Source organism: Lonchura striata, chromosome 5 (assembly GCF_050655825.1).
Source record: "Lonchura striata isolate lonStrDom1 chromosome 5, ASM5065582v1, whole genome shotgun sequence".
In the NCBI taxonomy this organism is placed as follows: Eukaryota; Metazoa; Chordata; class Aves; order Passeriformes; family Estrildidae; genus Lonchura; species Lonchura striata.
This window is the reverse complement of record NC_140707.1, coordinates 58,807,479-58,951,657: the sequence shown is the minus strand read 5'-3', so window position 1 is coordinate 58,951,657 and position 144,179 is coordinate 58,807,479. Positions and strand designations below refer to the sequence as shown.

The 144,179-nt window shown below is 40.2% G+C and overlaps 3 protein-coding genes and 1 long non-coding RNA gene across 10 annotated transcripts; 2 read left to right on the top strand and 2 right to left on the bottom strand.

Annotated features, from left to right (window-relative positions):
• Positions 1 to 38,128: 38,128 nt before the first annotated feature.
• Positions 38,129 to 117,790, bottom strand: PPP4R4 (protein phosphatase 4 regulatory subunit 4). Of its 4 annotated transcripts, none has more exons than XR_014955739.1 (25): positions 117,524 to 117,790; positions 116,971 to 117,044; positions 95,576 to 95,678; positions 88,724 to 88,871; positions 87,954 to 88,027; positions 86,873 to 86,979; positions 84,298 to 84,405; positions 82,188 to 82,309; positions 80,516 to 80,638; positions 78,237 to 78,406; positions 77,112 to 77,231; positions 75,276 to 75,353; positions 74,417 to 74,500; positions 73,107 to 73,289; positions 72,268 to 72,373; positions 71,370 to 71,517; positions 70,394 to 70,538; positions 69,486 to 69,527; positions 67,348 to 67,423; positions 66,843 to 66,923; positions 66,414 to 66,507; positions 65,901 to 65,971; positions 64,974 to 65,109; positions 47,066 to 60,069; positions 38,129 to 38,716 (listed from the first exon to the last, which is right to left on the bottom strand). XR_014955739.1 is itself a non-coding variant. In XM_085580667.1 (25 exons), the coding sequence occupies exons 1-25, from the start codon at positions 117,635 to 117,637 to the stop codon at positions 59,956 to 59,958; spliced, it is 2,661 nt and encodes an 886-aa protein (XP_085436793.1). In that variant the 5' UTR covers positions 117,638 to 117,787; the 3' UTR covers positions 58,905 to 59,955. The 4 variants fall into 4 exon arrangements, 2 of the variants coding, with proteins under 2 accessions (XP_085436793.1, XP_021396971.2); XM_085580667.1 differs by lacking the exon at positions 38,129 to 38,716 and adding an exon at positions 64,711 to 64,750 and having other exon boundaries at positions 58,905 to 60,069; positions 117,524 to 117,787; XM_021541296.4 differs by lacking the exons at positions 38,129 to 38,716; positions 117,524 to 117,790 and adding an exon at positions 91,056 to 91,153 and having other exon boundaries at positions 58,905 to 60,069; positions 116,971 to 117,006.
• SERPINA10 (serpin family A member 10) lies at positions 51,407 to 56,625 on the top strand. Its single transcript, XM_021541298.3, has 4 exons — positions 51,407 to 52,127; positions 53,073 to 53,346; positions 54,036 to 54,183; positions 56,346 to 56,625. Exons 1-4 carry the CDS (start codon positions 51,407 to 51,409, stop codon positions 56,535 to 56,537), a joined length of 1,335 nt encoding a protein of 444 aa, XP_021396973.1. The 3' UTR covers positions 56,538 to 56,625.
• A 646-nt stretch (positions 117,791 to 118,436) lies between the features above and the next one.
• On the bottom strand, positions 118,437 to 127,475 carry LOC110476406 (uncharacterized). 2 transcript variants are annotated; one of them, XR_002466404.4, is made up of 3 exons: positions 123,813 to 127,475; positions 122,420 to 122,471; positions 118,437 to 121,548 (listed from the first exon to the last, which is right to left on the bottom strand). It is a non-coding gene; the product is annotated as an uncharacterized LOC110476406 (long non-coding RNA). The 2 variants fall into 2 exon arrangements; XR_014955740.1 differs by lacking the exon at positions 122,420 to 122,471.
• A 121-nt stretch (positions 127,476 to 127,596) lies between these two features.
• On the top strand, positions 127,597 to 143,147 carry DDX24 (DEAD-box helicase 24). Of its 3 annotated transcripts, none has more exons than XM_085580669.1 (9): positions 127,597 to 127,759; positions 128,408 to 129,141; positions 132,124 to 132,501; positions 134,132 to 134,285; positions 134,652 to 135,167; positions 137,244 to 137,319; positions 137,893 to 138,081; positions 140,430 to 140,559; positions 142,010 to 143,147. In XM_085580669.1, the coding sequence occupies exons 2-9, from the start codon at positions 128,415 to 128,417 to the stop codon at positions 142,051 to 142,053; spliced, it is 2,214 nt and encodes a 737-aa protein (XP_085436795.1). In that variant the 5' UTR covers positions 127,597 to 127,759; positions 128,408 to 128,414; the 3' UTR covers positions 142,054 to 143,147. The 3 variants fall into 3 exon arrangements, with proteins under 3 accessions (XP_085436795.1, XP_085436794.1, XP_077640103.2); XM_085580668.1 differs by having other exon boundaries at positions 142,006 to 143,147; XM_077783977.2 differs by having other exon boundaries at positions 140,430 to 140,563.
• Positions 143,148 to 144,179: the final 1,032 nt, after the last annotated feature.

The following is a 144,179-nucleotide window of genomic DNA, read 5'->3' as shown; positions in this document are numbered from 1 at the left end:
GAATCACAGAAAGGGTCAGGTTGAAGGGATCACAGTGGGTCATCTGCCCCCTGCTCAAGCAAGGTTTTCCTGGAGCACATGGCACAGGATTGTTTCCAAATGGATTCCCCCTGAGCCTCTCTTTTAACAGTTCTAGCTGTCCCAGCCTTCCTTCATATGGAGGGTGCTCTAATCCCTGAATCATCTTTGTGGCCCTTGGCTGGGCTCACGGTAAGCCCATGTCTGTTGTGTACACAGAAGCCCAAAACTGGGCACAATTCTGAATGCACCATGCAGGCAAATCTAGCTCCTCTCCAGATCTGAACCTTCACACTAATTTTCTTTTTCAGTCCTCAGTCCCTTGGTACAGCTTCCAGCAAGTGTGCAAAGTGCAGCTTTTGCACACCTTTCCATCAGAAGTATGAGTGAAGCTATCAGGTTCATGATGCCAACAAGAATTCACAAGCTGATTCCTGCAACTCAAATCAATCTCATGTTCTGTGAAAGGAGCTTTGTTACCAACCTCACTTCCTTCTGAAAGCTGCCAAATGCTCCCTATTTGATTGATAATCCGTGTAAATTTCCTGTGTACTTCATGGGGAAAAACCCATATTAATTTCTTGCTGGAGCTACTGTGTTCTTATAACAGTATTGATCAGTCATTTACACTGATTCAAATAAGCCCAGTTAATATTTTTACTAATAATTTGATTGCTATAACCAGACACAGCAAGAGCAGGTTAACTGGAGCTTAAAACTGGAGTCAGAGATGGAAGATTTGTTCACTCCTTCTTACCTGAATTCCTGTCCTGAAGGAGTGAATCAAGGTCAGTACATGGACACATTCCAGAGTTAGTGAAATCTACAAAAGAGATACTTGTACCGTTTTTACAATTTCTTCTGCAAGAGTCCTGTAGAGAAATAGTAGATTTATTAAAAACAAAAAAACAAAAAAACCCAAAAAACCCAAAAAACAAAACCAAAAACAAGCAAACAAACAAACAAGAAGGTGGGGGGGGATTTTTGTGGTAATTGGGAGTGGGGCTGCAGCCAAGCCTCCTACCCAATGGGTACAGCTGTGAGAAGCAGGTGAACAGCACTGAAAGCCAAGAGCCATGGAGTGCCTCCATTGGGGGGTATGGTAGGAGGAAGGCTCAACAGAGTTCTGTTGTGTGTTTGCAATAATACTGTAGCAAATGAAAACACTAAAGCAAGCTTCTTTTGTTTTGGTTTTTTTTTTTTTTTTTTCTTAATAGACAAACTGATAGGAAATGAGTTTCCTATGGGACAGAGCCAGGAGGAATGGACTTCATATAAGATTTTCCACACTATTTGTCTTGGTTTGACAAGACAGGAGTCTGTGAAGGAGGGCAAAAGCCTCCTGTGCAATGGAGAAGGTAAACTCCCTCCCTCCAAATTACCAGGATTTTTAAATGAAAAGGCTCTCAGGCAAAGATATGGGAATGGGAGTAACAATTCTTTACTAGGAGAAACTAAATAACAATTTAAAAAGGCAAATGCAATTGGTACAAACAGAACTAGTGATAAAGTCCACAACCTGACACCCTGAGGAGTCGGGCTGTTGGTAGCAGTCCAGTTGAAATGACAGCTGCTCGTCTTGCAGTGGCTGATGAATTGCAGTTTAAGTGGTAATCTTTAGAAGGGTATAGTTTTCTCTGAAGATCTGGTGGCAGTTGGGCCGGTCTTCCTCTGGGAATCCAGCAAAGGGGCCACTTCTCTGGGAATCCCACCAAAGGAGCCGCTTCTCTGGGAATCCCGGCAAAGGAGCCGCTTCTCTGGGAATCCTGCCGAAAGAGCTGCTCCTCTGGGAATCCTGCAAAGAGAGAGAGAGCTGCCCTGTCTCCCCAGAAGGTACCACTTTATATCATAAAAGAGTGCTTGGCTTCCCCCTCTGGGTGGAGCATCTCACAATGGGATGGTGTAACATTACCAGGCCTGCAGTGAGTCAGTCAATGTCCCATTAACAAACGATTACCTCTTCGGAGCAAACCATCATTCTTGGAAGAGGTAATAAACCTACCCAACCTCCAACAGATGGCAAATAGAATACAAGCTTATCTTACAAAGCAGGACACTATTTCATAGCTATCCAGTTAAGAACAAGCATCAAGCTACAGCAAAGGTCACCAGGTAATTTTCCTTGCCACACATGCTTCTCATTCCATTAAACCACGTCAAGGTAATGCAGTGAATATTACACTGGCTTGCCAAACTGCATTAACCACAGTGGTTTCTCTCCAAGACTTTAAGGTGATGTCTCTTGGAATAATAGCTGCATGAGGCTTTTGGGAAATATGACCAAGTGTTTGCATCTTTGCAAAAGTTTGAATCCTTCAGCCATCCTGAAGCAGGAAATATGAACAATATTCATATACACCCTAATATTAACATTAAATCATATTAGATATTCAAAAGGTACAAGAACAGGTTATTAAGTGAAATTCAGTATCTTACCACTAACAAGTAAGATTGAGGTTTCCTAAAAATGAAAAAAAAAAAAAAAATCAACATTTTGAGTATGATCTCAGACAGTCCTGGGTTTATAATCATTGCAAGGATCTGTCTCATCTATCTTTTAATTTTACATAGTGCAATGTTGTAAGGAGTAGAAACAACTCACTCGGACATTCCTGTGTAAACAACCTTGGGCATTATGGGAAGACCAGAAAAGTGTGGCAGTCTCTTTCAGAGCCCCAAGAAGAAAGGCCCATTTCAGTTTATATGGAATTTCAAGGAAGCCAGCGTATTTCATGACAAGCCATGTCCTAGTTACAAATTTCTCAGTTATTTTCACTATTTGGAGCAGGGGAATTATCGCATCTTCCATTCTTTCATTTGATTTCAGCCGAATCCCTGGAAAGGTGTGTGTCACACTATCTACATTTTATGTTGACATCCTCCTGTGAAAAATGTCAGGTGTGATGGGCAGATTTTGCTGGCTTGCACAAATCTTCTTTTTATATGTAATGGAAGTTTTTCTTGATTCCTATCTGCACTGCTCTTATGTGGCGAGTTTAGAACCCTCGGGCTATTCTAGTCAAAATCTAGGAGCTCTATATCCCAGTAACAGACTCTGTACCAATACTACCATATTGTCCTGCTAAAACACCTCAATTTCAGGTGGGAAAAGAATTCAAGTGTTCACTTGGGCCAGTTGTTGAAACTTCAAGCAGTCTCCTGTTTGCTTACTGTCAATAGCAGCATCTATTGCATTGGCAGCAGCATTAAAACTGCAGTATCTTCTGCATCAACTCATTTCAGATAACCTGTGAGAGTGATGACCATCATCTCCAAGTCAAGCTGCATCTGAACCTCAGCCTGACTCTCAACATTTCTGCAGCCTGTGACCCCAGTCCCATATTCATCAACCACTGAAAGAATCAAGCAGGACCAAGCAGTAAAATCACAGCCTAACTTCAGTGAAATCTGCAGAAGGAAATATTTTTTCTTTCTGTTTCTAGAAACGAGACACATGGAACCAGCATTTTCTTAATTACAATGAAGAACTTGTGAACTTCAGTAGTTTTGCAGCTGGAATTTTTGTCCCACAAAAATCACGATACTGAGTATCTGGTAATGATAGTGAAAAAAAAAAAAAAAAGGCTCCAACAAGAAATTAAGTTATATGGAAAGATCTGGGCTTTTTTAATTAAACGTCTCTGGGCCTGCAGGGTGCTCCGACTGCCAAGATGGCAGAGACATCAAAGATTAAGAAGAAGCAGCCCCTTGGGATGGCCAGAAGGTTGAGCAGCAATCATGGGCCAAGCCTCTTCTCCTGCCTAGAGGCAATTTCTCATGAGGCGGTGCCTGAGCATTCTCAGAGATGGGAAGGACATGAGAGAGCAAATGCCAGCAAAGACTTTGAGCAGGGACATGGGACGTGTGGGTTGGACAGTCGGAAGAACTTTTGCCCAGAGAGGGGCATAATAAGATGGGAACAGGCTGCCTGGGGCAGTGGTGGGGTCCCCATTGGGGGAGGGGCTCAAGGAAAGAGCGGGCGTGGCCCTCAGGGCTCTGCTGGGGTTGCCATGTTGGGGATGGATCCTCCCAGGGCACTTGATTCCACAGTTCTGTGACATCACAGCCTCTGGGGCTGGCAGGGTGGCGTGGAACTGTCCCCAGCCTGTCGCTGCGGTGCCCAGAGAACGCCCAGTAGCCAGTGTGGAGACACAGCCAGAGTGGTGCTGAGGTGACGGCTCCCGCCACAGCAGCACCATGGCTGGCGACGGCTCCCGGCTGCCCCTGAGCATCACCATGCTCTTGTTACTGGCCCTGCCCCTCAACCCGTCCAGCTACCCTGAGGGGCACAAGGGCACCGTGGCCTCGCTCCCTGAGGAAAGGGAGCAGCCAGCCACCAGCCGTGAGACGACCCCCTGGTGGGTCCCGGTGGTGGCAGAGGCCGTGGTGGCCACCGTCGTGGAGCTGCTCCTGACGGCGATTGTGGACCGCCTCGGCAGCAGGCTGAAGAGCTGGTGGGGAGAGGTGAGGGAAGGGTGTCAGGCAGCTGGGATGGGGGCAGGGGTAAGCATGAAAGAAGGCCTTGAATCAAGCCTGCGTCGGGTGAGGCCTGAGAGCCGCCATGGAGGGGAAAAGCTGGTCAGATCCCAAGGGTCCTGGCCCTCTTGGCAGTACTTTGCCCAAGGCCCCAAGGCAGAGGGGGACTTGCAGCCCAGGGAGGGAATCAGGGCTGGGGGCTGAGCCCCAGGGACACCAAGCTGAGCTGCTCAGAGCTCTTCTCCCTGCAGCCTCAGCCCTGGGCAGCCTGGCCAGGCCAGAGTGTCTCCTGGGGCGTCCCAAGTGATGGCCAGATGGCTCATCGCCACACTCTCCCCGTTCTGTGTCTTGCAGGAGAAGAGCCAGAGCCCCCCGGTCTGCGCAGGGCAGCGCTGCTGCCAGGGACGCGGCTGCAGCAAGGAGCTGCTGCAGCTGCTGAGGCAGCACGATGCCCTGCTGCGGCTGTGCCTGCGCCTCAGCTCTCCAGAGAGGCGCCGGCAGAAGACCACAGCCAAATGGGGCCTGTGGAAGAAGAGGCGGCTGCACTTCTCCCCCCAGCTCTGAGGTCCCCAGCTCTAGCTCGCCTCTCGGCTGGCAGAGCAGAGCTGGGGCATGTATGTTTTTAGGTGTAGGTTTTAGTTAGGATCCCCTTTGTTAGTTATAGCTCCCCTTAGGATAGCCATAAGTTCCCCAAAACCTTTTTCCCAAGATGAAGTTTTTCTTAGCTTTCTAGTTCTAAGATATTATCAAGTTCGTTTAGGTCTTAGGTTGTCCCCATGTAGATTTCCCACCCCATAGTTTTAGATTTTTGGAGTATTAAATTTGAATAAAGTTCATCTGTTTTTTCACTTTGTTGTTTTATTTTCTGGATATTCCATCCCCGTAGGGGCAGATTGACTGATGATCATACCCGGTAGCTCCAGCCAAGCTGGAATGGGAAGCGTGAGTGTCCCAGCAGGGATTGAGGGCATGTGGAAAGAAAAGGGGGTGGGCAGTATCCACCTGCCTACATCTCTCATGGAAGCTTTGCTTGGATCCCTGCGTGCCTTATGCTGGGGGCCCCAAAAGAGTGCCCTGGGCTAAGAAAAGAATCCCTGTTTGTAAAACACAGTGTGCCATGTGTTTGTGATCTTCTGTACCCAGGTTCTGAAGCTTCTGAGTACTGAAGCACTTGTGTGCATCAGCAGAGGTAGGAATTAGGTACCTTTGAGATGCCGTGCATAGGGTGGAGCAGCACACTTTGCGCTCCTGGCATTCCACTGGCAGCACTGCAAGGAGAAAAGAGGCAAAGTGATTGTTGGATGCAAATGTACACAGGATGACAGGGCATGACCCAGCTGAATTTAAAGAGCAACTGAATAAAGGTTTTGAATCACAGAATGGTTGAAGTTTGGAGCAGCCTCTTGATATCATCTAGTCCAACCCCTCTGCTCAAGCAAGGTCATTTGGAACCAATTGCCCAGCACAGTGTCCAGCTGGGTTTCAAAGATCTCCATAAATGGAGTTTCATGACCTCTCTGGGCAACCTTTGCCACTGTTTGACCACCCTTACAATTAAAAAAAAAAAAAAAAAATCCTGTGTTCCGTTTGAATTCGATGTGGCTTAACTTGTGCCCATGTTCCCCTTTTACTGAGCACTACTGAGAAGAGTCTGACTCCCTTGCCTTCATTCCTTTGCATCAGGTGTTTAGATGCACTGGTAAGATCACAGAATCACAGAAAGGGTCAGGTTGAAGGGATCACAGTGGGTCATCTGCCCCCTGCTCAAGCAAGGTTTTCCTGGAGCACATGGCACAGGATTGTTTCCAAATGGATTCCACCTGAGCCTCTCTTTTAACAGTTCTAGCTGTCCCAGCCTTCCTTCATATGGAGGGTGCTCTAATCCCTGAATCATCTTTGTGGCCCTTGGCTGGGCTCACGGTAAGCCCATGTCTGTTGTGTACACAGAAGCCCAAAACTGGGCACAATTCTGAATGCACCATGCAGGCAAATCTAGCTCCTCTCCAGATCTGAACCTTCACACTAATTTTCTTTTTCAGTCCTCAGTCCCTTGGTACAGCTTCCAGCAAGTGTGCAAAGTGCAGCTTTTGCACACCTTTCCATCAGAAGTATGAGTGAAGCTATCAGGTTCATGATGCCAACAAGAATTCACAAGCTGATTCCTGCAACTCAAATCAATCTCATGTTCTGTGAAAGGAGCTTTGTTACCAACCTCACTTCCTTCTGAAAGCTGCCAAATGCTCCCTATTTGATTGATAATCCGTGTAAATTTCCTGTGTACTTCATGGGGAAAAACCCATATTAATTTCTTGCTGGAGCTACTGTGTTCTTATAACAGTATTGATCAGTCATTTACACTGATTCAAATAAGCCCAGTTAATATTTTTACTAATAATTTGATTGCTATAACCAGACACAGCAAGAGCAGGTTAACTGGAGCTTAAAACTGGAGTCAGAGATGGAAGATTTGTTCACTCCTTCTTACCTGAATTCCTGTCCTGAAGGAGTGAATCAAGGTCAGTACATGGACACATTCCAGAGTTAGTGAAATCTACAAAAGAGATACTTGTACCGTTTTTACAATTTCTTCTGCAAGAGTCCTGTAGAGAAATAGTAGATTTATTAAAAACAAAAAAACAAAAAAAAACAAAAAACCCAAAAAACAAAACCAAAACAAGCAAACAAACGAACAAGAAGGTGGGGGGGGATTTTTGTGGTAATTGGGAGTGGGGTTGCAGCCAAGCCTCCTACCCAATGGGTACAGCTATGAGAAGCAGGTGAACAGCACTGAAAGCCAAAAGCCATGGAGTGCCTCCATTGGGGGGTATGGTAGGAGGAAGGCTCAACAGAGTTCTGTTGTGTGTTTGCAATAATACTGTAGCAAATGAAAACACTAAAGCAAGCTTCTTTTGTTTTGGGTTTTTTTTTTTTTTTTTTTTCTTAATACACAAACTGATAGGAAATGAGTTTCCTATGGGACAGAGCCAGGAGGAATGGACTTCATATAAGATTTTCCACACTATTTGTCTTGGTTTGACAAGACAGGAGTCTGTGAAGGAGGGCAAAAGCCTCCTGTGCAATGGAGAAGGTAAACTCCCTCCCTCCAAATTACCAGGATTTTTAAATGAAAAGGCTCTCAGGCAAAGATATGGGAATGGGAGTAACAATTCTTTACTAGGAGAAACTAAATAACAATTTAAAAAGGCAAATGCAATTGGTACAAACAGAACTAGTGATAAAGTCCACAACCTGACACCCTGAGGAGTCGGGCTGTTGGTAGCAGTCCAGTTGAAATGACAGCTGCTCGTCTTGCAGTGGCTGATGAATTGCAGTTTAAGTGGTAATCTTTAGAAGGGTATAGTTTTCTCTGAAGATCTGGTGGCAGTTGGGCCGGTCTTCCTCTGGGAATCCAGCGAAGGGGCCACTTCACTGGGAATCCCACCAAAGGAGCCGCTTCTCTGGGAATCCCGGCAAAGGAGCCGCTTCTCTGGGAATCCTGCCGAAAGAGCTGCTCCTCTGGGAATCCTGCAAAGAGAGAGAGAGCTGCCCTGTCTCCCCAGAAGGTACCACTTTATATCATAAAAGAGTGCTTGGCTTCCCCCTCTGGGTGGAGCATCTCACAGTGGGATGGTGTAACATTACCAGGCCTGCAGTGAGTCAGTCAATGTCCCATTAACAAACGATTACCTCTTCGGAGCAAACCATCATTCTTGGAAGAGGTAATAAACCTACCCAACCTCCAACAGATGGCAAATAGAATACAAGCTTATCTTACAAAGCAGGACACTATTTCATAGCTATCCAGTTAAGAACAAGCATCAAGCTACAGCAAAGGTCACCAGGTAATTTTCCTTGCCACACATGCTTCTCATTCCAATAAACCACGTCAAGGTAATGCAGTGAATATTACACTGGCTTGCCAAACTGCATTAACCACAGTGGTTTCTCTCCAAGACTTTAAGGTGATGTCTCTTGGAATAATAGCTGCATGAGGCTTTTGGGAAATATGACCAAGTGTTTGCATCTTTGCAAAAGTCTGAATCCTTCAGCCATCCTGAAGCAGGAAATATGAACAATATTCATATACACCCTAATATTAACATTAAATCATATTAGATATTCAAAAGGTACAAGAACAGGTTATTAAGTGAAATTCAGTATCTCACCACTAACAAGTAAGATTGAGGTTTCCTAAAAATGAAAAAAAAAAAAAAAATCAACATTTTGAGTATGATCTCAGACAGTCCTGGGTTTATAATCATTGCAAGGATCTGTCTCATCTATCTTTTAATTTTACATAGTGCAATGTTGTAAGGAGTAGAAACAACTCACTCGGACATTCCTGTGTAAACAACCTTGGGCATTATGGGAAGACCAGAAAAGTGTGGCAGTCTCTTTCAGAGCCCCAAGAAGAAAGGCCCATTTCAGTTTATATGGAATTTCAAGGAAGCCAGCGTATTTCATGACAAGCCATGTCCTAGTTACAAATTTCTCAGTTATTTTCACTATTTGGAGCAGGGGAATTATCGCATCTTCCATTCTTTCATTTGATTTCAGCCGAATCCCTGGAAAGGTGTGTGTCACACTATCTACATTTTATGTTGACATCCTCCTGTGAAAAATGTCAGGTGTGATGGGCAGATTTTGCTGGCTTGCACAAATCTTCTTTTTATATGTAATGGAAGTTTTTCTTGATTCCTATCTGCACTGCTCTTATGTGGCGAGTTTAGAACCCTCGGGCTATTCTAGTCAAAATCTAGGAGCTCTATATCCCAGTAACAGACTCTGTACCAATACTCCCATATTGTCCTGCTAAAACACCTCAATTTCAGGTGGGAAAAGAATTCAAGTGTTCACTTGGGCCAGTTGTTGAAACTTCAAGCAGTCTCCTGTTTGCTTACTGTCAATAGCAGCATCTATTGCATTGGCAGCAGCATTAAAACTGCAGTATCTTCTGCATCAACTCATTTCAGATAACCTGTGAGAGTGATGACCATCATCTCCAAGTCAAGCTGCATCTGAACCTCAGCCTGACTCTCAACATTTCTGCAGCCTGTGACCCCAGTCCCATATTCATCAACCACTGAAAGAATCAAGCAGGACCAAGCAGTAAAATCACAGCCTAACTTCAGTGAAATCTGCAGAAGGAAATATTTTTTCTTTCTGTTTCTAGAAATGAGACACATGGAACCAGCATTTTCTTAATTAAAATGAAGAACTTGTGAACTTCAGTAGTTTTGCAGCTGGAATTTTTGTCCCACAAAAATCACGATACTGAGTATCTGGTAATGATAGTGAAAAAAAAAAAAAAAAAGGCTCCAACAAGAAATTAAGTTATATGGAAAGATCTGGGCTTTTTTAATTAAACGTCTCTGGGCCTGCAGGGTGCTCCGACTGCCAAGATGGCAGAGACATCAAAGATTAAGAAGAAGCAGCCCCTTGGGATGGCCAGAAGGTTGAGCAGCAATCATGGGCCAAGCCTCTTCTCCTGCCTAGAGGCAATTTCTCATGAGGCGGTGCCTGAGCATTCTCAGAGATGGGAAGGACATGAGAGAGCAAATGCCAGCAAAGACTTTGAGCAGGGACATGGGACGTGTGGGTTGGACAGTCGGAAGAACTTTTGCCCAGAGAGGGGCATAATAAGATGGGAACAGGCTGCCTGGGGCAGTGGTGGGGTCCCCATTGGGGGAGGGGCTCAAGGAAAGAGCAGGCGTGGCCCTCAGGGCTCTGCTGGGGTTGCCATGTTGGGGATGGATCCTCCCAGGGCACTTGATTCCACAGTTCTGTGACATCACAGCCTCTGGGGCAGGCAGGGTGGCGTGGAACTGTCCCCAGCCTGTCGCTGCGGTGCCCAGAGAACGCCCAGTAGCCAGTGGGGAGACACAGCCAGAGTGGTGCTGAGGTGACGGCTCCCGCCACAGCAGCACCATGGCTGGCGACGGCTCCCGGCTGCCTCTGAGCATCACCTTGCTCTTGTTACTGGCCCTGCCCCTCAACCCTTCCAGCTACCCTGAGGGGCACAAGGGCACCATGGCCTCGCTCCCTGAGGAAAGGGAGCAGCCAGCCACCAGCCCTGAGACGACCCCCTGGTGGGTCCCGGTGGTGGCAGAGGCCGTGGTGGCCACCGTCGTGCAGCTGCTGCTGACGGCGATTGTGGACCGCCTCGGCAGCAGGCTGAAGAGCTGGTGGGGAGAGGTGAGGGAAGGGTGTCAGGCAGCTGGGATGGGGGCAGGGGTGAGCATGAAAGAAGGCCTTGAATCAAGCCTGCGTCGGGTGAGGCATGAGAGCCGCCATGGAGGGGAAAAGCTGGTCAGATCCCAAGGATCCTGGCCCTCTTGGCAGTACTTTGCCCAAGGCCCCAAGGCAGAGGGGGACTTACAGCCCAGGGAGGGAATCAGGGCTGGGGGCTGAGCCCCAGGGACACCAAGCTGAGCTGCTCAGAGCTCTTCTCCCTGCAGCCTCAGCCCTGGGCAGCCTGGCCAGGCCAGAGTGTCTCCTGGGGCGTCCCAAGTGATGGCCAGATGGCTCATCGCCACACTCTCCCCGTTCTGTGTCTTGCAGGAGAAGAGCCAGAGCCCCCCGGTCTGCGCAGGGCAGCGCTGCTGCCAGGGACGCGGCTGCAGCAAGGAGCTGCTGCAGCTGCTGAGGCAGCACGATGCCCTGCTGCGGCTGTGCCTGCGCCTCAGCTCTCCACAGAGGCGCCGGCAGAAGACAACAGCCAAATGGGGCCTGCGGAAGAAGAGGCGGCTGCACTTCTCCCCCCAGCTCTGAGGTCCCCAGCTCTAGCTCGCCTCTCGGCTGGCAGAGCAGAGCTGGGGCATGTATGTTTTTAGGTGTAGGTTTTAGTTAGGATCCCCTTTGTTAGCTATAGCTCCCCTTAGGATAGCCATAAGTTCCCCAAAACCTTTTTCCCAAGATGAAGTTTTTCTTAGCTTTCTAGTTCTAAGATATTATCAAGTTCGTTTAGGTCTTAGGTTGTCCCCATGTAGATTTCCCACCCCATAGTTTTAGATTTTTGGAGTATTAAATTTGAATAAAGTTCATCTGTTTTTTCACTTTGTTGTTTTATTTTCTGGATATTCCATCCCCGTAGGGGCAGATTGACTGATGATCATACCCAGTAGCTCCAGCCAAGCTGGAATGGGAAGCGTGAGTGTCCCAGCAGGGATTGAGGGCATGTGGAAAGAAAAGGGGGTGGGCAGTATCCACCTGCCTACATCTCTCATGGAAGCTTTGCTTGGATCCCTGCGTGCCTTATGCTGGGGGCCCCAAAAGAGTGCCCTGGGCTAAGAAAAGAATCCCTGTTTGTAAAACACAGTGTGCCATGTGTTTGTGATCTTCTGTACCCAGGTTCTGAAGCTTCTGAGTACTGAAGCACTTGTGTGCATCAGCAGAGGTAGGAATTAGGTACCTTTGAGATGCCGTGCATAGGGAGGAGCAGCACACTTTGGGCTCCTGGCATTCCACTGGCAGCACTGCAAGGAGAAAAGAGGCAAAGTGATTGTTGGATGCAAATGTACACAGGATGACAGGGCATGACCCAGCTGAATTTAAAGAGCAACTGAATAAAGGTTTTGAATCACAGAATGGTTGAAGTTTGGAGCAGCCTCTTGATATCATCTAGTCCAACCCCTCTGCTCAAGCAAGGTCATTTGGAACCAATTGCCCAGCACAGTGTCCAGCTGGGTTTCAAAGATCTCCATAAATGGAGTTTCATGACCTCTCTGGGCAACCTTTGCCACTGTTTGACCACCCTTACAATTAAAAAAAAAAAAAAAAAAAAATCCTGTGTTCCGTTTGAATTCGATGTGGCTTAACTTGTGCCCATGTTCCCCTTTTACTGAGCACTACTGAGAAGAGTCTGACTCCCTTGCCTTCATTCCTTTCCATCAGGTGTTTAGATGCACTGGTAAGATCACAGAATCACAGAAAGGGTCAGGTTGAAGGGATCACAGTGGGTCATCTGCCCCCTGCTCAAGCAAGGTTTTCCTGGTGCACATGGCACAGGATTGTTTCCAAATGGATTCCCCCTGAGCCTCTCTTTTAACAGTTCTAGCTGTCCCAGCCTTCCTTCTTATGGAGGGTGCTCTAATCCCTGAATCATCTTTGTGGCCCTTGGCTGGGCTCACGGTAAGCCCATGTCTGTTGTGTACACAGAAGCCCAAAACTGGGCACAATTCTGAATGCACCATGCAGGCAAATCTAGCTCCTCTCCAGATCTGAACCTTCACACTAATTTTCTTTTTCAGTCCTCAGTCCCTTGGTACAGCTTCCAGCAAGTGTGCAAAGTGCAGCTTTTGCACACCTTTCCATCAGAAGTATGTGTGAAGCTATCAGGTTCATGATGCCAACAAGAATTCACAAGCTGATTCCTGCAACTCAAATCAATCTCATGTTCTGTGAAAGGAGCTTTGTTACCAACCTCACTTCCTTCTGAAAGCTGCCAAATGCTCCCTATTTGATTAATAATCCATGTAAATTTCCTGTGTACTTCATGGGGAAAAACCCATATTAATTTCTTGCTGGAGCTACTGTGTTCTTATAACAGTATTGATCAGTCATTTACACTGATTCAAATAAGCCCAGTTAATATTTTTACTAATAATTTGATTGCTATAACCAGACACAGCAAGAGCAGGTTAACTGGAGCTTAAAACTGGAGTCAGAGATGGAAGATTTGTTCACTCCTTCTTACCTGAATTCCTGTCCTGAAGGAGTGAATCAAGGTCAGTACATGGACACATTCCAGAGTTAGTGAAATCTACAAAAGAGATACTTGTACCGTTTTTACAATTTCTTCTGCAAGAGTCCTGTAGAGAAATAGTAGATTTATTAAAAACAAAAAAACAAAAAAACCAAAAAACCCAAAAAACAAAACCAAAAACAAGCAAACAAACGAACAAGAAGGTGGGGGGGGATTTTTGTGGTAATTGGGAGTGGGGCTGCAGCCAAGCCTCCTACCCAATGGGTACAGCTGTGGGAAGCAGTTGAACAGCACTGAATGCCAAAAGCCATGGAGTGCCTCCATTGGGGGGTATGGTAGGAGGAAGGCTCAACAGAGTTCTGTTGTGTGTTTGCAATAATACTGTAGCAAATGAAAACACTAAAGCAAGCTTCTTTTGTTTTGGGGTTTATTTTTTTTTTTTTCTTAATAGACAAACTGATAGGAAATGAGTTTCCTATGGGACAGAGCCAGGAGGAATGGACTTCATATAAGATTTTCCACACTATTTGTCTTGGTTTGACAAGACAGGAGTCTGTGAAGGAGGGCAAAAGCCTCCTGTGCAATGGAGAAGGTAAACTCCCTCCCTCCGAATTACCAGGATTTTTAAATGAAAAGGCTCTCAGGCAAAGATATGGGAATGGGAGTAACAATTCTTTACTAGGAGAAACTAAATAACAATTTAAAAAGGCAAATGCAATTGGTACAAACAGAACTAGTGATAAAGTCCACAACCTGACACCCTGAGGAGTCGGGCTGTTGGTAGCAGTCCAGTTGAAATGACAGCTGCTCGTCTTGCAGTGGCTGATGAATTGCAGCTGAAGTGGTAATCTTTAGAAGGGTATAGTTTTCTCTGAAGATCTGGTGGCAGTTGGGCCGGTCTTCCTCTGGGAATCCAGCAAAGGGGCCACTTCTCTGGGAATCCCGCCAAAGGAGCCGCTTCTCTGGGAATCCTGCCGAAAGAGCTGCTCCTCTGGGAAACCTGCAAAGAGAGAGAGAGCTGCCCTGTCTCCCCAGAAGGTACCACTTTATATCATAAAAGAGTGCTTGGCTTCCCCCTCTGGGTGGAGCATCTCACAGTGGGATGGTGTAACATTACCAGGCCTGCAGTGAGTCAGTCAATGTCCCATTAACAAACGATTACCTCTTCGGAGCAAACCATCATTCTTGGAAGAGGTAATAAACCTACCCAACCTCCAACAGATGGCAAATAGAATACAAGATTATCTTACAAAGCAGGACACTATTTCATAGCTATCCAGTTAAGAACAGGCATCAAGCTACAGCAAAGGTCACCAGGTAATTTTCCTTGCCACACATGCTTCTCATTCCATTAAACCACGTCAAGGTAATGCAGTGAATATTACACTGGCTTGCCAAACTGCATTAACCACAGTGATTTCTCTCCAAGACTTTAAGGTGATGTCTCTTGGAATAATAGCTGCATGAGGCTTTTGGGAAATATGACCAAGTGTTTGCATCTTTGCAAAAGTTTGAATCCTTCAGCCATCCTGAAGCAGGAAATATGAACAATATTCATACACACCCTAATATTAACATTAAATCATATTAGATATTCAAAAGGTACAAGAACAGGTTATTAAGTGAAATTCAGTATCTCACCACTAACAAGTAAGATTGAGGTTTCCTAAAAGTGAAAAAAAAAAAAAAAATCAACATTTTGAGTATGATCTCAGACAGTCCTGGGTTTATAATCATTGCAAGGATCTGTCTCATCTATCTTTTAATTTTACATAGTGCAATGTTGTAAGGAGTAGAAACAACTCACTCTGACATTCCTGTGTAAACAACACTGGGCATTATGGGAAGACCAGAAAAGTGTGGCAGTCTCTTTCAGAGCCCCAAGAACAAAGGCCCATTTCAGTTTATATGGAATTTCAAGGAAGCCAGCGTATTTTATGACAAGCCATGTCCTAGTTACAAATTTCTCAGTTATTTTCACTATTTGGAGCAGGGGAATTATCGCATCTTCCATTCTTTCATTTGATTTCAGCCGAATCCCTGGAAAGGTGTGTGTCACACTATCTACATTTTATGTTGACATCCTCCTGTGAAAAATGTCAGGTGTGATGGGCAGATTTTGCTGGCTTGCACAAATCTTCTTTTTATATGTAATGGAAGTTTTTCTTGATTCCTATCTGCACTGCTCTTATGTGGCGAGTTTAGAACCCTCGGGCTATTCTAGTCAAAATCTAGGAGCTCTATATCCCAGTAACAGACTCTGTACCAATACTACCATATTGTCCTGCTAAAACACCTCAATTTCAGGTGGGAAAAGAATTCAAGTGTTCACTTGGGCCAGTTGTTGAAACTTCAAGCAGTCTCCTGTTTGCTTACTGTCAATAGCAGCATCTATTGCATTGGCAGCAGCATTAAAACTGCAGTATCTTCTGCATCAACTCATTTCAGATAACCTGTGAGAGTGATGACCATCATCTCCAAGTCAAGCTGCATCTGAACCTCAGCCTGACTCTCAACATTTCTGCAGCCTGTGACCCCAGTCCCATATTCATCAACCACTGAAAGAATCAAGCAGGACCAAGCAGTAAAATCACAGCCTAACTTCAGTGAAATCTGCAGAAGGAAATATTTTTTCTTTCTGTTTCTAGAAACGAGACACATGGAACCAGCATTTTCTTAATTACAATGAAGAACTTGTGAACTTCAGTAGTTTTGCAGCTGGAACCTTTGTCCAACAAAAATCACGATACTGAGTATCTGGTAATGATAGTGAAAAAAAAAAAAAAAAGGCTCCAACAAGAAATTAAGTTATATGGAAAGATCTGGGCTTTTTTAATTAAACAAAAAAAAAAAAAAAAGGCATTTGCAAGTAACTACTCTACCTTCTAAAGCAGATTGATTTAATTTTAAAAATATGGGTGGAGGATTGCTTTTAAAATTGACACCTGTTCAGTTCTGGTGCTGCAAGGTCTTAATTATATCTTTCTAGGTAGGATTTATACTCACAGCTCCTGCCTCCCACAAGAATACCCCAATGACATGGCTGTCGTCTACTTTGAGGTAGATGCTTTACCAGACAAACTCTTAGATTTAGGGCTGTGCCTCCAAGGAAAAATTTCCAATTTTAGGCCAGTTTGTCACCCTCCAGGTCTGATGCAATGAAGTATGAATTATTTGAAGTGCCTTGAGTAATTCCAACAGGAAAATTGAGGAATGCTTCTGCTTTGCAATAGACTAGTTTTGTAGGTGGTGCTTTGGGTTTGAATATATCTGCCTGAGGAAATAATTTAACTTTTGGATTCCTTGACAGAGATAACCACTACTGCAGGGAGAACCACTACTGCAGAGACAACATGCAACTGCTTACTCTTTCTGTAGATGCATTTCATAGAAAACAGCAGCAGCTGCTATTGAACACACATAGCTGGTCCCTTAGTATAGGTCTCAGGTCACTTGCTAGGTTTTATCAGGACAGAACCAAGGGCTGGCTCCTGCATTTGGGCCACAAGAACCCCCTGCAGCTCCAGGCCAGTCCTTCTTTCCTGCAGGGCTCTGTGTGAGGGCTCCAGCTCCCTCCTGTGCCAGGGCCACTTGCTCCAGCTGGCGCTGCCCCCAAGGCTTCACTGAGCACCACTGCCGTCTCTGGGCCTGCAGGGTGCTCCGACTGCCAAGATGGCAGAGACATCAAAGATTAAGAAGAAGCAGCCCCTTGGGATGGCCAGAAGGTTGAGCAGCAATCATGGGCCAAGCCTCTTCTCCTGCCTAGAGGCAATTTCTCATGAGGCGGTGCCTGAGCATTCTCAGAGATGGGAAGGACATGAGAGAGCAAATGCCAGCAAAGACTTTGAGCAGGGACGTGGGACGTGTGGGTTGGACAGTCGGAAGAACTTTTGCCCAGAGAGGGGCTTAGTAAGATGGGAACAGGCTGCCTGGGGCAGTGGTGGGGTCCCCATTGGGGGAGGGGCTCAAGGAAAGAGCGGGCGTGGCCCTCAGGGCTCTGCTGGGGTTGCCATGTTGGGGATGGATCCTCCCAGGGCACTTGATTCCACAGTTCTGTGACATCACAGCCTCTGGGGCTGGCAGGGTGGCGTGGAACTGTCCCCAGCCTGTCGCTGCGGTGCCCAGAGAACGCCCAGTAGCCAGTGTGGAGACACAGCCAGAGTGGTGCTGAGGTGACGGCTCCCGCCACAGCAGCACCATGGCTGGTGACGGCCCCTGGTTGCCTCTGAGCATCTGCATGCTGTTCATACTGGCCCTGCCCCTCAACCCTTCCAGCTACCCTGAGGGGGACAAGGGCACCGTGGCCTCGCTCCCTGAGGAAAGGGAGCAGCCAGCCACCAGCCGTGAGACGACCCCCTGGTGGGTCCCGGTGGTGGCAGAGGCCGTGGTGACCACCGTCGTGCAGCTGCTGCTGACGGCGATTGTGGACCGCCTCGGCAGCAGGCTCAAGAGCTGGTGGGGAGAGGTGAGGGAAGGGTGTCAGGCAGCTGGGATGGGGGCAGGGGTAAGCATGAAAGAAGGCCTTGAATCAAGCCTGCGTCGGGTGAGGCCTGAGAGCCGCCATGGAGGGGAAAAGCTGGTCAGATCCCAAGGGTCCTGGCCCTCTTGGCAGTACTTTGCCCAAGGCCCCAAGGCAGAGGGGGACTTGCAGCCCAGGGAGGGAATCAGGGCTGGGGGCTGAGCCCCAGGGACACCAAGCTGAGCTGCTCAGAGCTCTTCTCCCTGCAGCCTCAGCCCTGGGCAGCCTGGCCAGGCCAGAGTGTCTCCTGGGGCGTCCCAAGTGATGGCCAGATGGCTCATCGCCACACTCTCCCCGTTCTGTGTCTTGCAGGAGAAGAGCCAGAGCCCCCCGGTCTGCGCAGGGCAGTGCTGCTGCCAGGGACGCAGCTGCAGCAAGGAGCTGCTGCAGCTGCTGAGGCAGCACGATGCCCTGATGCGGCTGTGCCTGCGCCTCAGCTCTCCACAGAGGCGCCGGCAGAAGACAACAGCCAAATGGGGCCTGCGGAAGAAGAGGCGGCTGCACTTCTCCCCCCAGCTCTGAGGTCCCCAGCTCTAGCTCGCCTCTCGGCTGGCAGAGCAGAGCTGGGGCATGTATGTTTTTAGGTGTAGGTTTTAGTTAGGATCCCCTTTGTTAGTTATAGCTCCCCTTAGGATAGCCATAAGTTCCCCAAAACCTTTTTCCCAAGATGAAGTTTTTCTTAGCTTTCTAGTTCTAAGATATTATCAAGTTCGTTTAGGTCTTAGGTTGTCCCCATGTAGATTTCCCACCCCATAGTTTTAGATTTTTGGAGTATTAAATTTGAATAAAGTTCATCTGTTTTTTCACTTTGTTGTTTTATTTTCTGGATATTCCATCCCCGTAGGGGCAGATTGACTGATGATCATACCCGGTAGCTCCAGCCAAGCTGGAATGGGAAGCGTGAGTGTCCCAGCAGGGATTGAGGGCATGTGGAAAGAAAAGGGGGTGGGCAGTATCCACCTGCCTACATCTCTCATGGAAGCTTTGCTTGGATCCCTGCGTGCCTTATGCTGGGGGCCCCAAAAGAGTGCCCTGGGCTAAGAAAAGAATCCCTGTTTGTAAAACACAGTGTGCCATGTGTTTGTGATCTTCTGTACCCAGGTTCTGAAGCTTCTGAGTACTGAAGCACTTGTGTGCATCAGCAGAGGTAGGAATTAGGTACCTTTGAGATGCCGTGCATAGGGTGGAGCAGCACACTTTGGGCTCCTGGCATTCCACTGGCAGCACTGCAAGGAGAAAAGAGGCAAAGTGATTGTTGGATGCAAATGTACACAGGATGACAGGGCATGACCCAGCTGAATTTAAAGAGCAACTGAATAAAGGTTTTGAATCACAGAATGGTTGAAGTTTGGAGCAGCCTCTTGATATCATCTAGTCCAACCCCTCTGCTCAAGCAAGGTCATTTGGAACCAATTGCCCAGCACAGTGTCCAGCTGGGTTTCAAAGATCTCCATAAATGGAGTTTTGTGGTAGTGCGTTTTCTTTATATATTTTATGTACGGTTTTATATAATTGTACCTCCCTAATGGTTTGTTCCTGTTTCCCCCTATTACCCAGTTGGTACATCCTTTTGTTCTGTTTTCCCGCCTGGTCCTCCCTTCCCGCCTTTCCAGTACCCATCCATCAACCTGGAAAGTGCTGAGTCACTCCCCTATCCCCTCCCAGGTGCCTTGTCCGTCACTCGGTGTTCCTTCCCCTCTATCCAGAAACTTCTCCTCAGGGCACCGGGTGATTGGACGAGGGCCTGGGGCCACTCCCATGCCCCTTCCCCATTGGACCAGGCCGGATCACCCCATCCCGGAGCCACTCCCTTCCCTGTCCCCCATTGGTTCTCCCCTCATGATCCACCCCGCCCACAACCCATAAAAGGTTCATGTTAAGCCCAGCCCAGGGTTCCAGTTGGCTGGCACCTCTTCCCTGCGTTTGGCCCCGTTGGCCTTCAATAAAGAAGATTCAGCCCCCAACTGGATCCGCCTTTCCTTGCAACTGACGAGGCTTGCCAGCGCCTTCCCGTGAACCCACAAGGCACCCTCCAAACCCTACTACGGAGCAGCGGGGGGTGCCTCCACTGCCCACTCTCGCCCCAAGGAGAGCTAGCCGGGGCTAGAGAGATCAAGGGTCTGGGGCGGGAGCGCGGCAGTTGGCGCCCAACGTGGGGCCCCGCTTTTAGGCGCTGGACCCCTCGTCAGAGGATTTTAGGGTCCTCGGGACCTGAAGATTTTATCCTCGTGGCCGTCAGCTACCCCCGGTGGGAGCAGACCCACGTTTTAGTGGGCGGCGCTCCCGGGGGACGGATCCGGCAGCTCCAGACAGCACCGCTGGGGTCGGCTCCCCCTCGTTGGTGAGATACAGTGGGATTTTTCGTTTCTGTCCTTCCCTTGGGGATCCCTTGGTTTCTTTTTATTTGGGCTCCCCCGGCACTCCCCTATCCTTCCCGGTTGAGGGTCTATTCCCTCTTTGGTTGGGTTTTCTTTTTCCCCTGGGGTGGGGAAAGAATCCCTTTTCTTTGGTGCCTCCCTTCCCGGGCGGGAGGTTGAAGGCTTAGGGAGAGAGCGGGAGGGACAGTCTTCTCCTTTTAGTTGTTAATTTTCCCCACTGTACGCTCCGAGGCACACTTTCCAACCGACAGTATGGGTGCAAAACTGTCTGTGCCTCAGAAAGGCTTGTATACCCAAGTTGTGGGCATCCTGTTAGTGGGGGGGGTTAAAGTTAAAAAATCTGAGATTAAAAAGTTTGTCCGGTGGCTGTCGCAGGCTTTTCCCAACGTTTCGGCAGCTAAATTATACCAAATCCCCTTTTGGGATCAGGTAGGGAGAGAGATCTTGCGACAGCAGGATCTTTCTCTCTCCAAATTCACCCTATTGGCCTTACAAATTAGAGATATTATTAAAAATCATTATGAAAGCCTGCCACAGCCAGTCGAAGACAAACCTGTCCCCAGTTCTGCGCTTAGCGCAAAAAACCCTACTCCTCTTCCCTCTCCCTCTTCCCTAAAGTCGGGCATTCTCAGACAGTCATCCCGGCGTCGTCCGCAGGCAGAATCTGGGCTCTCTGAGAATGTCCTAGACTCCCCGCGGGGCAGTGCAGGCACTGCCCGTGCTTCTACCCTTTCCCCTTCTTCCCCGCAATGTACAGCCCTGTCCCGTAAGAATTCTGTTCGTTTTAAGGTGCCCCAAAACCCTGAAAATCCCTCATCTCCCCTTTCCCCCCGAGCCACACAAAATGGCTCCCCTTCCCTCTCCCTCCCCAGGGCACAAGATGGCGGCGACCGCATGTCTTCTTTTCCCGCCACTTGTGCCTCTTCTTCTTCCCACAACCCCTTTCTTCCCGCCTCCCGAAGCTCCGCCCCTTCCCCGGACCTTTCCGCCCATGTCCCTCCTCCTTCCTACCCTAACCACACCCCCTGTGATGCGGGGTTCACCCCGCCCCTCAGCTCCACCCCCGGGGAGGGGACCTCCCACCAGGCCACTCCCTCTGCCCCTTGCCACGCCTCTTCCGCTCCGCCCCCTGGTTCCCACGACCTCACTTCCGGTTCCCACGCCATCGGTGCAGGAAGGGGGGAGCGTGGGAACCCTGATCCATCCCAACCCCTACCTGCCTTCTCAGCCGCGCCAGTCACCTATACCCCGCGGCGGGGGGGCAGGCCCCTAGCACAATGGTCCCCCATCTCTCAACAAACAATCAAAGAGCTCTGCAAGGCCCAGAAGGAATTCGGCAGAGAGAGCGAGTATTTCAGGGGTCTGCTAAAAGCAACCCTCTCCTCTGCCGAACATGTCCCCGCTGACATTCGGACTCTCTTCTCCTGTTTGATAACCCATGGAGAGTTTCTCATCTGGGAGTCCGAATGGAAGCGGGAGATTCGGGAAGTTTTACCCGACCTCTGGGCCAGTGCAGACAGCTCCAGAGATGAGGATGGGGCTGTAATATCTTTGGACCATCTGTGCGGGGAGGGGGATTGGCAACAGGGGGGGAAGCAAGCGGAGAAAATCCCGCGGGAGGCGTTGCAAATTAGCACCAGGGCGGCGGAAAAAGCATTGCTTAAATTAAGACCCAGTGGAACGGCGGTCGACTTTTTATCTATTAAACAGGGACCGTGTGAGCCATTTGTCACCTTTGTCGATAGGCTCCACCGCGCAATGGAGGCTCAGGTCCCGGATGAGAGGCTGAGGGAAGGAATGCTCGCCACGGTGGCGAAGCAAAACGCCAATGAGGCATGCCGGCAGGCGATCCTCAGCCTCCCCTTGGAACCTGAGCCGACCTTGCAGAATATGTTACAGGTCTGCGCAAAGAAGGTGACGGTTCCTGCTCCGGACACGCAAAGGGCCCCCCGAACACCAGCCAGGAGGGTAGCCTTTGCAGAAGCTGTGACGCCTCCAGCCACGCCTTCCTCGGACCGCCGCCCCCCAGGGGCACCCCCGAGGGGATTCCAACCGCAGCAGGCCTGCAACCTATGCAGGCAGAGGGGTCATTGGGCTTCTCGATGCCCAATGAGAGAAGAATTCATCAAATTCCAGCAGCAGCAGCAGGGGAGGAGTGCCCCCAACCTTGGGGGGAAGCAAAAAAACTAGAGGGTCAGCGCAGTCCCTCCCTGCGCAAAGACACAAATGTGGTGGGTTCTCTAACAACTGAGGAGGGGAGGGACAATTGTGATCAAAGCCCACCTGAGGACTTTTCACCGGACGTGACACATCAGACTACGGCTGGCGAACCAACCTATATGCGGGAAGATGTTGATTTTATCCCTGCCGCTTGGCTTGGCCGGGACCCCGACCATCCCAAGCCGGTCCTTAACACCTCTTCCGGTTTCTCCCCATATAGGTTGGCCCTGACCGAGGCTCTGTATCTGAAGGACGACGACTGGCATTTCATCACAGTCGACACAAGGGACCCAGGAACCTGGAGAAACATCCGCAGTAAGTATATCGTTCTTGGGGACACAAAATTCACGCCACTCGACATTACTATCGCACCCTGTCTAACATCTAGAGACCCTGAACAACTGGTTTTGTGGCTGCATTGCTCCCATCCTCCGGTCTTCCTTCCCAAGGGCCAAATTATCGCCCAAGCCATTCTGATCTCTGGGCCTCCGGTACACCCTGAGGATTTATGGAAAAAATCAGCAAAGCAAGATTACCAGGTGTGCCAGGCCCAGGTCATTGGGAAGGAAAGACCAAAGTTATCCTGTTACATGAGGAAGGATGGGGAGTTCAAACATCTTAACGGACTCCTGGACACAGGGGCAGACGTGACAGTCATCCCTGAACGGGATTGGCCGTCACGATGGGAATTGCAAAACGTGGCGGGAAAAATTCAAGGTGTAGGGGGTTCTCAATTGGCCAAACAGTCTAAAAACATCGTAAAATTTGAGGGGCCGAACGGGCAATCGGCTTATTTACGCCCGTTCGTTTTAGATTATACGGAACCCTTGTGGGGGAGAGACCTGATGGCCCAATGGGGGGTCACAATTGACATCCCGACCCCTCAGGTTTTTCGGGCAGCGGTCACTGAGGAGCGTCCTACCCAGAAGCTCAATTGGCTCACAGACACACCAGTGTGGGTAGAGCAGTGGCCGCTCAATAAGCAGAAATTAAAAGCGCTCCGGGAGCTCGTGAAGGAGCAACTCGCCAAAGGGAATATCCAGGAAACAACATCCCCCTGGAATTCCCCCGTCTTTGTCTTGAAAAAGCCAGGCAAGGACGAGTGGCGCCTCCTCCACGACCTCCGTGCTATAAACAATGTCATCGAAGATATGGGTTCTCTCCAACCAGGGATGCCGTCCCCTACGATGTTGCCCGAAAATTGGAAATTGGCGGTAATTGACATAAAGAACTGTTTCTTCCAAATTCCCCTGCACCCTGATGACGCGCCACGGTTCGCCTTCTCGGTTCCCTCCATCAACCGAGAAGCCCCAATGGAGAGATACCACTGGAAAGTACTTCCTCAGGGCATGAAGAACAGCCCAAGTATTTGCCAGTGGTACGTCTCTTCATTGCTGTCCCCTGTGCGTGCAGCCACCGAGGGCGTGATCATCCAACATTATATGGATGATATTCTAATTTGTGCCCCCAACGGCGATTTACTTACACACGCGCTTGAACTGACAACCAATGCGTTGGTTGCTGTAGGGTTCGAGCTGCGAGAAGATAAGATTCAAAAGATGCCACCCTGGAAGTACCTGGGCTTGGAAATAAACAAGCGGACCATTGTTCCGCAAAAATTGGCTATCAAGAATTCAATTCGAAATCTAGCAGACGTACAGCAGCTGTGTGGGTCTTTAAACTGGGTGAGACCCTGGTTAGGTATTAACAACGAAGACCTAGCCCCCCTTTTCAATTTATTGAAAGGGGGGGACGAGCCTAGTTCTCCCAGGGAACTCACCCCAGAGGCCAGAGCTGCGCTGCAGAGGGTCCAGGAGGCGATGTCTGCCAGGCAGGCCCACAGGTGTGATCCGGGCCTGCCCTTCAAATTCATCATACTGGGCAGACTGCCGCACCTCCATGGAGTCATTTTCCAGTGGACAGACACCCTGGAGAAGGGCAAGGATCATGACAAAAGGGACCCACTCTCCATCATAGAGTGGGTATTCCTGAGTCACTCCAGATCCAAAAGAATGACGCAGCCACAAGAGCTGGTGGCGGAATTAATCCGCAAAGCCAGAATGCGGATTCGGGAGTTGGCAGGGTGTGACTTCGAATGCATTCACATTCCTTTACAATTGGAATCGGGCCACTTTACAAAGGCAATGTTGGAACACCTACTGCAATCAAACGAATCGTTGCAGTTTGCACTAGACAGCTACACCGGGAAAATTTCCATTTTGAGACCGGCCCACAAAATTTTCAATTCGGATGTTCAATTCGCATTATCAACAAAGCAAATTCAGAGTAAGAAACCCTTAAAGGCTCTGACAGTTTTTACGGACGCGTCTGGAGGGTCCCACAAGTCAGTAGTGACTTGGAAAGATCCTCAAACTCAGCGGTGGGAGGCAGATGTTGTTGAGGTGGAAGGATCCCCTCAGGTAGCTGAGTTGGCCGCAGTCGTCAGAGCTTTTGAGCGGTTCTCTGAACCTTTTAATTTGGTTACTGATTCGGCCTACGTAGCAGGTGTAGTGTCTAGGGCACAGGATGCCATCCTGCAGGGTGTTTCCAACGATGCCCTCAATAGGTTGCTCTCCAAATTAATAAAACTAGTCTCCCACCGAGAGCAACCATTCTATGTGATGCATATCAGGTCACACACCGACCTGCCGGGGTTCTTGGCCGAGGGCAATCGGCGTGCCGATTCCCTCGCTGCCGCCCCCGCACAGCTGACGCCACTCCCAGACAAATTCCAACAAGCTAAGATCAGCCACCAGCTCTACCATCAGAATGCGCCTGGTCTGGTCCGGCAGTTCCACCTAACCCGGGACCAGGCCAAGGCCATTGTGGCCACATGCCCGTCCTGTAAGTCGCTCCCACTACCATCGGTGAGCGCAGGGGCTAATCCCAGGGGTCTGAGGTCCTGTGAGGTGTGGCAGATGGACGTCACTCACATCCCTTCCTTCGGGAAGATGAAGTACGTCCACGTCTCCGTGGATACTTTCTCCGGAGCAGTTTTCGCCTCTGCCCACACAGGGGAGAAGGCCAAAGATGTAGAAAAACATTTAATACAGGCCTTCTCTATGCTGGGCGTCCCAAAACAAATCAAAACTGATAACGCCCCCGGGTACACCTCCAGGGAGCTCGCAGGCTTCCTACAGCAATGGGGAATAGAACATAAAACTGGCATCGCCTATTCCCCATCAGGTCAAGCCGTGGTGGAGAGGACTCATCAGAACATCAAAAGGATGCTAAAACAACAACACTCAGCATCAAAAAATGAGTCCCCCCAGGTTCAACTATCGCGGGCCCTTTTCACCTTAAATTTCCTTAATTGTTCTTTTGAATGCCTCAACCCTCCCATCGTGAGGCATTTCAACTCCTCAGAACAGAGCCAGGTCAGGGAAAGGCCGCCAGTTCTCATCAAAGATCCTGAGACCTGGCGGCAGGAGGGACCCTATGACTTAGTCACCTGGGGACGGGGATACGCTTGCGTATCCACGCCCTCAGGCCTGAGATGGGTCCCTTCCAAGTTCGTCCGGCCGTATGTCCCCAAGCTCCAGAAACACGAGCCAGATAGTCCTCAGGTTGGGCACGCCGCCCTCCGGCGGCGGAGAAGGTCCCTTTCCCCCATTCCCAAGGCTCCCGAGCCCCTCTCATCTAGTCTCCCCTTACCTCTCCGTGGCTCCGCAGAGTCCCTATTCCTTTACCATATAGACCTCCCCAAATTTGATTATTAATTTGTGTCTTAGTTGTTCCCCAGACACGCACTCCGCCAAAAGATCACCCGGAACGATGTCATCCCTGAGCCTCATCCTTCTCGGCCTCACCATCGCCTTGAGACCCCTGCCAGCCTGGATTGTACCACAGCCGCCAGCAAATGTTTGGACCACCCTTGCCAAATCCCTTAATCAAGACCATTTATGCTTGTCAACCACTTCCGCTGCCAATCCCTTTCTGTCCTGTCTCGTGGGGATCCCATACCCTATAGTTAAGTTTCCTTTCACCCTCCCTTTAAACACCTCCGCCCTCCGCATAAAAAATGACACCAATCCCTTTATCTCCCAACCCCTAGAACCACCAGATGCGTGGAGGGCGTGGGTCAGAACCTTCCCAGTTATGGCCAAAGAGCCCGAAGAACTCGAACTACTCGGCTCTTCCCTTGCCTATACCTGCTTCCGTTTCCTTGATTATAACCCATATGTCCATCCCAAAAGAATAATCAAACAAACAATCACAGAATACCAGGATAAAAATTGGTGCAAAAGGGTGATCTATATCTCAGACTTTTCAACCCCTGACAACAAGCCCCATTCCCTTCCTAAAAGTGTGTTTTTAATTTGTGGAAATCGGGCTTGGGCAGGCATCCCCCCTCACCTAGTCGGAGGGCCATGCGCATTCGGGCAGTTGAGCTTGTTTACTCCCAATAAAACCCATATAGCGCATTGGAAACAGCTAAATCAGACAGGTCAATTGGCTCGCCAAAAGAGGGATACTGGGCTCACAGATTGGGACGAAAACTGTAATGATGAGGTCACCCATTGGGCAAAAGCAAAGAGCGTTGCTACCATTGCATTTTTACCATGGATAGGAATCGCTCAAGCATTCAATGAATTGGCCGGCCTTGAATGCTGGCTAGCTAAGCAAGCCAACCTTACATCAACTGCCTTAAGCAACCTCCTAACAGATGAGGAAGTCACGAGACAGGCAACCCTTCAAAACCGAGCCGCAATCGATTTTCTTCTGTTATTACATAATCATAAGTGTGAAGAATTTGCTGGCCTCTGTTGTATGAATTTAAGTTCCAGAGCTGAAGATGTCCGCACCTCCATCAGCAAGATGCAGGACATGATCCATCATTTAAAAAAGGAATCCGCAGGATGGTTGGACTCTCTTTTAGAAGGATGGGGTCTTTCCGGGTGGATCAAATCCATCATGCAAACTGGATTGATGCTGCTGTTGGGACTCGTCGCCCTTGTCATCGGCTTTGGCGTGATTAAAAGACTATTAATGAAAGCTATCAACACTACGATCAGTATTAATCACGCTACACTGGCCGAACCACACGAACTTGATCCCCTCAATGCTGCAGAGCCAAAAGAAGAAAATCTCTCCGACGGAGAAAGTGTATGGTTCGAAGACGAGACCATGAACTGTGACTCCCCAGTTTAAAGACTTGTTTTTACTCTCCTCCCGTTCTTTTCTTTTTAAACAAAAAAGGGGGAGATGTGGTAGTGCGTTTTCTTTATATATTTTATGTACGGTTTTATATAATTGTACCTCCCTAATGGTTTGTTCCTGTTTCCCCCTATTACCCAGTTGGTACATCCTTTTGTTCTGTTTTCCCGCCTGGTCCTCCCTTCCCGCCTTTCCAGTACCCATCCATCAACCTGGAAAGTGCTGAGTCACTCCCCTATCCCCTCCCAGGTGCCTTGTCCGTCACTCGGTGTTCCTTCCCCTCTATCCAGAAACTTCTCCTCAGGGCACCGGGTGATTGGACGAGGGCCTGGGGCCACTCCCATGCCCCTTCCCCATTGGACCAGGCCGGATCACCCCATCCCGGAGCCACTCCCTTCCCTGTCCCCCATTGGTTCTCCCCTCATGATCCACCCCGCCCACAACCCATAAAAGGTTCATGTTAAGCCCAGCCCAGGGTTCCAGTTGGCTGGCACCTCTTCCCTGCGTTTGGCCCCGTTGGCCTTCAATAAAGAAGATTCAGCCCCCAACTGGATCCGCCTTTCCTTGCAACTGACGAGGCTTGCCAGCGCCTTCCCGTGAACCCACAAGGCACCCTCCAAACCCTACTACGGAGCAGCGGGGGGTGCCTCCACTGCCCACTCTCGCCCCAAGGAGAGCTAGCCGGGGCTAGAGAGATCAAGGGTCTGGGGCGGGAGCGCGGCAGAGTTTCATGACCTCTCTGGGCAACCTTTGCCACTGTTTGACCACCCTTACAATTAAAAAAAAAAAAAAAAATCCTGTGTTCCGTTTGAATTCGATGTGGCTTAACTTGTGCCCATGTTCCCCTTTTACTGAGCACTACCGAGAAGAGTCTGACTCCCTTGCCTTCATTCCTTTGCATCAGGTGTTTAGATGCACTGGTAAGATCACAGAATCACAGAAAGGGTCAGGTTGAAGGGATCACAGTGGGTCATCTGCCCCCTGCTCAAGCAAGGTTTTCCTGGTGCACATGGCACAGGATTGTTTCCAAATGGATTCCCCCTGAGCCTCTCTTTTAACAGTTCTAGCTGTCCCAGCCTTCCTTCATATGGAGGGTGCTCTAATCCCTGAATCATCTTTGTGGCCCTTGGCTTGGCTCACGGTAAGTCCATGTCTGTTGTGTACACAGAAGCCCAAAACTGGGCACAATTCTGAATGCACCATGCAGGCAAATCTAGCTCCTCTCCAGATCTGAACCTTCACACTAATTTTCTTTTTCAGTCCTCAGTCCCTTGGTACAGCTTCCAGCAAGTGTGCAAAGTGCAGCTTTTGCACACCTTTCCATCAGAAGTATGAGTGAAGCTATCAGGTTCATGATGCCAACAAGAATTCACAAGCTGATTCCTGCAACTCAAATCAATCTCATGTTCTGTGAAAGGAGCTTTGTTACCAACCTCACTTCCTTCTGAAAGCTGCCAAATGCTCCCTATTTGATTGATAATCCGTGTAAATTTCCTGTGTACTTCATGGGGAAAAAACCCATATTAATTTCTTGCTGGAGCTACTGTGTTCTTATAACAGTATTGATCAGTCATTTACACTGATTCAAATAAGCCCAGTTAATATTTTTACTAATAATTTGATTGCTATAACCAGACACAGCAAGAGCAGGTTAACTGGAGCTTAAAACTGGAGTCAGAGATGGAAGATTTGTTCACTCCTTCTTACCTGAATTCCTGTCCTGAAGGAGTGAATCAAGGTCAGTACATGGACACATTCCAGAGTTAGTGAAATCTACAAAAGAGATACTTGTACCGTTTTTACAATTTCTTCTGCAAGAGTCCTGTAGAGAAATAGTAGATTTATTAAAAACAAAAAAACAAAAAAACCAAAAAACCCAAAAAACAAAACCAAAAACAAGCAAACAAACGAACAAGAAGGTGGGGGGGATTTTTGTGGTAATTGGGAGTGGGGCTGCAGCCAAGCCTCCTACCCAATGGGTACAGCTGTGGGAAGCAGTTGAACAGCACTGAATGCCAAAAGCCATGGAGTGCCTCCATTGGGGGGTATGGTAGGAGGAAGGCTCAACAGAGTTCTGTTGTGTGTTTGCAATAATACTGTAGCAAATGAAAACACTAAAGCAAGCTTCTTTTGTTTTGGGGTTTATTTTTTTTTTTTTTCTTAATAGACAAACTGATAGGAAATGAGTTTCCTATGGGACAGAGCCAGGAGGAATGGACTTCATATAAGATTTTCCACACTATTTGTCTTGGTTTGACAAGACAGGAGTCTGTGAAGGAGGGCAAAAGCCTCCTGTGCAATGGAGAAGGTAAACTCCCTCCCTCCGAATTACCAGGATTTTTAAATGAAAAGGCTCTCAGGCAAAGATATGGGAATGGGAGTAACAATTCTTTACTAGGAGAAACTAAATAACAATTTAAAAAGGCAAATGCAATTGGTACAAACAGAACTAGTGATAAAGTCCACAACCTGACACCCTGAGGAGTCGGGCTGTTGGTAGCAGTCCAGTTGAAATGACAGCTGCTCGTCTTGCAGTGGCTGATGAATTGCAGCTGAAGTGGTGATCTTTAGAAGGGTATAGTTTTCTCTGAAGATCTGGTGGCAGTTGGGCCGGTCTTCCTCTGGGAATCCAGCAAAGGGGCCACTTCACTGGGAATTCCGCCGAAAAAGCTGCTTCTCTGGGAGTCCCGCAAAGAGAGAGAGAGCTGCCCTGTCTCCCCAGAAGGTACCACTTTATATCATAAAAGAGTGCTTGGCTTCCCCCTCTGGGTGGAGCATCTCACAGTGGGATGGTGTAACGTTACCAGGCCTGCAGTGAGTCAGTCAATGTCCCATTAACAAACGATTACCTCTTCGGAGCAAACCATCGTTCTTGGAAGAGGTAATAAACCTACCCAACCTCCAACAAATAGAATACAAGCTTATCTTACAAAGCAGGACACTATTTCATAGCTATCCAGTTAAGAACAGGCATCAAGCTACAGCAAAGGTCACCAGGTAATTTTCCTTTGCCACACATGCTTCTCATTCCATTAAACCACGTCAAAGTAATGCAGTGAATATTACACTGGCTTGCCAAACTGCATTAACCACAGTGGTTTCTCTCCAAGACTTTAAGGTGACGTCTCTTGGAATAATAGTTGCATGAGGCTTTTGGGAAATATGACCAAGTGTTTGCATCTTTGCAAAAGTTTGAATCCTTCAGCCATCCTGAAGCAGGAAATATGAACAATATTCATACACACCCTAATATTAACATTAAATCATATTAGATATTCAAAAGGTACAAGAACAGGTTATTAAGTGAAATTCAGTATCTCACCACTAACAAGTAAGATTGAGGTTTCCTAAAAGTGAAAAAAAAAAAAAAAATCAACATTTTGAGTATGATCTCAGACAGTCCTGGGTTTATAATCATTGCAAGGATCTGTCTCATCTATCTTTTAATTTTACATAGTGCAATGTTGTAAGGAGTAGAAACAACTCACTCTGACATTCCTGTGTAAACAACACTGGGCATTATGGGAAGACCAGAAAAGTGTGGCAGTCTCTTTCAGAGCCCCAAGAACAAAGGCCCATTTCAGTTTATATGGAATTTCAAGGAAGCCAGCGTATTTTATGACAAGCCATGTCCTAGTTACAAATTTCTCAGTTATTTTCACTATTTGGAGCAGGGGAATTATCGCATCTTCCATTCTTTCATTTGATTTCAGCCGAATCCCTGGAAAGGTGTGTGTCACACTATCTACATTTTATGTTGACATCCTCCTGTGAAAAATGTCAGGTGTGATGGGCAGATTTTGCTGGCTTGCACAAATCTTCTTTTTATATGTAATGGAAGTTTTTCTTGATTCCTATCTGCACTGCTCTTATGTGGCGAGTTTAGAACCCTCGGGCTATTCTAGTCAAAATCTAGGAGCTCTATATCCCAGTAACAGACTCTGTACCAATACTACCATATTGTCCTGCTAAAACACCTCAATTTCAGGTGGGAAAAGAATTCAAGTGTTCACTTGGGCCAGTTGTTGAAACTTCAAGCAGTCTCCTGTTTGCTTACTGTCAATAGCAGCATCTATTGCATTGGCAGCAGCATTAAAACTGCAGTATCTTCTGCATCAACTCATTTCAGATAACCTGTGAGAGTGATGACCATCATCTCCAAGTCAAGCTGCATCTGAACCTCAGCCTGACTCTCAACATTTCTGCAGCCTGTGACCCCAGTCCCATATTCATCAACCACTGAAAGAATCAAGCAGGACCAAGCAGTAAAATCACAGCCTAACTTCAGTGAAATCTGCAGAAGGAAATATTTTTTCTTTCTGTTTCTAGAAACGAGACACATGGAACCAGCATTTTCTTAATTACAATGAAGAACTTGTGAACTTCAGTAGTTTTGCAGCTGGAATTTTTGTCCCACAAAAATCACAATACTGAGTATCTGGTAATGATAGTGGAAAAAAAAAAAAAGGCTCCAACAAGAAATTAAGTTATATGGAAAGATCTGGGCTTTTTTAATTAAACAAAAAAAAAAAAAAAAAAAAAGGCATTTGCAAGTAACTAGTCCAGCTTAGTCCAGCTTCTAAAGCAGATTGATTTAATTTTAAAAATATGGGTGGAGGATTGCTTTTAAAATTGACACCTGTACATGCCAGTATAATTTTCTTTTTGTTCATGTCATTTTTAAAACATGTTCTCATTATACCATTTTCCTGCTTTATATCACACTGGTATTACTGAACCTTGAAATGTAAATCTTTGGGGGCCCTTAGCAGTGATATGCTGGTTCTTTTTATATATTACATTATTACTGTTATTTATTTTCACAAATGACACAAAGAACTCTTCATTCATGTCATGATGACTCCATTCTCTGGAAGAAAATAATACCTGACACAAGTCATCATCACAGCTCCTGGCAGTTTCTTAGTTGTGACTTATTAAGGACTATTCTGTCAAAAAGCCAAGTTTCTTTTCTTTGAAAGAAAGCCCAAAATTACAGAATAAAGTAGCTTGGAGGAGCTAACAAGCATAGTACAGTAAATAAAATCAGTCTTGCTTAAATATAGTAAATAGCAGTGACTGAAAGTCGTATTTTAGAATACACTTATTATAAGAAACTACTCAGATAATGAAAGTAAAACTAAAAATCTAATAATATAATTTTCATCATTTATGCAGTTTGTTTGTTTTTTACATTTAATTCTGCTTGGAATATGAAACCAGTTGGCTCTTTTTCCTTGGCTGTCATACTTCTGATTGTCAGACACTTGCCAAGGATGCAGTGACTGGGTTTTGGACACCTCTGGGGAAATGGTGAAATCCTGTTTTTTCAGCAAAGGGGTGAGCGGAGGAATTCTAGAGAACATGTGTGGAATTTGGTCAGATCAGAGCCTGCCCACACGAGTGACAGGCAGCAAAGAGCACATACCAGGTTATGCTACAGAGGTCTGGGTCACACAGTGAATCTTCAAAAGCAATTATTTTCCTGGAGCTAAAATGGAGATAAAATGAAATTGAGGCTTTGTGATGGCTGTTTATCTGAAGGCATCATCCAAAAGACTCAGCTTGTGTATGTTTGTGTGCTTGGGAAGGAAGAGGTTTTCCTTCAGATATCTTTTTGGAGTGATTTTCCAGGGTTGTGACAGCACTAATGACTAGAGCCTGTCAAAAAAGCAAATATAGCGATACCACGCTGCAATATCATTTCCTCCCTTGTCCCTCCATGGGCATCTCTGACGAAGTTCCTCAGCTCTGATCTGGGCAACACACTGGAGGTAAAGCTACCAAAGCAAAGATCATAAGGACCAAGTGCTTTAGGAACTTGTCATTTACTCTTGCTTCTCCTGTCTTTTAAGGACTCCACATTCCACAGTGGAGTCCCTGCAGCTGCAGAATTCAACATCTGCAGCAACATTCACACCTTGCATGCAGAGTTCATGGTCACCACAATAGGGAAGGCTTAGAAGAATAGTATGGTTCAGTTCTGGTGCTGCAAGGTCTTAATTATATCTTTCTAGGTAGGATTTATACTCACAGCTCCTGCCTCCCACAGGAATACCCCAATGACATGGCTGTCATCTACTTTGAGGTAGATGCTTTACCAGACAAACTCTTAGATAAGGGCTGTGCCTCCAAGGAAAAATTTCCAATTTTAGGCCAGTTTGTCACCCTCCAGGTCTGATGCAATGAAGTATGAATTATTTGAAGTGCCTTGAGTAATTCCAACAGGAAAATTGAGGAATGCTTCTGCTTTGCAATAGACTAGTTTTGTAGGTGGTGCTTTGGGTTTGAATATATCTGCCTGAGGAAATAATTTAACTTTTGGATTCCTTGACAGAGATAACCACTACTGCAGGGAGAACCACTACTGCAGAGACAACATGCAACTGCTTACTCTTTCTGTAGATGCATTTCATAGAAAACAGCAGCAGCTGCTATTGAACACACATAGCTGGTCCCTTAGTATAGGTCTCAGGTCACTTGCTAGGTTTTATCAGGACAGAACCAAGGGCTGGCTCCTGCATTTGGGCCACAAGAACCCCCTGCAGCTCCAGGCCAGTCCTTCTTTCCTGCAGGGCTCTGTGTGAGGGCTCCAGCTCCCTCCTGTGCCAGGGCCACTTGCTCCAGCTGGCGCTGCCACCAAGGCTTCACTGAGCACCACTGCCGTCTCTGGGCCTGCAGGGTGCTCCGACTGCCAAGATGGCAGAGACATCAAAGATTAAGAAGAAGCAGCCCCTTGGGATGGCCAGAAGGTTGAGCAGCAATCATGGGCCAAGCCTCTTCTCCTGCCTAGAGGCAATTTCTCATGAGGCGGTGCCTGAGCATTCTCAGAGATGGGAAGGACATGAGAGAGCAAATGCCAGCAAAGACTTTGAGCAGGGACGTGGGACGTGTGGGTTGGACAGTCGGAAGAACTTTTGCCCAGAGAGGGGCAAAATAAGATGGGAACAGGCTGCCTGGGGCAGTGGTGGGGTCCCCATTGGGGGAGGGCTCAAGGAAAGAGCGGGCGTGGCCCTCAGGGCTCTGCTGGGGTTGCCATGTTGGGGATGGATCCTCCCAGGGCACTTGATTCCACAGTTCTGTGACATCACAGCCTCTGGGGCTGGCAGGGTGGCGTGGAACTGTCCCCAGCCTGTCGCTGCGGTGCCCAGAGAACGCCCAGTAGCCAGTGTGGAGACACAGCCAGAGTGGTGCTGAGGTGACGGCTCCCGCCACAGCAGCACCATGGCTGGTGACGGCCCCTGGTTGCCTCTGAGCATCTGCGTGCTGTTCATACTGGCCCTGCCCCTCAACCCTTCCAGCTACCCTGAGGGGGACAAGGGCACCGTGGCCTCGCTCCCTGAGGAAAGGGAGCAGCCAGCCACCAGCCCTGAGACGACCCCCTGGTGGGTCCCGGTGGTGGCAGAGGCCGTGGTGGCCACCGTCGTGCAGCTGCTGCTGACGGCGATTGTGGACTGCCTCGGCAGCAGGCTGAAGAGCTGGTGGGGAGAGGTGAGGGAAGGGTGTCAGGCAGCTGGAATGGGGGCAGGGGTAAGCATGAAAGAAGGCCTTGAATCAAGCCTGCGTCGGGTGAGGCCTGAGAGCCGCCATGGAGGGGAAAAGCTGGTCAGATCCCAAGGGTCCTGGCCCTCTTGGCAGTACTTTGCCCAAGGCCCCAAGGCAGAGGGGGACTTGCAGCCCAGGGAGGGAATCAGGGCTGGGGGCTGAGCCCCAGGGACACCAAGCTGAGCTGCTCAGAGCTCTTCTCCCTGCAGCCTCAGCCCTGGGCAGCCTGGCCAGGCCAGAGTGTCTCCTGGGGCGTCCCAAGTGATGGCCAGATGGCTCATCGCCACACTCTCCCCGTTCTGTGTCTTGCAGGAGAAGAGCCAGAGCCCCCCGGTCTGCGCAGGGCAGCGCTGCTGCCAGGGACGCAGCTGCAGCAAGGAGCTGCTGCAGCTGCTGAGGCAGCACGATGCCCTGCTGCGGCTGTGCCTGCGCCTCAGCTCTCCAGAGAGGCGCCGGCAGAAGACCACAGCCAAATGGGGACTGTGGAAGAAGAGGCGGCTGCACTTCTCCCCCCAGCTCTGAGGTCCCCAGCTCTAGCTCGCCTCTCGGCTGGCAGAGCAGAGCTGGGGCATGTATGTTTTTAGGTGTAGGTTTTAGTTAGGATCCCCTTTGTTAGCTATAGCTCCCCTTAGGATAGCCATAAGTTCCCCAAAACCTTTTTCCCAAGATGAAGTTTTTCTTAGCTTTCTAGTTCTAAGATATTATCAAGTTCGTTTAGGTCTTAGGTTGTCCCCATGTAGATTTCCCACCGCATAGTTTTAGATTTTTGGAGTATTAAATTTGAATAAAGTTCATCTGTTTTTTCACTTTGTTGTTTTATTTTCTGGATATTCCATCCCCGTAGGGGCAGATTGACTGATGATCATACCCGGTAGCTCCAGCCAAGCTGGAATGGGAAGCGTGAGTGTCCCAGCAGGGATTGAGGGCATGTGGAAAGAAAAGGGGGTGGGCAGTATCCACCTGCCTACATCTCTCATGGAAGCTTTGCTTGGATCCCTGCGTGCCTTATGCTGGGGGCCCCAAAAGAGTGCCCTGGGCTAAGAAAAGAATCCCTGTTTGTAAAACAGGGATTGTACCATGTGTTTGTGATCTTCTGTACCCAGGTTCTGAAGCTTCTGAGTACTGAAGCACTTGTGTGCATCAGCAGAGGTAGGAACTAGGTACCTTTGAGATGCCGTGCATAGGGTGGAGCAGCACACTTTGGGCTCCTGGCATTCCACTGGCAGCACTGCAAGGAGAAAAGAGGCAAAGTGATTGTTGGATGCAAATGTACACAGGATGACAGGGCATGTACCAGCTGAATTTAAAGAGCAACTGAATAAAGGTTTTGAATCACAGAATGGTTGAAGTTTGGAGCAGCCTCTTGATATCATCTAGTCCAACCCCTCTGCTCAAGCAAGGTCATTTGGAACCAATTGCCCAGCACAGTGTCCAGCTGGGTTTCAAAGATCTCCATAAATGGAGTTTCATGACCTCTCTGGGCAACCTTTGCCACTGTTTGACCACCCTTACAATTAAAAAAAAAAAAAATCCTGTTTTCCGTTTGAATTCGATGTGGCTTAACTTGTGCCCATGTTCCCCTTTTACTGAGCACTACCGAGAAGAGTCTGACTCCCTTGCCTTCATTCCTTTCCATCAGGTGTTTAGATGCACTGGTAAGATCACAGAATCACAGAAAGGGTCAGGTTGAAGGGATCACAGTGGGTCATCTGCCCCCTGCTCAAGCAAGGTTTTCCTGGAGCACATGGCACAGGATTGTTTCCAAATGGATTCCCCCTGAGCCTCTCTTTTAACAGTTCTAGCTGTCCCAGCCTTCCTTCATATGGAGGGTGCTCTAATCCCTGAATCATCTTTGTGGCCCTTGGCTGGGCTCACGGTAAGTCCATGTCTGTTGTGTACACAGAAGCCCAAAACTGGGCACAATTCTGAATGCACCATGCAGGCAAATCTAGCTCCTCTCCAGATCTGAACCTTCACACTTATTTTCTTTTTCAGTCCTCAGTCCCTTGGTACAGCTTCCAGCAAGTGTGCAAAGTGCAGCGTTTGCACACCTTTCCATCAGAAGTATGAGTGAAGCTATCAGGTTCATGATGCCAACAAGAATTCACAAGCTGATTCCTGCAACTCAAATCAATCTCATGTTCTGTGAAAGGAGCTTTGTTACCAACCTCACTTCCTTCTGAAAGCTGCCAAATGCTCCCTATTTGATTGATAATCCGTGTAAATTTCCTGTGTACTTCATGGGGAAAAAACCCATATTAATTTCTTGCTGGAGCTACTGTGTTCTTATAACAGTATTGATCAGTCATTTACACTGATTCAAATAAGCCCAGTTAATATTTTTACTAATAATTTGATTGCTATAACCAGACACAGCAAGAGCAGGTTAACTGGAGCTTAAAACTGGAGTCAGAGATGGAAGATTTGTTCACTCCTTCTTACCTGAATTCCTGTCCTGAAGGAGTGAATCAAGGTCAGTACATGGACACATTCCAGAGTTAGTGAAATCTACAAAAGAGATACTTGTACCATTTTTACAATTTCTTCTGCAAGAGTCCTGTAGAGAAATAGTCGATTTATTAAAAAAAAACAAAAAAAACAAAAAAACCAAAAAACCCGAAAAACAAAACCAAAAACAAGCAAACAAACAAACAAAAAGGTGGGGGGGGATTTTTGTGGTAATTGGGAGTGGGGCTGCAGCCAAGCCTCCTACCCAATGGGTACAGCTGTGAGAAGCAGGTGAACAGCACTGAAAGCCAAGAGCCATGGAGTGCCTCCATTGGGGGCTATGGTAGGAGGAAGGCTCGACAGAGTTCTGTTGTGTGTTTGCAATAATACTGTAGCAAATGAAAACACTAAAGCAAGCTTCTTTTGTTTTGGGGTTTATTTTTTTTTTTTTTTCTTAATAGACAAACTGATAGGAAATGAGTTTCCTATGGGACAGAGCCAGGAGGAATGGACTTCATATAAGATTTTCCACACTATTTGTCTTGGTTTGACAAGACAGGAGTCTGTGAAGGAGGGCAAAAGCCTCCTGTGCAATGGAGAAGGTAAACTCCCTCCCTCCGAATTACCAGGATTTTTAAATGAAAAGGCTCTCAGGCAAAGATATGGGAATGGGAGTAACAATTCTTTACTAGGAGAAACTAAATAACAATTTAAAAAGGCAAATGCAATTGGTACAAACAGAACTAGTGATAAAGTCCACAACCTGACACCCTGAGGAGTCGGGCTGTTGGTAGCAGTCCAGTTGAAATGACAGCTGCTCGTCTTGCAGTGGCTGATGAATTGCAGTTGAAGTGGTGCTCTTTAGAAGGGTATAGTTTTCTCTGAAGATCTGGTGGCAGTTGGGCCGGTCTTCCTCTGGGAATCCAGCAAAGGGGCCACTTCACTGGGAATCCCGCCAAAGGAGCTGCTTCTCTGGGAATCCCGGCAAAGGAGCCGCTTCTCTGGGAATCCTGCCGAAGGAGCTGCTTCTCTGGGAATCCCGCAAAGAGAGAGAGAGCTGCCCTGTCTCCCCAGAAGGTACCACTTTATATCATAAAAGAGTGCTTGGCTTCCCCCTCTGGGTGGAGCATCTCACAGTGGGATGGTGTAACGTTACCAGGCCTGCAGTGAGTCAGTCAATGTCCCATTAACAAACGATTACCTCTTCGGAGCAAACCATCGTTCTTGGAAGAGGTAATAAACCTACCCAACCTCCAACAAATAGAATACAAGCTTATCTTACAAAGCAGGACACTATTTCATAGCTATCCAGTTAAGAACAGGCATCAAGCTACAGCAAAGGTCACCAGGTAATTTTCCTTTGCCACACATGCTTCTCATTCCATTAAACCACGTCAAAGTAATGCAGTGAATATTACACTGGCTTGCCAAACTGCATTAACCACAGTGGTTTCTCTCCAAGACTTTAAGGTGACGTCTCTTGGAATAATAGTTGCATGAGGCTTTTGGGAAATATGACCAAGTGTTTGCATCTTTGCAAAAGTTTGAATCCTTCAGCCATCCTGAAGCAGGAAATATGAACAATATTCATACACACCCTAATATTAACATTAAATCATATTAGATATTCAAAAGGTACAAGAACAGGTTATTAAGTGAAATTCAGTATCTCACCACTAACAAGTAAGATTGAGGTTTCCTAAAAGTGAAAAAAAAAAAAAAAAATCAACATTTTGAGTATGATCTCAGACAGTCCTGGGTTTATAATCATTGCAAGGATCTGTCTCATCTATCTTTTAATTTTACATAGTGCAATGTTGTAAGGAGTAGAAACAACTCACTCTGACATTCCTGTGTAAACAACACTGGGCATTATGGGAAGACCAGAAAAGTGTGGCAGTCTCTTTCAGAGCCCCAAGAACAAAGGCCCATTTCAGTTTATATGGAATTTCAAGGAAGCCAGCGTATTTTATGACAAGCCATGTCCTAGTTACAAATTTCTCAGTTATTTTCACTATTTGGAGCAGGGGAATTATCGCATCTTCCATTCTTTCATTTGATTTCAGCCGAATCCCTGGAAAGGTGTGTGTCACACTATCTACATTTTATGTTGACATCCTCCTGTGAAAAATGTCAGGTGTGATGGGCAGATTTTGCTGGCTTGCACAAATCTTCTTTTTATATGTAATGGAAGTTTTTCTTGATTCCTATCTGCACTGCTCTTATGTGGCGAGTTTAGAACCCTCGGGCTATTCTAGTCAAAATCTAGGAGCTCTATATCCCAGTAACAGACTCTGTACCAATACTACCATATTGTCCTGCTAAAACACCTCAATTTCAGGTGGGAAAAGAATTCAAGTGTTCACTTGGGCCAGTTGTTGAAACTTCAAGCAGTCTCCTGTTTGCTTACTGTCAATAGCAGCATCTATTGCATTGGCAGCAGCATTAAAACTGCAGTATCTTCTGCATCAACTCATTTCAGATAACCTGTGAGAGTGATGACCATCATCTCCAAGTCAAGCTGCATCTGAACCTCAGCCTGACTCTCAACATTTCTGCAGCCTGTGACCCCAGTCCCATATTCATCAACCACTGAAAGAATCAAGCAGGACCAAGCAGTAAAATCACAGCCTAACTTCAGTGAAATCTGCAGAAGGAAATATTTTTTCTTTCTGTTTCTAGAAACGAGACACATGGAACCAGCATTTTCTTAATTACAATGAAGAACTTGTGAACTTCAGTAGTTTTGCAGCTGGAATTTTTGTCCCACAAAAATCACAATACTGAGTATCTGGTAATGATAGTGGAAAAAAAAAAAAAAGGCTCCAACAAGAAATTAAGTTATATGGAAAGATCTGGGCTTTTTTAATTAAACAAAAAAAAAAAAAAAAAAAAAAGGCATTTGCAAGTAACTAGTCCAGCTTAGTCCAGCTTCTAAAGCAGATTGATTTAATTTTAAAAATATGGGTGGAGGATTGCTTTTAAAATTGACACCTGTACATGCCAGTATAATTTTCTTTTTGTTCATGTCATTTTTAAAACATGTTCTCATTATACCATTTTCCTGCTTTATATCACACTGGTATTACTGAACCTTGAAATGTAAATCTTTGGGGGCCCTTAGCAGTGATATGCTGGTTCTTTTTATATATTACATTATTACTGTTATTTATTTTCACAAATGACACAAAGAACTCTTCATTCATGTCATGATGACTCCATTCTCTGGAAGAAAATAATACCTGACACAAGTCATCATCACAGCTCCTGGCAGTTTCTTAGTTGTGACTTATTAAGGACTATTCTGTCAAAAAGCCAAGTTTCTTTTCTTTGAAAGAAAGCCCAAAATTACAGAATAAAGTAGCTTGGAGGAGCTAACAAGCATAGTACAGTAAATAAAATCAGTCTTGCTTAAATATAGTAAATAGCAGTGACTGAAAGTCGTATTTTAGAATACACTTATTATAAGAAACTACTCAGATAATGAAAGTAAAACTAAAAATCTAATAATATAATTTTCATCATTTATGCAGTTTGTTTGTTTTTTACATTTAATTCTGCTTGGAATATGAAACCAGTTGGCTCTTTTTCCTTGGCTGTCATACTTCTGATTGTCAGACACTTGCCAAGGATGCAGTGACTGGGTTTTGGACACCTCTGGGGAAATGGTGAAATCCTGTTTTTTCAGCAAAGGGGTGAGCGGAGGAATTCTAGAGAACATGTGTGGAATTTGGTCAGATCAGAGCCTGCCCACACGAGTGACAGGCAGCAAAGAGCACATACCAGGTTATGCTACAGAGGTCTGGGTCACACAGTGAATCTTCAAAAGCAATTATTTTCCTGGAGCTAAAATGGAGATAAAATGAAATTGAGGCTTTGTGATGGCTGTTTATCTGAAGGCATCATCCAAAAGACTCAGCTTGTGTATGTTTGTGTGCTTGGGAAGGAAGAGGTTTTCCTTCAGATATCTTTTTGGAGTGATTTTCCAGGGTTGTGACAGCACTAATGACTAGAGCCTGTCAAAAAAGCAAATATAGCGATACCACGCTGCAATATCATTTCCTCCCTTGTCCCTCCATGGGCATCTCTGACGAAGTTCCTCAGCTCTGATCTGGGCAACACACTGGAGGTAAAGCTACCAAAGCAAAGATCATAAGGACCAAGTGCTTTAGGAACTTGTCATTTACTCTTGCTTCTCCTGTCTTTTAAGGACTCCACATTCCACAGTGGAGTCCCTGCAGCTGCAGAATTCAACATCTGCAGCAACATTCACACCTTGCATGCAGAGTTCATGGTCACCACAATAGGGAAGGCTTAGAAGAATAGTATGGTTCAGTTCTGGTGCTGCAAGGTCTTAATTATATCTTTCTAGGTAGGATTTATACTCACAGCTCCTGCCTCCCACAGGAATACCCCAATGACATGGCTGTCATCTACTTTGAGGTAGATGCTTTACCAGACAAACTCTTAGATAAGGGCTGTGCCTCCAAGGAAAAATTTCCAATTTTAGGCCAGTTTGTCACCCTCCAGGTCTGATGCAATGAAGTATGAATTATTTGAAGTGCCTTGAGTAATTCCAACAGGAAAATTGAGGAATGCTTCTGCTTTGCAATAGACTAGTTTTGTAGGTGGTGCTTTGGGTTTGAATATATCTGCCTGAGGAAATAATTTAACTTTTGGATTCCTTGACAGAGATAACCACTACTGCAGGGAGAACCACTACTGCAGAGACAACATGCAACTGCTTACTCTTTCTGTAGATGCATTTCATAGAAAACAGCAGCAGCTGCTATTGAACACACATAGCTGGTCCCTTAGTATAGGTCTCAGGTCACTTGCTAGGTTTTATCAGGACAGAACCAAGGGCTGGCTCCTGCATTTGGGCCACAAGAACCCCCTGCAGCTCCAGGCCAGTCCTTCTTTCCTGCAGGGCTCTGTGTGAGGGCTCCAGCTCCCTCCTGTGCCAGGGCCACTTGCTCCAGCTGGCGCTGCCACCAAGGCTTCACTGAGCACCACTGCCGTCTCTGGGCCTGCAGGGTGCTCCGACTGCCAAGATGGCAGAGACATCAAAGATTAAGAAGAAGCAGCCCCTTGGGATGGCCAGAAGGTTGAGCAGCAATCATGGGCCAAGCCTCTTCTCCTGCCTAGAGGCAATTTCTCATGAGGCGGTGCCTGAGCATTCTCAGAGATGGGAAGGACATGAGAGAGCAAATGCCAGCAAAGACTTTGAGCAGGGACGTGGGACGTGTGGGTTGGACAGTCGGAAGAACTTTTGCCCAGAGAGGGGCAAAATAAGATGGGAACAGGCTGCCTGGGGCAGTGGTGGGGTCCCCATTGGGGGAGGGCTCAAGGAAAGAGCGGGCGTGGCCCTCAGGGCTCTGCTGGGGTTGCCATGTTGGGGATGGATCCTCCCAGGGCACTTGATTCCACAGTTCTGTGACATCACAGCCTCTGGGGCTGGCAGGGTGGCGTGGAACTGTCCCCAGCCTGTCGCTGCGGTGCCCAGAGAACGCCCAGTAGCCAGTGTGGAGACACAGCCAGAGTGGTGCTGAGGTGACGGCTCCCGCCACAGCAGCACCATGGCTGGTGACGGCCCCTGGTTGCCTCTGAGCATCTGCGTGCTGTTCATACTGGCCCTGCCCCTCAACCCTTCCAGCTACCCTGAGGGGGACAAGGGCACCGTGGCCTCGCTCCCTGAGGAAAGGGAGCAGCCAGCCACCAGCCCTGAGACGACCCCCTGGTGGGTCCCGGTGGTGGCAGAGGCCGTGGTGGCCACCGTCGTGCAGCTGCTGCTGACGGCGATTGTGGACTGCCTCGGCAGCAGGCTGAAGAGCTGGTGGGGAGAGGTGAGGGAAGGGTGTCAGGCAGCTGGAATGGGGGCAGGGGTAAGCATGAAAGAAGGCCTTGAATCAAGCCTGCGTCGGGTGAGGCCTGAGAGCCGCCATGGAGGGGAAAAGCTGGTCAGATCCCAAGGGTCCTGGCCCTCTTGGCAGTACTTTGCCCAAGGCCCCAAGGCAGAGGGGGACTTGCAGCCCAGGGAGGGAATCAGGGCTGGGGGCTGAGCCCCAGGGACACCAAGCTGAGCTGCTCAGAGCTCTTCTCCCTGCAGCCTCAGCCCTGGGCAGCCTGGCCAGGCCAGAGTGTCTCCTGGGGCGTCCCAAGTGATGGCCAGATGGCTCATCGCCACACTCTCCCCGTTCTGTGTCTTGCAGGAGAAGAGCCAGAGCCCCCCGGTCTGCGCAGGGCAGCGCTGCTGCCAGGGACGCAGCTGCAGCAAGGAGCTGCTGCAGCTGCTGAGGCAGCACGATGCCCTGCTGCGGCTGTGCCTGCGCCTCAGCTCTCCAGAGAGGCGCCGGCAGAAGACCACAGCCAAATGGGGACTGTGGAAGAAGAGGCGGCTGCACTTCTCCCCCCAGCTCTGAGGTCCCCAGCTCTAGCTCGCCTCTCGGCTGGCAGAGCAGAGCTGGGGCATGTATGTTTTTAGGTGTAGGTTTTAGTTAGGATCCCCTTTGTTAGCTATAGCTCCCCTTAGGATAGCCATAAGTTCCCCAAAACCTTTTTCCCAAGATGAAGTTTTTCTTAGCTTTCTAGTTCTAAGATATTATCAAGTTCGTTTAGGTCTTAGGTTGTCCCCATGTAGATTTCCCACCGCATAGTTTTAGATTTTTGGAGTATTAAATTTGAATAAAGTTCATCTGTTTTTTCACTTTGTTGTTTTATTTTCTGGATATTCCATCCCCGTAGGGGCAGATTGACTGATGATCATACCCGGTAGCTCCAGCCAAGCTGGAATGGGAAGCGTGAGTGTCCCAGCAGGGATTGAGGGCATGTGGAAAGAAAAGGGGGTGGGCAGTATCCACCTGCCTACATCTCTCATGGAAGCTTTGCTTGGATCCCTGCGTGCCTTATGCTGGGGGCCCCAAAAGAGTGCCCTGGGCTAAGAAAAGAATCCCTGTTTGTAAAACAGGGATTGTACCATGTGTTTGTGATCTTCTGTACCCAGGTTCTGAAGCTTCTGAGTACTGAAGCACTTGTGTGCATCAGCAGAGGTAGGAACTAGGTACCTTTGAGATGCCGTGCATAGGGTGGAGCAGCACACTTTGGGCTCCTGGCATTCCACTGGCAGCACTGCAAGGAGAAAAGAGGCAAAGTGATTGTTGGATGCAAATGTACACAGGATGACAGGGCATGTACCAGCTGAATTTAAAGAGCAACTGAATAAAGGTTTTGAATCACAGAATGGTTGAAGTTTGGAGCAGCCTCTTGATATCATCTAGTCCAACCCCTCTGCTCAAGCAAGGTCATTTGGAACCAATTGCCCAGCACAGTGTCCAGCTGGGTTTCAAAGATCTCCATAAATGGAGTTTCATGACCTCTCTGGGCAACCTTTGCCACTGTTTGACCACCCTTACAATTAAAAAAAAAAAAAATCCTGTTTTCCGTTTGAATTCGATGTGGCTTAACTTGTGCCCATGTTCCCCTTTTACTGAGCACTACCGAGAAGAGTCTGACTCCCTTGCCTTCATTCCTTTCCATCAGGTGTTTAGATGCACTGGTAAGATCACAGAATCACAGAAAGGGTCAGGTTGAAGGGATCACAGTGGGTCATCTGCCCCCTGCTCAAGCAAGGTTTTCCTGGAGCACATGGCACAGGATTGTTTCCAAATGGATTCCCCCTGAGCCTCTCTTTTAACAGTTCTAGCTGTCCCAGCCTTCCTTCATATGGAGGGTGCTCTAATCCCTGAATCATCTTTGTGGCCCTTGGCTGGGCTCACGGTAAGTCCATGTCTGTTGTGTACACAGAAGCCCAAAACTGGGCACAATTCTGAATGCACCATGCAGGCAAATCTAGCTCCTCTCCAGATCTGAACCTTCACACTTATTTTCTTTTTCAGTCCTCAGTCCCTTGGTACAGCTTCCAGCAAGTGTGCAAAGTGCAGCGTTTGCACACCTTTCCATCAGAAGTATGAGTGAAGCTATCAGGTTCATGATGCCAACAAGAATTCACAAGCTGATTCCTGCAACTCAAATCAATCTCATGTTCTGTGAAAGGAGCTTTGTTACCAACCTCACTTCCTTCTGAAAGCTGCCAAATGCTCCCTATTTGATTGATAATCCGTGTAAATTTCCTGTGTACTTCATGGGGAAAAAACCCATATTAATTTCTTGCTGGAGCTACTGTGTTCTTATAACAGTATTGATCAGTCATTTACACTGATTCAAATAAGCCCAGTTAATATTTTTACTAATAATTTGATTGCTATAACCAGACACAGCAAGAGCAGGTTAACTGGAGCTTAAAACTGGAGTCAGAGATGGAAGATTTGTTCACTCCTTCTTACCTGAATTCCTGTCCTGAAGGAGTGAATCAAGGTCAGTACATGGACACATTCCAGAGTTAGTGAAATCTACAAAAGAGATACTTGTACCATTTTTACAATTTCTTCTGCAAGAGTCCTGTAGAGAAATAGTCGATTTATTAAAAAAAAACAAAAAAAACAAAAAAACCAAAAAACCCGAAAAACAAAACCAAAAACAAGCAAACAAACAAACAAAAAGGTGGGGGGGGATTTTTGTGGTAATTGGGAGTGGGGCTGCAGCCAAGCCTCCTACCCAATGGGTACAGCTGTGAGAAGCAGGTGAACAGCACTGAAAGCCAAGAGCCATGGAGTGCCTCCATTGGGGGCTATGGTAGGAGGAAGGCTCGACAGAGTTCTGTTGTGTGTTTGCAATAATACTGTAGCAAATGAAAACACTAAAGCAAGCTTCTTTTGTTTTGGGGTTTATTTTTTTTTTTTTTTCTTAATAGACAAACTGATAGGAAATGAGTTTCCTATGGGACAGAGCCAGGAGGAATGGACTTCATATAAGATTTTCCACACTATTTGTCTTGGTTTGACAAGACAGGAGTCTGTGAAGGAGGGCAAAAGCCTCCTGTGCAATGGAGAAGGTAAACTCCCTCCCTCCGAATTACCAGGATTTTTAAATGAAAAGGCTCTCAGGCAAAGATATGGGAATGGGAGTAACAATTCTTTACTAGGAGAAACTAAATAACAATTTAAAAAGGCAAATGCAATTGGTACAAACAGAACTAGTGATAAAGTCCACAACCTGACACCCTGAGGAGTCGGGCTGTTGGTAGCAGTCCAGTTGAAATGACAGCTGCTCGTCTTGCAGTGGCTGATGAATTGCAGTTGAAGTGGTGCTCTTTAGAAGGGTATAGTTTTCTCTGAAGATCTGGTGGCAGTTGGGCCGGTCTTCCTCTGGGAATCCAGCAAAGGGGCCACTTCACTGGGAATCCCGCCAAAGGAGCTGCTTCTCTGGGAATCCCGGCAAAGGAGCCGCTTCTCTGGGAATCCTGCCGAAGGAGCTGCTTCTCTGGGAATCCCGCAAAGAGAGAGAGAGCTGCCCTGTATCCCCAGAAGGTACCACTTTATATCATAAAAGAGTGCTTGGCTTCCCCCTCTGGGTGGAGCATCTCACAGTGGGATGGTGTAACGTTACCAGGCCTGCAGTGAGTCAGTCAATGGGCCCATTAACAAACGATTACCTCTTCAGAGCAAACCATCGTTCTTGGAAGAGGTAATAAACCTACCCAACCTCCAACAGATGGCAAATAGAATACAAGCTTATCCTACAAACCAGAACAGATAGTCAAAGACTTTTTGATTTCTTCAAACCCCTCTTTTCAGTACGATGTATAAACAATCTTAATCTTTTGAATATTAAATATCAATATTGAGTGTCTTAGTTTCCAGCAGTGACCATGTGTGTCAGCATCCTGGTGAGAGGAGGAAAAGGCTTGTTTGCCACTATCATTGCAAATAACCGCTGATTTTGCTGAGCACAAAAGACAGGGTCTGTGTCCATCAGGTTTTTCTTGTATTTTCTTTTGGGCCACAACCACAGCACCACAGTTTTCAGAAGAGATTCAGAGCCACACCACAGTAATGCAGCTTTGTTCAACCATATTAGATGCAAATTTCTGCCACGCAATGAGAGGATACTTGAATTTCAAATCAAACTGAATTAACCAGAAATACATATAGACTCGGAAGCAGGAAAAAAAAAGTGTCCAGTCACATGGATAGAGAACAGAAGTTCTGAAGTCACTGGGGCACCCACAGTAGATCTTTTTCATGTTTAGGGACTAGACTGCCTGACATTACAGGGCCTTCAGTTTGTAAACCCATCTTATTTTCCCATATTCTGTAATACAATGCCTACACTGGGGGTCTATTATGACCAGGATTGCTTCTAAAAGGAAGAATATTTTAAATTAATTTAAACAAACTAGAATTTAAGAAGCTAGAGTCTGTGACCCCTCTGTTGAACTCCTTAAGAGCACAAACCCCACAACTGCCCTCCAGTATGGTATCCTTGCAACAAGGATACAAATCTGGTATCCTTGATACCACACAACAGAGGGGCTGCATGCAGTTCTTAAGCCCTTCCTAGTGAAATCTTACAACTTGTAAGCAAACACTCTTATAGAAGCAATACTCATCAGCAACAAAAAGCCTTTTTTAAACTGAGTCCTGGATGCCCTAATTCTTTATGGGCTTTCAAAAATATCTACTACATCCACTTAGCCTGCATATAACATTTATTTTTTCAGTTCAGTGGAAAATTAGAGACTAGTACCCTTATCTCACATTTGAAAGCCACATTATTTTTATTTTACAATCCAAATCAAAATTAAATGTTCTATTTCATTTGGGAGTATTTTTGAAAAAAATTAGGAACACAAAGGGAAGATAGGGAATTCCATGTGTATGCTTTATCTGGAATTAGGCCAATGATCAAAACAGTGAAGCGTTTAGACCATCCCACTCTAGAGAAATTGTTGAATGAACTATTTGTCTTAAAGAATGTGCCCTGCCCAAATAATGAGGCTCAAGACACAAATCCGTTCAAGCAAGACCAACTGAAAATTCAAATTTATTAATGCCTCCCATAGCTCTGTATAACTTTTGTAGGGATATCAGCTTGGCCCACTCTGTATTTTATGGGAGAAATCCCTCAGTGGTTATCAGGCAGTTGATGTTGGCAGACTGATTTATCACCGAATACCTGGCACATTCTTCAAAGTAGGAGTGGAGCCGTGGCCTCTCCTCTCAACATGTGGCCAAATTGCAGGGCAAGGGTGTTGGTAACACCCCTACAAATGTTCTGTACCTTCTCCCTCTCTCCCTCCCTCATGCCTTGGTGAATATTGACATATTCTTTTATGTAAGGGGATAATTTAAGCAGGATTGGATACGTCTTCCACCACTGAGTAACTCAGAGCCTACCTGAAAAATAATTCTCATGGGCTATTGGATGTGGGGGCCACATCCTGATAGGCTGCTGAAGGGCTAAATGCAAAGAATTTGTTGTTCTCTTGTTTCTCGTGAAAGACAGAACATATTTACTGGAATATAACCCTCCCTTATTATGCCATTTATAGGAAACACATATTCAGTGTTTATAAAACAGTTAATTTATAACAGACAAAACCAGATTATCAGTCTTTGGAAGAGCAAATATTTGTTCAAAAACTTCTAAATGGGACAGACATCTTAATCTCATTTTTAAACATAACTGATTGAGAAACATAACAGAAGAGCTATCTAATAGGTAAGATAAGATTTATATGAAGTATTTAGATTGTAAAGAAAATATCATAATATATTTTATATATATAATGCAATTTTATATATTTATCAATGATTCTCTAGATGCGATGTTTTAAATGGTTGTAGATCTTAATCTGTTTCTAATGGATTTTTGTCTTGCTCTAATGCTTTCAAAAGAAAAAGGCATTTGCACAAGAAGCGTCTTTCTTTGATATTGATAGAAATAAATATTTCTTAAAATGGAAATAATGTTCACTTTGCTCTGACACACATTTATTAATGAGCTCTCTGCTCTACAAATAAAGTAAGTTGTCTAAAATTAGCAATAAGCTTCACTCAGGTCTAAATACAAGTCTATACTGTACATAAATTCTACTTTATTGTTCCCAGAACTGTTTTTCCTAGTTCTAGAGGACATGCTCTGTTTCTAACTAGTAAAGGTGAATGATACAGCTGCTTTAATGTAAACTTTAAATGTTTGCAATCTCAGATTTGCAGTGATTACTTAGTGCAACTGCAAGGTTCTTATTTCCATGTTCACTGCACCCAAATCAGTAGCACATGTGTATGCGTTTGCCTGAGGATTCAGGAATCTTTCCTTGAGTGTTGAATAATTTGGGATAAACCTGTAAACAAGAGCTTCTGCATTTGTCCTGCCCTTCCCATCCAAAACCAGTCTGTGTGGGGTAGGCAGAGCCCTCTGGAAGGCAGCTCAGCACTTTGCCCAGCCAGTCCCTTCACATCTCCTGGGGATGCTGGCGGCCACTTGAGCCACGTCCTGTCCCAGAGCCCCCAGAGAGAGAGGCAGCAGTGACATCTGCCAAAGGCAACGCTGTGTGCAGGAATTGCATCGAGAAGATAACAGAAAAGATGAGGAAGGCCTTGTGCTCTGCAATACCTGGTGAGCAGTTAGGCCTGATGCTCTTTCAGAGCAAGAAACTGCTGCTGCAGGAAATCCTTTCCCTCTCATTGAATATGATCAAAAGCAAAATTTTCCAATCCCTGCCTCTTCACTAGAGCTGACTCTGCAGTGTCCAAGGATGCTTCTTCAAAGTAGGGATGACTCCCAGAGGAAAGAACCTCCTTCTTTGCTGCCAGGGCAGGTGCAGCATTGCGGCAGGAACAGGACCTCTGTGCCTGTGTTACTTCCTACAGAAGTGGGTCACTACAGCAAAAGGAATGTTCAGCAGTTCCTGCACTAACTCTGAGCTGGCTGCTTCAGCCTGCCAGGGGACAGTGAGTATCCCAGCACTCCAGATGTCCCATGCACTGCTTGGCTAGCAAGGCAGGAGCTGAAGTCAAGTCATCCCCTTCCTTACTCCAGTCCTGAAAACCCAGACACTGAGAATCCCATGAAAAATAAATCAAGGGTTAATGGGAAAGAAAAATAAATTTAAAAATATTCACAACATATTTGCTGCATATTTTTCTCCGTTCTCTGTCATGCACTCAAGAGCAGGCATAACATTCATCGATTTCACTGCCTCCTGATTAAGTCATGACAGCCCATCTGTGTTGCAGCAAGTACAGAATATGACCTATTATCTCACAAGAAAATAGCACACCACCTGACTGCCAAAAGCACCTCGTGACTTGGCACCCAAATGTCTCAGTACTCACATCAACATACCTTTCCAGGACTAACTCCCACAGCCTGAATCAGCCAACTGTGAAATTCAGCTGAACTCTGAATAAACCGGATAAAACCAGCTTCCCCATATGCCAAATCACAAATTATACAATGACCATAATTTGCTGCTACAGATCCTTAGCTTAAAAGGAGTAGTTAACAATTGCCACGTGATTCTAGACTGTTGAATCACTTACTACTTTAATGACAGGCCATTAAATCCATCTTTTAATCTCATTTACCCCTTTGCCCACTGCTATACAAAAGGAATCTGTGCAGGTTTGGTGGTCTTAAACACCCCATGTAATTTACAATGGGAAAATGCATCTCCAAAGATTGTAGCCATTCAAAATTTTTCCGTAAGGTGCAATTCAACACTACTTTATGGGAGAGAATTCATATATTGCTACATGGAAAGATGGATAATAATCATATTTGCACTTTATGCTTGCAAAGTGCATTTCATTTGCAAATTTACACAATGTCTGATGCTAAGGTTTGCCTGAGGTGTCCTGCAAGATCTGCCTGGTCTTGTCTGAACATTTTGTTGGCCAGGTTTCAGTATATACCCTGAAGATGCAGAAAGACCTCTGCATCTTTGACCTTTTGCATTCTGAATTGAACAAACTAAAAGTCATTTTGTCGCCTTTATTTCTAGGAAAAACTCTAAAGAGCTCATTACTGGATGTCAACATGAAAACAGGAATCTACATACTTCTCTTAAGTGAAATATGTTTTGAATTTATCCAGGCTGATATCAAACCTAAATTTCCAAAGGAGGAAAAAGAGAGTAATTTCTTGGAAAGAAGTAACATCAGTATTTCCAAAGAGTGGTATCACCACAAAAACATCTCTAAGCCTTTTGAACACCAAGGTTTTGAAGACCAAGGTTTTGAAGACCTCACTCTTCACAACTTCACTGAAAAGACTGCAAATTTTGGATTTAACCTCTACAGAAAAATTGCAATGACACACGATAACAATGTAATCATCTCTCCCCTTTCTGTGTCAGCTCTCATGAGTGTCTATATGATGGCAGCCAAAGGAGAAACACACAGACAAATTGTAAAAGGTCTAAATCTCCATGATGTGAAGGACAGAGTGGATCACCAACATTTACCAGCTTTGTTTAAACAACTGATAGGTAACATCACAATGAATGAAGAATTTCTCCTCGTGCAAGGTATTCTTTCTTTTATTCAAAAGGACTTCAAACTCAAGGAGTCTTTCCTGAATTTATCTAAGCAGTACTTTGATATGGACTTCCTGAAAGTGGACTTTGAAAATTTAACACAGGCAAAACATTTCATCAATCAAAACATTAACAAAATGACCAAAGGAAAAATCCCAGTGTTTTTTGAAGAGCTGGACCGCCATAATAAACTGGTGCTTGTGGACTACATTTTCTTTAAAGGTAATTGCTGTTTTTATTTTGCAGAATAATTATTTATTAGGAGAATCAAGACTCTAACTTAAGCTACATTAGGGGGAGTTTAAATGAATTTATATGTCCTGTTTTCTCTATGTCTTTATCTAAGTTTATTTTTTTTTTCTATTATGCTTATTTAATAGGAAATTATTTTTCATGGCAGGGAACCATAATTCGTCTATGCTGTCTTCCATACAATAGACTCTCAAAGGGAACAAAAAGCCCTGTATCAAACTATCTCAGTCCGTCTCCAAATTATCCCTCTTTATGACAGGAAACATTGTTTTATTTTCATTCACCCATTAAAATGAAAAAGTCTCAATCACAATAGTCTTAAATGCTGAATACTGGGCATAAAATCATGGACTGCTTTAGCATAGTACACAAAATCATTCAAACAAAAATGATTTCTCTATTTCAATCAAGAATCATCTGCCCTAGAGGAACTCAAGTACCCCATTATATTGCCTTACAGGGTGAGGGAAAGAAATGGGCAGAAACCATTCCGTGGAGAAGCCAGTGAATCCCCATCCAAAATATTGTATAATTAAATTAAATACAGGACACTGAACTGCTAGTAGAGAATTTCAGAGGTTACATGTTAGGAAAGGTCAGATGCTCAACAGGTATCAACAAAACAAAGGTAACATAAATTCTGAACTTGAGTGGCAACTAACCAACCTTAGAAAAATATCTCCCTTCTTTCTGTGCAAATGAAGCAGTTTATTTTGTGGATTACTTTGGGGTTTTTTTCCTGTAAAAATATTTATATACAATAAACATAAAATATACTGAAATTGTCATCCACCAATCCCAGACACAACTTATAGCCACTTCAAATAGATTCAGACTGTATCTTTTAAACTTTTTAGAACACTTTTCTGAACAAATCTAAACACACATAATTATTTAATTTCTTTCTTTCCTCAGGCAAGTGGGTCTATCCATTTAATTCCAAATTCACAGAAATTGAGACTTTCCACATAAACAAATACAGAAGTGTACGGGTACCTATGATGTTCAAGTCAGATAAAATTAATTCAACTTTTGATGAGAACTTAAGATGCACTGTGATAAAGATACCTTACAAAGGGAATGCCCACATGCTGATTGTTATCCCAGAAAAAGAGGGAGACTACATTTCAATTGAAGACCATTTGACTACAGAGCTTGTGGAATCCTGGCTTGGAAACATGAAAACCAGGTATTGCTTTGACACCCATGGGTCCTAATGTCTTTGATGTCTACTCCAGCAAAGCAACAAAGCCCGGGAAAGATTAGCTGGTCATCCTAAGCCTTTTCCCCTGGTAGCATCTCTGTGGCAAGAGGTATCTACAGAGTAGAGGTCCTTTAATGGCCTATCCATAGCCCAAGTGGCATGTGAAGTTTTGACTCCAAGGGGACAAAACTTCAGCTCATCTCAGTTAAAAATGTCTCTCTCTGTGAGGGCATGAGTCTTTCTATATTCTCCCTTAGGTCTCTCTCCTTAAATTAGTACTGCTGAGCAAAATCCACAAAAAATCTAGACATTTATTAAACATTTCTTACCAGAGGAAACCCAGAGGAATTGATAAATTTAAATATAAAAATGTAAACCCAAATGATTCCTGTGAAATGTAGTTCCTGAAGTGAAAATTCTTTCACCAGTCAATGAAGTAGTGTGTTGCCGTGGTATCAGGACACTGTAACTGCTGATGGAAGTATTTATACAGAAAAGGAAATTATTTCTAGTATCGCTGGCAGCCAACAGGTTAGAAATTATTTTCTGCCAACCTAAATGCTAGACTCTCCAGGTTTTGTCCCTTCTTTTTCTGTGTAAAGGTTAATTCCTGAGTAGTGTGCATTTCAGCAGTCAAGTGACTGTTTGCATTTAATTTTATTTTTTTTTAACAGAAAAGTGGATATTTCATTTCCAAAGTTTAAACTAGAGCAAAAATACAAAATGAAGAAACTGCTTCAAGGTCTTGGAATTAAAAAACTCTTTACACATTCAGCAGATCTTAGTCATCTGACAGATCACAAATATGTAGCAGTTTCACAGGTAAGCCCACTAAAATTATTTGCTGTTTGGATTATAATAGTATATAAAGAGCCAGCCAAGATGGTCACATGAATGTGTAGGGACACTAATAGCAAAATACCTCATCTGCCAGGTATGTGCAATCTACACACCTTAATCAGAACCGATCCCACTTCAAGTATGAGGTGTGTAGAGGTAAGGAGAAGTGACATCTCACAGATGCTCAACACCTCCCAAATCACAGGAGAGGATTCAATCTGCCTCAAGAGAAATATGGCTGGCAGGTTATGAGCACAATTTTACAAAAACTGTGGACAAGAAAGACAATATAAATGACAGTCAAATGGCAAAAGCCAGGGCAAGGAAGGAAATTCAAGGAAAGAACTCCTCATACACAGTCCAGAGACAGGTACACTTCTCAAAATATAAAGAACCTTAGAAAGTTTAAATAATAAAGTGTCAAAAAGTTAGCAGTGAGGGAAGAGAAGTCAAAGCACTCCTACTTTTTCTTCTATATACTACAGAAGAGAGAAAACAGAATCTCACAGGAAAGAATTGGCATAATACAGTTGCACTTCAACCCATATACATCTTCCACTTTGTATGCTGAAACTTTCAAAGAACCTTTAAACATGTAAAGGCAAGGGCAGTGAACAGCCCAGAAGACAGAAACACAGCCCCACGCAGAAAGAGGAGTAGAAAGTGATATTTTGTATTGCTGCTTAAGGGAGAGCACAGGTGAATTTGAGAAGACTGATGGAAAACACAGACAGAATGAGAAGCAGCAAAGAATGGAAGACAAAGGACTTGCCAATCACATCAATATCAAGAAGGAATGTCTATGTGACCAGAGATGTCTTATGAAAAAGAAACAGCTAGTCTATAAAAAGGACAATTTGCTGATAATAGAAAATTAAAATGCATGGTCAAAGAAAGGAGATGAAAGACAAAACACACAGAGATACTTGTACCCACAAGTATCTTCCTTATAGAAGCCTTTGTGATTAGCCAATTAACAGGGTGGGATAATAAATACTTCTATACAAGTTTCAAAAACTCTCATGCTTGACCTACAGGTTTTCAAAATTGTAGTGGCTTAACAAAACAACCTTTCTGGGAAGATCTAACATCCTAAGAATAAACTGATTAAAGGGATAAAACTGCAGTGATTTTCAGTTTGGTATGAACTATTTCACTGTTGGGAAATTTAATGGCGATCTGCGACTCTTTTCTCCCTTCCTCTTGATCACATAACTTTCATGCTGATTCTCAGCTGTAGAGTTGTGTTTGCAGCAGTTAACTCTATTGTGTTATGAAAAAATCACACTTTAACAGGAGCTGCTAACTGATATTAGAAGCAATATGTGCATCAGCTACGAAGTGCCAGAAGAGCATCCTGTCCCTGGGAATTGTGAAAGACAAAAATATTATTTAAGAATATGTAGCACAAACCTCAACACTGGTGAAGCCCTTCAACTGTTTTCACCTAAGTAATTCCTAGAATTATGAGTTTAAGAGCTGTAAATCCACAAGATCACCAGGCAGTTCACCAGTACAGATACTAATACAGCAGAAGCACACACAGATATAAGCAGGCTGAAAGAACAAAATGGAAAAGATGGAAAAATGAAAAATCAGATTCTGCCAGGCTGCAATTTCAGTGGGTGTGGAAAATATTCAAACCAACCCAGGACTGTGCCTTATTGCTCTACATATTTAGTCTGTGCTACCATATGTACAAATTAGAAATATACGGGGGAAAAAATAAAGATTGGTGCATTTCCCTCAGCTCTCACAAAGTCAGCTGTGAATGACATATCTGGCCAGTCAGTGTTTGTGACTGGTGAAAACACATTTCCTACAATTGAGAAACATCTTTGCACAGTTAGGTGTCAAATAGGAGCACTCTGCACAAATGCAATGGCTGTTTCATGCAAAACCCCTGATCTTTAAGTGAGGTCTGTGCTCAGGAATGTGAAAACGTGCAATGACTCCTGAACTGGCATCCACACTGTGAGCATTGTGGGCATAGTGGCTGTGCTGACTCCTCCACCAGTCTAACAGAGGTAGATTGCACTGAACTGTTCATTTTAATGCATAACAGAAGCTTTCTTCACCTGGAAGAATAATCTTCATGTTAGTATTTACTTCTGTCACATACTTATTTCTACCTTGCACTTCAGGTTGTCCAAAATGCAGTTATTGAAGTGGATGAAGAAGGAACTGAGGCTGCAGCAGCAAGTGCCTCAGAAATAACTGCATTCACAGTGCCTCCTGTCATCAAAGTGGACCGACCATTCCTTTTCATGATTTTTGAAGAAACTTTTAAAACATTACTGTTCATTGGCAGGGTGATTGATCCAACAGAAATGTGAATAAAGGTAATAGTTTCTATTTTTTGGTATGTAAGAGGCTTTATTTTTATTAATTTATTTTATAATAAAAAGACACTGAAATGTGAAATGTGAAAACCCGTTTTGTCTCTCCTAGTTAGATCATGCTAGCAATATTTTATTAATGCCACACAACAAGCTAACTTCATTAAGGCTCAAAGCAACAAAAATGTGACTTGTAAAATCTACCTTTGGTAAAAGAAAACCCAACAACCACAGAAGTGAAATTTAAAAAAATCAGTATTTTCGTGAAAAATCTGAATAAAAAGCCCCAGACATTCAAATGCCATAATATTCAGGAAGCTCATTCCCAAACACTGCAGATTCCTCAATGTTAGCTTCTTTACAAAGAGACTGAAGAGCCCAGTGACCTGAGTGTTAGCAGAATTTTGCCAGTTATGAAAACAGAATGAGTATCAAATCCTAAAAGTGAATTCTTAACCTTTGTCTAGAGATCTTTATTTCATAGAAAATAAGTCTATCATGAAGTCTGCCTTGTGAGTGTGACCTCTTTCAAAGCATTTATCCAGACTACCAAATCACCTCATTTTCTCAGAGTACATGATGTGCCTTAAAAATATTCTTTGCATTAAAAACAAAATAGTCCTGAAAAATAACTTAGGCATTCTGAGTTTGGAAAAACTGGCCTGTACTATTTCATAGCACAAAGCTAGCCCTCTCTTAAACCCAGACTTTCTACCTGTAATATCATCTAGACACCAAGGTGAACTATGTAACAGGGCTCTATAACTGAAATAAGGCACACTTTGGTAGGAAAAAACATACCTCTATTAAAGTACAACAAATTTATTCACAGAGCTGATCCTAAAATCCAAAAGGTAATGCCATGATGTTTCAGAAAAATATTTCAGAAATATTTTCAGAAAAATATTTCCATGATCTAACCACAATTTCCTTTATTCAAGTAGAGCAGTGCATCCAACAAAATGACTAAATCATAACATTTAATAGATTTTAATTAGCAGAGTCCTATGTATAAAGTATGAAACAATGAAAAAGCTGCTTCTAGGTTTATGTAATTAACAGATGTCAGCGTTATTCTGCTTGATCATATAACCCTCACAAAATAATTGCCCAAAAAGGAGCAGAAGCCTTTTCAAAATCATTTGACAAGGAACTTCACAGGTGTCTATCAGTAAACATAAGATACCTCTGCTAGAGAAGATAGAAAAGATACATTATAGGGTAAAGCTGGTAAATCTCTAAAAATCACCTCAGTTACCATTGCCCACGACAGCCCAGACACTGATGTACCTCACTGAAAAAAGGACTTAGGAGGCAGGCTCTGCTATTTGACTAGACTATGAATGTGCATCTAACCTAACTCCAGACTGCATTACAAATATACCCAGAAAGAGAATCACTCCTTCCTGCCACTGGTCTATAAGAAAACCAACAAATGCCACTGCACAGTTGACCTTCAGCTGTTATTCCAGAGCTACAGCTGACCAGCAGGTACAAACAGTGCCCCGAAGGGTTCAAATGCACTGGTGCTGTTTAGCAGAACTAACCCAGAAGTAAGTGGCATCTAAAAAGACTGCTTGGAAGTAGGTCTGTAGTGCAAAGGACTGATGAAAGTATGCACAAGACACCAGAGGTATTGCACAAGGAAAATGTCCAATCCACAAAATGTCTAAACAGAGCATTTAATGATTACATTGAAGGAATTTTAGGTTATTGAGTAGAGTATGTGTTATCAGCATTAAATAAATCAATAAAAGACAGACTGTTTAGAGAACTCATTACCTGCTTATTAAGGGGAGAAAGAGCTTCAATTCTCTGAACTTACTGGTTGCTCTGCAAGGCATTGAAAGGGCAAACACAGTCTTGAGTCCTGTTCTACAGCTGGCTACTGATGATCTGAGTTTGGTCCCTGCCAAAGGTCAGATTAAGAACAGCCTGAGCAGTCTCCTGTGACCCAGGTGAGCAGCTGTAGCTGGCACTTGAGTCAGCTGTGCCTGGAAAACCAGGAGTATCTGCCTGCATTAATGAACCAAAAGCAGAACCCAGGAGGAGCCAGCCAAGGTCACCTGTACACCTGTACCAATACTGAATGTTAAACATCATAAAACTCAAAAAGCTTTTAAAGAAATATGTGATTTACAAAATCCTATGCCAGGCTGCAGAACAAACTGAAAAATTAAGTATTTCCACAGAACCCAAACAATGCCTGTGACTTAAGACAAAGAATGTTGCTAAATCTACCTGAGGCGTAGGAAGCTTAAGCATTGAGACAGTGCTTAATCCAAAGAAACATTTTGTACTTCACACAAGACAGCATACATCCAGCATTATTTCTATTTTAAATAAATACCTTCCATAGGTAAGTGCTTTTATTTATTTTAATTATAAAAGATGCCCTGAGAATTATTTTTTCAAGAACATGCATGTATAGCATTGTCCTAGGCTTTATTTTGAGTAAATCATCATTCATGTTTTTACATTATAAAAAGTAACCACACACACATATGCATACACAGACCAAATCATCTTTATCATAAACCAATAGATTTAAAAAACCATATATTTCTCATATCAATATATTTATGCTGCCTCCATTTTGAAAGAGAAGCTGACAATAGCTTCATAATCCCTCTCTCAAGTATTGGCATAAATAGAACTTTTCCAAATATGATTGCATGTTTTTCCACATAAATTTTGACAGAAACATTAATGTTATTACAAACAAATGCAGATGACATCACTGAACTATGACAGCTTACAATAGCAGCTGATTAAAAACTAGATTCATTATTATAAATTATTACAGTGAAAATACAATTTGAAATACTAAAATTAAAACAAGTATTTATACAACAAAACATATTAAATAAAACTTTTTTTTTTTACATAATCCAGAAACATTTACTTTTAGATTGCTTTGAAACTTACACAGAATTTTTTATTAACTTAGTACTTGTAAAAACATTAATTCCAAATTCACAGCACAATGCTTCAAAAGTCTATGGTTTTTAATAGACTGATCAATGGTTCTGGACTTTGGTCTTAAATTAGGTGTGCAGATCTTTAAAATGTGGGATTCCTTTTCCATATTCATAACAATTCCTTCAATTTCTTCCTTAAGATATGAAAGCTAAGGGTTGCTAAGATTGTAAATAAGTCAATTAAATAATGGATATGTTCATTCTAAATCCAAGACTTCAAACTACAAAGGCATAACTGAAGAAAACAAAATCTCCTTAGCTGCAGCAGTTAAGAGCACATAGCTGAAGTTATAGCTCATATCATTTCACTACGATGTTAGAATTCGGCAACCATTACACTGTTTATCAGAACATATTTTACAGCTTGGAACTTTATTAAAAAGATTTATTTTAATTTTTTAACATTGCAGGATGCATTTTATTTAGTCCAGACATTAGAGACTCCCATCTGCTGCTCCCACCTTATTCCACCAGAACGTTGCTTCCTCCAGTCTCTGCTTCCCTGATTTTTCTGTCAGATGAGCTAGGAATTTGATTTTCTGTTTTTTCTTATACAAAAGAAGAAACACACATAATATATTGTTACTATATTATTAAACTGCATAACATATTACACTGCTATTGTGCAGAACATTTTAACTTAATTCTTAGCTGCTGTACTTTACAAATTATGAGCCGCTCTATTTCACTGAAAAAGCCAAAGGGATATATTCTGAGGGCATTCTCAAGAAGGGTGAAGTCCTCCATTCAGGTGTCTACAGAAGTTCTTGTAGAGATCCATCTGAGTGAGATGATTAAGGTGGCACAAACAGTCTACTCACGGCTACAAAAAGTGCCAAAAGTCTGGCACATTATAATTTCTACATATTCTGTTGGGTAATTTCTGGATTTTTCACGCCTGAAATTTTTAATCTTTAGAGACACTGTTTTTCAGTTTCAGAGTTGTAGCTGTTAATTAACAACTATTTGTATCAGACAGAAATATTCCTAAGAGGGGGCATAACTTTTAGAACTCTTGGAAATATTAATTTGTATCAATATTTTATAGTATCATTTACAAGTAACATGATATAGTGTTCTTTTTTACTGTTTTAAAATTGCTGAATATTTAAAAACTGCATATATTATATGATGATGTATCAGTGTCAGGATACCTACTAGCTTCCTAATAGAAATGAGACACAAAACAGAAGCCAGTCCCACTGGAAATTAGAACTTCTAGCACCTTAAATGTCATGATGAAAACATGATTAAAAGCAGTAAGAAGCCAACTGAAAGTGTAGTATATCAGTAGCAGAACTATTCCATCTTCTGCTTAACTTTCTAAGAAATTATATGACTGGATGAAAGACATTACTTGAAGATACTCATCTTAAACATACAACTGTTACATCATGGTTATGCACCAAATTGCATATCTTATAGATCAGTTGTGAACATCTTATAAAATACTGATATTTATTTATATTTATTATTGCATAAAAATTAACTTTCTAATAATAAATTGGAAATTTCTAATAATAAATTAGAAAATTAATTTTTATCCAACAATAAATATACTCCCACTTTTTGCAAAATAGAAAACCTGTACCACACATCCTTAAAGAAAGTTTTGATTCCAAGTAAAATAAAATCAGCTAATATCTGTATGGCTACAGGCAAGATGCAAAATACTTGAATGCTATCTATGAAGTGGACATATTCATTGAAGAATCTATAAAGTTTATAAACAGTTTTAAACAATTGCATGTTGAACATCTGCAGTCACACTACAGCAATATAAACTCAAGCAAAACATCTTATATCTAACAATCTCATAAAGCTGAAAACATTCAAAAGAATATAATAAAGCTACATAGCTTAATGATACAAGATCAGACTGCTTGATAGAACACAGTGTTCATGATTTATGTCAATGTCTGCACTAGGATGAATCATGATCTAACTGGCAACTCTTCAACATGAAGTCAGAAAAACTCTGCTCTGCTTATTAAGTAAGATATCTTGTGGGACAAAGTACTCAACCAGATTCTCTCAACCTTATTCCATCAGGTACTTGAAGCAGGTAGGTAGTCATCTCTTTTGTGATTCCCTCATTAAGTTATATGGGTGCTGCTTTAGCATAATTTTGGCATTTTTTTATGGCCTAAGTATTACCCAAGACCTAGCAACTGATATCTACACTAAAACAATACTTCCTTGTCACCTGCTTGTGAGCACTGGATCATGACTTACTACTTTTTTCTTGCATCTATGTTATTATCAAAAAGAGATAAAACTATAATTGGCACATACTTACGAGTTAGTTCAAACAATGTTTGAGTTCATGAGTGTGGTAAGAAAATTCTTAAGTTCTCCACCAAAGTAACTTTGAGTTTTGAAAGATTCTTGGAGCACTATCATATATGAAATCAGAAATTCCTTATCCCTGCAAACTGCACTATATTGTTGAAAGTGAACATTTGCCAATATTCTGTACAGCAATTTTATGGAAAATATTAGGCTTAAGCAATTAAACAATATTTTATCCAAACATATATCACTTCAAACTAAGAATTATTAATTTTATCTGCTTATACTTTAATTATTGTGTTAGTGCCCACAGATTTACTTAGAAAAATAAACATATTAGAAGTTACTCTACTCAAGTTGCAAAGCCAGAAAACTAAAAGTTAGGTTTTGCCAGAATTGAGATGGTCAGTGCAAATTATAACCAGCACATACATAAATCTGCATGATGATACAGTGTAAAAAAATATCCAATTATTATTTTCTCACCTTAGTGAGTTTTCTGCCTTAGTCAGGCCACCAAAGGTGATGCTCATTGATGAGCATCTATTCAATTGTACCTCTCACTGTACAATTGTCAAATTCTTCTCACAGAATGATTTTTGTCATCTGCTTATATATTTGGATATCAAATTCTTCCATCATTAAACTTAGAAAATAATGCTTCCTTGAAACTGACATTTTTGTTCTTTTATTGTTCTTTTCTTTTTAATTTAAATGTGCATATATTTAGCACCTGGCCTGACTTCCTGAGTAAAAGAAAGATAAAAAAGTAGAGCTTAACGTGTCTGTGATTGAATGCATTTAGCACCAAAAATTCCTGTATCTGTATCTCTTAATATCTCCTTATAGAGCTGCTTCAATTTCTTTTCAAAACAGTTAAGCATTGGGTCAGTTTACAAACAAAAAGTTGAACCTACAGCACAGCAGACATTAGACCAGCTTGAGAGATGTCTTTTTCCACAAGAACACAGAACACTTAAACTCTTATTCAGAACTAAATGTAGGACATGCTAAGCTTCCTCTTCTTTTCCCAGAAATGTTTTACATCCTCTCTAGCTTCTGACCCTATGTAGTTCAGGGACTTTCTGAACCAGACAAAGCATCCAGATCACTCTGTTTGATCAGATACCTACTTTCAAATATCTTCCTCTTAGGGTTTGGGAATGGTACACAGAGACAAAGCTGTGTTCCTTACTTTCCACTCTCCTGCCTGAAGACAAAAGTGCAAACTGCTCTGTGTGAGCCTTTTCCTGTCCCTCTGTATTTCAGTTTTATTTTAAATGAAAGATAGAAAAACCTGTGAAATTCGGAAACTTTTTATGCAATTTAAAAAATAAGTCTAACTAACCTTTGCACCTCACTGCTTCATGAATATTAATCCATTCATTTTCCCCAAATCCTTGTGGGACAGCAAGTAATTGGAATTTGTACAGATTGCTAAAAATATTTACAACATTTGAACTAATTTTCTGTTTTTAAAACGAGGAAAAGAGGCATACCATCATCAGGGTGAAAGAAAACCGAGGTTTTGAGCACACCTGATTTTTTAAACTATGTAGCACTCCATTACATTTTATTTTCTCAAGATAAATGCCCCATTTACTTTATAGATAGCTGAAAATGTCAGCATGTCTAACTGCTGACTTTGAAATGGTGCACTTTGAAATAAATGATCTCCTAATGATCACCTATTAAAAGTCTGAAGTACTGTGGGTAGTATTAAGGGAAATTATTAGACACTGCAAAGACAGGGACAGAGGGCAAAGTGATTTGGCACCTCAAAGTACTATTCCTGTGAAAGCACTTACTCAACACAGTCCATCTGCATTCACAACTCACCTCCCAACCTTCTCTACAAAATAAAAGCAGTTTTAAAAACTATAGGTCACTGTGCAAGCTTGAGTTCATTCTAGAAAACAATTTATCTTGTACAGTGAAGATGGCAGAATTCCAGCAGGAAAAAAAGATCAAGTATATAAGGAGCTAAATGAGTATTATCCTGAGAATTTCTTTTTTGTTTGTTAAACTTTTGAGTGCTTTATTTTACAATTTAGTAATTTTATTAACCTAAAATCCTGACTAAAGCTGGGGAGATATTTTGGGTTGTTTTTTAAAGTAAACTGAACACGGAGGAGTTGAAAAATATGTTCATACAGATATTTAATTCACCAAAACAGACCATCACTATTGTTGCCTCTTCATACCTAGCAAACTAGTATAAGATGTTCTCTCTTTCTTATCTTAGCTCCCAGCTGTAGTTCCTGTTACATTGAAGTCTACCTTCCCAGACTCCCTTTCTCGCTGTAGCTGGCTCCTTCCCTTTCTCCATTCTGCCTTGGCTAAGAATGCAAATCTCTGCTAGCAAAGAAAAGTCTCAGTTTGAGCCCACAAAATTACAGCTAGTCCAATGACAGTAATTTAGTTATAGTGTAAAAGGAATCTGCAGGGAATTTGCTGCTAGAGTCGACAGAGATTTGAGTGAGTGTATGTCACAGTGATTTTCTATTACTTACAGTTTCAGCACAGGAGCAAAAAATACATCTTTGATTTTATTCTTGCAAAATGCTGAACAGCATTGGCTGATGTTTAAAGGAAAGCAGCCTGAGGGAGATGCCTAGTATTGAATTTTTGGTTTTTTGGTAAATGGCTTTGGTAAGACAAAGAAGGCAGCATTATTAACAAATACAAATAATTATAAAAAATACCAGTACCAGGTCATTGTAAGTCTCAAGATTCATGATGGAATTGTTACATAATGATACATAAATATATGTAAGTCCAGAAAAAAAGAAGGAATATTAGAAACTATGTAGTCTAAAAATACTTCTATTCTATTTCTCCAACTACATGCAGCTAAATCACTGTGACTGTAGTTATTACATATCAAAGGCACTAACCTTCACTTTTTCCCATTCCACCCTCTCAATTATATACCAGCTGAATGCAAATATGTGCAGGAGAAATAATGTGAAAGACAAATTAGAAGGTAATGCCATCTTAGAAACAATTACATACACCACATTTCTACCCTGCTATTTTAGTATTTCAAAATCTGTGTGCAGAAGTATAATAAATACAGGCCTAATTTTACATGGCTCTTTTGAGCTCCCTTTGAAAATGTTACCCCTAGGCTCAGTTTAACATCTTGTCAACAACTCACATGCTCATCTTTCGGGACTGACTCTCCTTATTTCCATTGTTCTTTTGGTCAGCTGAGTTAAGTAAGTTGCGAGAAGAGCTAGAAGGGAAGGCAGCATTCCCACTATTGCCAGCAGAATGAGTCCGGAATGAATCATCTGCAACACACAGGGGGCAGCTTAGACAAAGAATTTTGATTGAAAACACTTCACAGTGTTTTCAAAAGTAAACAGAATAAGCTGTTTTTTCCTGTGACATTAGTGGCATATTTCCTATGGCACTAATCCAAAATTTTAATGGAATGGTTTCTACTTAACATTCCTTCAAATATTTTTATTAAAAAGTCCCACTAAATAACTGGAACACACATTTTCAACAAAAATATTCATACATTTAACATATGTAAAGAGTTTGATCTCTTGGGCCAATCTTTAGCTGCTTAAAATTTAGCTATTTAATGTAGTTTAATTGCCTAGTGCCTATTGGTAATGAATGAAAAGATAGTTTTCTCTAGGAAGCCATTAATCTCAATCTTATCTTTAATCATTCAAACTCTTTAAAATTTAGTGGACAGAACTGCAAACAATAGTTTCTCTCTCTTAATTCAATAGAAGTTTTACATAATATTAATTCTCCTCATGTAAAATAGGTGGGGAAAAATTCCAAACCCAATCTTTTTATGATATCTGACATTCCAACCAGAACATGACAACCTCAGTTTATTTTTTACTATTTTTAAATGTAAATTAAAACAAATGTGTAGGAAAAAAAAAGAATCTGTAAAATCACTTCCCAGACTAGCACTTAAATGCCCAAACATACTGGATATCTATTATTCTGCTTTCTTTAGGAGAATGACATATTAGAGTATGCCTGCATAATTGGGCCCATATATTCAACACCGACACAAAAAAAAGTGACGTAAAACACGTAAGAGTAACCTACTTACCACTAAAGGATAACATACAACTCTTTCCCATTCCTGGTACTGAAGATGTATATCCTGTAGCAGAACTTTTACTTTAAAAAAAACCCAAACAAAACAAAACCAAGTTGGTTATTTCTGAAAGTGTTCCTCTCAGTTATATCATCCTGCTCTTTAATAACATTGGAGGTTATTTCTGAGTTATTTTTTCTATTAAAAAATTAAATGCGAAAGTTGTGCTAAAATATCTTTAAAAAATGTATGAAATTAGGTTTAGCAATTCATATTGAAAATTACTTTTAATATATGATAAAATGTGACATTTATTAACTTTAAAGGAATCCATAACCATTTCTAGGCTTCAGCATGCCTTAGATGTTTCTTCCCTCAGTTAATCAATAAAACAGAGAGCTGAAAATATGTCACAATTCAGTGAGCACATCACTACGTTCAGAGATCCATGAGCATTAATTTCATAGGATCTGTCTCTTAGCAAACATCTGCCTATGAAGTAAGCAATGAAGATTATAAAGATACTTAGGACACTTGTCTATGTTGCTGTATTTTGGATGCAGTACTTGAGTACTGAAAGATTGGCTTCGAACCAGCTTGGATTTTTTTTCTTCTTTGCCTAAAATGATAGAAAACATTTTTAATATGAATATTGCATTTCCTCAATCATTAAGAACACTTTAAAATATATTTTTCTGTCAATCTATGGTAAATGAAGGAACAAGATTATTTAAATACTTCAATTTAAAAAAATAAACCTTAGGTCATTATTTATAGAATACAGAGTTAAACAAAACTAAAAACCATAGGAAATACATTCAGTTCTAGGAGAAGTATTTTTCCTCTGTGCAGTAGGTGAAACTTGGGTCCACAGATGTCAACAGGAGCTTTGCTGGGGTTTAACCTGATGATGTGAGATCAAAGTGTTCCAGGTGAGTTTTTAACAGCTCTTACCTGCTAATGTACCAGAAGAGCTTCCAGAAATAGAGAGATTGACACTTTTTGACAACACTGATGATGTTTTACTGTCTCTACCTACAAAAAAAAAAAAAAAAAAAAAAAAAGTCCAATAAAATCCCTTCCCTCTTAAAACTTAAATTTTTATAGAAGAGAGGACATAACATATCACAGTCCTGGAGCAAAGAGTAGTAATATGTAATCCACTGCTACTACCACTTCAGAAGTACCTCACAAAAGTACTTACACTATATCCCAAAATAAAAAATAACAGAGAACTAAAATGAATGTATTTTATTAAAAAAAGCCAAAATAAAACGTATGTATACATTATATAAAATGAGGCAATTTTTCAAACCTCAGAAATATATAGAAACAATTTTAATATCCAATTTCTAGATCTCTGTTTAGTCTATAAAGTGTGTCTTTCCTGCTTCTTTCTCTACTGCCTTTGTAGAAGAGTAAAGCATGCAGAAACATGTCCAAAAATAAACAAACTTACGTTTCTTTTCAAATATTTTATCATTAATATTTGTAGATCTTCCTTCATTTTTCTGCTTCTCTTTTTCTAATTGTTCCTAAAAGAATGAATAGATTTCTTAGATATTACTCAGGTAAAAGTAAATAAATTGTGTTTCCAAATAACAGTTCATTTCTACTCTCCTGCTAGAGTAGAAGTACAATCCCTGATGAATATCCAGAGAAGCAATTAAGTAATACTGAAAGAAATCAGGGTACATATCTCACTTTAAAGCCACAGTCTGAAGAAAGCTCAGAGTTGAAGTTCACATCTAGAAATTATAATTAAAATTATGCCTGGCTTTTGGGGTTTTGTAAATTCAAAAAGATACAGACACTGGCACCTGGCAATGTAAAAATCTTCTCTAACACAGATACTCTGAAAACAGAACTTTTATTTCATACAATTCAATGAAAATGTTTTTCTTAAATTTTAAGGTGTATCACATATATTTAGACTTTATAAAGATATAAAATTAACATCTACAGTTGATAAATCTTTATGAAAAAATCAACTATGTAAAATTGTTTAGGTTCATGGAATTTATTTGCCCTTCAGTAATACTATCCTGTTTAAAAGTGTGTTCAATTTGGTGAGTAGATATTGCTCCAGCTTCAAAAAATTATACAATATTAGCTTATTTTCTATACCATTTTCACAATAAAAATCGTTAAGTAAACCACAATTGCTCTAATTTATAGTTTTCATGTAGCTCTAATTACTACTAAATCAAGAAAAGAAAGAGGTAATTAATTCAGGTCAGGGTTGCTGGAAAATAGTTTCTACAAAGTCAGCTACTAAAATTAAGGAAACTTACTGACATATTCAGTATTAAAATTTTTAGCAGTCAGATACATTTAAGTGGGCTGAATGGCTCTTCATCTGTTTGGGACTGCAACATGTCCCAATTCACTGTGTCCCTCTCAGGTTCCCCAAAAGCATGCCTCTCACAGACAGTGCTAATGAAGCCTTTGTGATACAGAAGGGTGGCCCAGATCAGTGACCTATATCATAAAAATTCAGGTGCTTTTCTAAAGTATAGCTGTGGGAACAGGGTAAAAATTGCTGCCATCATACAACACACAGTAGCACTGGAGGCTGTTTTGCACCATACAAACACTTTCAGTATAAAAGCATTAACAGCATCTAGCTGAAGAGTGCTGGAGCTGAGTTCAGGACTTTGAGTGTGTATGCAGGTCCTGAGAGCCCAGCTGGCTCGGGACATGGCAAGTGGCAGAAGAAATATACCTGTGGCTCAGGTATATTTGCTCACACTGACCTGCAATACCCACTGACATCAAAGTGGACCACAAAGGTAAGAAACAAGGACATTTTTGGGACACTCCTGAATCTCTCCTTGCTTACTACAAAGAAGTTTATTTACTACAAGTCACAGAAACCAACAATTTTAGGATCTTCTGAATCCTGTCAGCTGCTCAGCTTCTCCTACCTCAGGCTGGAGGGAAGGCAGCAGATGGAAGGACTGCAGTGGTCTAATCTAGGCTTTGTGGAAATGTGGTGACGATATAAGCTGTTTGCTAAAGTGCCCACTGCACCTTTTGCATTTCTCTTTCCTGGCTAATTGGAAAGCCTGTAACACAGAGCATTCTTTGGATTCCTTGGTACAAGAGAAGTTATGGGATTCATTTCTTTGCCTAGGGAAGCTGTATATCAATTCTGAGGTGTTTCATTGACCAGTTGTACATGGTATTTCTCAAGAAACTCAGGTTTGCCTTTCTAATTGATACAGCAAAATTTAGGCAGTAAAGAAAAAAATGTTACATGTTACTTTGAAGGATTTAACCCTATTATAGAATAAAATGAAACCACACACAGATTTTGAACCTATCAGGTCTCTCCAAAATATGCATTTCTCATACCTTAAAATTATTTCCGCATTAAGATGTAGCTACAAACTATTTAAAAATAATGACAGTGTACTGACAAAATATACAATTTCCAAAAGGAGATGTTATTTTCTCTCATTTTCTTGATCTAATAAATCATTTTTGTAAAATCTTTTCTGAAACTTCAAAATAAAATTAATAAAAATGAAAAATCTCTGCATGAAAATGGAAACTAAGAGTAGTTGATAAGTATTAAAGTTAGTAAGTACTTACAGCATCTACAGAGATCTCCATTCTGTCCAGTTCTAACACCGTCTATAAAGAAAATTGAGACATTACTTGTTATTACTCAATGGCATGTCACACTATGATGTAAAAACTTGTCTTTTCTTCCTAAATATTTGAAGCCTATGCTTTAATTTTTGTGGTACAAATGCATTTTAAAAGTGTCAGAGAGTATTCTCAGAGCCCTGTTGAGACTCACAATGAACAGATTCACAGAATATCTATATGGAAATCAAAATACACTCAAGGAAGCACCACATCAAGAATAGCTGTAGCAGAGGTAAAGGAACCAGGACTGAAAAAAGCAACTCAGGAACCTGTGTCTAACTCAGAAGGTTCCACACAGGTGTTCACCCAGTCTCTCTCCTGCAGACTGGCCCTGTAAGGAAGCCACCTTCTTGAGCAATTTCACTTCATGGTTTCTAAATTTGAGACTAAGCATGAATATTCCTCAAAGAGGTGCTTTTTTGAACATTCACATTAAAAACTCACTTGTAACATTTCAAAATCCTGCAAATGTTTTGTCCATATATCATAAAATATGCAGACTAACAAGATATCTCTGTCTCACAGACCTGATGAGTTTCACTAGAATCAAGACTTGATCTTTCTCTAGTATTTTTTTTCATAAATGGTCATTGAGCCAAAATCCTGAATTTGAATCACTGCAAAATAACTGTAATATAAGTAACCAAGGAAACATCAACACTCCTAAATTTCACAGAACATACTATACTACATCATCTTTTAATTGTTCAAAATTACATAATAGAGAATGGAATTTTTTAATCTCCCGTTCTTACATTGAGAAAATCCACAAAAAGCATAACTTTAGTCGTCTTAACTTTCAGTAATAAACCCAAAAATAAATGCTGCTTAAAAAGAAAAATGCTTACTCTTTTCACAATAGTCAAGACATCTTTGTCTTTCTCTTGACACAGAAGTTTCCTTATACATAATTCCAACTGCTGAAGTAAATGTTTATCAGTGGGAATCTTCAGAGTAGATTTGACTTTTGGCAACAAACAGCATAGCTTCATTCTACCAAAAAAACCCAAATATTCACCTTTTGATGCACAGTGTCTATTTAAACAGTTTCACTTAATAATAAACAGTATGTGGCAAAGCTGAGTGCACACATACATGTGCAAATTATGCTTACCTAAATCTCTGTGCAGCATTAATATTAGACATTCATATATGTTAATGATGACAACATGAATGACACACATCAGAAACAAGATTAAAAGCATAAAATCACATAAAATGTGTGACCAAAAATAAATTCTACTTTCCTAATGGTAATAACTGCCTGGTCCCTATCTGTTTAGAAAATAAAGAAAAAACAGTTACTACAAAAATAACAGGAAAAACACCTTATAAAAATGAATAATAGACCAAGTTCCCTAACATTATTGTACTGTTTTTCAATTTTCCTTAACAATGAAGCAGACACCCTTTTCCATAACATAAAACCTGCTCTAAATTGTTTAGTTCAGACCACTTAAAGAATTGCTTGAATGTTTTACTTCATATATAGTGACAGTGAAATGGATGGGAATTAATGGAGGTTGAAGCTGTGTTCTCTCCTCTACACCCATGAGACAGCATATTACTTTTTTCCCATCTATTGCTGGCTCTCCTCTCCTCGTTGTTCCCTTCAATCCCAAACCCTGGTGCTTAGAATTGATCTGCTTCTGGGATTTCCTAGCACCCTCCCCACACTCCCCTGCATCTTTAATACTGATTCTGAAGGCTCTTTATATTTTTACTCAAGTTCAAATATTTAAGCAAAACATAAAACTTATAACAGTATATCTTAATATATTTTTTAAAACTTTTTTCCTGTACACTGCTTCATATTCTACATACCTGACATTTGCCACTGGGTCATGTGTAAGTTCAAGCACAGGTAAAAAGAAGTATTTACAGAAGAATGATTTTGAAAACAGTTCCATAATGAATTCACAAGTATCTAAAAAACGAAGTCTGTTCCAGTAACTTTTTCCTTGGCCAAGTTCTGAAAAATGAAAAATTGCAAATATTATCTGTGAAGTTTTCAATGTCAGACAGAAAACATTTGACAGGTTGATCTTTGACTTAAAAGATGATAATCACAGACATCAAAAGACATATTCTCAGCCTATATCAATTCTTTCTTTTAGTAAAAAATTAACATTCTGAATTCCATTAATTCTGTCAGTGAGCACTCCAAAGAGCAAAAGAGCAAGTAAACTAGCTACAGTGCTAAAGAAACTCCTGTATGTCTTTCAAACCATGTCACAGGAGTATCAAAATAACTGTGTAAACATCAAGGAATGTTAATGAGAACTGTTAAAACGTCTAAGCTATCTTCAAAACACATAGCATACACCGAAATATCAACTTTAGGTGGCTGGTTAATAAATTAATTTCTGAGATTTATTCAGCACTTCTTATGCAGAAGCCTCTAGAGAATTTTACTTCTAGAGAGGAACTCTGTTTTTTATTTTGCTGCACCCACAGCCTAGTAATTTTGGCTAAAAGAAGTAGGGTTGGAGGGGTCTTGGCATATAGTTTCTGCACTGCCTCTTCCCCAATCCCTTTATATGAACTCCAGATATATTCTTCACATATGCACAGTACATTTTGAAGATATGAGCAACTGAATGTCTTCCAAGTGTAGTCCCTCCAATGATGAAGGAAATTACACTGAATAAATGTAACTGTAAATAGATCTTCAGCCAAAACTAACTTTCATTTCTCAGTAATCGAGGAAAGATCATCTTACGTTCAATCAGTTTCTGAATAACCTCGTGTCTCTGCTCTTGTTTGCGATTGTAGCGCAAATAAACGCACAGAGTCCGAGCAGCTGCTTTTTGGACTGGCAGAACATTCTTGAAAGAAATAAAGGGAACACAGTTAAACATATCTGAAGGAGTATGGCTAAAAACATATATAGAATTAAAAAAAAAAATAGCTAAAAAGTAGACAAGTAGCCTAACTTTATAAATTTTTAAATAAATGTCATTATGTAAGAGAGAATTAGGAAGTGTGGCCAATTCATGAGACACCTGCTTCTTTATTCCTTCTGCTCAACTTGTAGATTTAAGTATTTCATAAGCACCTTAAAATATTCCATGTTTGCAAGGCACCTTCGGTATTGCAGGTGGTAGAAATAAAATTTACAGCATCTTCTCTTACAACAGTTTTATTCTTGGATTAACTCAGTAAAATTTCAGACTAGTAGCTCTAAATGATAATTTATTTTAGAAATGCAGAGTTCTTTCATAAAGAACAAAAACAATGTAATGTATGGAATCAGGAAAAAGAAGGCATATTTCAGAGGAAAAAGTTTTGATTTAACTAGAAACAAACTGATGGTGAGCACAAGGAAAAGAAGAAGTCTTGGATAGGAGGAAAACCGTCAATCCAAATTTTGCTCCTCAAATGGGGAAAAGTTTTCAGTGAAAATTCTCATAGGAAAAATTACAGGACTTGATATACCATATGAAAGGGTTAGGACTTTAAGATCAATATAACACAGGAAGTACTACACATAGCAAATATCCAGTGGTCTAACTTGTGTTAACAAATAAAACCAAATCAGAAAGAGACAAGTGAGCTCACATTTGTCAAAATGATTGTCAACATCCTGTGAAGAAAACGGTAATAGATCTGATCGCTCGGTATGATATGAGGGAGACATGCGTATTTTTGTAGTAACTTCTCATGCGTTCTCCATTTTAAAGAAGTTGCTGCTCTCTGTTCTGCTGTTGTTAATGCAGGAATCAAGTCAGGAATAGAGAGCAACTAGAAACAGAAAGATAAACAATAATTTTACATTTTCAAGCTGTGTGTCTTGTCACTATGCTTAAAAAGCAAATCACAACAATATAAGAAGGGACAACTAATCCAAAAGCTATTTCAGTACCTAGTTAAATACACTTTCATCTCCAATCCCTTCTCCTGACAAAGGAGAAGTAAACACTGTTCTCTTTGTAACACCCTTTTACAGATATTAAAACCATTATGCCAACTCTCCTTAGTATTCTCTTTCTCAAACCAAATGAATCCCATTTCTCTTTTATCCTCTTAATCTTTGCAGTTATTGTTCTCAATCCCCTAATTAGTTTTAGTAGAAATTAATTTTAGTAGGAACTGTACACCTTTTCTCAGTAGAAGGCAAAGAATTTTTAGTAGCCAAGCTAAATCCCTTTTAATATTAAGAAAAATGAAACAGACTGCTACATCTGATGTTGCATTTGCTCTATTTGATATATATTTACAGCTGTAAACAACTGAAAAATTCATATTTTTAAATTACACTGTCAACTTCTTCACATACAAGAAAATAAATTTCTTCAGTTCTTAAACTGCTGCAATATCTCAATTTATCATACATTTATGAAGTATGCTCAAAAGCAGCATCCTTTCTGTTCCATCTTAGAAGTAAGGAGTCATGGAATAAACCATCATCCAGAGCTACATACAATTAAATTAGAAAAGGTGGGAGCTGAGTACAGATCTCTTAATTCACTGTCTTTACTTCAGAAAATAGATTTCAGAAATAGATTTCCTTCTAGCAGAAGCCTGAAAATGGCACCCATGAGCAATTGATACATCAATATGAAAAAAATTTAAAATAGGTATTAGCTATCAATCCCTTAAAAAAAAACAAGTTTTGTTTTCACTTAACTGTGGTTAATTAGAAAAAGAACACTCATACACTGTTCATTTTCGTATTAACTCTAATATTTCAAAAATTTTTAATATTAAGTCTTATAACGTCAACAATCAAATTAAAAAAACAAACAGAAACTTCATATCTCTCCAAAGCAGAAACTAATCATGAAAGCCTTTTCCTACAAAATTTGTCTGAAATTTCTTACTACCTTCATTTAGAAAGAAAATATTAAAAACCTCATGAGAATACCCACCTTGCTTTCTGATCCATTGTTTTCTCCTCCATTAGTCATTAGTTCAAGGATTTCAGGAAGGTGACCTACTAGGGCATCTAACACCTATTTAAAGAAAGGCTGCATGAAAGAGATCTGTAAATTAACTTAACTCCATGTTTAACTCTCACCAACATATCCCTGCTGACACCTTTCAAGTTACTGCTCTCTCATACAGAAAAAAATGGAGATTAGTTCCATTGATGGCTGATATTTAAATGCAGTAAGTAATATAAGTATTACAGGTATCAGTTCTCATTTATGTGATCAGACAAGCTTTCTAACTAGAGTATTCTAACTTACTACTGGAGAAACCGCATCAGAGGAAATGGTGATTTTTTTTCTTGAATATAAAGACGTCTCTTCTTTCCATCCTAAAAAAATCTCACTGTGTTAACTGCAATATAACTGATTCATGTCCTATGCACCTTGGACAAAAACTCTTTCTGTAAATTTTCATCTTTGAACCGTACACAGCTTCTTTATTTCCTCTTCAATTGGACAATAAAAGTAAAACAAAGCAAAAGACCTTGAATCTTATCAACTATTATTTTAATAGAGTACCAAACCCAAAGCTTTTTAGAGTTTGTAAGGTAATAAATAATACAGTAATTAAAACTATTTAGAAATAGCATTTTTAAAAACTAATTCAAACACCTTCCTATTTTCCTCCTTTTTATTCACAGAAGGCTGGCATCATTATGCAGAGTCTGTGCAACAGAAGTAAAAGCTGTTAATCATTTCAAATTGTTACTCTACTGTGTTAGTGAAGAGTTATTAAACATGAAGATAATCTGCCTCAATGTAGCAAGCAAAAAAAGATCCAATAAAAGTGTATTACCTCCAGTGACTCATCCTGTAATAGCGTAACCAGTTCTTTATGTATTGTATACACATCAGAATTTAAAAGCTTAGCAACCTAAAAAATGACAGAAAGTTAGCAGGGTGAAACATTCTTTAGTTCTATGGCGCAACACTGCTTTCTTACTTTACAGCAAGCATGAAGAGACACAGAAAACAAGTGTGTAATATCAGCTTCCTAAAGTTGCGTACTTTCGCACTGATCAGATTAAAAATCTGCTTATATAAAAAACATGAGACAAGAAACAGGTCTAACTATCAAACATGCTTATAGAATTAACTCTATTTCACATTTAACAAGAATTTTTTAGGCTGCACTGCAAGGCTAGAAATTTCCTTGCAGAATATTCAAATGTTGTAAATTAGGAGAGTTAAGAGTCAGCCTGCTGTATAATTTACAGAAGATGAAACACAAAATTTTCTTATCCTGTGCTGGATTCTAAGTTTCCCCAACCTTCCACCTGAAGTCTTCACTCCTTACTCCTTTTGGGTTTTGACTGTGACTCATGTGATTCATAAGTCTCATGTAAATTTTTAAAAAACACGAGCAATCCATCTTCATGCTGTTAAAAAGGTTTTACAGCAAGCATAACATAAACTTGAGGAATGAGATTCTTTTGCCACAAGAAATATTTAGATGATGTTTCTTAGTGTTTCTTTAAGCTAAGTGAAAATAAGAGCTTACTTCCAATCAAGATGAAACTTTAAGAAAATGGCTACAAGGATTTTTTTTTTTTTTGGGGGAAGTAATACAGATAGCAGGGAATGCCATAAATTACTCATTTTTGTCTGTCACATGGTTGTCTAGTTAAGCTGTTAAAATTACATCAATGAGAACTAAATGTACATTTAGACCAACATATAATTTTACTGGATATTTTTTTAAATGAGCTAGAATACTTCCCTTATATCTAGGCAGTACCATAATAGTGCTATACAGCTAAAAAAATATTATGTAGAATTAGATGCTAATTTTACAGTTTCAACAATTATGTTGGACTATCATTCATTAAGACAAGACATCAATAGGTAAGGACAACTGGAAATCCATACATCTTTCTTACAATGGTGGAAAAAAAAAACATTTTTCTCTCTACTATTCATTTAAAAGTTTTCAGCAAACTGCTTAATTTACCAATTTTCCCAGCAACAAAATGGGATCAACGCTAAGCTCAAAGACTGAAACACAAGAGTGTTATGAAACACATTTTAATTCCTGGAATTCATTCCATATATAGCTAATATTACCTATTCATTTGTACATTTTTTTTTAATTTTATGAAACAACAGAGTAGAATTTTTATAAGTTGAATGGAAATATAAGAATACATATGCTGTTATAGCTGCATAAATTTCCAAGTAGCTTCATATTAAATTGAGCATTTAATTTAGATTTGTTCCACAAAAATATTCCTCACATATAACAGCAAACTACAGTTCTAAAGACTCTCAGGCACAAAAGGGGGAAGTTCCTTTCTGTTTTCTAATACTATTGAAAAACTTCAAATATTATAGTTACTACATTTGTTTATGTTTGTGGCACTAGATGTCCAAAAGTTTTTCTAGCTTTTTCTCCTTCCAATCTGATCTAGCAGTAATCTCTTGTAGAAAAATGTCACACAACTTAAATAAAATACTGTGTGTATATGGGCTATATACAGAGGCCAAACAGAACTGAACACCCTTGACAAACTAAATAATTTCAATACATTTTCTCATGTCTTTTTATTTTGGTTGAACAGCCACAAATGTAAGCCTAAAGACAAAAACAAAATAAAACCATGTGAGCAGTAAGAAAGAACCATTGCAGACTTACTTCAAAGAAACTGATGGCCATGGTATATCTGACAGGAACTTCGGGGTCATGACAAAGGCAGAAGAATATAGAATAAAGTTCTAAATGGAAGTTCTTTGGATCCACAAAAACAATCATGGCCTGTGGAAGGAAAAAAGTTATTTTTTTAACTATACAGCTAAAGGATGACACTAGCAGAGATTATCAGATGAGTTTGAGAGGTAACAGGTTGTTATTTTAGGAAGAAGTGTGAAGGTTTTGCTGGCCTTGTAAAATACAGGCACCAAGATAAAATCCAGAGTTGAGACCTAAACAGAATTTATTTATCTTCCAGACATGCTGCAGGCTGTTTTTCTGAAGATAAGGACTAAAACTATGAGATATAAAACTTCAGATTTATAAATACTGTTAATGTTTCTGTACTCTAGCAAAAACTGCAAATGGACACTTCAAAAACAAACATTTTAGCAAGCAACAAAGCAAGAAGCTGAATTTCAATATGATTGTGTTTGTATATACCTTGGTTTTGCTCAAATAAACCAACAGATGTCTACCCACATACAGTGTGTTTGCCTTTAAAAGGCAGAAAACAGCTGCCTAGGCTCTTGGTGCAAACACATTTTCATTGAATACAAATGCAGAATGTCAAAATACAAAGTAGATTTACAAAAATATGACTGGTGTATTTAAAGACCTCACATAAAATTGAAAAGACTTTCTGTACTCAGGCAGAAACATGACTAAAACATCAACCTGAGCATTCAATCTCTAACTCCCAAGAATGATGTGACACACAATGAATATGAAAGTGTAGATTCAAGTGGTTTGAAAATGGGGACTCTGTTTCACAGACCTTTTCCCAAACCCTTTGTGCTAAGCATTTGGAGAAAATGTGCAGGAAAGAATAAAGCCAGTACCATTTCCTCAGTCCAAATGTGCCAATAATTTTCTGAGGCTCTGCAAAGAGTAGTATTTCATGCTTACTCTTTTGCACAACCTCACTAACTGAAACTTTGCAGGAAAGAGCTAAAATCTAGCTAATAATAAACAATTTTGGAATAACTCATCTATCACTTATACAGTCCTATTCAGAGATCTGCATGCACAACACAAATTAAGATTAAACCTTAAATGAATATTACTTACTGGAAAATTGTAAGCACAATTCTTCCTCACTGAAATATACTTCTTCTCCTGTTCCAGAGTTTGCAGATGTAGTTGATTATCATTATGCCCATTTTCCTGCTGTAACCCCAGCGTGGAAAGCTTCTTATAAAATTCCAAGAACCGCAAGTGCTGTTCAGGAGTAAAAATGCCTCAAAAAAAAAAAAACAAAAACAAAAAACCAAACAAAACAACAAACTTTCCTCATTACAAATGCTATTAATAATGTACCCAAACAAATCTTATTTTAAAATATCAAATACCTAGATTTTATTCCTCCTCTTCCTTCTACCTCCCTTGAATCTAGCAGAGTATAATCACTACAGACAAGTACTCAGAACAAACTGGAATGTAACTAGCAAGAAGAATTTAAAAACTACAAGTACTTTAGGTAATAAGAGAATAACCAAGAAAAGGCTCAATTTTCTATTCCAGAGGGCAAGGCAAAGCTATCATTGATTGGTATCAAGAACGCTGAAATGCTTAATATTTTTTTTAAATTCCACTAATATCACCAGGCTGAGTACAACTAGTAACTCTGACAAAAATTCAACCTTTAAGTAGAGAAACAACACGTCAGTGAATATTAAGAGGTTTTCAAAACACGCAGTCAGATATGCTTCATTCCAGTACTCAAAGTACTAGTTACTGAAATCTTAAATAACAGAATAGAAAATGGCTGAAGTGGTACTTATATTTAATAGCTGGAGAGGGACAGGACAAGCCATATAATTACATAAGTCAGGTTACTTTCACGTGTTTGATAAAACTGAAACAAACAAACAAAAAAATCTACTACTAAAAACCAACACATCCACATATATCCCCTCCAAAAAATAGCAGTACTCAACATGGCAAAAGGAAAACTTGTCAAACTGATTCAATTTCCTTCTAGCATAACAGGACCTGTGAAACCAAAGAGGCAATAAGGGTCATGACTTTCACAAGAAGGGAACAGGAATGATAGATTGAAAACTATAAAAGTGCTCCAAAACTACTTGGAAAAAGAACTAAGAGAAAACTACCCATATACCAATGAGAAGATAGGCAATTGTATAAAGTAACTTTATCCCAATTGTGGTACTAGTCAGTATTTTCATTGATCTTCTGAATGCTAGACAAGAGGCTTTGCTTATTCAGCATTCTGAAAGCACCAACCAAAGATAGAGAATGTTTATTCTTCAGAAAGACAGTTTAAAATGATCTTCAGTAACTGGACATATGGTCTTAAAACTTTAGACTATTATTCCATTAGAACAGCAGTAAGATACCATGTTTAGCCTGATCTGCATCACCTGAACAAGGCCAGAAAAGAGAAAGACTAACCAGCTGCCAGACTTTTTTAAAAAGGCAATTTTTCATACTGAAAAATGTGACCAGCAATATATTTGGCAAGACATATGAAGTAACCCTTTCACTTCATTCAACTGTCCTAAGGCATAACACTTCCAAGAAAAATATGAACTTGTCAGATGGAGTTCAGAGGTGAAGAAAGAGCAGGAGTTAGTCATTCAATCTAGAGAAAAGAAGACTAGAAAAACATGATAAACACAGGATGGACTGTCCTAGCTCTCTGTTTCTGAAAATAACATTTTGACATTGTGGAACAGCCATTTCAAGTAATCTTTAGTGATGCAATGGTCACTTTGATCGTCTCTAACATAATCATGAAGGTTCATTTTAAAACACTGTAGGAAAGATCAAAGGTTTTAAGAGTCTAGGGGGAAATTAAAATGTAAAGCCATGATTCTGTGCTGATCCTCCACAGGTACTATATGGTAGGCAGATCTATCAAGGAAAATTGTGCTGCACTCAAATTAAAATTCAAGCACAGATTATGGATGTAAAGATTATGAATACAGATTTGGCTGCAGCTGGGGAATCCACATGGCATTACATCTCCTTTCTCCCCAGAAGTTCCTTATGGCCCACACTCTGCATTGTGCCTTAAAAAGGAGATCAAGCACAGAAAAGAACAAAGTTAACATCATAACGTTTTCAAACATTTCTAGTTTCAAAAATTCAAAAATTCAATCACAAGCTCCAGAATACTCAAAAATATCAGTCAAACCAATAAAGATGAAGCACCATGTTTCCATCTTTGACCCTGTCTAAACAAAAACAACAAAAAACAATAAGCAGATGGTCACTGTAAGAGGAAATTTCCAAACTATCATTTCGTTTTTGCCCCCATTACAAGGGGTTCAAATTCTCCAATCTTCCCTCATATTTAAGATTTTCTAAAAGAAATTAAATCATACCATATAATCCATTACACAGTTTCCCTAAATGGAAAGATAAAGAAACTAGGATAGATTCATCTGTTTTGAAGGATTTTTCACAGAACGATTTCACTAATGGGAGAACAGTTTGACTCCGATCATCTGGAAAACAAAAGAAATTTTTAGAGTTAGCCATTTGTCAACATTTTAAAAAGAGCACAGAGACTGACCTTCTGTAGTAAATTGAGAAAAATTTCATTTAACATTCTCAGGATTACATCTGCAGGTACTCACAGAAGGTACAAAACAGGTAGAGAGAATGATCCTAAATTTAGTACTTTTCCTTTTATATTCAGTTTTGTTTGTTCTTAGCGAAAAGGCACCCTCCAGTAAAGGATGAGGCAGAGAATAAATAAACAGTGACTACCTTCTCCATCCACCAAGAATATAGAGAATGAATACTGCATTACTCCTACAAGATTTCCTACAATAGTAGGAATAGAGGGAGATCAAGACTGAACAGAATTGTGACAGTAAATAGAAAACTCAGGATATTCTGCAAGCTAATTTTTTAAACTTAATGAGAAGTGCTACAAAATCTTTTGGTATACAGTAAATTCACAGAGAAACAAAATAATTAAAGACACAGGAAAGAAATTAAATAATTTAAAAATTAAAGCCAAATCCAAACACTCTGTGTCCTTATAAAATAAACAAGCAAATGTTTGAAGAAATTTATATCTTCAGACTTATTTTAAATAAAATAATTGTATTAAAATGTTTTTTAAAGGGATAATGATTTTTTAATGGTAGATCAACAACAAAATTCAGCAAATAATTGTGATTGAACAAAGTTAGATTGGCCTTGGAGAAATATTTTGATGTTGTGGGAGAGAAACTCTAGAATGTAATTTTGGGTCATCTACCTTCAAAAGTGTTCATTTTCTTGTTCAGCCATGAAAGCAAAACCCACGCAACCCCCATTTCTAGAAAAATTCCTTAAAAACCTGCAAATAACCCCTGATTGCTTTCTCTAAGCTTCTTATAATAACTCAAAGCATTAGTTACAGCAGGGGGTGGGGGAGGAGGAGTGAAGACTGAGAGGTGCAAAGAGACGCACAAACTTGATAGCATCAATACAGAGGCTCAAGAATTAGAAAATTAACTTACTACCATACTTACTGATATAAACACTCACTGCTAAAAAGTCATTTACAGTATTCTCCCCAAAACGATACTATTTTTTTCTTTTCCTTATCCACTCCTCTATATGGCTTAAATACAACCATATATTGCAGTAATTCATCACCAAGTTCCTGTACAGTACATTTTTGTTGAGCTAACACTTTGTATTCTGTGTACTGATAGCACTAAATTAATTAGTTAAATACTAGCAACACAACATTTCCATAATTTATGCAGTAATTTTACTCATTCTATTAAGACAGATTAAATTAAAAACTTGGAATATGTTAATTGATTTCATGGACAACTAGCTCACCTCCCTTAAAACTTTCTGCATATAAAGCACTTCAAGACATGAAATATAAGGAAATATAAAGGACAAAGCACTTTCTGCATATAAAGCACTTCAAGACATGAAATATAAGGAAATATAAAGGACAAAGCAATGAACAAAATAAAATCAGAAATGTCTGAATAATGCACTTGGAACAAGTGCATTATTAGTAAGCCTAAATTAGATTCTTACCTGCATCAAACATATCAAGCAGATTCACCAAGGTCTCAAAAGCTGCCAGGCGTACACTGCTGCCCTCATCTCTTGCCAGCTCCACTAACTCAGGAAGCACCACAGTTTTTGTTAGTTCTGTCCTGCAACGTGAAGCAAGCAGTCAAAAGAAAGCTTACAATGAAACAATGCTGCCCTGCAAAACAGAATTCTGCCTTGCAATACTCATTTAGATATTTTTTGGGTAGTTAAGAAGAAAAAACAAAGTTCTAAGGAAATAAAAGTCAAATAAAAAACCTCCAGTCAATCTCAGGACTTTTCTTCTTTGTCAACCAAGGAAACATACAAACTTTAAATGCAGAACTTCATAATTAAAAAAGCATTCAAATTAGCTCAAAATAAATTACAGAAAATGTAGTCTGAAAAAAAAATCAAAGGACTACAGCTATTTCACTGTATTACTAAGAAAATTCTTATGATCAAATATGCTCAATATGATGGTCCAAAGTGAAAATTTCATAAGTATGAGCCATGTTGGACTGAAGCATCTGGAAATTTTATACATCAAAGATGAACCTTCTTTACAGAGAACTGCTCAGAGAAAATTTGATTTCCCAACTAGTCTAAACACTGACTTTTGGCCTTGGTTTAAAGTAGGAAAGAAAGGTTTCTGCTTGTCCTTTTTTGCCTTGGTACATACCAACCTACTAACATACTGCTGATACTTAACTCAGGATACTGAAATAAAAAAAATGCTCAAAATATCCCTTCCAATCAGACTAAAGCAATAACAGCTGCCCCTTTTGTAAGTCAATATAAACAATAATCCTTTCAAATGTTTATAATAAGCATCAAAGTGATTTGCACCTTACAGAGTTTATTATACCTACCAGCAAATCAAGAGGTGTTAACAGTATTCTTCCAAGCAAATGATTAAACACTCAAATAAAATTACAAGAAAATGATAGATTATTTACTGGCAATAACACTAACTGGTAAAAATAAGTATTTGGACTGTTGTCACATTATACCTTCAATATTTACCTGAAAATTTGCTCATGTCTATTTAGTTACTTTTTTATTTACTTACTACCTATTCATCCTCAACATGACACACTGGAATAGCTTCCATATTGAAAGCACTGAATGTTCACCATTTCTCATGAGATTAAATCATCTAAAGCATTAAAAAGAAACTAAGCTAAAACTTGAGATATAGAACAGTCTATACAAATACATTAATGCTAAAAATAAAAGTTGGTGAGGAGAGAATCAAAGAAAAATACACAGGACAGATCACTAATTAATAAAAAAATATTTAGCCCTACCAAACCTACTATTCTAAGGTGGGGTAAATTGCCAGTGATGCTGTCATTTGCCACTGCATAATACCTATGATTTTTTTAAACTTACAATTCCCAGACAGAATAAATGAAATTTAGTTCATTTTAAAGACACTAAACAAAATTAAGAAAATTTCCTTTCCAGTATGGTTACTTACTAGTATAAGATCTAATCTGTCTCTGCTGTCTAGCACTGGGTAAGGAATGTTACCTTTTTTAATCTGTAAAAGAAGTTACTACTTTTTTTCATTCCTGACAAAATAGCAGGTAGAGAGACCTCAAATTTTACAATATTTGTTCACTCAGAGACCAATCCTGTATGTAGATAACATTTTCTTTTATTAAAGTTACATACTTTTTCAATCCTATGTGTGAATACTGAAGGCCTTCAAGCTTTGAGTAAAAGTTGATACTGAACTGAAATTTGCTTACAAAAGCCATTTAGCATTCTTTCTCAAAACACTGCACAATAATTATTAAAACTGCTAATACTTGTCAGAATTTTTAAATAAGACAAATACCACCAATGCATAATTGAGACCATTTCAATATGAAGTCATTATTTAAAAATCTGCTGGATTTATGGTTCAGCAATTTTACTATAAAAGAGAGAAAAATCTAAAAGTAGAAAAGAGACAACTGCCAACAGCCCATTACTAAGAACACATCTGTACATTCCAGATTCATAACTGAGTATGCATAAATTGAGCTATTTTAAAAGGTGTTTTTAGGTTTACATTTTGGAGAAATATTTTGCATTTAAGATCAGTCAGGCAAATTGCACTCACCCTATTCCTCGAGCTACATGTTCCAGTTGCCGACACATGCAAGTTCTAACTTCATATTCCACATCCTGGCACAGTGATTTTACCAATGGAAGAACCTCTCTTTTAACACTAAAAATGTGAACATTTTTTATTAATATATAGGACAAGAATATATAAAATCTATTGAGTAGTTCTGAACTTTACTCACATATTATTTGTTTATCCCATATATTGCTAAATTGTCACACTCAATAAAGTATTTTCTGATAATCAGCAATTAGAAAAGAATATTGTATATTGGGTGCATATATGTGTTGCAAAGAAATAGGAAAAGGAATATTTACTGCCATTATAATTTGCTCATATTCATCTCTTATTTCTTATAAACTACAAAAATAGTAGGTAGGCTACTTTAGTAGGATGCTGTCCTCATTTAATAACTTCTAATCTTCAGTACAATTTCTGAACTGAACGAATAAAAAGATTATATAAATGGAAATGCAAATCCCAATTAAATGTCTGTAATACCTCATCTTTGATATGCAGGTATCTCCCAAGACATAATTAGGAAGAAAGGAGAAAAAGAATTTAAGATTAAAAGCTTGAATATTGCAATGTTTTCAGGCAAGTAGAAAAAGTATTCATGTAAATCAATGGCAGATACAAAATAAAATTTTTGATTCCTATTTCAGTAAAAACACATATCACAACTTGGAAGAATCAGCCATTGTGTTTCCTTTCACTGCCCAAGGTTCTGTCATAAGTATTCATAAAATATCTCTATAAAAATCCTTATGTTATTGCAAAACTCAAGATAAATAATATGTAGACACTGACAAGCAAATTTTCAAGCCAGCTTGTACAGCCTCTCTTCATTTCAGTGAAAATTCATTAACTTCTTACAGAAAAAATTTAGCCTCAAGTTTCAAAAATTGTACCCTTGGAAGTTCAGCATTTTAGAATACACTAAATTAGGGGCTATGTAAAAAGAAAAAAAGACTTTTTAACTTGGAACATTGGAGGGTAGAAAAACTAATGTTCCATGACAAGGACAGGATACAAAAAACCTAGGAATAACATCAAATACAAAGTTTTTAATTATTGCATAAATTTTATTAGGAAAAACTGTGCCGCTCTGTAGAAGAAAATGAAGATATGCTTATATACTGCCTACTCCTGAGGATAGATATGTCTTCTGGGCCTGTACCAAGAGCCCTTCTGAAATGGGAATGAGATCGTGTCCTGAATTTTACTCAGTCTGCCACATTCTACACCTGAGGACCCAGCTCCCTTTTCAGGCCTCTGAACTGCATTCAAGAGCTCTCTACCAGAAGAATAAGATATCCCAGAAAATTCTGAGTTATCTTCCTAAAAAACAGAGGCTGTGCAGAAAAGGTGCTAAGACCTATTTATTGAAATGTGAGGATTCCTGCTTCTGAAGAGCAAGGAATCAATTTGAAGAAACACCACAAAAGATATTATTATTTTGGCTACTAATTAACACTGCTATATTTCACATAAGATTCCAAGTAATCCGTAAAGTCACTTATTTCCATGAGAATGTAACATCAAAGAAATAAATGCAAACTGCTATTCTGACAGAGTCCTAAAGATCTGGAACATTAAGATTTGGTAACATTTTCAAAAAATACCACTCTATCATTTTCATTAACTTTTGAATGTCCAACAGGTATAGTCTAAACAGCAAATGAAAATTTAGATAGTTTGCTTTTGGGTGCTTCTAGCTCTTTTTTATTGAAGAAAAAAAACATAATCTAAAGAAATTTATTCTTAAATGTCTTGTCATATTGTCCTGTTGTTCTTCTTTTCTGATATGCTGAATTCTTACATTTTGGGGCAGATCAAAATCATTATTAGAGTGGGTTTCCTCAACTAGACAGCTTCTGGGCCTTTAGTGGCCCACAGTGGTTTTCTATTGTAATTCAAAGTTATGTTGTGCCAGGTTGCCTGGATAGCAAACACATTTGGTGAAGTGGTCATGCTATCGAAAGCCTGGGTGAACTGACCAAGGAATGTACCACACCAACGGCTTTGGGCAGATGAGTGACTCCGATTTACTTTCATCATTGCACCCTTTTCTGTCCAGACTCACAGACACTGACTCTAAGGTCTGGATAATATCAGGGAACGGCAGTAGCTCCTCATATATCTTCATTTTAATTAGGGATATTAAAAAAACAGATCTACATGCTAGATTTGGTTACATAATAAAAAGTTAGGAATGGAATTCTTCCTATGAGAAGAAACTCAAAGGAGATGAAGTTATGTTTTCTGCCTGTAAGTTTGGAGAGAAATCCACTGTGTGGCTTATTTTTGAGTAAGAAAAACAATATGGAAGAATGGCCTGAAAATGCTATCCATTCAAATCTGTGAAAGAGCATAGAAACTCAAGTCAAGTTATAAAGTGATGAACATCAGCAATTCTAAACATGCCAGTTAAATAATGAAAAGGATCTGTGAAAAAAAATATTTCATTTTTGCAATAAAGTACTTTTCTTGTAGTAATTTTTGTCCACTAAAACAAAGAAATATTGGTTTACACTGTGGAATGAAAATATATTGACAGTATACTTACATATGAGCTTCAAATTTGTTAGCTACTTTTCCCATGATTTTACAACTAACTAAGCGGGACTGAAGTGTTTGAGAAAGCTGTGCTTTGGAAACAAGAGGATTCAGGATCTACATGGGAATAAAAAGAAGAAATATGAGTGGAAACATTGTGAGCATCAAATAAAGTATTTTATTTATCTTCTTTTAAAAAAAATCTACAAAAACATATCCCAAATGTCATTAACCTTTTCACTGAATTAATCAGTACTAACAATAATGGTGCCTATGCACATCAATAGTCAAATTTTTTTTAAATGACATCTTTAAAATTACATTGCAATTAAATTTTGGAGGTGACTGGAATAAATTATCTGTGTTTCTTCCAACCTTGGTTTTTACCCTTTGTAAGCTTAATTTTTAGACAGTTCTGGATTTTACTCTTATTTCAATAAGAATTTTTATACTACACAATCATATATTTAAATCTCCATATTGCTTTAAATTATAAACACAGTCAATATGTCCGTTGCAAAGCTTTGAAATGTAACAAAATATAAACATTTAAAAGTGACTAAATTATCTGACTAAAGGAGACTGGCATTATAACTTCGTGACAGATTTTCTTCTTCTATCTTGAGCTACACAGCGAAAAACTAAGAGTGTTTGCAGTGCATTAGAGTTTTGGTACACCAAGAACTACTGAAATACACTAAGGAATGGATCTCCAGCATTTGGTTCCATTTAGCAGATATTGGAATTTTAGTCCAATAGTAAACAACATGTAGTTTCTTCAGGAAGACATAGAGTGAAATACTACCATGTAAACCAAAACAGGATGCAGGAAAACATGATACTGAGAATACAAAGTGCAGTGGAAATGTTACAGTGGAATGCAAATAAGTGTTGACTTTATTTGCCGAAGAACACCACTTTTTTTAAGGTGACCTTCTTGTCTCACATTTTCGCCCACTCGTCTCTTACAGTGTGTTCATTTTCACAGGTATGGAAGTGCCACAAATCTGACTGAAGTGAATAAAACTTTCAGGGAAATACAATCTTACAATCTTAATATTTTTTTTGTTAGCATGAGAGATTAGTATTACCTCATGTCTGACAGTTTCTTTCGGTAAAGCTTCTATTACAGCAAGAAGAGTTTCTAACCATGCATTGCTGACACCTGTTTAAAAGATACGAGTTATATGTGATGTCTTCTGTTGTACATACAACTAAACCAAAACACATACCAGTTTTACAAAATTTCCTCTAACCTTTTACACACATCCTCAAGGAGCTATGAAACCCACTACATTAATATTCAAGGCTTCAGAGTACAAAGCAGGATAGGTAAGTGGCAAGGTATGCCCCCATTTCTTTTCCCTTTCCAATTCCTATATAAAATAAATAACTACTCTGATTGCTTTATAAAGCTAATTTCCCTTATTTAGAAGCATATTCTTTTTTACACCCACTGAAACTTTCTAGCTGCACAACAGGCCTTTTCTTTCCTTTGTATTCTAAAATTAATGTCAAAGAGATTAAGAAAAAATAATCAACACAGAAGAAATGTCAACCATCCACCCTCTATTTTCTCAGCTGCAAAATATTGGTACTTCAGGAGAAGCTCAGACTCAGAAACAACTTTGGGATTTAATCCTTCAGACAAAGTGAGAGGGTTTTTTTTTTGCTTAAATCAGAATTACATTTAAATATCAGTATGAATATCAGCGGTCATCATGCCAAACTCTTTTGATTCATGCAAGTCTAGATACAAAGTCACAGTCATTGCACTCACTGTTGACACAGTATTGTAGGGTCACTAAGGAAACAAAACATGTAGATATCATCAGCCATCAAGCAGCTGTAGAGCCCTGACCTGCATCTCTGTGTTCCAGGTTGTGGAGAATGATGTGTAGGAAGGAGTGGGAGTAGGTATGAATGGACACCAACTCCTCTTGCAGAACAGTCAGAAAAGAAACAGCAGCTGTTAACTGCATTTCTACTCCTGCAACATGCAGAACCTCCTGTATAATTACAAATTATAACAATTTAGAGAGTGAGGCAGAAATGTACTGAAAGAACATCCAAATTTTTACATTCACTTTTAGAATTAATATGCAACAACCTGGGTAAACTACAAAATTTACTGTAAATTATTTTCTCTTAACAAGAATTTATTGTAGACATTAAACTTTCTTACGATATATAATGAATCTTCTAAGAAAAATAAAGTTACTTGTAATATCTTTTGTGACTTTAAGTTTCATCAATGCAATGCATGGATTTTTCTACTTTACAAAAAAAAGAGATAGAAACAGCCAACAATTGCACTTCTACTGCTTATGCATATGAATTAAAAATAAGTATTTCATTCATTCATTCAGTAAAAGATAGAAAAATAGCAGAAGGCAATTTAAATTTCATCCTTTGACTAACATGGAATGCATATGGAAAGTACATATATACAGTCTTAAGAATAAAGCAAGACACACTAGAATATTTATCTAGCTAACTAAACATTTCTGTTTCTGAGCTCTGACACACAAGAATGTCATTAATTATGTTGTCTTTAAAATCATCCACTCAAAAGTTAAACAAAGTTAATATGTTGAAGTGAAATTAAATATTACTATTTTTTTTAATTTAAGACCAGGTAATTTAAATTTTAAATTTCAGATTTATGCACAGACCTTGCAGGACACAGCATTCATTGCAAGTATTAGTAATTGTAAATATCAATCAACTAAGTGAACAATCTATTTGCTTACTTTCCTAAGTGCATCTATTCCCTGAGAAAATAAAAAGTTAATTATTCTACTACTAAAGCATTACTCTCATTTTACAAATTACTCCAAATTCAGTAGGAGTCTAAAGCCCATACTTCCTACTTAGCACTTTATATATGTGGTTTTGTTTCTTTTTAAAACTGCCTGATACGAACAGCATTTTCTCAGATCACTCACCCAAAATCAAAAATAAGCTGGACTTTTGATTGAAAATAAAAATAAGCCTGGATAGATTTTTTTAAAAAAAATATTCATTCTGCACCTAAGTGCATAGTTGCTTATTGATTGAAGTCTTCACTGTGTCACCAACTGGCTGCATGGCAAGGTCCTGAGCATTGGTGAATGGAATTACATCCAGCTGGCAGCCAGCCACAAGTGGGGATCCCCAGGGCTCAGCGCTGGGGCCAGTCCTGTTTAATGTCTTAATTAATATCAAGGCCAATGGTCTGAGGTTCACCAAAGGCAAGCACTGGGTCACACAAACCCCTGCAGTGCTGCAGGCTGGGGACTGCTGCGTGTCCCCAGTGGCTGGAGCGTGGCTTTCCTCAGTGAAAGGGCAGTCAGGCACTGGAACTGGCTGCCAGGGACGTGGTGGAAGCACCATTCCTGGAAGTGTTCAAAAGTGGATATGAAACTCAGGGACATGGTGAAAATGGTGCCGCTGGGTAAACAACTGGACATGATAACCTTAGGGTTTTTCCAAATTTAACGACTGTACGGCTCTAAGCATTGCATATCAGAGGAATTTTGCTGAGAAAATAGTTTGTAAAGAACATCTGAGAAATTACTATTTGACTTGGTAAAAAACAAGTATTCATTCTACAAATGTGAAACTATTTGTATACACAAATGTACAATTATTAGCTTATTTCAAGGAGAACAATAACTTATCTCTCAAGATAAGTTTCTTTTGGCAAAGCTTCTATTACCTGTCAAAGTTTACAACTATGTTTCTTTCTAAAAGGATTCTAAAAGGATTCTCCCACAAATGAAAAAGGAAACAGTATTGTGCTGTTTTCCAACAAACTATTTGCATTCAACACCCATGAAAACCGCCTTCTTCTTATTTCCAGACTCTGTCCGTGTTCCACCAGTGCTCTTACAGCCACAGCCAAGAAAGAATAATACCTGCCAATTTTGTATTTTTAATAACTTTTGGGATCAGAATACCTGTCCATACTTTTCTGGGATTCTGGCTTAACACTTGTTCAAAAAAACATCACCAAGAGAACCAAGAGAACAATCCACACACTGTAGATGCTAACACAGCAGATGCAGACCAGAAAATCATGGAGCAATGCCAGTTAACAGTTGGACTCCATGAACTTAAAGGTCTTTTCCAATCTAAATCATTCTGTGATTCTATGAATTCAGTTTTCTGTACATATTTACCTTCTATGCAATATAAACAAGGTTACTTACCAAAAAACAAAGTTTCCAAATAGTCTCCTCCACTGATCCACATAACTCTGGATAGTCATGTGTAAGAACACATTCTCTGGATGTGCCTCCTCATGGACCTCGGGAGACATTGAAATATAAATTTCTAGACTGCTTACACACCTGCCTGCACTGATGTTTACACTCAGAACAGTTCCACATTTGGAAATGTATGGGTCTCCTCTTTACAGTTTCATACAACCCAAGCTGAGTAACTTAAATTTACTTAATATAAATTTATTTATTTAGAAAATAATGTATTTTTCTATACATGGATACTCCACAAATTTTCACTCCAGACTAAAAAAGCTCTCCCTGTTTATCTTATTCAGACAAGCATATTTAATGGAATTTAAGGGCATTAACATGTTCTTAACTATTCTAATGTCTACAAGTTAAATTCAGGCCCCAAAACTTAAAATTTAGAAAGCGTAGTTTTTTTCCATTAATTGGAAAAATGAAAAATAATCTCTAGTTTAAATGCACATTTTTTTCTGCAACAACAGAATTCTCTTGAAAGAATGCTGCAAGCAGAGACATAGTCAAATAATTTTAGTATTGCATTGGTACGATAGAAATTTTAGACTAAAAGACTAAAATACACAGAAATAATGGAGACTACAGAAGCTGAAAGATATAATGAGAATAGACCTTAAAATTAATGTTCAGTATAAGGAAGGATAAAATCATCTCACCTTTTCCTTAACTATAAAATCAGCTACAGAAAAGCTTTCAAGAGGAGGTTGATATATTAAGAAAATAAGTAACTCTGAAAATGAATTTGGAACAAATCAGAAAACACTGAATAAAGCTTGATGCATACACAACAATAAGAATAAGCATAGTTTGCTGCAATTACAGCATTTGGAAAAATGTCTTATTAGTCATTCAGATAGACACCTGCAATCTCCCTCCATCACTTTCAGTTGCAGAACTCAAAGATGGAAAGCAGGAAAAATACTATTAACATCATTTGAAAAGAGCCATTTTGTGCACAAAGAGAAATGCTTGTAAGAATGTCTAAACTTTCCCTAAATCTGCATTTCAATGACTTCCAAGGTTCATGAGGAGGTGCATGCAGAAATCCAGAGTGGGCTTCTCTATGCAGAAGAACACATACAAGGATGCAACTTCATTTTAACAGCAGAATTTTAAAAGAAAACTTCCTAATCTCTTTCCTACATTACCATCTAAATTATATACTGTATGTTTGCTTAAATAGCATAACCAAAATACTGACACTTAATTCAATAATTACTTACACATGTATGTCACCCTTATTGATGTATTGATTTTACTTAGATCTAAAATACTTATATTAAACATATAGTACTGTTGACACAATTTTAATTTAATTAGATTTCATAGACTGATAAGCAATTTGCATACAATCATTTCTATATTTCTAGAAGTAATCAGATTTATCATTTTTTCACAAATGAAATACACATTTGCAATGTAATCAGACTGGATGTTCCTTGCATTTATTTCTTTCTTCATCTGCTTTCATCTGCTTTACCCTCAGTTTTAATAAAAACATTAGTTTTGCTTTGGGTGTCTGCAAGTATGCTAAATAAGTACACTGGTTTCCTTATGCAATTTTATGGTAACAATACTTCCAAAGAAACAGCCCTCTGAAACTACTACATAATTCATTTTTCATATGCCAATTCGATTTCGCAAATGATTACTCCCAAGCTAAGGAAGCAGAACCAAGGGCAGTAATTTAAATCCATTTATTTCGCTCCAATGGCAGATTACATTTGCAAGACTCTTATCACAGTTGAGTTCAATTATGCCTTTACAGAATATAAAAGTTTCTATTTAATGGTCAGAATGATTCCTTCAATAAAAAACAAGGTTAAGAAAAAAAAATAAGTCAAGTTAATGATGTCAAATACTGTGTTGGAGTTAAAAGTGCCATGCACATGGTTACAACTTCACTTCTATTATAGAAAAATAATATTAGATAACAGAACACCATTGAAGAACTGGCTTTATAAGAGCATTGCCACAGAAAGGAACTCATATACATTCCACAAAGTTTCAGTTTATAAATCTTAAACTTTAAGGGAACTCTTGGATTTAGACTGACCTCATTATATTTTACTTTTTTACCTCTGTCTGGAGCCCATTAACTTAGGTTTCATTTAATTTATCATCTAGGAAGGCATCTAGTTTGGGTGTCAATGATACTGTAAGATGAAAACCACACTACTTTTCTCAGTAATTTGCTCAAAGATTGGTTGCATTTATTATTAAAGCTGTCTGCTTCATTTCAAATATTTCTATCTTCAATTTCTGATACTTCTTTCTTCGTATACTGTTTTCAGTTGAATGTCTTTAATATTATACAGGAAGATACTTTTACAAAGTAACTAATACAGCCTGATCAAAGATCACACTGAGATCCAACTCCCACTGCAGAAATAATTTTCTATTTATGCAAATTATCATACTTACAAATATTATCTTAATCCCTATATTAAAAAACATTAAAACTAGAATCAAAACTGCATTCCCATACTAGACTTTTTATTGAAGACAGGCCAAGACCAGTACTTCTCTACAGCCTGAAAAATAAGAGTAGAAAATCCCCAGTGTTTATTATTTCTCCTCTCTACTCTCAAAGTAGAAAAAGAGGCAAAAATGGATTCAGTATGATTAGCATAAAAAATCCAAACCAACTCTTCTTGAAGCCAGTAGGTTGGTTTAGGAAGACTGCATTACATATGTTAGAATAATGTGATTGTAACTGCAGATATTTGGTGCAAGTTGAAGGCTTACCAGTTACTTTGCAACTTCAAGTCATTCTTCTCAAAGCACTTTTACACTCATAGATATTTAAGCAAAATTCCTATTGACCTCCATCTTATAGTGCAGAATGCAACCAGAAGCACTTTAATGTTTTCCAAACCATCTGTCAGTCTATACCTGTCCTTAGTCCTGAGAAGAGCTATTTATTGACCATTTCTTGACCACCTAAATAATCAGATAAAAGTTGGAACAGCTCCTGCTAAAAAACAGAAGTCTCCTGAGATCACAGACATTTCATAACATGAAGCTGAGAGGTGATGTCTGATACTTTCAGAATGATTGAAGGCTGGAAGGGTCTTTCTAGAGGGCATTTTGTTCAATGCCCCTGCTCAAGCCGGGCCAGTTACAGCTAAGACATGCTTGCTTTTGAATACCTCCAAGGAGGAAGACAATAACTTCTCTAAGCAACTTGTGCCACTGCTCAGTCACCCTCACAGTGAAAAAGTGATCCCTGATGTTCAGAAGAAACCTCCTGTGTTTCTGTTTGTGCACACTGCAGCAACACTTGCAGTTCTGTCACTGGGTACCCCTGCGAAGAGCCTATCTCTGTCTTTGCTTTGTCAGGTATTTGTATACATTGATAAGGCTCTCTCCAACCCTCTTCTTCTGCAGGGGTCCTAGGGGCCATGAGCATTATTAAGTTTTGCGTTTGCATTTGTAATTTAGTTTGTTCTTATTTGGCCAAGACTGCTCTTAAAACTACACTTAAATGAATTTGTACCATTCTTCTGGGCAAGGGTACATATCTGGGACAGAGTGGAAATACAGAGACAGGTATCTTGTCCACAATCACATAATCATAGAATAGTTTGGGTTGGAAGGGACCTTAAAAATTCAACTAGTTCACCCCCATAGAAATGAGTGGGGACACCTTCCACTAGACCAGGTTGTTTAGAGTCCCACCGAGTCTGATCTTGAACATTTCCAGGGATGGGGCATCCATAACTTCTCTGGGCAATCTTTTACAGTGTTTTACCATGCTCATGTCAAGGAATTTCCTCCTCATATCTATTCTGAATCTATCCTTCTTTAGTTTAACCCCATTGCCCCTTGTCATATCTCAAAAGACACTGCCAGTAAGTTTGTCCTCATCTTTTTGTAAGCCCCCTTTTAAAGAACTGAAAAGTCAAAATAAGGTGTACCCAGTGCTTTCCCTTCTCCAGGTTAAACAACCCAAATATCCTTTATAAAAACATATCTCTATATAAAATTACTATATAACATTGCATGGTCATCATACATGTATCACAACCAGCAGTGACTTACTGAAAATACGGAGGGTAGAATGTGAAATTGCTCAGACAGCTAAAACCAAAGTATACTCTTATGGACAGCACCCTGAAGATCTTAATGTTTGGATGAAAGGAGACTGAGAACATCAGAATCAAACATTATGACTGAATAGACTGCAAAAATAATTCTCAAAAAAGCTGTCAAAACATAGTAAACTTTTAGAACATTTAAGTAGTATTAATTCTGCTCTTTTTTCCTCCTTTTGTAATAATTTTTAAAAAACTATAATACCTGTAATACTTTGTAAGTTAGGCAAATTAATACAGAAGACCTACTGGACATACACCTCCTAGAGACTGAGCTTGCAATAGAAGCGGGATTTTTCTTTTCCTTTGTTAAAATAATTAAACTGGCAGAAAAGGTACATTCAAACCTCAACACACAAAACTTACTCTGATTTTTGGTAAAACCCGACGAAGTGTTTCTGCAGGATTCTGTCGCATAAGGACTGGAAGATTTGCCACCACACTTGTTCCTTGTATATCCTGACCAGAACTTACAAAAACATAAACATAAAATACATTACTCACTATGATGATTACAAGCTCATGGCTTTCCTTAGAAAACAAAACAAAACCAAGAATAATAAACTTACACTACTCAGGTTTTTCATGCAAGCAAAGAGGCTTTTTTGTTTATAATGTGTGGTAGAATACTACATTTAAAAATATCAACCTATCAAGCTATTATATATCATTTCCTACATGGAATGTTTTAATTTTTAGTGTAGTTTTGCATAAAAATATGAAACCTTTGAATGATCTTTTCAAGCCAGGTGATCAAGGCAGTGGTTTCATAGAATCTTTTGCCTTATGGCAACACAAGGGATAAACCATAGGAAGGGGGCAAAGAGAACATATACATGAAAATAACACACACTGTACAACATTTTAACAGAAACCTACCATTATTTCCTTTTTGTAGGGAAAGCAGTCAGATGTATAGTCATATGCACACAAACATGATTTAAAAAGAATGTAAAACACTTGGTTAAATTACAGATCTTGTACCTTTCTCCTCATTCTGTCTCTCTCAATGGTATCCCACAATTGAAAAAGGAAACAAAAACAAGAGGAAAAAAAAAAAAAAAAAAAAAAAAAAAAAAAAAAAAGCAGGATGGGAAGGTTATGGTAGGCAGCAATGAAAAAAATTATGAGGTAAAAAAATTACTCAAGTGGATCAAATCCTAGAATAGAATCAGAAAGCAAGAGGGTCTGGATGCCAAAATTAAAATTAAAACTAACATCAACACATCCTTTTCCTTTGGCAAGGCATGCATATCTTTGTGTTATCCAGTAGTAATGCAAAAAGCCAAGACAACTTGGAGAAGCTATTTAATTGAATTTTGTATCAAGATGGAAGAAACCCCAACTGCTAAATAATGCAAAGAAAATGCTACCTTTATCCATCAAAATGTAAAGAAAAGGGAAGCATTTCCCTTTAAACCAGAAATTCTTAGTATCTGGCCTACTGCCAATTAAGAAAGTGAAGCGGGAGGCATTTCAACACCTACACAGTCTGTAATTTTCCAACTGCAGAAGATTTTTCTTCTATTTCTACCAAATGAGCTGCGCCATAGATTTTCATTAAATATTGAAGACTCCAGAATTATAGTGAATTATTGCTAAATGCTCAGATGTACACATTTTTGTACTAATAAACAAATGAAAAATAAATGCTAAATCTTTTGTTCAGAGTCACAATAAGCTCAGTGTTTTGAAGGCACTATTCCTTTATTAACAGTGCTAACTATAGGAGAACACAACAGAGCCCTATACTTAGAAGCAATTTAGCTCAGCATCTTTTGTGCTAGCAAAATCCACATACCATTTAAATATAAAAAACTTCAGTACTCATTTTCTGAGTTCATCCCACAGGAGATCCCAGTGACTTAGCAATGATGAGAATCCTCATGCAGGGAGGGAAATTGGGGAAGGCCCCAATACTCCTGTCCAAATACTTCCTTCCTCTGCAACAGCAGCTGCTTGCTGCTGGCCAGTGGTACCAGACACAGCCGAACTGTAAGACCCATTGTAAAGCACTTTTCAAACACTTCTCAAGCATCAGCACAGCACTAAGCCTTCTCCTTCTAGCCCCTGCATTTTCTTTTACTTGTTTCTTTTACTATATAAAATGAAGCCCCCATAATTATTGTGATGTCTTGAGACTGAAGCAAATCCTCCTAGAAACCATTTACAATCACATGAAGAACAGAAACGTGCCTCTGAGTAGTCAGCCTGGATTTGTTAAGGGGAAATCAATCCTGACCAGCCAACTTGACAACAGTGATGACTGGCTGAGAGGGTGGAAGTTGTTTAACTTATTTAGCAAGGCTGTTGACATTGTCCCCCATCATACCCCCATAGATGAACCGATGAAGTACAAGTTGGACAAATGGAAAGTGATGTGGACTGAAAACTGAGTGAACTATTGAACCTAAAGGGCTGTGATTAGTGGCAAGGAAGCCAGCCACAGGTGGTTTACCTCATGGTGTACCTTACTGGGGGCAATAAAGTTTTCATTAATGACCTGGGGGATGGGACAGAGTGCACCCTCAGTATGCAGATAATACAAAACCAGGAGGAGGTGTTGACCAGAAGACTCTGGTAACTCAACAACTGGAGAAACAAACCAACAAGGATCTTACAGAGTCCAGCAGCAGAAAATGCAAATTCTATAGCTGTGGCAGAACAGCCCCATGCACCAGAAGAAGCTGGGGGCCAGCCAACTGGGAAACAGCTTGGCAGGAAAGGACCTGGAGGTACCAGTGGCCACAAAACTGACCTGGAGGGAAAGGTAGTTGATGGCATCCTGGGCTGCACTCAAGAGCATCACCAGCAGCTCAAGGAACATGATCTTTCTTCTCTATTCAACACATAAATCTCACAGACAGGTGGCAGTGAGCTCATCACAATATTTGTGCAGAAACTTCGACAAAAGGGATTTTTAATCTTGAGAATAGAAACCTTGGGGGCTTTATTTGACATGTATAAACTCTCATGTGAGACATAAAGAAGACAGAGGCAGATTCTTCCCAGTGGTACCCAGTGATAGGATGCAAAACAATGTGATCAAATTCAATACAAAGGAAATTCCACTTAAACCTTTAAAAAACCAAAAATTCTTCTATGTCAGAGTATTCAAATATTGGAAAGAGTTGCCCACAACAGTGGTGCAGTCTCCATCCACATGATTCAAAATCCTGTGTTCAGGACAAGACTGAATATATTTCTCTAATTGATACTACTTTGAGCAGGAAGATGATTCCCAGACATCCCTTCCCACAACTGTACTATGATTTTATTCAGGGTATGTGTTGCCAATTTTGCAAACTTTCACAAAACTCAAGAAAGACAATAAGATTTTTTATACTAATTTTTAAAGCATTTTTAAAAAACAGATTCTACAAGATAAGAACAAAGAAATTTTAAAAGTCCCTGGATACTCAATTAGAAACATTTCTATCTGGAAATGGATGGAAGGACTACAACTCCTTCTGCAGCATGAAGAATGAACATTAGTCACTGAATGTACTGCAAGACAGTATTACCACAAAGGATTTTGAAAAAGAAAAGACAGATTTACATTTTTCTCTCCTTCATTCACACTAGCCTATAAAACACGAGGGCAGGAGCAGAACACAGTATTGTAAAGAAGACTGAGGTACAATGTTTACCCAAGCTCTAACTGAAACTCAGTTTGTGTAAAGGCTTTTCTTTCACATTGTGGCACCAGTTTGGCAAAAATGATTTGTTAAGTAGCCATTGTTGAATGAACCACTCAAGTCTGTGCCCTGTGTAAATAGAACGTCTGCTGAGTGTCTGCAGGGAATTACAGCGTTAACATCCTTAAGTGACATTATTTTCAGTGCAAGATTCTATAATGTTCTATGTTGGGCCAAATCTGAATCTGTTGAAGACAGAAGTAAAAATTTAGCAACTTCAATGAGTGAGGGATTAGAACACCACAATTTAAAAAAAATTATTAAAGTATTCAGTAACTGGGAATTAGGAAAATGAAATTCATCAACACTTGAACTTGAAAAAGGGTGTCCACAGTTGTGGGAAAATTTGGACACTTTCATAACTCATCTGTACAATGTATTAAGCAATGTGATCTAATATCAAATGGCATCAGACTTGGAAGTTGGCTCTGCTTTAACCAGGGCATTGGACCAAATGACTTCCAGACACCTAAACTAAACTGTTCTGTGACTGGGATTCATAAATCCTAGAGTTAATTTCCTATTTGTATAAAAGCTCAGTATCTGACAGAATTTAGCCTTTTCAGAATTATTCAGTTTCAATTCTCCCTCCAGGATTTCTGTTTTCCTGTACAATCTACAGTTGCCAAGGCAAACTAGAAATCCAGATAAATATTTCTGCCAATACTATAAAAGCATGTGGCTCATAAGACTTCCTTTGAGAATCACCTTTAGTTTATTGTGAAAAATCTACATGGTCTACATATTAAATAAGAAGAAACTAATCTGATTTTAGTACATATCTGAACTTACACCACTACATATGAAACTTCTACTGTAATTAAAGTAAGAACCAAAACCCAAGATTTAGCTGCATAGTAGTTCTGTATTCATAGCAACCTTATTTACCAGGATAGGCTTGGTCAACTGAAGTCTCTTATTTTTGTTTCCTTGCTGAATTTATGTCAAAGAGAGAAAGGAGAATTTCGAACTCATACATATACCTCTTTCTGTTTCTGAGCCAAAACAAATACATTACCATAACACAATAATTTCTTTCTTCCTAATATCATCAGATCTATGAGTTTATACATTAATTATTATGAGTAAACACAGCTTTTCTTCTTTGAATTTTAAGAAAAGCTTCAAGAATGTAAATGCCTCAAAGGGACACATTTTTCCTCTCAAATAGTACCTCAATATCAACATTACAATCTCCTAGAAGATAAATGTTTCTTCTTCCTTAGAGGGCTTATAACACATTGCATTTTGTATGGTTTCTAAGTAGAATTCATTTTGAGTCTGAATGTGAAAAGTAAAGCAAGTCTTTTTACTTCAAGATCGAGATAATGCCATTTCCCATTCCTAGCTGATATGGCAAAAATGAGCTACGAGCTGACATTATCTTTCATTCTACCACTCTTCATTCACTGATCCAGAACTTATAATTTTCACATTCAACAGATTTGTCACATTCACAGCATGCATTATGTGCTATAAGAAGTCTTCTGAAAAAGTACAAGGCCTGTAATTTTTCTAAACTGAAAGTAAAAAAAAAAAAAAATTACAGATGCTAACTGAATTCTAGAAGGGTAAATTACTTCTGTTGACCTAAATTTCTCTTATAGTCTAATTTAGACACAGGATATATTTTTATTTTCCTGTCTTATTTTTTCTACCAGTATACTTCATGCACACATGAGAGGAAAACTTTAAATGACCTAATAAGCATTAAAATTTACTTACAGTCTTCTTCAGTTTGTGGGTCTTGTGTAGAGCATTATAAACAACAGATCCCAAAGCTTCCACTTTATTACTGTGTGTATTTCTATCATGCTTTCTCAGACTTTCAGCCTATAGCTTATTCCATCTTGAATCAATTCCATGCTTCTTTTTCATAGCAACTCTAATCTAATAGTCCTAGAAGTTGATGAGAATTTCTAAAAAAAATAAATCTGTAGCTGTACATTTAAACCTCTCCTTTCTACACTGACTCACAGGTCCAAAAAAATTGTTTATTTTTTCAATATTTATTGACAGCTCTAACAGAAGCTGCCACTTCACCCTCAACCCTTACTATGAGTCTCTTCAATCATTTAAAAACAAATTATGCTATGCTAAATCCACTTTCAATTCCTCTGCATACTATTAAGAAAAGCATATTAAAGTTAGGAAAGCAACTGTTAATTGTTGACTGCCTATATCTGCTTGGCTTCATAAAAAAGATCTTCCTGTATATGCAAGAGCTGAAGACCATGGTAAAATCCTGAATAACCCCAGCCTTTCAGAGTTAAAGTAGAACTTCTTACCAATCTTTCAAAAAAATTCAAACTTATAAAATTCAACTTATAATCCCCATAACAAAATCCTACTAACAGTAGAACACAGACAAATGCTAAACAAAACATACTTTGCATGTGAGTTCAGCCCTTTTCAAAATCACAGAGACTGGATCAAAAGAAAATGCAAATGTAAAAGAACCACAGAGACACTAAAAAAATGCTGAGTACAGAATCAAAGTACAGGGTATTAGTACAATGACTGAATGAAAAGCTACAATAAAGTAAAAATAAAAAAGGGTAAAGAGAGGGTTTGAAGCTTTTGATCATAGCATTTCTCACATATGCAAGAAAACCATAACTAGGTATCATATTTTATATAGGTATCTATATACTGTAAGTAGAGAGGCATCATATCTAATAATACAAGCCAAGCTTATGTTCTAAATTGAAAAATATAGGAGTCAAATTGTCAGCACTGAAAAATATATCTAAAATTTTAGAAACAATTTGAAGTTTTAGCTGCAGAAGCAGCTTTATTCCCAGACAAGGAAATCTAACTATGGGTTCAGAATGACTTTCAACAGTTCATATTAAATTTCTATCAAATTACTGCTGTTATACTCAAAGGGCCTGATGACTCAAAAGAAAAAATTAATTAGGAAGTGAACGTGAAACAGTGAACTTACTCCATATAAGAGCTAGATTTTAGACAAGTTCGAAGTGGAAAGCTTTGCTGGTTCACATTCTGTTAATTATTCAATGAGTATACACAGCTTCAATACTCATACTTTCAAGTAATTTGGATTAATATTTTCAAGTACACTCATATTTTCAAGTATACTGGACAGCTACTTCAGACTGATGCAGTTCCATGAATCAGCAATACAACCTCGAACAGCTGACTCTAGTGTGCTCTTTCATATATCAAAAGTAACCATAGATTGAAGGCAGCTTTCTGAGGCAAATACACAAATAACTAAAAACTGCTTCAATTTCAAGCTCTTCCTGATTCATGGTCTGTCAACCAAAAAAGTGTTTTACTTGATTTATGTTCACTTTGTAAAGTAGGATAAAATTCAGCTACTTAATTAAATAGAAGAGTTAGACTCATGTCTCTCAAACAAACGTAAGATTTGCTTCATGTTGGAGTGGACAATCAAACCAGGTAATAAAATTAACATAACAAATAAATTGAAGTGGTGACACAAATCTTTCAAATTTCCAGTTCTCTGACAGAATAATTTCAAACAGATAGATGAAAATGAGCATTACATATACAGATAATTAATCCATATCTGCATTCTTTTTAAAACCACGATCAGCACACCACCAGGATCCTCCTTGCCTACGTGTGCTGGTTTGGCCTGGGGTAGAATTAATTTTCTCTCCAGTGGCTGGTACAGGGCTGTTTTGGATTTGTGCTGAAAACAGGGTAGATAATAAAGAGATGTTTTTGTTATTGCTGAGGAGGGCTTACACAGAGCCAAGGCCTTTTCTGCTGCACGTTCGTGAGGAGACATGGGAGACTGGGGGAGACACAGCCAGGAGAGGTGATCCAAACTGACTGAAGGGATATTCCAGACCACATGGCATCATGTTCAGTATATAAAGTGGAGGGGGAAAGGGGGAAGGGAGAACATTTAGAATGATGGTGTTTCACTTTCCAAGTCATCATTACACACAATGGGGTCATGCTGTCCTGCAGCTGACTGAAAACCTGCCTGCCTGTGGGAAGGAGTGAATTTGCTTTGCTTTGCTTGTGTGTATGGCTTTTATCTCAGCTCACAAGCTTTCACCCTTCTGATTCTCCCCCAGTGAGTGAGTGGCTGCGTGCGGCTTGGCAGCTGTCTGGGGTTAATCCAAGACACTACTCAATTATGTTTAGGAAACTGCAGTAGTCCTAGTAACATTCCTTATCTTCAAATCACTACAATCATCTTAAATAGCCTTTTGCTACACTATTTTTTCCTCACATAGTCATATTAACTTATTTCTAGTGGTACAGTTATCCCAGAAAGAGTTTGACATTCTGCAATGGAAAGAATAAACAAAAATATTTACCAGTAATTCCACCCACATTTGCTAACATTAGTCCAGAATCATCTCTGAAGAAAAGAGTATCTCCTTCCTTTGAATGCAAATCAAATATGTTCAGCTGCATAGATCCTTCACAGCATATAGTCAGCATTAACCACCAGAATTCCTGGCTTATCTATTTACTATGTTGGTATCAATATCATTATATGGAAGAAAAAGTAACACAGAAAACGAAAAATTATGTTAAAAAGCATCCACTGATAGAATACTATTTGCATGCCATTCCCTGCCCTCCTCCCTATGGTTTGTTACTGAAGAAGAACTTTAACTGATCACTGAAAGGTTTGGGACAATAAATTTTTAGTCTAAGCTCACGGTGTAATATTAACACAATATATTATTTTCATGAACAATACTTTTATTAGCTATCTGAAGAGACATCCATGCAAACAGATATCGACTGGCAGAATCTAACATACACACAGCCCACAGTGCTTAAGCTATCAATGTTATTCTAGTGCATAAAGAACTCCAAAGTTCTATACAGCTTCCACTGGACCAACATAGTCTTTACAGATGTCACATAAACCATCTCAGTTGCTATTCACTGTGCTGTCCCATGAAAATAATGAGCTTAAGGCAAACAGTCACAGCAATGAGGGCAAAGAAAATGAAATTAAGAAAGGGGAAGGAATAATATTTGGGGGAAAATACTCATATCCTTTACCAAAAAGCAGGTAAAGTGAGTCACGAACATCTCAAATGACCTATCAAGCACTAAACTCTAGTTAGACTCTTTTTCAGCTTACGGGTTTTACAGATGTGGGACATTATCCCAAATAGATCCAAAAGCTGACATGTTCCAATTGTTCATTTAAAAAGACCAAAACCAACTTCTTCATTTAATAAGGAAGATGAGACACTGAAGAAGGTTTTACTTAAGGCCCCCAGAATTTGCAATAAATAAGTAAAATACAAAGATCTGTGTATTAATTTTATTGATCTATCTACCCTCTATCACATCATGATCAAATAGGTGGGATAGTTTAAGTGATCAAAACACAAGTCTATTTATCCACAATAAGAGTTGATTTTTTACATCCCAGTATGCATCCAATGATTTATTACAAACTCATGGTGCAAGTATTTTCTTGCAATACAACAAGCATGCAGGGTTCAAAAGATTTTACAAGTAACTCTTAAAATACACCTAAGCTTGCTTTACATGGTGATAAAAATAGAAAAAAATAGACATACTCTTGGGTTAAAACCTGTATTAATGAAGCAGGTTAATTTTAAGTAGCTATCATTCTTTTTTCCATTGATTTAGTGACTATCAATTGCTGCAGTTGAAAAAACACAAAACCAAAATTTAATCTTGCCCTGAATCTAACTAACTATAGTCTAACTAACTTCTAGTTCACAAAATGACAGAGAAATAGGTGTCCTAATCCTGAACTTTGAAATGAAATTACATAAAAGAGATTAACTGTTTGTAACAGAAGAATCTTGGTGTGAGAAGCAATCAGGCAATGACTCATGTTTTGCTATTTAATATGGACATAAATCCTCCCCCTCAAAAAGCTCAGTTACAATTTCAGCAGGGAAAATGGCATCTTTTGTGTTTCTCCATTTAAAAACAGGATCTTTATCTCCAAGCCTGCCCAACAATGTAAACAATATTATCATGCAAAAAAGTGTATTAAAGCAGATGACTTTTACATTTCTCTTTTACATATGTCTATTCTGCCAGAAACAATACAATCAACTCCTATTTACAACAAAAACACAATTAGCGTATTTAAAGCATTTTCCTTCTGCCCCTAGTTGAGCTTACTCAATATACTCTTGGTAACAAAAGTTACCAAGCAATTTCACTAAGGAGGAGGGAAAAAAAAGACGGTATATGCACTTCAGAAAATCTGACCACAGCCTGGTCAGCTGTGCTTCTCATGCAGCACAAAGAGCAAATCATCCCATTTTCTAGGCATAAACTACTGCAAGCAAAATGCAATGTTTTTATTGAGTGCAATATCACTTTTGCTGTGCACCTCTTAATATAAATTGTGTTATCAAATTCTTTGATCCACCTTGAATCCAACTTTCCTAGTCTACTCCAAATGGTAAAGAGAAATGTTTTGGAATTAAACAAGCAGCTTTGAATAACTTTTATTTAATAGTTGCATAAACTGGTGGCTCCAATGCTTAATGTTGTTCTTTGTTGTTCAACAATAGCCATGGGGAAGCAGCGGGGGTGGGGAAAGGGAGAAGCTAATCGATATCTACATAAACTAATTTACTGGTTTTACTTTAAAAAATGTTGAATTCTTACGAGAGGCATAATTGACAATCTGGACACAAAACTACTCAGATAAACAAAAGTCCTCCAAGATTTTCTATTTATACCTTTTCCTTGGACTATTACATAAAACCCTGTGGAAATGTATTCAATTTTATTTAAAGTTGCATTGCTTTGCCATTAGAATTTTTTTTTTTTTAATTATATCATTCTGATTTAAGATAGACTGGGGAAAGAAGAAAATTCTTTTCTTTTTTGTTTTCCAACAATCAAATTGGAGATTTAACTGTAAAAACTTATGAGAAAAATGCCCTAGGGAAAAATGCTGTATTGGTTTATTTCCAAAGTTAAAAGTATTTTCTTAAACTGGATGATTCTTGAAAAATTGATAAAGACAAGAAGAATGTATAAATTACTTTTTTCCTTATTAGAAAGAATGTAAGACTATGCTCTTTGAGACTGCAGCCTTTCTTCACCACTACACATTATATTGACTTAGCAATGTGGGGTCACCTTCATTTATAGTATCTTACAAACATTGTCAGTTTAAAAAAATATCTGAAGTCTTATAACAAACCTGTTTTACTATACTCAGCTTGGATTCACATACATTTAAAATGCAATTCCATTCATGCCAGTTCATCTACCCCTGCGTACACACTGCCTAAATCTGACTTACAGTAAATTCAAGAACAAGTAGAAGAACATGAAAGTAGGCATTGTGTAGAAACACTGAGGCTAAATTCACACTGTAAGTAACACGTTTCTGTAAACAAAGGAACTGCAATTTTGGAATTATGCAATGATTAAGAAGGACTGTCTATGTGTAGTCTGCTAGGAAAGGTAATATAAGGAATATATGGGCAAAGCATTTCCATCCACAGTCAATGAGTTCAGTAAAGCAGAGCAATTACCCTTGGTCCTGCTCTGAATTGATATGACTGACAAGAAATGACTCAGCTACACTGTACCTGAGAGCTGCACACATTCTCAGCACCCATAGTCACATAACATGGAATAAACAAAACTGCTGCTGGAACAACTGCTACCAAGATACAGGGACATATCCCAAGCCTGACATTTTTATTTCTTAACATTAACCCCTCAGGGTAATGTTTTGCAATGAGAAACATGCAGAAACATTTATTTGAATGTAAAAGAAGCTAAATAGAATAATTTAAAGAGTATCTGCATCATCAAGTGTCCATTCAAATAATAACATGGATGTGAAACACCTGGTACCTTTTGCTTGTCTAAAAATATCAGGCAGCAGCAAACAAGCCTCAGGCAGATGTATCCAGGAGATCTAGCAAAAGTTTTCAAGTGGTTCTTTGACCTTTTTGTCATTCTGTTCAATTATCGCTCTTAAACCAGCAAGACATTTTTCTTCCATATACAAGGATGGATAGGCCATAGGGAATTAGCATTCAAAGGCAAAGATTCCATCCTGTTAAAGTTTGGTTTTCAAAGCCTGCAAAGGATACTGTTACTACTCAGACTGCAAAGACATATCCACAACCTGCTCTAGGAAGGTAAAGATACACTGGGGGGAAAGAGAGGAGAATCAAGATATAAGAATGCCAGTGAAACATTAATTCTCAAAGGGTGAATTTGAAAACTCAGTTATGAACAATTCCCATCAATGTGCTTCTGTATTACTGGTGGTTTTTTAAAAAATCTTTGCCTGAGGACATAACTGTCTTTGGCTAGAGATGCCAGTTCTGGCCTCAGTTTCTGAATCTGAAGTGACCTTCTTATTCAGGTACAGAGTTCTATAATTTTGTATAATTAAAACAGTTCTTTAGCTGTAATATGGGTTTTGCCAGACTATGTCAATAGAAGTCTTTGCTATAGAAATTACTTCAATTTCCTTTTCTATTTGTCCTCAAGAACTAAAGAGAACTTCTGTTATACAAAAAACTGCCCCTAAAAAGATTAAATAAGATGTTCCTACCAACGTTGGAGAACTTTGCAATGAATAATGCAGACCCCTTTGAGTTGCTTAGTCTAAAAGTCTGTCTTAATTTCCATTCTGTTTTCACAGTGAAAAAATTTCTAAGTGAGTAAATGATCTGGTTTTGTTTCCTGTGACATAAAGCTTTGGGCTCCAAGGCTTGACAAAATCCAGGGTAACACAGTGCTGGTATTTGGAGTACCAGCTGGTGGAACAAGGAAAAAAACATTAATATTACTAAAGTTAACTCTAAAAATAGATAAATGAACTATTATACAAGTTTACCCCAGAGAGCAGAATTAATTTTAAATCTCAAAAAAGCTATTTCTTGTCTCGTTCCAAATTCTTCTGTCACAGCATTATCTGTAAAGGCACAGATACAGGCCCAAGACTGCAGTCCTAGTTCCTGAAATCCTAAAATTATAATCAGAATTTCACCTCAGTAAAACAACTTCACATAAAGTTTACAGTGTAGCAATATGAACCAATATATAATGGAGTTCCATCTACCTTGCTTTGTTGGAGATTCCAAAAAGATTTCAAACAGCCCTGAATGCCAAACTACAGGATGTATCAGCATATCAGCACTAAGAGTCACTCTTCTGAAGAGTCTCAGAGTACTCAAATTTTTTGGGACAGGTACATGGTACTAAACCGCTTTGAAGGAAAGAGTAACTGAATCAGTAACTGCTGTTTCTTCTTTGTGCTAGCAACATATGGAGTCAGTGCAGGGCCACAGAAGCATCACATCATGACATGTCTATGCCTACAACAAAGTAGTCCTCAAAACACCAGGAGGAATTTGCAAGAAAAACACATTCAGTAAATAAGGAATCAGTTGGATGTTCACATTTAGAGGAGAGTGGTCATTATCTCAGAGTCTCAATGGACATCAGTGACGAGTGATGTCCCTGAGAGGTCCAGTACTGGGAGCAGTGTCATTCAATATCTTCATTAATGGTCTAGACAAAAGGACTGAGTGCTGCCTCAACAAGTCTGCCACCAACACCAAGCTGAGCATTGCTAGAACATCATGAGGTTTAACAAGACCAACTGCAAGGTGCTACACCTGGGTCAGGGCAAACCCTGTTATCAATACAGGCCAGGGGATGAACAGATCAGAGCAGCTGGGAAAGATTTGGGTGTGTTTGTGGGAGAGAGGCAGGATGTGAGCTGGCTACATGCACTGTGCAATAGCCCAGAAAGCCAACTGTCTCCTGGGCTGCATCCAAAGCAGCGTGGCCAGCAAAGCAACATGACTCCGTCCCTCTACCTTGCTCTCATGAGACCCAATCTGGAGTGCTGGGTCAGATTTCCTCAGCAGAGAAAGGACATCAACGTGTTTGAAGAAGGAGAGTAACAAAGACCCTGTCCAAAGGAGGGTCTCAAAGACAGCTAAAGACACAGAGCATCTCTCCTGTGAGGAAAGGCTGAGAGAATTGGGGTTGTTTAGCCCAGAGAACAGAGCAGCCTCACAGTACCTAAAGGGGTCCTAAGGAAAGCTGAGAAAAGACTTCTTACAAGAGCATGTAGTGATAGGACAAACAGAGATGGCTTCAAAGTGAGAGTAGGTTTAAATTGAGTATTAGGAAGAAAGTCTTTACTGTGAGGGTGGAGAGGCACTGGAAGAGGTTGCCCAGAGTTCCCAGCCATGGAAGCATCTATAGCCATGTTGGATGGGGCCTTGAGCAAAGGGGCCTAGCTGAAAGTGTCTCTGCCCATGGCAGGGGGCTGGTATCAGATGACCTTTGATCCCTTCTGACCCCAGTCATTCAAGGGTTCTATAAAAATTGACTAGAGATTTGTGTTTTGGTCACTAGCATACAACAGTCATTATTTTACAGGGTACTATCACGTGAAAGCATATTCAGACTAGCCAAAAATGGACAGCTTGATCTACTCTTTGAAGAGTCTCTATCTTTGATGTATTCTAACACAAAATATTATATTTTCCCATCTACATCTTCATAGATGCATTTCCAGATCCTGACAAAAACTAGTCCAGTATTATCATCTCTTGCCAAATCAGGCAAATGACAAATTTAAAATAGTAATATTGAGCAAGCATGAGGATAAAAGCTCCTTATGCACACAAAATGTTTTTATAAACACTTGGAACTTTCTAAGAAAGGTGATATAAAGAATTATTATATTTATACATTAATTATGTGACATCGAAAATTAACTGTGCAACTGTTAAACCTATTTATTGAATGCCAGTGCTCATCCAAACAAAAACAAAAGAAACTCACTCTCTGGCTGGGTAACATGCTATTTATGTATGGGACCCATCATGTAGAAAGAAGTATGGGAAATATTTTTCTCAATATTTCTATGTGAAACATGTCTAGGAGAGGATGATATGGTTTTCCTAGGACAACAGAATTATTTTTAGAATTTCAATTGTGTTTGATATTCAAAAATATATCTGTATGTCATGAGCAAAGATGCCTTGAAACACAAATAAAATTGACATCTCCAGAGAAGAATCTGACAACACATAAGGAAGAGCTACCTGGTCTCTCACACCACAGCTCAGGCAGACTTCCAAATCTCACACAGACCTGATCTGCTTTTTATGACCAGGTGAACCATGTAGGGGTGGTGTAGGGTGTGGCTATAGGCTACACTGCCTTCAGCAAAGCCTTTGACACTATTTCCCACATCTTTCTCCTGGGGCAGCTGACAGCTTACCACTCGCATGGGTGTACTGTTCACTGCGTTGAAAACTGGCTGGAAGGCTGGATGCAGAGAGGGGTGGTGATGGTGCTGCATTCAGTTGGCAGATGGTCACTAGTGGTCTTCCCCAGGGCTCAGGGCTGGAGACAGCCCTGTTTGATAACTTCATCAATGATCTGGACAAAGGGATCAAGGGCACCCTTGGTCGGTTTGCAGATGACACCAAGTTCAGTGGGAATGTCACTATGCTGAAGGGTAGGAAGGTTCTGCAGGGATATCTGGACAAGCTGGATCCATGGGCTGAGGCTAGTGGCATGAGGTTCAACAAGTCCAAGTGGCAGGTTCTGCACTGGGGCCACAGCAACCCCACACAGCACTACAGGCTGAGGGCAGAATGGCTGGAAAGCTGCCTGAGGGAAAAGGACCTAAAACTGCAGGTTGACAGTGGCTGAACATGAGCCAGCCATGCCCAAGTGGCCAAGAAGGCCAATGGCAACCTGGCCTGTGTCAGTAATAGTGTGGCCAGCAGGACCTGGGCAGGGATTGTCCCCCTGTACTCAGCACTGGTGAGGTCACACCTCGAATTCTGTGTTCAGTTCTGGGCTCCTCATGACAAGAAAGAGATTGAGGGGCTGGAGCACTGAGGGCAACAGAGCTGGGGAAGGGTCCAGAACACAAGACTTGTGAGGAGCAGCTGAGGGAGATGGGGGTGTTTAGCCTGGAGAAGAAGAGGCTCAGGAGTGACCTTATTACTTTCCACAGCCACCTGAAAGGGAGCCAGGTGGGGATCAGACTCTTCTCTCAAGCAACAACTGGCATGATGAGAGGAAATAGCTTCAAGCTGTGTTCAGGGGACATTCAAGTTGAAGATCAGGAAGAATTTCTTAATAGAAGGGGTATTAAAGGCTGCCCAGAGCAGTGGTGGATTCTCCATCTCTGGAAGTGTTCAAAAAATTACTGGGTATTGCACTTAGTGCTATAGTTTATTTGATTGGTGGTGTTTATTGAAAGGTTGGACTCAATGACCTTAGAGGTCTTTTCCAACGGTAATGATTCTTTAGGCCCATTTGATGTCAAAGGTCTTGTTATACAAACAGCAGCTTTCCATCCTCTGGTCATTTCAACCAGGACTTCACTTCACAGATTCAAAATATACATTCAAAATTAGAGTAACCAGAACTAAATCTGGTTTGCTATTGACAGGAGAGTCATCCACCAGCTGTGACTTCTTGTTTATGTTCCCATTTATAGTAGCAGAAACAGTTGCATTTTGTTCCACATTTCATTGGAAGCAAGCATCTGAAAAATTTGTTAGAATTAGCATGTACTCCCTAATCTGACTGGGAGATTGTGTGGCCACAATAGCATCAGAGCTGGTACACAACACTTATCAGTAACATGCAGTCACATAATGAAAGGAGGTGAGCTCCTCTCTGATATCAGGAAAGCTTCTTTCTTCAGCTTAACTTGACTGTGAAACCAGACATCAGGAAACCATAACTTCATAAATACCACAAGCCAGCCAAAGTTTCAGGCATTTCACTCTCTCCCAAGCATTTTTCCCATGCTGCTTTTCAATTCATTTGTGCTGGCACAGGTGTTTTGTTTTTTTTTTTAAGTATACAAAGTCCTGGACCACACAGTTGATAAATTTTAAAACTATCCATCATTTTCAGGCTTTGCCTCAGGTAAAGACCCCAATGTGCTGTGCAAGCAAAAGGGCAAATATAGTACAAACACTAGAATAGGGAGAGGACTGGCACTGCCATCTTCCTGCACTGTAGCCTGAGAAAGAAAACTGAAATTTTTCTCTCTCCTCTTTTTTTTAATGCTTCTCAATGCACTACATTAACTCTGCTCTGTATATTCACAGCTGGTTCCTCAGCTGTAGTTTCAACTCAGCAAATATGATTGACAGAAATATTTGCACCAATCTAAATTTCAATAAAAGTATGTGACTTAGCAACACTTTAGGAGTCTACAGGTACACCTTTTACTTTAAGGTGAAAGAATTAATTTTATACTCATTAGTTTATTTGCATAACACATTTAAGGTCAAACAAATTGTTCATCTGTCCAACTAGTGAATCAGAATGAAACTTTTATAAAATTTAAGTTGCAATTTTAAAAAATAAAATATGGGGAAAATTAATAAATAGCTTTTACATTGCTATTTACAGCTTGGCAGGACAAATGGAAGAACTATTTTTCACTATCCTGAGTGTTACAGCTGGATCATTCAGTATACCATGTATTGTATGCATCAGAATCATAAACTGTATAACTGGAACTGAGTTGCCAGATTTCATGATTATGTAACACACACAAAAAATTGATACAATGCAGAAAATCAGCTCCTAAAGTTACATGTAAATAAAAGCTTTCATTTAAAATCAAATTATTTTAAAGTGATTTGTTTGCACCTACAGAAAAATGAAATTTTCCAAAATGAACACCCATCACTAAAAACAGACAAAAAAAAAATCTCACAAACTTTTAAATAGTAGTGGTTTTGACATTCATATTCAACAACATATAATGCATTAAAAGATGTGTAGAATTTGAGAATGTTTTAGCAAATCAAGGATAGCTTGTACAATAAAGTACAACTTTCCTTGTTGTTGCTGTGGCGTTTTTAAGTCATTATAACTTTAGAGGCATTGAATTCTTTCCAGTCTAGATAGACTATCTATTGTGTCTTCAAAAATTGTGTTAAAAGTTTTAGAAAGGGATTGTGTTGTTTTCTACACTGATAGATAGGATCTCTCAAAAAACAATGGTTTTGTTCCCAAAAGGGTGAATAATTCAATCTTCCACCTTGATAACTCATTATTACCATGTTATTTTGAGTATGACACAAATGTCAAGGTCTAGAAGCTTTAACACTAAGCAGGCACAAATGAAAAAAAAAAAAAAGTAGCTGAATACAAAATCATACACTACACACAACAATGTAAAAAGCCCTAGGGAAATCTATCAGAAAAGTCCTCAGAAAACAAACCACCCTGCAGTGCACATGCCAGTAAGCATCCAGAACCAGATTCTCATCAGGCAGATACCTGCTTTGGGCTGTATACCATAAAAGAGTGAGCTATGGTAAGACAAATTAATATAAGTAGTAAAATGAATCAAGCATCAGAAAACATGGAAACTCATTTCACAGGAGTTATAAAAATTATTGTCCCTGAGCTGCTTATTGCCACTGTCCTGGTCCAGGTCACAATGTTCTGAGGTAGAATGCAAACTATATAGTTGCTTCAATGTGTTCCAGCAGCTTATCTTAATCTGCTGGTTTTATGATAAACCATCAATCTTGACACTGACTTGGCTAAGATGCACAACTACTTTGCTGTCTTTGTCCTTCTGTTGAGCCAGCATCATGCAAAGCACAGACAGAATACAACTCTTCAGTGACTCCTGTTAGAGGCTCCAGAAACCACCAAACACACAAGCTGAAGCTCTGAAACATAGATCTGAGACACTCAAATGCCTCTCCCTCCCTAAGTCCCTAAACCCATTTGATTTCAATGAAAAGTTCATAACATCCCTGGCAGTCTGGTCTAAGGAAGCCCAGTTTCTCTACCAGAATCAAGGTTAAACGAGATTAAAAAAATTACAGTCCACTTTGTTACCATGGTCTTATTAAATTAGAACTTGCTCAGTCTAATTGCAGAATGGTACCTAATTAAAACCAAGTATTCTGGGCATCAGCAATTTAAAGCAGAAGTTCACTTACGCTCAAGTTGTATTAAAGTAACCCTAGCCACCAGGAGAGCTACTACATCCTCTCCTTTTGCTTGCCAAACTGTTTCTATATCCACATCATGTAGAAAATCAAAGTTGATTTATCTGAAAATTAATGCGACTAGAAATTATCAGCTTTAGCTAGATCTTCTTATCAATCTACCTCATTAAATAGTTATCTGAAAAATAGTACTAGCACAAAAGGGGAGACTGAAAGTAAAGACATTCACTAGAAATAATAATGAGAGAGATTAACTTTTCAGGATTATCAAAATTGCAATTATCACTTTAGAACATGAAACCAAACTATGAAAGGCGACAACAAAAAAACAATTACAATGAAATCACATATCTTGGAAGTGAGATCTCACACAAGATCAATGTATCAATGTACTTTCCACATACTAAAAACATTTGTAGGTTTATAATTACATCATACTTAAGAGAACACAATGAACAGAAATTTACAAAATCTGTGACCAAACATCATGGCTAGACACAGACAAGACACTGTGGAAATACAAAATAATCATTAGATGGTTACAAATACATACCAGATGAGCAAAGCAATTAACTTTACAATATCAAGTGAAAGACCACACCAAAAACTATACGGTACTACTGGCAAATGAGAAGCAAAGAACACAAGAAATGAAAAGTGAAGAATAACTGATGAAACTCTGAGAGTTGGAAAATGGATACCTTCTCATATATACAGTAAGCAAAAATCAGTCACTAGGGGGGAAAAAAGAAAATCTATCCTCTCCAACTTGGATCTCAATGCACCTATTTTCAGACTACTATAGTAAAAGACTTCAGGAGCAGAAAAATTCTAAAAACAAGTATCTAGCAATCGTACAGCTACTCTGCATATAAGCAAATCCAAGTTCAAGGGTGGGGAGATGTTTGGGACAGGTTTTAGAACAAAAAGATTTGAAAAGAGAAGAAAGTGATTGAGTTTTTTTGTTCAGAATGAAAGCCTTTAAAATGTGAAGACTCTTTCTGAACTTTCCCAGAAAATCACTAGTAAACATTAGCTTTGCTGTAGCATACAAAGGTTTTATCCATTATTAATCAGCTCTATTGCAGTGTACAAGCAACACTGAAGATACTCACCTCAGTAAATTTAAAATCTTCAACTTGCAGATTAGGGTGCAATAACCAAATGACAATACAAAAGACATTGCGACAAAAATAGTATTTTGATGTTACCTGTAGATATTTAAAATGAGAGATCTGCTTTCTATTATTGTTCTTGTATATTTTTAATGTATATGGAGATAACACCATCTTTTCCAAATGGGATAAAACAGAAGTGTCATTAACAATTTGTTTCAATCTCAGCAAAGCTATTTCTATGGACAGATTTTCAGAAAAAGCAGTGGCTTTCTGCATAAGATCAAGATTAGTCCCACATAAGGAACAACCTGAAGGACAGTGAATAATGCATCTGTGTGAGAAAATAAGGCACAGAAAGACTGGACTGACATTACTATCAAACAGCAACAGGCAGGTATATTGTATTAAAATAGATGAAAAAATCCTGTCAAGCCAAAAGAACATACTCTTGTACATTATATAAAAGGTACTACTAGGCTACAGGCAGCTTTTCAACTCTGCTTTTACTCCACTCAGTACAATGACAGCAACATACTATTCAACAGCAACAGCTTCCACTGGATTACTGTATTAACATACATGCACAATAAGACTAGCTTACAAAAAGCCTTTCAAGTAGAGTTGAAGGTACCTTTCAGCAATGAGAACAATGCAGAAGGAAAAATGAATGCTTCATTAAAAGAAAAAGAATGTTATGTCTCAAACAGCTGCTCAAGTAGAGAAGATAAAGATGTCAGATGAAGGCCAGGTTGAAAAGCAATTCATAAGATGAAAGGCACGAAGTAGAACCTTTTGCCATTTAAAAAGGCAATTAGGACATATATGCTGCAAATGTCATCTTTAACTGGAAAAAGAGCAAAGAAATTTGCTACCACACTGGAAAATAAAAAAAAAAAAATCACCTATGCTGGTTGAGGTAAAACTCAGAATGGACACACATCCTTTCAGGGATATGTTACCACATGCAAACTGTTTCCTCCAAATTTCCCTACAGTCAACAGACTGCTTTGTTTACAGCAACCAAGAGCAAAGCAAGATTTTAAATCCTCTATTTAATAAATTTCAGCATAAAAAAATACCCAAAGCATAAACAGAAGTCAGTATCATAAGCAGTATCAGCAGACAAAAATGATAACATAGAAATAATGCCATGCACCCAAAGAAAACTGCATCACCAAGAATATCTATTCTAAATACTGAACACAAGTATAGACTAGAAAAGCACTTAAAATAGCAGAATAAGCAAACTGAGAGGGAGCTGCAGCTGGTCCTCCAATTACTAGGTATTGTTTAAAAATGCATATTCAACTCAAAATCCCTCAGAACATTTTTACTCTCAAAGATGACTTAGACTGTAGTTGAAAGATTCATACTTTAAACTACCAAATTTAAGTTATTCAAATAGCTGCAAATAAATACTTTCAACAAGAAGGAGATAAGATGATGAAAACCAGAACAGGGGGAAGTATTAACACAGTATTTTCTATAGTAATTTCTATGAACTACAGAACTAATCTCTGAAGTTTTCTCATCTGAAAGTCCAAACACACAAAGGATGCTAGAACAGCTCTGTTACCAATCTGTGTTAACTGCCCATGTGTGAATATTTGCTTAGAGTATGAACTCCCTGAATTATTGGTATTAATAACATTGACACTGAGGGAATCTTGCAAAATCAACTGCAGGGGAAAAGATGATTAAGAACAACTGTGTGCTGGTGAGAAACATATTAAAAGCTCAGAAATTCTTATACATGTACACACACACACCCCATTACAGGGTGATTTTTTGTATATATTTTTTGTATATATTTTTGTATCTATTTTCATCTTGCCTGTATGCTTAACATAGTTGATGGTGAAAGAACTACTAACAGACAGAAAATTAAAGGAGTAAAGATTAAAACACTAAAAAAGCTTTATGCAAACATGATGGTCAGCAATGGTGCACAGCAACATTTTAGGAAATACCTGAGTAGATAAACAGCCCTTTCAATATCACTGAGTTCTTCATCAACTGTCAATCTTTCTATTTCTTCTGGCGTCTGTCAAATGTGAAATAGAGATTATGAGTTTACAATGCCTGACTACTTCATTGTTTTAGTCTTAAAACAACCCCTTTCTCCCCACACACAGAGGGAGGGCTTAATGAGTAATCTGAATTTATTAATGAAACCTCTAGCCAACATTTCAAATTCAATCAAATAAATCTTTCACCAGGAAAAGATGGAATGTCAGAGAAGTACAGTTTCAAGTCAGACACTATCACTGTTAAACAAGTGGCATATAATTTCATCTAAAGACCCAAGCTAGTCTATTTGTTCCCATCTCAATCTTATATTGAAAACATCAAACCCCTGATATATAGAATTTGAAATTGTTTATTCTAAAATGACTGACGACAATGTTTCATATCCTAGTGCTGCTAAAAAAAAAAAAAAAAAAGGTCTATTCGCTTGTGCACAATTAAAACAGACACAATTTAAAATGGTTTTTAAAGCACCGTTCTTTTTCGAGGTTATACCTTCAGGCTCCTGCGTACTGGCCTCTCTATAATAGTTAGTTCCTGCAGGTCTTCTATGTATCCAAAAATACTGCTATGACTAAAATCCATTTCGGAGAAGATTACTGGGCGCATGTAACAACTAAAGCCTTCGGCAGCCGCCGCTGTCCCCGAGCCTCACATCGCCCCGAGGGCGGCAGGACCGAAGCCCCGGGCGCTCCCGCGGCCGGCAGCAGCCCCGGCCGGGCGCACACTGCGGCAGCGCCGGCCGCCGCCGCCCCCGCCCGCCTCCGCCGCCAAACTTTCCGCTCCGCCCGGGCGGGCAGGCGGCGGGGCCGGCGCCCGCAGCCCCCAGAGCCCGCTGCGGCCGCCGGTCCTCGGCGGGCGGGAGTTTCCAGCCAAGTTTGCCCTCGGCGCTGGCCACCCCTGGCCGCGGCGAGGGCGCGGTACCGGGGTGCCGCCGGGCGCCAGAAGGGCCGGGCGGAGCGCTCGGCCGCGGGCTCGCTCCTCAGCGGCGGGCAGGCGGGCAGGGCAGGGCGCGGAGCGGAGCAGCCCCGCCGCGGTGCCCGGTGCCGCCTCCCCGCCCGCCCCGGGAGGAGGGACGGTCGCTGCGGTGCAGTGACGCTCCCCGCCCCCGTCCCACGGCGCAGCCCCCTCGGCTCCTTCCCCGGGTGAGCGCCGCAGCCCCCGGCCGGGACAGCTCCAGCCCCGCCGAGCCAGTCTCCGGGGCAACGCGGCGCTCCCGCGGCCTCAGCGGGGCAGGGCGGCGGCGGGAGGCGCGGCCCCTCAGCGCCCGGCCCCGCGGCCGCGGGGCGGCCTCGCTCGCTCGGCGGCAGCGCCTCGGCCGCTGCTCCTCCGGCCCTCCCCTGGGGGGCGGGGGACCCCCACCCGTGTCACCCGCCTCACCGCTGTGCCACAGAGGACTACACCGGAGAAACTGAAACAAGTGCTGTTTTTAATGGAAAGTCCAAAACAGGTTTCCCCCCCAATGAACGCTTTTATATTAATGTTTAAAAAAAATTACTTATTTGGCAGTAAACTGTGAAATTCTGACGAAGACATCACTTACACTCTTCATAAATTCTCATTCTTCACCTTCTGCATTCTAGACCCAGGTTACACACCCTCACACTCACAGCAGCAACAGATTTCCACTAGGAATAGTTTTCCTGATAGATGCAATTAGGCCTTGGATGCCTTTACCATTTTAGCTCACAAATGTGGATTGCCTTAGGGGCTTAAGGGAGAGTACTTTTTTCAAAATAAAAGTATGCTAATTACCTCTGATTCATATTCAAATAAGCATGGATAATCTTCAAAAACTTAGTAAGAGAGCTTTTGGGGTGGGTTAGTGATGCAAAATGCACACAAGACAAGAATCATACAGAGTTAGACTCAGCATTTACTGACATAAGTAATTCGCCAGACCTCTAGACAGTGGCCTTTGCAATGTTTATCTAAACACAACAGCCACACTAAGACCAGAAATTTAAAAATCTGTTAATATTTCACAAGGGCTTATTTGAGGGGTGTAATGTTTTTTTATCCCTGGGAAATACCCACGTGACCAGGTAAGTTTTGTTTATAAATAAGATGAAAAGTAATTCCAGAAATCATAAAGATTATATGATACTATGTGGTATATTACCCAGAATCTTACTAAGTTTTATTCTGTGACTGGCAAGCACCTCAGCTTTTATTTAGCAAAAAAATAAACATTGTCCCCTACGTGTTACTTCTCTGTCTACCAGTTAGGCTAAATCCTATGCTCAGATAAACCAGTAAAACATTAAAAAATTAGAGGATCTCCAGTAATTTCAAATGTACAACAGAATTATTTGCAGAAAAATCTAATCCAATTTACATATAAATAATTAAAGTATTCTGTAATATAAAACAAAAACCATTTGGAATTTTTAAGGCCTGATGATGAATTAAAATGAAAAACACTCTTTTGAACATCTTTGCAAAATCTTTTTAACCAGGGACCATCATTAGACAGCAAATACAATTAATAGCTGTAACTGAACCTAACCTCTCAGAGTAGGCAAGGAACTAACTCTACAAGAGGAAATAAAAAAAGAGTTTTAGACAATGTTCCCTCCTCAAATACAGAGTCCTGGCATGCAGGCTTCTGACAATGATAAGTATCAGGAGAACATACTGAAATCCCAAACACAGTTAGTTAGGAAAATCCTTTTGCAAGTTCTTTCACAGCCAATCTGTGGTTATTTCACCTTGCAAGTAGTTCTCATGAATCACAGAGATCTTCTGAGATCAAAGGTACTTTCTTTTGAATGCCTTGAACTAAGAACTCAATGCAGTTTTTAAACAAGGAATCCAGAATTCAGTTTTAAAGACTGAAAAACACAGTTTAAATATGCAATTAGGCTGATTTCTCATGTTATATTTTACATAAACTTTATAAGCCACTAAGGAAGAGAGTTTTTGTAAATGTGTAAACATTTAGAAAAACATCTTTTCCTTAGAGCCTTTAAAAACCTGTCCTTCTAACTAAGTTCAGGAAACACAGAGCAGACATGATTCCCATTAACTTTAGAATCTATAGATATGTCAAAGATGTCTACAAATATCTCGGGAAATGTGAAAAGCAGAATATATATATTTTTTTAAATACAGTACTGGACTAGAAAAAAGAACACAGAAGGAATTAGATTAAATATAAACAGATCTCATTTTGACCCACACATTTGGCAGAAGAAAGAAAGCTTACATATATTGTTTCAAAACCGCATACATAAAAATTAATCCCCTCTGATAATAAACCTGCAGGCAAGTGGTCTCTCATTCTCATCTGTGATTAAAGTCACATATGGCTTCCCTTCCACTGCTGCTGCTTTCAGCTCCTCCCTTTTCCACTTGTCTCTTCTCTCAAATAAAACTCTACTCTCAGCTTCATTCCAACCTTGTCATAGCTATTGTATTCAGGAATCAAGAGCTATTTCATGCTGCTTTAGTGAAATCCAGGGTGAACTGGAACCTTCATTTTAACACAGGAGCTGTGTAACCTTGGAAAGACAGGACCAGGCTGATTTCAAATAAGCATTCCTTGAGGAAGACAGCTGCAGAGCACTGGGAAAGTGGCACCTATACCTAGTGGAAAAAGTGTTATTCATGCCTTCTAAAGCAATGAGCTCTAAATTCAATCCAGGGGAAGATTAAAAAAAAAAAGAAAAAAAAAAAAAAGACAACACAGATGGAAGGATTTTGTACCTGAAGGATCCCTCAGGTACTCTGACTCTACCTAAGGATTCTGGGTGACGTGATTTGTCAGATTGGACAGATGCACAGTTTTCCTTTGCTACCCAGCAGTGAGGAGTCTGCCTTCTGGAAACTGTTCTTACCGTACCAGTTTACCAAAATAATCTACCTGCAAATTAAACTATTCACAGAGAAACTGAAAACTTGTAAGGTCTCTGAATGTATCACAATGCCTGAATCAGCTGAAATATGAAGGAACTGGTTTGGGTGACACAGAAAGACATGCCAAGAAGTGCTTTCAGGCAAAACATGCGTGCTCCTGATTAAGAGCCAGAATTTCTCATGCAATAGCCAAACCAAAAAAAGAAGGAAAAATTCAGCAAAGTAAGTTTTAATTACGTTAAGGGGGAAAAAAAACCAAAAAAAAGAAATAATTCTTTATCTCCCATTTTCTCTCATTTAATAGTCCAAAGAAAAATAAATACCATTTCATAATGTACATGATGTCTGTTATGCACTGTGTAATTACAGTTCTGCTCAAGACTCGGCACCTGAAGTATGCAGAAGTTCAATTTACAATTTTGTCTCTTCACCACCACTGAGAGACAGCCAAGGCTGCAGCAGCTGTTGCTCACCATTTCCAAATGAGCGACCTCTGACTGGAATTGTTTTTTATAGTCCACCAGACTCTTAAATTGCAATTTTGATGTTCAATCTAATCCCTTAGCCTCACAAAACAAGGTTGTTTTAATTCCATTTGTACTTCAAGTGAAAACGTAACCATGAACAGTGGTTCTTCAGAAAATCTCTGTGTCAAGGCAAACCTGTAACAAGAATAATATAAAAGAAACATGCTCAAAAATATGAATCTACTTCAGAACAATGCTTGAATGTAGCACACACAAACCTCAGTAGGAAAAAGATATTATTTAGCGTATTTTCCAGTTTGTTGCTAAGAAACTGTTGCTTCATTTCACTATTGTCATTTGCAGAAAAATTTTGATTGTTCTTTTGCAATTCCAGTCATCTCATTGTAACAGCTATATAAATAAATGGGTTATAAAGGGAAAAGCACTGGATTGTGTTCCATGTGTTTTCATCTGTAGCCTAGTCTCCCATATTCTTTCCTGTAACTTAGTTCCCTCCAGTAAGATCTAAAAAATCAAATAGAATATTTTACGAGAACACAGAAAAGATCCTCAAATTTATTTTTATATAATGTATAAAATCTGTAAGATTGCAGTAATTGTGCTCACCCTGTCTTTCTTTATGAACTAGTAATGTGCTCCTACAGTGTCTAATCTGCTGCCCTCTCTCCAAAAGTAGTTAAAAGCACATGCAAAAAGATAGAATAACAACAGAGAAAACAGAAAGTGTTGTTCTTCTTCAAATATTCTAGCTATTTATATTATTTTTTTTACCTGGCAGTAAGACCTAATACTCAACTACTTTACAAAGTTTAACTGAATGATTTTCTATTGTAAAAACTGGAACTTCCTCCATAAGAGGAAACTGATGAGTCCAGTTCCTTGCTATGACAACCGTGAACACTGTCATACTCATGTCAAATATTATTTTAAAACTAACAACTTTTTGTCTTCTTTACTCATTAGTTGCCATAGAAACTTAAGATTTCCTACATAAAATTACTGTTGGTGAGTTTACCAAGTTTCTTCTTGTGCTAGTGTCCTTTACCTTATTCTTCCTTTCCAGGTATTTAAAGACTGCAGTCATATCTGCTCCAATCCTGGATTAAAAAAAGCTAAACTCAGAATTTCATTTTCACTTCTAAAACAGGCTCTTCATTCTCCTGACCACCCTAGCAATTCCCATGGCATCTGCTGCACTTTGACTTCACCTCTCCTGAATTAAGGTGATCGGAATATAGTATTGAAAATAAAAAATATCTAGGAAATAATGCCTCTTGCAAAGAATGAATATCTGTACAGGAGTTAGTTTACCAAATATACAACATTGGCAGCTCACAGTTAATCTTATGGTCAATTACTACTGTCATCCACAGTGACCTAAAATTAATTAAGTCCCATCTTAATGATATACATTCTCAGTATTAGCTTTAGCTGAATAGTGCTGTACTTTGGATAATACAATTCATCCAATTATACTGGTCCTCAAGGTCTTTTCAATCGGCCTTGTATCATAATTCTCCTTTGTATTAATAACTGTGTCATCAGCAAATTTAATATTGTATCACAGTTATTCATTAAATAAGAGTAGTCCACAAGACTTCAAGAAACTCAAGCAAACTCCATACAGCTGATAGGTTAATCTATCAATATACACACCAATGTGCTCCCCCAAAAGAAACGTGCATTTCCCTTCCTCTTTAGCCAGCTTCTTTCCCCTTGAAGTTCCATGCTATTCCTTTTTCCCCTATGAAAAATATTTTGAGGTTGTCCAGACAGATTACATGTGCTTTATTTTTCTGCCCAGAAAACCAGTTACCCTCTTAAGGGACATGCCTTGATTTCCCATTTCCCCTTGGTTAACTGTTGTACTACAACACGAAATAACTCACACACTCAATTAGGATGTAAAAGAAGGAAAAGAAGAAGTTTTATTTTTGACTTTGTAATATATAGAATTTTAAAAGTGATAGTGGATTGGAGGAAGAAATTGTTACTTCTCTAACCACACTGGTCAAACTAACAGTCTATTAATTCTCTCATCTCACAAAGGAGAATGAAAAACAATTATTATTTAAATGAACAGTGTGTGAGAACTCTAGTAGAAATATGTAAACATCAGAAGGCATAGAAAACTTCTAAAATAACTTTAAAACTTTTAAAAGAACAGGGCAACAGTTAATCAATATGGACTTGTATTTAATTTCCTGTTATCTTCATAACTTCCTTCAGCATTATTCCCTTGAAGATACATTCTGAAGTATCTAGTGCATCTGACTGCATTTGCAACCATTCCAAATGTTTCTCTCATTAAATGGAGTTGTCTTTGCTATTCTTCAATCACACAGAAAAATCTTCACCTTGATAAATCTGTACTTGAAAAAGTCTTTGGTACTAAAACTAGAGTTAAACATGCCAGTACTCTTAAATCTCATACTTACAGAGTATCTTATTCTCCTGGCTTTATGAACACATTCGCTGAAGGAGCAGCATGCTGTCTGACAAAAGGCTTCATGCAAGTGAGTAAGAAATGCATTTGTGAAGCTGGAAGAACAGAGAGAAAGTAAAAAAAGGCAGCATAGGCAAAGGGGTATGTATTTTCAAATGAGGTTTGACAAATGGTGCTATGCCGTAAGATTTTGTCAGTCCTAGAATAGTATTCCAGAACTTCTGAAAGTGACAACAAAGAAACAAGGCTTTACCTTGCCACTTCAGGACCAGGACAAGCAGCCTCACCTGGCTACATAACGAAAAATAAAAAAGAACAAATTTTACAGTCTGCAAAGCACAGGAGGCATCAGGTCTCCCACTGGCCAGCAGCTGCATGTTCTTCAGGTGCACAGTGCACTGTGAGTATTAATATAAATCACAGTACGGTGACATTCTTTTGTCAGCAGAAATAGCTATCCAAATCAGTAATTAAGCACATACTGACATTCCTGCAAGACACACACACACAAAAAAAAAAAAAAAAAAAAAAGAAACCAAAGAATCTGATTACTAAGTGAAAGCCTACATCAGTTGCTGACACGCACATTTAACTGTTCCTCGTGCTGAATTCAGTTACACTAATCCCAAAATTAAAGAATTAAAGGTACTGGTCAAAACATTCTCTGCCTTAAGTATTCTTAGGAGAAGTCTTCACTATTTTATAAAAAAATCAAAATATTAATTGAAAAAACATATAGTATCTATTATGTAATACTGCACAGAAGGGACCAAACCACAATCCCTGGGCTACTGATCTGCAGGAATGTAAATTTACAGCTGGGAAGAACAGGATCTGTTACCAGGTAAAACTCTGTAATGAGGACATCAAACCCTTCAAGTTCTCTTGGGCTCTCAGGCATACTGGCTTAAATACCTTGGAAACTATTGATAAAGTAATAAAATATGCATGCACTGACATGAGTTATGCAAGCAAATGACATAATTCCTTAACTTATTAACACGGGTTATTATCTTCAATTTACAATTTCCTTGTATTTAAATAACTGTTGATCTAAAGACGCCCTAGGGGTGTAAAGCAGACCTGTTTCATTTGTCTGATTTGTAGTTTTACCAAGAGTTCACTCTGTACTGTCAATAATGGAATTGTATTTACCAGGAGTTTATCAGCTGACTCTGTTAGGACACGAAGCTGAACTCATTGACAAAGCCTTGTCACAACATACCAAAGCTGGGCCTCTTTCAGGTCACAAAGGCTCAGAAGGATTAATGTTACAAAGGCTTAGAAAGATTACTGCTACTGTAATACTGAGCAAATGTTTAGTTCCCTTGGTTATCCCATTTCAAAGCAACTCAACCAATGGCTCTTGTACAACCAGTTCAGACTGTGGCAGTGAGAAAGTCACCACGTCTGTGTAGGCTGTTCTGAAGCTTGTTGCTTCAGGCACGTCCCTTCTTTCAAATTGAGTTTGAGGGCCTATAATTCTGTCCCTCAGTCTAGAATATAGAGCTCAGTACTGATCAAGAAGAAAATCAGCTGCAACCCTCACATGAATTCTTAGAAAAAAAATCAGAATACTCCTATCTCCCATAAAAACATGTCCACAGTTATATTAGAAAGCATAATTCAACATAATTTGGCAAATCATTTCCACATTAAATCTTTCTTTCAGGACAAAGCTGGAAAGTTCACAACTACAACAGGACATGTAATTATACCTAGGAGTAACAGCTAAGAACTTTTATGCCCAAGTTTTTTTCATTATTTTTATTCAGTGTCGGTGGAAAGTCAACCACACCAAAATTTCAGAGTAATCTGTTTCTTTTGCTTCTGCAAATTTACTTTTGCTTATAGGCAGTAAATAAGAAGAGAGAACATGAAAAATATTGTAAACAAGCTTTTTTGTCACTTGTTTTGAATCTAAGCAACCTGTAGGGAAGGGTACTTTTAATGAAGGAATTAATGAAGAGTGCTGAGACCCCTCCTTAAGGCTGGCATTAGCATGCAGCCCCAGTTCCCATCAGAGAGACAGTCCTGTTGGCCATCACTGCCTCCAGCTCAGTACTACATAAATCAGGTTTGATGGCTGTACTGTAAAAGGTATCAGGTAAAACACGTAAACCATGCACACCAAGAAGGGGGAATCTGAACTCTGCAAGTGCCCCAGAGCTGAGGTGGGGTTTTTTGCCACGTGCCAAAGTCCCTGGCTCAGCTCACAGGGCAGCAATGCTCACTGTGAGGGCAGAAGTGACACTACTCCCTCCTGACCGGCAGCCTGACCTTCCCCTCTCTGCCACAAATCCACTCACCAGGACAACTCCAGCAACGTGTCCTCTCTGCCACAGAAAGAGCTGTTTACTCACTGGGATCTGTTCTACACACAAAAACCAGCAGCACTATCTCCATCTCCAAAGGCACGTTGCCCTGGTATTTCTATGTGGGAAGAACAGTATTTTGCACATTTTTGGGGGAGATTTCTAAGTATTTGAGACATGTTTAATGTGCATAAGACATATTTACAAGCACATAAACTCAAGGGTATGTAAATATTTCTGTCCAGACAAGCCTAGGAAAAATTCTAACAAGACTGAGTAGTGCCAACAAACACACTTAATCCTGCTCTAATAATTAGATAATTAATAAACTACACTGATATATTTTACATTAACTATACCATAAATGAATTACAGGGGAGTTCCTGCTCTCTGAACTCACTTTCTGACTCACTGATTTAAACTCATCTTATACAGAACATCAGGACCAAGCATCAAAAGCTCTTTAGCCTTGCTCATGGAATATGAATTGGAATAAATTCCACATATTGTGCATTGGTAAGTCATTAATTGTTGCTGTGGAGGCAGGATGGGAATGAAAATGACTCTAATATCAGAGGGTAAAGAGTGAAAACCCTTATTAACAACTAGTGTTCTTCTTTTATAACCAAGGTCGCTAAGATGAAATATGATTGGTCTCAGGTGAAAACTTTTCACACCATTGGTGCACTATGAATAGCACACGGTAGCAGAACATATCTATAAGCAACATGAACAGAAAGAGGTAACAAGTAGTTTACATTCCTCTCGGACTTTTTCCCAGGCTTAGCCTGGCAGAAATCTCTCCTTTTCTCTCTGACTGAACTGAGAGCATCCATAATTAATGACTACCTGGAACTGAAAAAAAAAAAAAAAAAAAAAAAAGTAGAGAAAACAACCATCTGTTTTCCCATCTTCTCGCAAAGCCGGGAAAGACCTGCAAATACCAAGTAGAAGAAATAATTGTAAGTGTTGCTGTAATTGTACTCGAACATACTGTCGCAGTCCCTATCACCCACAAAGCTCGTGGTTTTTAACTCTCTCCCCGCCTCACAGCAAGACGCTCTTCTGAACATCAGCCAGCCCTTTATAAGAAATAAGAACCATCCATTACAACTTATTTCGCTGTCTTTCTACGGCACGATACGGCTGGGAAGCGCATGGATCACACAAGAGGTACAAAGAGCCTTGCCGCGACCTCGGTGGCGCTCGCTCCTTCCCTGCAGCTATTTGCAACACGTAACTCCACCCGGAAAAGGCGTTAACACAAGAGCACACCAGCGAGCGCGAAGAACAAGCCTCGGTCACTGCCGGGGCAGTGCCGCTGAGGCGCAGCCGAGAGCGCGGGTCCAGACCCGGCTCCAGGCCGCCATTCCCGCGGCCGCTCCCTCAGGATCGCTCCCGGCCGGCGCCGCGCCTGATGCCGCGCGCCCGTGACGTCGCTCGCCAGTGACGTCGCTCGCCAGTGACGTCACGCAGCAATGGCGGCGCCCAGGCGCGCACGCGGAGGGTGGCGGCGGTAGCGGCAGCAGGGCCGGGGATCCCGCTCCGCTCCCCTCTCCGCACCTCTCTCGGCTCCTCTCTCGGCTCCTCTCGGCCCCTCTCCGCCCCGGGGCTCCTGAGCGCGGTAAGCGCCGCGCGGGCCGCAAGGAGCAAGTGCCCGGAGCTCCCGCGTGTGGCGGCGGAGGCCGTGCTGGGCCCGCCGCGGCTCCGGTGGTTCCCGGGGCGGGAGCGCTGCGCGGCCTGCTGCGGGGATTTATCCAGCGGCTCTGCTTGTATCTCCGGAGGTGTTCCAGGAGGGACGCAGGAGGCCTGGCCTGCCTGTTGTATTTAGTTATGTTATAGTTATATTTAGTTATATTATAGTTATATTATTATAGTTATAGTTATGTTTAGTTAGTTATATTATTGTATTATAGTTGTTTAGTTAGTTATATTATTGTATTATAGTTGTTTAGTTGTTACAGTTGTTATAGTATATATTATAGCTGTTACAGTATTATATATTAATAGTTGTTACAGTTATATTTAGTTATTTAGCTATATTATAGTTTGTTATACTTTAGCTATATATATGCTAGCTCGAAGTAATATATAAGTAATGATACTGATATAATTAAAGAAGAAATAAGAATACTATATTATATCTTGAGAAATATATTTTAAGAAGAAATAATTATTCCCTGGGTTCCCGTTTGCTTGAATATCAAGGTGGTCTACAGTCCTTGTATTTGAAGACTCTTTTTTTTTTTCCTCCCTCGGCTTCTTTTTTTAGATAAAAAATGAAGGCCAGAAAAGGAGGAAGATTTAGGTCTTCCTTTAAATTGAAGCGAAAAGGCATTGAAGTAGTAGGAGAATGGAAAACCGTGCAGATTGACCCCAATCTATTTGCTGAGGAGGAGTTTCGAGATATAGTGTGCTTGGAGGAACTCACAGACTATAAGTTAGTAAGTTCTTCCAAAGTGGGGAAAGTAAAAGAGAAGAGAAAGGCTGAGACTGCTTCTGAAGAAGGCAATGAGGAGGTGGAAGAACCTGTTGTCCCTCCAAAAAGGAAAAAGAAAAACAAAGATTTGAGAAGCCAAACAGATAAAGACAATACTCATAATGCAGCAGAAATGGATGTGCTGGTTGCTAAAGAGGCAAGGTGTAATGAAATAATTGAAGAAGCTAATTGTGAAGACCATGGACCAGTGACTGAGAGCATGTCAAGCAGAAGAGACACTACAAAGAAGAAGAAAAAGAAGGTACCTAAAAACAAGGCTTTTCAAGCACAGGAAGCCCTTCCATCAGTAGCTACTTCTAAAAAAGTCAAAAACTGGACAACAGAAGTTTTGTCTGCCTCAACTGATCAAAAAACTGATGTGTCTGCATGGAAAGACCTGTTTGTACCAGAGCCAGTGTTGCAGGCCTTGAGCTACCTGGGGTTTAGTGCTCCAACTCCCATTCAAGCCTTAGCCTTGCCTTCTGCCATTCGGGATAATATGGATGTTCTTGGTGCTGCAGAAACAGGTACAAGTCTGTTTAGCTGATGGTGTATGCTGGGAGCATCCAGTTTCTTTTCTTAAAACGTAGCCTATGGTTGCAAGTTTTTATATGCAGAAGAAGCAGTTTTTCAGTATTGTAAGAGAAGAGCTTTTGTCTTTTGCATTTACAGTGTATTAGAGTTTTCAATCTTTGAAACTTACATGTTTGTAAACATTGGGATTTAGAGGTTCATAAACTTACATGGTTAAACTTACATGTTTGTAAACATGGGGACTCCCATCTTTACAAAGCATGCAAAGCTTTGCAGTCTCAACGAGTTTCTATGCTTTTGGCAGAAGTCTCTTTTCCTGTTTCTCAGACTGTTTCCTGTTTTGGGAATGGTAAGGTGATATTCTGCAAAAGGCAGAATTAATGAAGCAAACAGGGTCGTTTCTGCAGCAGCCAAGCACGTGCTCCCAGGTTCCCGTGGAGATAATTCATGCTGGTGTGGAGCAGTAATAAGCACTGGGCACAATGTTAAGTGTGAATATGACCCAGGTCCTACTCAGAGCAAAACGGGCCCACCCTGTGCTCTGCCCCCAGGCTTTACCTTTATGTTGTCACCAGCCCTTCTCCCTGCTTGTGCTTAAAGTGAGTTCTTACATTAATGATTTGAGGGGTAGAGTCATGTCCATCTTGTGCTCAGCTTATGCTTCAAGTATTCCTAGCCTTCATGAAATTTATTATAGCTACTTGTTTACTTAATGCTATGAAGTCTCTGAAAATTATGTTCCCTCAAACTTTGTTGGTGGTTCATAGCGTTGAACTTTTGTCTTTAGCAACATTTTTTTCCCCAAAACACCTAGAAATAGGAAGCACAATTAGAAGCTACCTTGGTTAAAAAGCTTCCCTTACACTGTTTTAATCTGTTCCAGTTGCTTTATCTCAGTGCTTCTATGTAAAGTCATTTACTGCTCTACAGCAAGAAGGTAACTAAGATATGCAGTCATTTGCATTTTTATTTTAATTAGAAGCTGTGTTGATACTATTAGCTTTAGTAAGATTAGAAAGCCCCCGCAGGGAGTGTTTTTAAAAATGGAACTGAAAATTTAAATGATGTTTTTGTACTGCAAAAAACTGCCATTTTGGCAGCACTGGTAAGCAAATTCCTCTCTAGCTGCAGAATGGAAAGCAGGGTTGTTGGCAGGCTGTGTTGTTGCTTTATAATTTTGTATAACCCTGAGGTAGTAGGAATGTGTTTTGCTCATTTATCTTTCATGAGTGAAATCCAGATTCTCTCCAGAGAGTCCATGGGATCATTGTATTTCTGTAGAAACTTAGGAGATGTGGACAGCTGCCTTCAGGAAGTGCTGCAGTTGGGAGAGGTTGAAACTCTCTAGTTCTTTTTTCTGCATCCTGCAGCACCTATTAGCATTGGGCCTGAGGGAGGAATATGCAAAGTTAAAAAACAAATAATATTTTCTAGTAGCAACATTGGGAAGACTGGGAGGATTTTGATAAGGCAGTAGATCTATGTGCAGATCAGACAAAGGGAATGTCAAGGCTTGTTTTTGCAGTGGGTCTAACCTTTGCTGTTCATTTCTGTGTAGAACTAGTAAAGTTTCTGGTTAAGGAGTTAAATCTGTGTGAAATTAGACAATATGAAACTGTTTAAAAGAGCACAAATTGGCTTGAACTGTAGTACCAAGATATTCCTTCCTCCTGGTTTTGCACGCCTGTCTGTGCTATGTGGTTTGTGTGTTATAAAGATAACATGCCCTGTGAGGTGATAATTTGTTTAATTTGTGGGTGAATCTAGTGCCTGTGGAATAATCCTGATTAGCACAACCATAATCTGTCTGGGTGCAGTACTGACATTTGCACCAGCAAACTGCATTATGTTTAATTCAAAATCAGTGGTGGTCTTCACCTTAAAAAGAGATATTCTGTATTTCCAGAACTTTATTGTATAAGTGTTCTAAATGCAGGTTATAAACATTTTCTGCTTCAAGTGCAGGTAGAAGTCATAAAATACCTCCCAGCCATGCAGAAAGGTGGATAAGTAGATACAAGACTTTGCAGCAGCGGTGGCCAGGATGTTGACACTAGTCTGTACTAACTCATACTAAGGTTCTTCCCTTAAACAGGCAAAAATCTGTGTTGCTAGGCAAACCTTTACAGCTTTTTGATATGGAAGGAACTGAGATGAGGTTTGCAGAGGACTGCTTTCCAGCAGTGGCCTGTTACAGACATGGTGTAATAGTGTCTTGTACTCTGGATGCTGCTTTTATGATTAGTGAACTGCTACATCTGAAAAGCTTAGCTGGAGTGGATGTGCTACCATGCTTTTCCTAATGTCTTTATTACTGGACAGGTAGCTCAGAAGGGAATATGTGGCAGGGATGTAACTTGCAGCTAGTACAGTGAACCCTTTTGACAAGCCTTGTCTTTCCAAAGTGGATTCTCTCTTTTAAATTAGATGTATATATTCTGATGGTAAAAATATGACCCAGAGCTAGATCAGGAAATTAGACAGCGGAATATTTCAAAATACAGTATCTTGGAAAGTTGTAAATACAGGACTATAAATTGAAGATGAAAGCTAATCCTTCAAGTACATTCCAGTTTGTCCTTGGCCTCATTTGCTATTCCTTTATTTGGAGAATGTTCATTAGAACTTTCAGTTAGGGCATGGTATTTTCCTTATGGGCATACAGTTCTTTAAAAATATCTTGACTGCAACTGCAGCTTTTTAAAAACGCTTTTAGAAAAAATAAATATGCCTGACTTGCTAGAGATTGGAAAAATACCTGTTCCCCAGGAACAGGGAAATGGAGATGTATAAAAGGGAGCAGGAGAAAAGATGCTACTGCTGCAAGTTTCTGGTCTTCTAAAGATCATGAGTCTGCAACTGTTACAATTGTGTGTTTTAAGAACAGCGTGTGATTGGTTGTTTCTTTTCTCATCTTTTCAAATAAATGACTTGTCAGTCTGTGTTATTATTCTTGTTTGGTTTTTTTTTTTTAGGAAGTGGCAAAACACTTGCATTTGCAATTCCGATGATTCACTCTGTGCTGCAGTGGCAAAAATCAAATAACTCAACAACCAGAAATGACAGTGTTTCTAAAGAGTCCCATCAGCATCATGATGAACCAAGATGGGAAGATGAGGATGAAGCAGAAAAACTAACCCATCAGCAGGCTGAAGATAGTGGAGATGAAGATGATGCATCTTTCACAACAGGCTGTGTGAAGGTGCTGGAAAATGTTGAATTTGATTGTAATGATGAGACACATACTGGTGACTCCAATAAAAAAAGACCTCTTTTAGGACTGGTCCTTACTCCTACAAGAGAATTGGCTGTACAAGTAAAGCACCACATAGATGCAGTTGCGAAGTTTACAGGTATGTAAATCCCACAGGCCATGTTCCACAGCCAGATTAGACTGTTTTTTGATATTGGCATTGGTGTTGAGCCAGAACGTGTGCCACACTTGCTTCCACAAAATCATAAAATTTGTATGGCTTTTGAGGGGTTAGAGTTTTTAGCCACTGATGTGTGAGAAATGCATGGAGATTCTTCAGTGAGATGCACATGAAAGTAAGCAGTTTATGTGAGCTGTTTTGTTTTAAAATGTGTCTTCCTTCAAATAAGCATTGATACCTGCTCTCACAACACAGAATCAGTGCTAGATACCTGGCGACAGCTAAACTTGTTCTAGTTTTGGATAATGTAGGCTATATATAATTAATAATTTCATTATATATAAAATTTTGATTATGTATATAATAATTTCATTTTTAACAAGTATGTCAATCTTTGTATATACTGTATATGTATAACTTTGTTCTATCTAATAAAAAGAATGTTATGGCCATAAATATTTAGGGTAGAGGTCTGACTTAACTCCAGCAGGAGTCAAGCCACAGAAATGTTACTGAGTAACATGCCTGAGAAAAGCAATTCTCCCCTCTTCCTTTCCTTCCAAACCAGAAGTCAGTACATCTGTTAAGTGAGTGAGTGAGGACATGAAACTGTTGAAGACAGAATTTGCCCCAATTCTCTCCACTTCTTCAGTACCAGTAATTGTTTATTTATTAAAGAGGATATGTAGTGCAACACACTACTTTTAAGCCCATCTTCCTTTGGTGTCTATATGTCCTGCTGTGCTTATCAGTCTGCATCTGATTACAAGGCTTATTTTAACTGCTAGGCTGAAATAATTTATGTCAAACAGTTCTGATAGGAGCAGTGCTATTTATGTATAAAAATCTGCTGCCCAAGTGATAATATAGTTGCTGCAGCAGGAGAGGCGATATTTTGATGTGGACTTTTTATTGCCTCAAGCTCACTTTGGGAAAAAAAAAGTGCTTTAGTGTTTCACAAGTAATCCAGAAGAGAGATCAGTGGAAGCTTGGATATTGGAAGGGTCTTGCACAGTAGCATTGAGTTTAGCATGGGCCAGTGTATTCTTGGAAGAAATAGGGTGAAATAAGCCATGTGTGGAGTCTGCTTCCAAAGATAAACTCCTTTTAGTACCTCTGCAAACTACTTAAAGTTAGCATGGTCTGTGCTACTGTGCAAGAATCCATAATCAGGTAGAAGCATACTTGGAAGGATTATTCCATAGTAAATAAGCAGCTTTTTAGCAAGACAAGCATTTCTTAGTCTTAATTCTTGAAAGGATCTTCTGGTTATTCTTAACAGGAATATGTTTGTTCATGCAAATATAATTGACAAAACACGAGACACTAAAATACGTGGAAACAAAACTAACACCTATGAATGTGATTCTTCATGCTGTTTAAGACCTGTGCACTAATTCTTGGCATCTAACTATAATGAGGATTTTTCTGTAAAATTGAGTGCATTTCTGTATTCTCAGTGTTACATAAAACCCCTGAAGTTCCTGGCCAAAATGCTTGTTGAAAGTTGCAGTGTAGACTGTTTGAAGCACATGAAGTAGATATATATATATATATAAACATTCACTGGTTAATTAGTGAAATAAAATCTGTTATCTCTATGTTCTAGGTATTAAGACTGCAATCCTAGTAGGAGGCATGGCTGCACAGAAGCAAGAACGTGTACTGAATCGAAAGCCAGAAATTGTAATTGCAACCCCAGGCCGTCTGTGGGAGTTAGTTAAAGAGAGACACCCACATCTTTCAAATCTTCGTCAGCTCAGGTAAAGGTGCCTTTTCAGATAACTGCTGGATACTGAACTGGGCAGCCCTGCATACTGATTAGGTTTACTAACAGATTAAATAATTCAGACTACAGAAGATCACCTATTTCTGTGTCAGTGTTTTATTGAAATACAGATTGGTTATTTTGATGGAGGGAAATGGCAGCTAAAAACAGTAGTAAAAACCTGATTTTTCAAAAGGAAATGCAGAAGGCTACTGTTGCTGCCCCAGCATACCTGGTGTTACTTATGGTTTTATATGCATAACATCCTTTATGTGTTTGGCAGGAAAAGTTGTTCTTAAATGTATCAGGTTTGTATTTAGCTGCACAAGTGTATTTTTACTGTGTGTTTTCTGTTTGACAGGTGCCTTGTGATTGATGAAGCAGACCGAATGGTTGAGAAAGGTCACTTCTTAGAGCTGTCTCAGTTGCTGGAAATCTTAAATGATTCACAGTATAATCCTCGACGACAGACTTTTGTTTTTTCTGCCACTTTGACTTTAGTCCATCAGACTCCCACAAGAGTTTTACAAAAAAAGAATGCTAAAAAGATGGACAAGAAGACCAAACTAGAATTGTTAATGGAAAAAGTAGGAATAAGGGGCAAACCCAAAGTAATAGACTTAACAAGGAAAGAGGCTACTGTTGAGACACTGACAGAAACCAGAATCCACTGTAACACAAATGAGAAGGATTATTATCTCTATTACTTTCTTCTCCAGTATCCAGGAAGAACCATGGTCTTTGCAAACAGCATAGACTGTGTAAAACGCCTCAGTTCTCTCCTCACAATCTTAAATTGTGATCCTCTTCCTTTGCATGCCAACATGCACCAAAAGCAAAGGCTGAAAAACCTGGAAAGGTTTGCTGAGCGAGAGAGGTGAGTTGATTTTCAACTTCCTAGTAGAGAAAAAAAAGAAATTGTATAAAGGGTGATGGTGAGGGGAAACAGCTCTGTTAGAATAGGAGCAGGTTGGGGAAGTTCACTGAGGGTGAGAGTCCCCTGTTCATGAGCCCAAGATATTAATGATTAAGGATAAGATTTCACAGTTAAGGTGATGAACTGGAGCAAGTTCGGTGGAAGGCATCAAGATACTCAAGAAGCACTGGCTCTGCAGGAGAAGAGGCTGAAGGGACTGGGTGTTTTTATTACCTGGGAAAAGTATTTTTTAGGGAGCTAATGGCAGCCCTCTAACACCATAAAAGAAGGTTATCCAGAAGAAGAAGCCAGTGCTGCTTGATGAGAGGATGAGAGGTAATGGGTGCAAGTTGAAATGAGATTCAGGCTAGATATGAGAAAGTTTTTTGTCTGTGAGGACAGTTGAGCATGGGAACAGGCTGCTTGTCTTGGAGGCTTTTTGAGGCTCAGTTGGATAAAAGCCCTGAGCAACCTGATCCAGTCTTGCAGCTCACCCTGCTTTGAGGAGGAGATGTTACTAGAGACCTCCTGAGGTCCACCAGAAACTGAAATAGCCTGTGGTCCAGGAGCTTGTTGCTGCTGAAGGAGCTGTCACTCACCTGGTTTTCAGACATTTTTTAGAGCTGTCCTGCACAGCTCTGCCCAAGTCTTGGCTCTGCAGCTCGTTTGAGCCTCTGTAAGTTATTGAATCTCCCTAAACCATCAGAAAACTAACCACTTATTACTCATTTGCAGGTTTAATTATATCAATTAGTATCCCAAGAGTTGAAGTATCTTTGAGCAGTGCAGAAGAAAGGACAGTTGTGCCTTTCAGCAGTACTGAGCAGTCAGGGCTTACCCAAGCAGACCTGTTCTGCCATTGTAGGAAACGTTGTTTTGGGTTGTCTTTGGCATGGCCTTTGGGAGGAGAGTTTTAGTGTCATTACTTCCATAGTCCAGAAGCTTCACAGTTTAGTCCTGCTGTGAACTGCTGCATGCTGTCTGGGAGTTTGTACCTTGTTAATAGATCCAGGCATGGAGAAGAGAGGTTGAATTGCTGTGATGGAGCTGCAGCATCTCTTGGCAAATGTATTGATAGCATTTGCATAGGTCAGGTGAAGTGTTTCAGAGACTGCAGATTTTCAAGGCAGGAAAGAAATCTATGAGACCATCTCCCATGGCATTCTGCAGATTACAAGCTGTAGAATTTTCTGTTGTTATTTCTGCTTTGAACCTTTCAGCAGTAGAATATGCAGTCAGATGCCATAAAATCTTAACAAATTTCCATTACCTAAAATTTACTAATTTCAGTTGCTGGGAGATGTTTTTAAAACAAACTGTTCCATATCCTGGGGAGACATTTGTCTCTGTAGAGACTGCTTGTATAAAAGAACATTTTTGTTTATCTTGTCTAGGGATAAGGAGAAATAGTAATTGTTAGAACAGAACTCCCCCTTTATTTCTAGGTTTTACTATACTGAAAGTGTATTTGAGTGCACATTGGTAGAAGATACTTCACCCCAAAAACTGTTACTTAAATAGATAATGTTAATTATGCGATTTTTCTTAACTGGTGAAACTTCTAATAACATGTCTGTACTGCCAGAGGATCAACTGTGTTGTTAAAGGTGTGGACAAAGTAAGCTACAGAAATTCTTTAAAACCTGGACAGTGCACTGAAAAGTGTAAAGCAGGGGCACATACTCCCCCTTCCTGATTGAATAGCAAATTTTTCTAGCATTCTTGTGAACTGAAAAATATAGGAAAATAGGATCCAGCAAGGTAGTGCATTTATTTATTGAAAACAGAATAGACCTGCTGAAGGCAACACTTGCGTTTTAAATTTTACTCTAAGAATTATTGTTTCAAGACCGCCCTTGAGGTATGGTGGGTATTGTTTCTGTAGGGGCAAACAGAATACATATGTCCTACAGATTATACAGTATAAACCTGTTTCTTAAACTTCTGTGGTGGAATTCTAGGTTGCTGTATTTTATGTTCCTTGGCAAATTATTTGCTCTTCAATTTTATGTTCACTAAATTCTGTCACTTTCTCAGCTGTGTCCTCCTGACAACAGATGTTGCAGCTCGTGGTCTTGATATTCCTAATGTCCAGCATGTCATCCACTACCAGGTTAAGCATTTTTAATGTTTTTCTTTTTCCTGTTTTGATTTTATATGAGTTTTTGCTGACCCAAATCCTGAACACCGTAAAGCTGTAATTCTTGGTCCCATATACAGTATAGTCCCAAGTATAGAGATTAAATCATTTAACTGTCCTTAGTGCTTTGTAAAGATCTCATTTCTGCAGTGACTGACTGCAATGGGTAGCACTTTATGAATGTGTGATTACATGTCAGAAATGGCATAATAGATATGATCCTCCTTGCTTTTTGCTTACCTTTTATATCCAAAGGAAATTACTCAGCCTTATAACTCTTCTCTGAGGACACATAAAATGTTTTCCTGCTTTGCAAGTGAAATGACAGAGGGTCAGAAGTTAGGAGAGACTCACAAAAAATTACGCAAGGAAAAATTCTGGATCAGAGAACACAAAGTGTGTCCTGACATCATCTTTTACGTTATTTTCATCTGTGTTATGTGCGATGTACTGTGTGTAAAACCCAAAATTCTTTGGCAGCCTCTTGTGCAAGGCACGGCAGGCTGCTGGCAGCTGGCCTGGCCTGGCATGGCTCTGGTTTTGCAGGTCCCTCGCACCTCGGAGCTGTACGTGCACAGAAGTGGCCGAACGGCCCGAGCCGCCAATGAAGGCCTCAGCCTGCTGCTGATCGGCCCCGAGGACCTGATCAATTTTCGGAAAATCTATAAAACATTGGAGAAGAGTGAAGAGCTGCCATTTTTCCCAGTTGATGCCAAGTGCATGACTTCTATTAAGGTAAAAAAATAACTTTTTGCAGCCCAAGTAGTTGCTTGCTTATTTATATTACTGGTATGATATTGCCTGTCATGTTCATTCCAGGTTTCAGATGAAATTTACTCTTGAGGATTATAAAATTAGGTTAATTGCACTTTATATTTTTTTAAGCAATATCTATTATTTCTTGTCAATAACTGGCTCAAGAAATTCGTTCAAATATAAGCATCACTTATGTTTTTCCAGAAACAGTATAGGGAAGTGGCTATGTTTTGTAGGTGTGTAGCTGGGATGGCTCTGCTATGTACATTGTTTAAAGCTTCTTATGTTAGGAACAGACTAGAGAACAGTATCAGGTTCAGGGATATTCAGTGCTCTTCACCCGCCTCTTCCCATCTGAAGTTGTGAGTTGTCTGATTTTGTAAAAGTTCTTGTACTGTGAGGCCACAACTGCCACTGAACCCTGTCAAACTGAGTGTGTTTCTCTTTCCTAGGTTATTGCCCATTTCAAAGAGGATTCAGTCATTCTCTAACTCACAAGATAGGCAATGGTTAGAATTTACAAAACTGCTTTAGAAAGCATCTAGTCACTGCAGATTTTCTACTTCTTTAATAGGAGACTATTTCATGTCAGCATTCTCTTAGCAGTTTGGATGGTCAGTAATACACAAATGGGACATATTTAAGTACTAGATTTTAAAGAAATCCAGCTGGGGTAGAAATTTCTGACTGTTGCACAGTCACTGAGAACAGGGAAGAGTGCAAGCAGTCAGATAATGCAGCAGGTATCTTCCTCGTGGTATTTTGATTTAGGCTTACCTACTTGGATTGGACTGAGCCCAGGGTCTACCCCAGTGGCAACAGCAGTATCTTCACTTTGGGAATAATGACAGAAGTTTCAAAAGCCAGCAAATATTGCTGCAAATAGGGTATTTCTTTCAGAAAATTCAGCTTTCTGAAAGAGGAGAGAAAATCAAATAAATACTTTGATGGATTGATTTTCTTCTTCTCTTGGTAGTAATGAAGAGAATCTGATTTCCACCCCATCTCCCTCACTAACCCCTTCTACCTACTAAATGTTTCTAGTTACTGAGAGAAATCTGTTATTTTGAAGAGTGTTGCTTCACAGGTTCATTCTGTGTTTCTTGATGAGTAGTTGTTGGCTCTTATGCTCTATCAATTCATGGGCAAATAAATATTATTTCTACGCTTTCTTTTTCCTGTCACCATCTCAGAATGATCTCTCCTATCTGTAATACTCCTCCTCTTCCCAGAAGAGATCTTTGTAATTGTAGTTGCAGGACTCCAGCCTCATAAACCCTTGCAACAGTGCTATCTTATTTACACTTTGTCCTGGGTTTAATTACAAAGTCATTGTAGTTGGGCCTAATAGTGCTGCTGGTGCTTTACGTCTGTCCTGCTGGCACACTTCTTCCCTCCTTTTGCATGCCTTCATTCAAGTTCAGAAAAGTCTGAGGAATAGAATTGTTGAATCAGGAGAGTTTCAAAGAGGACTTAAATTTTACAGAGATGGAAAAGCTTACTTTAAATTTCTTGTAATGATCGAACAAGTGATTGACTTAGTAGTCCACTGCAAGTGTTACTACTTCTCTCTCTCTCTGTAGTAATTATGTTGGTAGTCCTGGCTGCTGCTGTTACTGTGCAGCACCTGACTACACCTGGCTATTCCAATTCCTTCATGATTTTGTTTTATGCAACTTCAGGCACATTCCAAATAGCAGAACTTGTTTCTGGTTGGTTCATAATTACTGCAAGTGCAGATTTTCTTTCCACAGTGAATTAGTTATTTGTTTGGGCCAGCTGGAAGCCTGCAGATCAGGTCAAGTTTGCTGGACATCTTTGTTCCACCTGTGTGTAGCTGGGAAGAAGGACAGGACATTCTGTCCTGTGCCTAAACAAAATCCAGGTGCATTCCTGAAAATATGATCTGTTCCTTCCATATGGCCTGCAGGAGTTTACTTTCTTCAGAGTGGAATGAAAGTAGTGGCTGTTCCTTACTGCTGCGACTAATAACTCTGAGCTCAAGCTGTACTATATAAGTATGTAACTTGGAAGTAATTGGTATCTGAATCATGGTTTGTTCTTGATGTCTCTCAAGTGTTTATAATGATTCATTCATAGAATGTTGAGTTAACATTCAGGTATGTAGTGAGGTATTTTAGAATTCTGTCGTGGATGTAAGGAAGGAAAACACTAGTGAATGATGATGTGTTTATTAGGTGGGACGTGAGTAGGGAACAAAAGTGTCTCTGTACCCCAGCTGCATTGCAGTGCATGCTCTCAAACACTCTGCTAAAGTACCCCACATTTAAGGCTGATCATAATGTGTCAGTGTACTTCCATTGCAGGAACGGATGAATTTGGCAAGGCAGATTGAGAAGGCAGAATTTTTCAACAGTCGGGCAAAGCAACACAACTCCTGGCTCCAGCAAGCTGCAGAGGCTCTTGAGATGGATCTTGATGATGACATGTTGATGGGCAAGTAGAAGATGTTTCTTCCTGGGTATGCTCAGTAGGGCCCATAGCCCTGGTGTCCAGAAGAAGCCCCACAGTGGAAGAAAAGCTTCAAAAGCTGCAGAGCAGAGGTGGGGGGGAAGGAAAGCAGTGTTGTTGAGGTGTGGTGTTAGAATGATCATGCAGCTGGAGCTGAGGAGTGAGGTTTGACAATACTGGCAAGTTGCAGGCAAGTCTACATGTTGTAGGACCAGAACTGTTGAGTTTCTGGCAAGCATTCCAGAGTAATCTAAGCAGCCCAGTATGTCCTGATTTGAGTCTTGTCCCCTCTTGTCACAGAGAAAGCTGTTTCCACACTTCTGCTTCTCTCTCCCACTCTCCTGTAGTCAGGCATCAGGACAGGAGCCTGACAGTTCTGTGTGGGAACAACCAGGAAGTGCTAGGGAACACCAAATATTATGTGAGCCTTAGTAGGTTGAGCTGTGTGGGCTAAATGGCCGATGCATATATTAAAGTTGATGAGGTTTTTGGTGCTTTGTTAGAAGTAAATAATTTCTTACATTTTTAAAATTAAATATTTTGTAGGCTGTAGCTAAGAGAATGTGTAGGGCTGTACAACTCCAAGTTTGTTATTACTTCAATGCCATGGAGTTTTGCAAAGCTGAGATGCACTGTAAAATGCCCCCTTGTGTGTTCATATTTTGGGAACTGAAGGTATGATTTCCTGACAGTTCCTTGAAGGCAGGCTGAATAGAGTTGCTGCAGAGGTCACTTCAGATTAGTCTGGCTCTAACCTGTTAGCTGCTAAATATGCCAATGCCTTAATTTTGAAACATGTTTAGATTAATGTCTTTCTTTATTCATGTCTGGACTAGCTGCTTCTCAACCACTTTGCAAGCAAACACTAACCATCTCTGTCTGAATTGTTCGGGAGTGCTTTCAGATAATTAGCACTCTGCTGTCTTGTTTTGACATAATCTGAGTGTGCTGTGCTTTGGAATGAGTTTCCAAATAACACATCCAGTCCAAGTAAGTTGAGACTCTCAAGTGAAATACTTTTTAATTGCCACCCAGAAACTTGACAGGTTTATGCTTTAAAGTCTACTCAGTCTCTAATTCTTGTGTGGCTTATAGGAGACCAATTAAACTCCCAGTCATTCATACCATAAGTGCCTCTTACACAGTTACAAAAGATTCAGTAATGTGCTTTCAATTTTACCTTACAGCAAGCTTGATTTAATTTTTCTCCTCAGTTCAGGGTTAACTATGGTTACTCAGTAGTCAGGATTCCTCTTGATCTCATTACCTTGTGAACAGCCTGGGTGATCTGAAAATGTCACAGATGACTGGGAGTTGAGTGACCTTCTTAGAGAAAGCTGGGATCAGCATCTACTATCAGGTCTTACAAACACCTGCAATGCAAGCTTATTTCTTGTTGTAACATCCTGTATCTTTGATTTCTGTCCCAAGGAAGAAAAGCTAGTGAGCAAGAAGAAAGCCAGAAGCAAAAGATGCTGAAGGGGATGAAAAAACAACTGAAACATATGTTGTCCCAGCCACTGTTTAAAGTCCTTATGAAAACCAAGTACCCAACACAGTCTGGAAAACTACTCTTGCCTCAGACATCAGAAGGCATTTCAGCTCTAGGTGCCATGTCCAAAAAGCAAGCCAAGAAGAAGAAATCAATAAAATAAAATTAGAAAACAGCAAGGTCATTCAGTGCGAGAGAAGCAAGGACTATCCTCATCAAGGCTGTCAGTGCTTAGGGCGGAACCCAGCTAAAAGACAGATTGTGTAAGGATGTTGCCTGTGTATTGGTTGTGCAGGGCACAAAACAAAATGCTGATTTAAAGGGCTCAATTAACATCTGACTAGTTACTGTTGAATCTTGTCTTGGATCTTGTTTTTTTTAATGTTACTTTTTTCATAAATCTCAATTAATAGAAGTTTATTCGTTTTCACATAGTTCTGATAATTACTCCACTTTGTGAGATGGGTAAGAGTTACTGGGTGGAATTCACTGTGGGCATACTCTAATGATAAAACTTGATTTGAATTTTAATGTCTTTGAAGGACAGGGGAAGGTCAGCTATATACAGTGCAAGTACAGTCTGAGCTGGTGATAGTGGGAGGTTTGGCTTTTACTGCCTCTAGCTCAATGTGAAAGGCAGAATATACAGATAATGATGCCAGTAAGTCTACAGTTCTGTTTTTGGAAATGTCCCAGTTTTCTTTCTCCTCTGATAATATTTCTCAGTTCTGTTCTCCACCAGGTTTAATTCTCTTAGTCCTGTGTTAATACATTTGAATGTGCAGAAAAAAGGGTGGCAATGGGCCAGGACTGACCTTGGGAGATGCTTAGATTTCTAAGGAGTAAGTGTTGCTCCTCAATGTTTTCTTGATTAATATTTGAAGTTAAGCCTGTATTTGAAAACATGTTAGAACCATGATCTTCACTGTAATAGATGATGCTTTGAAATGTCACTTTTGAACATTGCTCCATTATAATTGTGCTTTTAAATAATTCTAATCTAATCTGGGCAAATATTTTTTAAACTTTTTAAAAATATATTTTGATTTTTTGTTAAATTATATCTGACATAAACTTCAAAGCCTGTGTCTGTTTTCAGTTACTTGAAATTTCTAAATCCCTCATAGCTGATGCTGTTTACACTTAGCAGGCAAGAAAAGGAGAAAAGCATCCAAAACATAAGACAGTGGAATCTATTGGTGGGAGGACAGGTAACCTTCACCTGCTGGCTCTGGATGAGGCTTAGTTTGTGTGTCTCAAACTGTGGATTGAACCAGTGTCACTGCCATGACAAGATGCACCAGGTTACTCAGCTACTCAGGAACATCTGTCTGTGGGGTCGAGTGCCCCCTCTAACCACTTGCTAGTTTATTCTTTCATCTGTGTAAGTAAGTGAAGCCCTCTGTCTCTGGAGGGCTTTTCTTTTGTTTTCATGCATTACTGAAGAAGAGTTCTGACAATGTATAAGCATACAGAGCTTGTCAATGATAGATGAGATTTTCCTTGCAATGCACTGTTTGTTTCATGCCCTTGGGAGCAGAGGGGAAAGTTTTGAGGAACAGAGATGGGAAGGTTCTGTTTCCTCTCATGTGAGGAGATGCATCTTTGGAGTTAATGTGACATTTGAAAAATAAAAACAATTTTATGAGAGTTCCTTGTAAGGAAGGCTGAAAAAAGGAACTGAACAAAGGTAAGCATGCCCTCATTTCTTTCCTGTGCCATTTTAATCAGACTTATACATTATGAAAAGGAAACTTGTGTTGGTTTTGCATCCTGAAGGGTATGAGCACCAGATAGGCTTGTTTTCTGCATTTATGATGCATTTCTGTTTCCATTTCATTAACAAAATCAAGGCTGGATCCTGACAACAGAGCTCAGCATCTCCCTGTCCGAATCTGCATGAATTTCAGCAATTTCTGATTCCATGAGATCATGAGGAGAACTCAACTGGGGGACATTGAGATTATTGTTATTTAATTTCTAGCATTGTTATGAAGTTTTTCAGCTGCTTCTGTTTCCCTGTGTTTAACAACCCAGTTCTCATACTGCCAGCCCACTGTCCTGCCAAGTCTCCCCAGGAGCATGACACTTGTGCCCTTCTTCATAGAGTGAT

Bases quoted from the DNA above. Each gene is read 5' to 3' on its own strand.
- DDX24 (XM_085580668.1), top strand. From the start codon at position 128,415: ATGAAGGCCAGAAAAGGAGGAAGATTTAGGTCTTCCTTTAAATTGAAG. The intron at 132,502-134,131 runs GTATGTAAATCC...TCTATGTTCTAG, and splicing joins TGCAGTTGCGAAGTTTACAG to GTATTAAGACTGCAATCCTA. The intron at 137,320-137,892 runs GTTAAGCATTTT...CTGGTTTTGCAG, and splicing joins AGCATGTCATCCACTACCAG to GTCCCTCGCACCTCGGAGCT.
- SERPINA10 (XM_021541298.3), top strand. From the start codon at position 51,407: ATGAAAACAGGAATCTACATACTTCTCTTAAGTGAAATATGTTTTGAA. The intron at 53,347-54,035 runs GTATTGCTTTGA...TTTTTTTAACAG, and splicing joins CTTGGAAACATGAAAACCAG to AAAAGTGGATATTTCATTTC. The intron at 54,184-56,345 runs GTAAGCCCACTA...CTTGCACTTCAG, and splicing joins AATATGTAGCAGTTTCACAG to GTTGTCCAAAATGCAGTTAT.
- PPP4R4 (XM_085580667.1), bottom strand. From the start codon at position 117,637: ATGCGCCCAGTAATCTTCTCCGAAATGGATTTTAGTCATAGCAGTATT. The intron at 82,310-84,297 runs GTGAGTGCAATT...TTCACGTTGCAG, and splicing joins CATGTAGCTCGAGGAATAGG to GACAGAACTAACAAAAACTG. The intron at 66,508-66,842 runs GTAAGAGCTGTT...CTATCATTTTAG, and splicing joins CTCTTCTGGTACATTAGCAG to GCAAAGAAGAAAAAAAATCC.